General features: G+C 43.5%; 18 protein-coding genes, 2 non-coding genes and 1 pseudogene across 24 annotated transcripts; 9 read left to right on the plus strand and 12 right to left on the minus strand.

Moving 5' to 3' along the window:
* Positions 1 to 3,389: 3,389 nt before the first annotated feature.
* TRNAR-ACG lies at positions 3,390 to 3,462 on the plus strand. The gene has a single exon. It is a non-coding gene; the product is annotated as a tRNA-Arg (tRNA).
* Positions 3,463 to 3,835: 373 nt separating this feature from the next.
* Positions 3,836 to 7,874, minus strand: LOC102706094. Its single transcript, XM_006652291.3, has 5 exons — positions 7,652 to 7,874; positions 7,454 to 7,527; positions 6,236 to 6,365; positions 5,537 to 5,848; positions 3,836 to 4,395 (listed from the first exon to the last, which is right to left on the minus strand). The coding sequence occupies exons 1-5, from the start codon at positions 7,775 to 7,777 to the stop codon at positions 4,123 to 4,125; spliced, it is 915 nt and encodes a 304-aa protein (XP_006652354.2). The 5' UTR covers positions 7,778 to 7,874; the 3' UTR covers positions 3,836 to 4,122.
* A 3,360-nt stretch (positions 7,875 to 11,234) lies between these two features.
* On the minus strand, positions 11,235 to 12,216 carry LOC102706374. The gene has a single exon (XM_006652292.3). The coding sequence runs from the start codon at positions 12,144 to 12,146 to the stop codon at positions 11,454 to 11,456; it is 693 nt and encodes a 230-aa protein (XP_006652355.1). The 5' UTR covers positions 12,147 to 12,216; the 3' UTR covers positions 11,235 to 11,453.
* A 1,805-nt stretch (positions 12,217 to 14,021) lies between these two features.
* LOC102716211 (lipoyl synthase, mitochondrial) lies at positions 14,022 to 16,873 on the minus strand. Of its 2 annotated transcripts, XM_015836151.2 has the most exons (5): positions 16,292 to 16,873; positions 15,495 to 15,706; positions 15,004 to 15,383; positions 14,724 to 14,765; positions 14,022 to 14,494 (listed from the first exon to the last, which is right to left on the minus strand). In XM_015836151.2, the coding sequence occupies exons 1-5, from the start codon at positions 16,732 to 16,734 to the stop codon at positions 14,372 to 14,374; spliced, it is 1,200 nt and encodes a 399-aa protein (XP_015691637.2). In that variant the 5' UTR covers positions 16,735 to 16,873; the 3' UTR covers positions 14,022 to 14,371. The 2 variants fall into 2 exon arrangements, with proteins under 2 accessions (XP_015691637.2, XP_040379319.1); XM_040523385.1 differs by lacking the exon at positions 14,724 to 14,765 and having other exon boundaries at positions 14,196 to 14,494.
* A 1,076-nt stretch (positions 16,874 to 17,949) lies between these two features.
* LOC102706648 (endoplasmic reticulum-Golgi intermediate compartment protein 3-like) lies at positions 17,950 to 23,776 on the minus strand. Its single transcript, XM_040523513.1, has 13 exons — positions 23,463 to 23,776; positions 22,419 to 22,492; positions 22,057 to 22,140; positions 21,870 to 21,950; positions 21,459 to 21,539; positions 20,283 to 20,375; positions 19,906 to 20,085; positions 19,723 to 19,790; positions 19,549 to 19,600; positions 19,369 to 19,422; positions 19,160 to 19,252; positions 18,896 to 18,962; positions 17,950 to 18,650 (listed from the first exon to the last, which is right to left on the minus strand). The coding sequence occupies exons 1-13, from the start codon at positions 23,602 to 23,604 to the stop codon at positions 18,559 to 18,561; spliced, it is 1,161 nt and encodes a 386-aa protein (XP_040379447.1). The 5' UTR covers positions 23,605 to 23,776; the 3' UTR covers positions 17,950 to 18,558.
* Positions 23,777 to 31,907: 8,131 nt separating this feature from the next.
* On the plus strand, positions 31,908 to 32,614 carry LOC102706932 (PLAT domain-containing protein 3-like). The gene is made up of 2 exons (XM_006652294.2): positions 31,908 to 32,004; positions 32,094 to 32,614. The coding sequence occupies exons 1-2, from the start codon at positions 31,954 to 31,956 to the stop codon at positions 32,604 to 32,606; spliced, it is 564 nt and encodes a 187-aa protein (XP_006652357.2). The 5' UTR covers positions 31,908 to 31,953; the 3' UTR covers positions 32,607 to 32,614.
* Positions 32,615 to 33,470: 856 nt separating this feature from the next.
* Positions 33,471 to 35,342, plus strand: LOC102716496 (annotated as a pseudogene).
* A 1,140-nt stretch (positions 35,343 to 36,482) lies between these two features.
* LOC102707206 (PLAT domain-containing protein 3-like) lies at positions 36,483 to 37,511 on the plus strand. Its single transcript, XM_015836377.1, has 2 exons — positions 36,483 to 36,573; positions 36,666 to 37,511. Exons 1-2 carry the CDS (start codon positions 36,526 to 36,528, stop codon positions 37,194 to 37,196), a joined length of 579 nt encoding a protein of 192 aa, XP_015691863.1. The 5' UTR covers positions 36,483 to 36,525; the 3' UTR covers positions 37,197 to 37,511.
* A 2,804-nt stretch (positions 37,512 to 40,315) lies between these two features.
* LOC107304020 (protein ETHYLENE-INSENSITIVE 3-like 2) lies at positions 40,316 to 41,710 on the plus strand. Its single transcript, XM_040523465.1, has one exon. It carries the CDS (start codon positions 40,316 to 40,318, stop codon positions 41,708 to 41,710), a length of 1,395 nt encoding a protein of 464 aa, XP_040379399.1.
* A 1,902-nt stretch (positions 41,711 to 43,612) lies between these two features.
* Positions 43,613 to 44,899, minus strand: LOC102716777 (chlorophyll a-b binding protein CP24, chloroplastic). The gene is made up of 2 exons (XM_040522899.1): positions 44,586 to 44,899; positions 43,613 to 44,474 (listed from the first exon to the last, which is right to left on the minus strand). Exons 1-2 carry the CDS (start codon positions 44,795 to 44,797, stop codon positions 43,925 to 43,927), a joined length of 762 nt encoding a protein of 253 aa, XP_040378833.1. The 5' UTR covers positions 44,798 to 44,899; the 3' UTR covers positions 43,613 to 43,924.
* Positions 44,900 to 46,198: 1,299 nt separating this feature from the next.
* LOC102717061 (short-chain dehydrogenase PC-15-like) lies at positions 46,199 to 48,735 on the minus strand. Its single transcript, XM_015836372.2, has 3 exons — positions 48,254 to 48,735; positions 47,184 to 47,343; positions 46,199 to 46,680 (listed from the first exon to the last, which is right to left on the minus strand). Exons 1-3 carry the CDS (start codon positions 48,624 to 48,626, stop codon positions 46,344 to 46,346), a joined length of 870 nt encoding a protein of 289 aa, XP_015691858.2. The 5' UTR covers positions 48,627 to 48,735; the 3' UTR covers positions 46,199 to 46,343.
* Positions 48,736 to 54,314: 5,579 nt separating this feature from the next.
* LOC102717338 (glutathione hydrolase 1-like) lies at positions 54,315 to 60,923 on the minus strand. Of its 2 annotated transcripts, XM_040523686.1 has the most exons (7): positions 60,801 to 60,902; positions 60,304 to 60,647; positions 55,893 to 56,408; positions 55,450 to 55,685; positions 55,093 to 55,357; positions 54,812 to 54,949; positions 54,315 to 54,672 (listed from the first exon to the last, which is right to left on the minus strand). In XM_040523686.1, the coding sequence occupies exons 1-7, from the start codon at positions 60,805 to 60,807 to the stop codon at positions 54,451 to 54,453; spliced, it is 1,728 nt and encodes a 575-aa protein (XP_040379620.1). In that variant the 5' UTR covers positions 60,808 to 60,902; the 3' UTR covers positions 54,315 to 54,450. The 2 variants fall into 2 exon arrangements, with proteins under 2 accessions (XP_040379620.1, XP_040379621.1); XM_040523687.1 differs by lacking the exon at positions 54,315 to 54,672 and having other exon boundaries at positions 54,858 to 54,949; positions 55,029 to 55,357; positions 60,801 to 60,923.
* A 3,462-nt stretch (positions 60,924 to 64,385) lies between these two features.
* TRNAW-CCA lies at positions 64,386 to 64,457 on the minus strand. The gene has a single exon. It is a non-coding gene; the product is annotated as a tRNA-Trp (tRNA).
* A 1,598-nt stretch (positions 64,458 to 66,055) lies between these two features.
* Positions 66,056 to 66,689, plus strand: LOC121054197 (protein EPIDERMAL PATTERNING FACTOR 2-like). The gene is made up of 3 exons (XM_040523215.1): positions 66,056 to 66,143; positions 66,340 to 66,418; positions 66,461 to 66,689. The coding sequence occupies exons 1-3, from the start codon at positions 66,056 to 66,058 to the stop codon at positions 66,687 to 66,689; spliced, it is 396 nt and encodes a 131-aa protein (XP_040379149.1).
* A 1,082-nt stretch (positions 66,690 to 67,771) lies between these two features.
* On the minus strand, positions 67,772 to 72,999 carry LOC102717614 (LRR receptor kinase SERK2). 2 transcript variants are annotated; one of them, XM_040522997.1, is made up of 11 exons: positions 72,679 to 72,999; positions 71,401 to 71,533; positions 71,236 to 71,307; positions 70,776 to 70,919; positions 70,460 to 70,531; positions 70,274 to 70,345; positions 70,080 to 70,192; positions 69,829 to 69,957; positions 69,412 to 69,753; positions 68,798 to 69,192; positions 67,772 to 68,416 (listed from the first exon to the last, which is right to left on the minus strand). In XM_040522997.1, exons 1-11 carry the CDS (start codon positions 72,776 to 72,778, stop codon positions 68,105 to 68,107), a joined length of 1,884 nt encoding a protein of 627 aa, XP_040378931.1. In that variant the 5' UTR covers positions 72,779 to 72,999; the 3' UTR covers positions 67,772 to 68,104. The 2 variants fall into 2 exon arrangements, with proteins under 2 accessions (XP_040378931.1, XP_006653479.2); XM_006653416.3 differs by lacking the exon at positions 72,679 to 72,999 and adding an exon at positions 71,924 to 71,993 and having other exon boundaries at positions 67,788 to 68,416.
* Positions 73,000 to 86,538: 13,539 nt separating this feature from the next.
* LOC102712799 lies at positions 86,539 to 91,745 on the plus strand. Of its 2 annotated transcripts, none has more exons than XM_040522915.1 (2): positions 86,539 to 86,699; positions 89,304 to 91,745. In XM_040522915.1, the coding sequence occupies exon 2, from the start codon at positions 89,620 to 89,622 to the stop codon at positions 91,516 to 91,518; it is 1,899 nt and encodes a 632-aa protein (XP_040378849.1). In that variant the 5' UTR covers positions 86,539 to 86,699; positions 89,304 to 89,619; the 3' UTR covers positions 91,519 to 91,745. The 2 variants fall into 2 exon arrangements, with proteins under 2 accessions (XP_040378849.1, XP_040378848.1); XM_040522914.1 differs by lacking the exon at positions 86,539 to 86,699 and adding an exon at positions 88,972 to 89,010.
* A 2,234-nt stretch (positions 91,746 to 93,979) lies between these two features.
* LOC102717894 (galactose mutarotase-like) lies at positions 93,980 to 97,425 on the plus strand. The gene is made up of 5 exons (XM_040523149.1): positions 93,980 to 94,298; positions 94,417 to 94,466; positions 96,046 to 96,169; positions 96,258 to 96,365; positions 96,579 to 97,425. Exons 1-5 carry the CDS (start codon positions 94,019 to 94,021, stop codon positions 97,220 to 97,222), a joined length of 1,206 nt encoding a protein of 401 aa, XP_040379083.1. The 5' UTR covers positions 93,980 to 94,018; the 3' UTR covers positions 97,223 to 97,425.
* A 1,627-nt stretch (positions 97,426 to 99,052) lies between these two features.
* Positions 99,053 to 102,587, plus strand: LOC102712524 (galactose mutarotase-like). Its single transcript, XM_015836330.2, has 5 exons — positions 99,053 to 99,361; positions 99,463 to 99,512; positions 101,349 to 101,472; positions 101,574 to 101,681; positions 101,798 to 102,587. Exons 1-5 carry the CDS (start codon positions 99,181 to 99,183, stop codon positions 102,424 to 102,426), a joined length of 1,092 nt encoding a protein of 363 aa, XP_015691816.2. The 5' UTR covers positions 99,053 to 99,180; the 3' UTR covers positions 102,427 to 102,587.
* Positions 102,588 to 104,988: 2,401 nt separating this feature from the next.
* On the minus strand, positions 104,989 to 106,104 carry LOC102712247. Its single transcript, XM_006652313.1, has 3 exons — positions 105,988 to 106,104; positions 105,244 to 105,306; positions 104,989 to 105,114 (listed from the first exon to the last, which is right to left on the minus strand). The coding sequence occupies exons 1-3, from the start codon at positions 106,102 to 106,104 to the stop codon at positions 104,989 to 104,991; spliced, it is 306 nt and encodes a 101-aa protein (XP_006652376.1).
* Positions 106,105 to 106,479: 375 nt separating this feature from the next.
* On the minus strand, positions 106,480 to 108,611 carry LOC102711966 (pectinesterase-like). Its single transcript, XM_006652312.3, has one exon. The coding sequence runs from the start codon at positions 108,599 to 108,601 to the stop codon at positions 106,895 to 106,897; it is 1,707 nt and encodes a 568-aa protein (XP_006652375.2). The 5' UTR covers positions 108,602 to 108,611; the 3' UTR covers positions 106,480 to 106,894.
* A 2,224-nt stretch (positions 108,612 to 110,835) lies between these two features.
* On the minus strand, positions 110,836 to 117,476 carry LOC102711691 (ABC transporter B family member 19). Its single transcript, XM_006652311.3, has 10 exons — positions 116,982 to 117,476; positions 116,797 to 116,851; positions 116,521 to 116,696; positions 116,227 to 116,427; positions 115,524 to 115,783; positions 115,115 to 115,431; positions 114,796 to 115,019; positions 113,780 to 114,605; positions 113,461 to 113,702; positions 110,836 to 112,248 (listed from the first exon to the last, which is right to left on the minus strand). Exons 1-10 carry the CDS (start codon positions 117,237 to 117,239, stop codon positions 111,040 to 111,042), a joined length of 3,768 nt encoding a protein of 1,255 aa, XP_006652374.1. The 5' UTR covers positions 117,240 to 117,476; the 3' UTR covers positions 110,836 to 111,039.
* Positions 117,477 to 121,896: the final 4,420 nt, after the last annotated feature.

Raw genomic sequence — 121,896 nt, forward strand, 5'->3', positions numbered from 1 at the left:
ACCTAGCGCCGTAAGGAACCCTACCCGGAATCCCTCACGAGGCACGGCACCGTTGTATTGGACAGACTGCCCGCTCAAATCATCACATACCACAAGTCATTAATAAACTTCATCACAAACCATAGGAAGTTCCGATAAGTTACCAAAACCCGGTAACTCATACTCTTTGGCCTACCAAGATGCAAGGCTAAACTCTAAACAACTTAATAGGTTATGGCCAGCCCATACTTAGCACATGTGGTTTGTACTGTTTTCATTAGTTGGTGACATAGAGTGAGGTCCTTAATCGACCCGGGCGAACGCTCCCCCTATCGGTGCACATCTATTACCATATGTACACCACTCGCCGCCCAAGTCAAAAAAAACAAGTTTCCTCCATTTTCTATTCACAATACTCACACATTTAAAATTCTGTCCAGCAGCATCAAAATAACCTTTTTCACATATAACATTTATCAAAAATGAGTAATTTGTAAGGCGGTAACCGAATATATAAGCATATAGCGGCAATATAAGCATAGCATAATCCCAAATAACACAATAATTGTATCCAAGAGCACCCTATGGTTACAACCAGCAAGGATTCAATATTTCAAGGTAGGTTATGCAGCAATTTGGTCATATCTACCATTCCCATATTTATAAAATTTCTTTTTCTAAAATTAATACTAGCTAACGTATGCATGTTTGCAATAGAATCATTTAGCCCATTAAAACATAGGATCAAAGTGGTCAAAGGAGGGGCTGACTTGCCTTCGTCCGCAAACACCTGAACCTGGTCTTCAACAAACTCACCCTCTTCTTCTTCGACGTATTCTTCCTCTATTCAAAATACGCGTATACGATAAATACAAAAATGCATAAAAACCAAAAATGCATGAAAATGCATGAGACTTATGCCGTGAGTGTGTGCTGGTCTCAGGTGGCCTCTAGTGAAGAAATTTTTATTTTATCACTTTGTTTTACAGAGATATGCATTTAATAATTAAAAAGGTTTAAAAAGGGCTAAGTTTTATTAAGCAACATTTTTGTACAGAAGTGAAGAAAATTACTTTTACAAAGTTACAGAGCATGATTTTAGAAAATTAACAGAAGTGGTTTCATAATTTTTAGAGCTATTTTCAATTTGTTACGGATTTAACAAGCTCTAGGAGACATTTAGGGAAAAACAAAAATAAAGAAAAAGTTTGTACAAAAAGTACCAAGTTTTATATTTTTCTAAAATAGCTGACAGTTCCACGGATCTAACAAAACTAGTTTCACAATTTTCGGACTTAAAATGAATTTTCTACAGAATTTTGAAGTTCTGCTCATTCTCAGCTAAAAAAAATAGAAATCAGTTTTCAAAATTTAATTTCAGCCGGGCCCACATGTCAGTGAATGGCGTTTTCTGAAGTGAGGGGCGTTTTGCAGAAAGGCATATGTGTCTAGGCAGTTTTCGGATAGGACCCTAGCTTTAGTCGAATTCTCCGAAGGAGGTCCCTGGTCGGCTCAAACAAGGGGCAGCCATGGGTGAGTTGGATTTTCAGCTCGCCGGCGACGATCGGTGGCCCGAATCAATTCGAGCGCAAAAGAGAAAATGTAGAGGGGGTCCTTGTGCATCCGTGAGTGGTGGTGGTGAGGGAAATGCTGGTCCGTAGCCCATGGAACACGAGCAACAGCGACGACATGTCTAGGTATGGCCATGCATGTGCTTGTAGTGGCTTGGTTAGTGCAAGCAAGGGCTCGGTTAGTGCAAAATAGTTAGTGCCAGAGATGTCTCAAGGTACTAGGGTGCTCACCAAGCGAAGAAACGGATGAAACGATGTCCACGGGAGCGGTGAAGACGTTGGCCGGCGGCGAGGTCGGTGACGCCCACCACGTGTTCGATAGATTGCTTCTTGGGCAAAAGAGGCACGGATGAGCTCGGCGTGATGTTTCGTCTGAGCACAAGGGTAAAATGGGTTCACTGAGGGATGCTAAGAAGGATGACGCGGACGGTTTCTCGTGAGACTCACCTAGGAGAGATTAATGGCGACGTGGGCTCGCCGGCGCCGACATGGGCGCTCGCGTTCCGGCCATCCCAAGGGGTTTCCTTCCCGGAGTTCGCTTGGAACGTGAAGAGGCGAGGTAGGAGAGCCTGCTGGCGCGAGGGCTGGTTTAAAGGTGGAGTTTGGACGCGGTGCCCGTGAGCTCGGTCCATGGCCTAAGCTCTGTCCCTGCGTTCTCGAGCCGTGCGACGATGGAACAGGGCGGCTGGGCGCGTCAGGACGTGTGCAGCGTGCCGTGGAAGAGTAGTGGAGGAGGAGATTTGGTCTAGGCGCGGTGATTTGGTCGGAACGGCCTCGTCTACCTTCAATGGAGTCGTACCCGGGTGGTGATTGGGGAGAATGGCGCGAGGTGGACGATGGATATGGAGACACGGTGTCTAGACCCATCAACAGCGTCGGCTAACATCTTAGCTTCGTGGAGAAGGCCCGACATGGCATGGTGGGAAGCTAGGGGTGCTGTTTTCTCCACTCCAAGGAAGACGCCCGCCAGGTGTTCGACGAAATGCTTACAAAGACTGAGAGAGGGAGAGAAGGTGGCTGGTGCTGTGATGGGATTTCTTGGGCTTCCATTGGCCATGGGGGGCGGTGGAGGCTGTGAGGAGAGAGTGGGAGGCTGCCATGTGGGTCCTAGGGGTGTGGAGCCCACTTGTCATTGAAAGAAATTTGAAATCTGGCTTGGAGGCTAAGTCAAGTAGAGTTGGCTGCAAAGGATTTTTGGAGGATGAGAAGAAATGGTTAGATAGCGATCCAGCGTGTGCCACTCCTCTTGGTGTTAGAAGAAAGTTTGTAGAAGACTTTGGCTGAAACAAAACTTTTAAAAGAGGTTTTTAAATAAATTTTTCGAAGAGAGCAAGTTTGAATCTACTAACAGTTTTTTCAGGTTTTCGGAGAGATTAAAATAAATCAAATAGTTATCAAACCTTAATTAAAAATTATGAAAATTTGTGGGTTGGTTTCTGACATATCAAGGTATTTTTCAGAATTTTTGTAGAATTTTTGGATGCACATAAATACCAAATTAATTATTTTTGTGAAACTAGGTCTATTATTGCATGTGATGATGAGATGATTAAGATCCAAAAACAATTAAAATCACTCCCAACCACATGATGCATTTAAGTTAAATTTAGTTCTCGGGTTTACGGGCTTGGGTATGTTACATTACCTGAGTGCAAACTTGTCATATGATGATTCATATGAATCTCTAGAATAAATATGTTCATGGGAGTTTCCTAATGGAGACCCAAAAACTGTATAAAGATAATTAATTAATTCAGAACTATCCTCTATGCCTAATTTTTTTCAAAAAAAAATGATTGATATCGTCAATTATAGAAAAATTAAATTCAGTGCCGCAAAGACTCCATGGCCCAATGGATAAGGCGCTGGTCTACGGAACCAGAGATTCTGGGTTCGATCCCCAGTGGAGTCGTCCCATTTTCATTTATTTTTTCCCTTTCATCTGCATCCTTTTGCTTGTAGAGATTTTATTCATCTTTCGCATAACTCACAAATAAAATTATTTGTTGCAAGCCCAAACATTATCGGCATATCCATCCTGTCTGTAGATATCTTCATTATCTTTTGCATAACTCATTTTATCTTTTTTCCCTTTCATCTGCATCCTTTTGCTTGTAGAGATTTTTTTTCCATCTTTCGCATAACTCACAAATAAAATTATTTGTTGTAAGCCCAAACATTATCGGCATATCCATCCTGTCTGTAGAGGTTCATTATCTTTGGCATAACTCAAATAAAACTATTTGATGTAAGCCCAAACATTATTTCCTGATTATACCATGGGCTCACAAAAATGAACCAACAAAAATTATTACATAGTCTCAGTCCGAGGAGATTAATAATACATAAGTAACAGAAGATAGATAGGATCAAGACAAGTTTACAGCACATAAGCTGAGTCAGACTCTGCTGACTCTACATGATATTAGGGCTAAGATATCCAGCATAATTAAGGTCTTAGCTCTCAAGTCTCAACCTTGATCAAGTACCAGGTGCCAAGAGGAAGAGCACATGCCACGGCTTCAGCGATGAGGGTAATTAGCCAGTCCAGATTTAAAACAGTCTACGGCGATTAGATGAGTGCAATGCTGCTCTCGCCACCAGGGGGCTTGCGGACACCGCCGAGATAGTCTCGGGGGGCAGCCGCTCCATCAGCAAAGATGTCACTGCCGCTCATCTCCTTCAGCTTTGCTGAGCTGAGAGATTTCTCAGCAGATGCAGGGGGAGCGTCCTCTTTGAAGATATTGTTGCCTGTCAGCTCTTGGAACTTCTGGTTGTGAATTTTCTTTGACGTCTTCACTACAGGCTCCTCGCTGAACGTGATGTTGCTTGGACCTCCAGCGGGCTACGAAGACATTCAGTTCATGCAGATTTAAGAGGGTGAGATATTCGTGCTAACAGGGTGGATACCAAACACATTGTTGCCATATGTCAATGAAATGTCATACAAGCCAAATATCTATCAAATATGAATATCAGATCATGCTGCTATTTGTAGCTGATGCATCTTAGGCCGCGCTCAGCGGTTCCAGTTAGTTAACTTATCCCTCTCGTTTTCCGCGCGCATGCTTCCCAAACTACTAAACGGTGTATTTTTTCAAAAATTTTCTATAGAAAAGTTGTTTTAAAAAATCATATTAATCTATTTTATATTTTTTAATAATTAATAATTAATTAATCATGTACTAATCTATTAGTACGTTTTCCGTGCCAGGGATAAGTTAACTTATCCTCCGCACTTCGAACGCGGCCTTACACCTATACCAATGCAACCTAATTTGAATTTTGAGCATCCATTCCCTGTACACCTATTTGGTTAGGTGTGGATGTCCTGTATCACCCAAGAGGAACAAAAGAAAAGGTCCCTTGTGTAGTAGTACCCTAAAGAAAGTGGTAGGAATTCTTTTTTCACATATCTCATCAGTGAATTAGTCAGTCTAAGAAAGATTGATCGATAATCCACAACAAAAGCCTGAAATTCCATACTGACCAATATGAAACAAAAACAGTTTTAGTGGCTTATTTGAATTGAAGCTATTACATCAGTCATCACACTGCAATATCTCTATGCAAAATTTACGGGACAACTACTTAGTAAGGAGGCAAGCAAATAAGCACCATCAAGCAGCATGTCAAATGGGAACGGTACTGTGCACATTATGAATTATTGCAATGAAAATTCAAAATTATGTTAGTAGCTGTCGATCAAATATAATACCACTAGAACTACAAGACCCTAAAAGAAATTGCAAGAATAACGTGCTTGATTAGGATCATCATTTGTATTCTGAACTATGTATGACCAAACCTAAAAAACTATCTTTTCTTGCCAAACCTAAATTTATCCTATAAACATATGTCAAGACTCAAGACCTGAAGTACTGTTTTTCTATAGTATGCGCTTGGTTGATTTCCTGTCAAAAATGGACAGTACGCAATAGATAGGATAGAAACATAAACAGGATATTCATATTCATGTCACTTACATTGGATACTTTCACTGATGTGTGGACACTTCTTGGCTGTGGAAGTGCAAAATCTAGATTTCCTTGTAGCTCCATATTGCGAGCAGCCAACGGCCTTGCTGGTATCTCAGGAGGAGGACCAAAAATATCGCTCCCAGTGAGCTCCTTGCTCTTGGCTTCAGATCGCTGCTTATTCATTTTACCATCAGCATCACTCTCCAGTGTACCACTAAGCTCTCGCTGCTTAGCCACCTCAGGTAGTGATGATGGCTTCTTTGGTGAAACACTTCCGTCAGCACTGAATGAGATCTGGCTTATTCCAGTTACAGTTTGCTGTTATGAGAAGGTACATCCAAGAATTAGTAATTATATTACTGAAATAATATGAGTTTTGAGATTTTGAACAATCAACCCAAGAGAAAGATATATATATATCTATAGGGACATTGATGTCTGCTAAAATAAAATTACATAAACCAAAACAAAATATGGCATCTCTTCAAATGTGCCTCTTTTTTTTTCTAGTTTCATGTATGGAAGAGCAGTTTTTTTAAAACAAAAGTATGAAGTGTGCCTTTGCTTATTAATCTATCAATTGCACATAATATAAAATACTAATAATACTGAAAGCCGCCAGAATAGTACAAACAAGAGAAATACATGTTTCTCAACAAAATGGAGGAAGACTGGCATGTTTCTGAACAAGAAAAAAAGAAATACCTGATACATCCTCACAGAAGTTTTTTGTGCAGGATTTGAAGTCTCTGAATCACCATTTTCACTCTTCTCAGTGAATATCCCACTTCCAGTCATTTCTTTTAGCTTTGAGCCCGAGCAAAATTTTCTTTCGCTATAATAGGTCAACAAGGTTAAGAGTTCAATGCACAGTATTTTCAAAAAGTATAGTATATGAATAAAGGGTGTTTGACTGATTTTACCACTAGACACAAGCACTGGTAATCAGACTAACTTCATGTCTTCATGGCATATGAAACCAAAGGCAAAACTAAAACAAGCAGTAGATAACATTAACTGCACTACAATAAAAAAAGTGCAAAAATTCAACAGGAGCTTTACATGCAAAACATAATTTCAAGACAAAGCTTTTGGCCCACAGGAAGATAACTTTCAAGCAGAAGCAAGAACACTCAAAGGTCGATAAACTAGAACATGTAGGTGCATAAAAAAGAACATCTACCATAATTTAGCCACCATGGGAAGTAGACCTCCAAGAAATTGTAAAAAATGTTTAATGTTTTCCAAAAACATACACATATAAACAGCCAACAAGGGCTTATGTAGTCATGGTACTCTACAAAATTCTGACAGGTGAATTTCTCTGCAATTAACAGAAGTAATAACATCGAGTATGTAACAGCACGGTCACAACTGCAGGTCAGAACAAACAGTCAGGCTCCACATGACTCCACTTATTAAGCTACAATTTTTGGTCTATTTGTGGCACCCACGGCAGAAATATCCAAATTTTGAACCGCTCATTTGCCGTTTGCCTGACCACAAATCACTTTCAAGCATCATTGCTTGTACTGCTAAACCTTGGATTCTAGCAACATAAATTTGGACATTAGTAAACATCTCATGTTTGCACTGTACCACGTACACACGGACACGGTCCATCGTCACATGAACAAACCAACCACCACCTGCAAGCGACTACTCCAATAAACCACCCTGAAAAGGAGTCGAAAGCGTTTTTTTTTTTTCTTTCAGCTGCTACTTCTTCCTAAACCCTTAGCAACAAACCCAACCTGCCTTGTAAGTTCGAAATGCTGATGCATTCAAACAGAGAGCATACATTCGCAGATCAAAAATGCCAGATCAGGCTAATCATATCAGGACCACAGTACAACGAAATCACAGATCGATCAGATCAGGGACGACACAATGAATGTGGCAGGCGGGGACCCCAGATCTCACCTCTTGCTCAGATCCTCCGCCTCCTCCTCGCTCACCGGCGCGCCGAACATCGCCGGCGTGATCCCCCCGGCCGGCTGACCAGTGACCAAACAACATCACCCAGCCCAGGTCAGCCGAATCGCACATACTAGGAAGCGGTAAAAGTAAATCCGAACACGGCGAGGCGAGCCCCCCCTCCCTCGCGCCTGCTTATTTTACCTTGAGGCTGGGACGGGAGGAGTTGGCCGGCGAGGCCGCCGAGGCGGCGTCGGGCCCCGTCGCCGACCACGTGAGCAGGTCGGCCGTCGAGGTGTGCGGCTTCCTCACCGGCACCGCCCTCTCCATTGCTTGCACCCCCCGCTGCCGTTGCCGCCACCACCGCCGCGCGCGTCGTCTCCTCCTCTTCGCGGAGCTGAACAAAAAAAAAATGCGAGCGCCACTGCTGTTCGGAGGCAGCAGCGCCACCACTACTACTATAGCAGCAGCCGCACCCCCCGTCCGCGTCACCGAAACAGTGACCTACGTCTCACCGACATGTGGGCCCGGAATACCGTGGATCCACTTGTCGGTGGGCACGACCGGGGGGGGGTTTGCTTCGACGGGGGAGCCGAGCGGCGGGAGCACGAGATCCGGGGGAGGTCCGTGCTGATTGCTGAACGGTGTGTCCCTCCCTGCGCCCGCGTGCGTGCAGCCGCGTGAGGCTTCGGTTGTTTGGACGGGTGGGGCTTCGGGGCGCAGAGGATCCCGCGTGCGGCCGAGGTGCCGGTGGGCACGTGGCTCGGAGTTCCAGAGCATGCGAACCGGTTAATATTCCTTAAAAAAAGAGAAGAAGAGAAAAATCGACGGCCGCGCGCTCTCCTCTCTCTGAATGTGGGCCCCACTTTTAGTGAAGTAAAAGAAACGGGATCGTGTCGTGTCTGCTGCTACGCGTGCACGTGGTACGCACGTCCGGGATCCTGAAAATACATGACGAAGGATAAAAAAAAAAGCTCTAGCAACATTTATATTAGGAGAAAAAAATTTTATATTTAAATATTTTCTCTTCGTTATAAAAAACACGAAGGATATCATATATGAATGATTTGTTGGAGTAAAAAAGATACGAAAGATAAAATTATTTTAGATAATCATCTAAATAAAGATATAGACAACCAAATTTAGATGAGTTGTGGGAATGTTCTTAATCCACTCGTATATTATTTAAATAGTTATTTAAAAATATAAAAAATTTAAAAAGATAGTTTAATATAAGTGATATCACTCTATAAACTTGTAGGTTTAAATTTAACTTCTATAAGTTGTAGCAAAAAGAACAAAATAAACTGAAACTAAGTATACGAATATTCATAATTACTTTTGTTATTTTTGTTACATCATGTAGAAGTTGGATTTGAATTTGAATTTATATGAAATGCTATAACTTATATTAAACTATATTATCATCTTTTTTTTTATTTTTTGAGATTATTTAGATGACATATAAGCGACAGATAAACGTCTATATGCGACGGATGAACGTATATATGTGTACGTAGAAACTACTTCCACGCACCCCGCATCAGGTACGCGCTGCAACATCGGTTTCCTGTCCTCGACGGAGGTATAAATTCGAAGGATGTACAGCGGTATACGTGCAAAAATAAATAAATAAATCTGGAGCGATCGAGCGAAGGCATACGTGCGAACATGTTCGCAAGTCGGCGGGCGTTGGTCATCTCACCATTGTGTTGGTCATTCAAAGGTGAGGTCATGCAGCCCGTATTGGGCCGTACCTGCTCGAGATGACAAACTGCTTAATAAGTCGGTCGAGTGTTCGCAAGTCGGCGGGCGTTGGTCATCTCACCATCATGTTGGTCATTCACAGGTGAGATAACACAGCCCGTATTGGGCCGTATCTGTGATGACAAACCGCTTGATAAGTCGGTCGAGTTATCGAAAAATCAACTGGATTATGTCATTCTAAAAGTTTTATCCAAGTTATGTTGTGTTTCAAATAGTTCATGACAAAAGCGAACGAAACGGTCCCAAAGCGATATTTAGTTAACAAACGGTTTTGTGAAGGACTGAAGGAGTGTATCCATCGGGTGGTCCCAGTGGGCTCGGAAGGACAAAAAAAAATCAATCCAAGCCATATATATATATATATATATATATATATATATATACATGTATATATATATATGTATATATATATACATGTATATATGTATATATATACACATGTATATATACATATACATGTACATATGTATGTATATATATATATATGTAAAAATAGAAAAAAAAATTAATAAAGAGGAAAAGGAAAAGAAATGATATGATTTTTAAATACAAGGAAGAGCAGCTGATGGAGCAGATGATTGAAGAGCTTCAGGAAGAAATTTTGGGTCTTTCGCAAGTTGGACGAAGAGTGCGCTCAAGAGGGGTAGCTGATATAGGATATATGTTTCAGTTTTCTAGTGGAATGGGTGTGGGTTGATGGTGGTTTTTAGGACTCTTTTTGTGAAAGTGTTTAACTCAGCTGTGAGGATGCGTTTGCTTGTCAAATTTTGCACTGTAGCTAGCAATTCCAGCATGAACTCATGTTTTACATGCCAATCCAATAAGTTAAAAAAATCAAAGAAATTAAAGACCCACATATCGGTGCTTATCTCATATCCCTTACGCTCAACCTCATAGGTGATGCAGATAATGATGAGGTAGGCCTTAGCCTCCCCCCTCCTCCCCTCATCCATGTGATCAGCCTTCGCATGTGACCCTGTCAACAGTGAGGTGAGTCTCAACCAAAGCACCCTCTTTTTTTGTGCTCGACCTCAACAAAGCTATCGTAATCATGAGGCGAAGAGAACGAGATCGAATAAGATAACAACAACATTGAGCGGACGAGAATAGGCCAATGTGCGAGCTCAGCGGTGACAATTTATAGATCGTCCCTTTGCCTTGCTCTCCACTGGTTTGTCATAGTCGTGAGGGACGTACTATTGTCGCTCCATTCCTTCTCTTTTTCGATGCTTAGTTCGACAATCATGTCATATCCATTCCCTTAGGGTCATCAGTGTCTCTTCACATGAAAGCCAACGACGTCAAATATTGAGTTGACGAGCCTGACCTCATCGGCGACAACACCCTCCGTCCTCCGAGACATGTGACCACGTCAGGCTGATAAGGATGGGTGGAGGTACGAGCTTGTTGGAGGCAACATAGAAGAATCAGGGAAGCGAGTGTTAGGAAGGGAGAGGAAGTGGTTGGTGCAAGAGAGTTGGTCGGCATGAAGGAAGAAAATGAGAAGCCAGAAATAGCGCATGGAAAGAAAGGGATATGAATAGTCAACATTAACAACTGAGCCATGCTATTTTTTTATTTACTATTTACGTTTAACTGACTGAATTGTCACGTGTATATCACATAAGATCATTTTCTCGTGTTTGAAGTTTTGAGTGTGAAATGTATGGTATTTGATTGATAGCATAAACCGTACTAACATTACATTTGGCGTGGAAGGAGGCTAGTTCGGACCTGGTCCATCCGTCCATTTCGTAAACGCAGAATCGGTGTGGATGTCAACGGAGCCCATGGTCGACCACCGTACGGACCAGACAACACGCGGCCGTCGATCGAGCCGAGGCCGGCCGGCCAGCCGCCACGCACGTACGGCGCAGCCGCGAACGTACGTACGAGCGCGAGTGGACGCAGCAGCTGACGGGCTAATTAACAATAGTCCACGCCGTTGGTACTCGGGAACCGGTCATGATCTTCTCCAGCCAACGGCACGAGTTCACGACAACGGATCATGTATAGTAGTCGTATGATATCAGTTTTGAACCAATACGATATTATAAATAATTTGATTTATGATGCCAAAATTCCATGGCAAAATTTGCCTCTTCGTCAAGAGTTTTTTGTTTATCATCATCATCATCATCATCAGCGAAGTGATGGTTTAATTTAGAGATGTAGATAAGCAAGATGATATATTAGCGAATTACGTGAAGTACAGTGAGTTAGGTTAGCGTCACACGAACTACGATATCGATGAAGCTACTGATCGTTCTTCGTGGGTGAACGTCGCTGCCAGGAACATGTCCTCCTCGGTCCCGATCCACCCGCACTGGCCGCACCGCTCGCCGTCGCTGCAGCAGTGCTGGTTGACGCCGCCGCCGGGCGATCCCGTCTTCACGGCTCCGTAGTTGTCGGCGGCGACGTGGTTCACGCTGAGCTCGACCAGCAGCTTGGGCGCCTTGCACCCGCTCAGCTCGCGGCACGCCGGCGAGAGCCTCAGCCAGGTCCCCGAAGACGCCGGCGCCGGCGTCGTGGAGGCCGCGGGCGACACGGTGAGCTCGCCCCGCGCCAGAACACGCGAGGACGGCCTCCCGGTCCTCCCAACCCCGAGGCCAAGGAACGCCAGCGGACGCCTGCGCGGCCTCCACCGGAGCTGGAACACGACCCCGCCCCCCACCGACTCCCGCGCGCCACCGCCACCGCCGCCGCGGCGCTCGAAGCGGGCGAGCTCCCCCCAGAACGCGTCGCCCGAGCCGCCGTCGCACGGGACTTCACGCGTGTCCACGCGGATCCGCCGCCTCCCGTCCCCCACCGGAACGTAATACCTCACGAAGAGGCCGCCTCCTCTCCCATCCGGCGCCGCCTCGACGCCGGCCACCCTCACCACCTTCACCTCGAACTCCACGCCTGTCCCCTGCGCCCACACGCTCGCCATGCAAACAACACCCGAAGAAAAAAAAAACCCTTTAGCTCTTCTCTTACACCAGCTTCGATCGGTTTCTTCCTCCTCTCTTCCAAGAACGCCGCAGCAGATCGCGTGTATATATAACCAGAGGAGGAGGGCGAGCCGGCCACACCGTCACAGTGGCGCGAGCCGCGGTTGGAAATGGCTCTCGCTTTCGCGAGGGGATTGAGACACGGCCGCGGGGTTTCCGCGAGACGTACAGCTGATCTCCTCCCTTCGCTCTTGCGAATTAAACCCTTGGGCGCTGCAAGGGGTTGATGATGATCTGTGGCCGTAGAGCCGGCGGAAGAGTGGCCGCAGATAACGATCGGTGCGCGCGCATGTTGCATGAGGCTGACACGGCTGAATCGTGGGTTCGAACGCAGCAGCTACGTACCACTCCTCGACTGGAGTACTGCGTGTGAGGCTTTTGCCGACTTGCGCCCTTATCTTCTTTGCTTCTGATTATAAAATTTTGATTATTTTTATAAGTCAAAATTTAAATTTTCAACATCATATTTGAAATTGATTTTAGGATTTATCGTAGTTTATTTTTTAGGCTTAGTTTTTATAGATAACTAAAAATACATATATAAAGATTTTATTTACACATTATTTTTCGTTTATAAATATATTGTTTAACTTTCTTTTCTATGAAAAAACACAGGACGGCCCCTTGAGCAGCTCATGCTGGGGGTTAACGAGCTGCGTTATGTCGTGATAACTACCGGCACTCGCTCGCTCGCTCATTAGCCGGGGTTTTATTTTATATGATATCATATCGCCGTGGTCGATCGCCTTTTTAGCAATTAGTAGTAGCAATTAGCACGGCTACAAGGGGATCTAGAACGCGAGTAAATTAAGCGGAGGCCAGCCTCCGTCCGAATCGGATTCGGATAAGTACTTGAGTAGATTGCGGGACAGATCAGACAGCCGATTAGATTACGCATGTGCATGTCATGTGCCGCTTTCGCGACAAGAGAGTGCATTAATTAGTTTAAGAGGTAGTACATCTGTTTCATAACGTTACGAAAGATGTTCGATTTTTCTTTTTTTATAACATTTAATCATTCGTATTATTCAAAATTTAGTATAAATATAAAAAATGACAAGTCGTATTTAAAATTCTTTTGATAATAAAATAAGTCATAGGCAAAATAAATAATATTTTCATAATTTTTTAAATAAAATAAATGGTGAAACATTACAGTAAAAAAGTCAAACATCTTATATTATAAAATATAAAACGGAAAGAGTATTAGTTTGGTCCGGAGATTAGCCAGTGATGTGATTCAGTCGTAAGTTCATTCCTAGCTCGACCCTTCACCTCATTTGAAGAGAAATTTTGAGTCCGTTGATCGATCGCTGGTCGCTGCTGCTGCTGCTGCTGCGATTCCTTTTGGCTGACAGCACACAGCAGGAGCCAAACCCACTGGAACTGGTGCAGTTTGGCTCAACAAAGTCGTCTATGATGCGGCTACAGGAGCAAGTGATTCGGGGCTGGCTAGTGCCGGTTTGACTCGAGAACGATTTGCAGCAGTATGGCCGGCTGAAGAAGAAAAATTAATGGTGGGACATGCATGCAACCCTCCTAACCTTCAATAATTCAGCTGAGGTCCATGGGTATGTGGCATTATTGCACGGCTTCCTTTATGGGACAAGACACCGTTGGAGGCTTCAATAATTTTCGTTAGTGGTGCGGTGCTCTTTACCACCCCTAACATTCCTCCAATGGGCCTTTGTTTGACCTGAAGAAAGAGTGTTCGGAGCACTGGGCGGGCCCCATCTCTTTGGAATGGTCAGCATCAGATTGGATCTCCATTGGAACAGCAGGCAAAGAATCTATCATGGTCACAAACAAATGCCATCACATGCATGTACATCTACTGTATATGGGTGATAATTGCTTTATATATTTTCTGACTTATGTAGGTAGTTTGACTTGACCTCCCTACTACTGTTGAATCTTACAGCAATGAATGAATGATTGGGGGTTAGTGACCACAAGGACTCCTGATTTGTACTACATTATAAAGCAAGAGAACATCAACTTGCAACATGTAGTATTGAGAGGTACAAATGGTACAAGGAACGGTGAGAAGTTAAAAGGGATAAAATTGCAATCATGTGAAAAATTGAACATGTTTTCCAATAACAACTTAGAAATCACTGTGGAATTTATTTGCAGTGTAACAATGTGAAGGAATGAGGGTCAACTACGAACTTGATTCCGCAGTGGCAGTTTTTGCTCTGTCAGCTTCAATCATGGCCTTTATGTAGAACTCGCCAGCTTTGTAGGAGGATCGAACCATTGGGCCCGAAGCCACATAACGGAAGCCCTGTTATTCAGGACCAATGCATTTCATCAGCAACACAAGCTAATTACCGTGATACGAAGTACAGTAGTACTGTTTAAATGCCTTAACTGAAGAAGATTTCGACAGCCAACATGGGAGTATTAAGAAATGTATACGAGCTTAAAGTTGACATTTACAAATCACTGGCATTAAGATTTTTATATGAATAACTGAACACAAATGCAGATTGCATGACAAAGGAAGCACCTACATCTCCCCCTTCGTTCACAAATACCAAGTTGTGTCCACCAAACTGATAGAATGGACAAACAGCTAGTTAGATTGGTTTTCTTGTTCTCATGTTCCTCATTGAAAACAAATAAAGACTAGCAAGTAGTCTACATCAGGATGTCGAGGAAAGCTTTCTATTGTGATAAATCTGAGTTTAAAGTTAATTAAGCTTTGCCATGTAAAATATATATCCTAGGAATTGTGGCCAGTACTATATTTTACTTTGATGATGTGAAAAACTTAGAGGCAGATGGGCATACCATGTCAACACCAAGTGCTCGATAACTCTCAAAGGCTTCAGGAGTAACATACTCAGAAACAGGCATATGACGTTTGGATGGTCTCATGTACTGACCAAATGTCATTACATCAACACCAGCAGCTCTAACCTTTTCCATTGTGCTTATAACCTGATCTGGTGTTTCTCCACATCCAAGCATGATCGATGTCTTTGTGAGGGTACCAGCTGGGGCATACTCTTTTGCCATTTTCAGGACATCTATTGATTGCTTAAAGTTTGCACGATGATCTCTCACATTTCTTTGCAGCTCTTCAACTGTTTCAATATTGTGTGCAAAAACATGCAACCCAGAAGTAGCAACCTTCTCTACACATGCTGGGTCTCCACGGAAATCAGGGACTGCAAAATAGCTTGCATAAGGGTACAATATATGGAAGCACAAAATTAGCAGAGGGAAGATAATACACTGACTGAACAACAAAGAAATATGACCAGAAATATGTCACTTACCAAGTGCTTCAATAAGCATTTCTGGCTTCAACACCTTTAACTTTTGAACTGTTTCAGCAAAGTGACCACTACCCTGGTCAGGTAAATCATCACGGTCAACACTTGTGATGACAATATACTCCAGGCCCCATGAGGCAATAGCTTGAGCAACATTAGAAGGTTCATCAGGATCTGGTGGTGGAGGAGTTCGTGAGGTCTTGACATTACAAAACCTGCAAATTAATGACTTACCAACTCATTAAACAAATATTTTTGAAGCTAACTCATTAAACAGTTCAGACAGTAGAATTGCACTACATTATCGAAAAGGTTAGTGCCAATTAACAAGATGGTAGAGTGCAATATCAACAAATCTTAAGCTAGAAACTGGAGTTCATGGACAAACCACAACATTAATAACAAGAAACGATTTTTCTCCATACAAACTCGCATGAAGAACTGGAGATCCCTGATGATTGCTCCACAATAAGTATCAACTCTTGCCAATTTCAACAATTATCGCTAAGATTCCTATTGCACAAATGATAGCATCACAGCAAAGCCAAAGCATCCACATAATCTAGCACAGGCAACTAAAACACATCATTTGTGCTCGCATGGCTCAAGTTGTACCTTCGAAAACATAAATCCATGAAATTTCATCAAAATGGATAGCATATGGAACGATTCATTCTTAATCTCTAAAGAGTAAGTTTCTAAATTACAGAGACATGGCAGTAATGTTTCCAGGAACAGGCCACAAATGATCTGAGCAGCAGCCACCAACACCTACGAAAGCAGCGATAGAAGAGGATTACCTGCAGCCGCGCGTGCAAGTATCCCCGAGGATCATGATGGTGGCGGTCGCGGTGCCGGTCTCGCCGCCGGACCAGCACTCGCCGAGGTTGGGGCAGCGCGCCTCCTCGCAGACGGTGTGCAGCTTCAGCTCCCGCAGCTTGGCCTTGATCCCGGCGTACTTTGCGCCGCCGGGTATCGTCTCCTTCATCCACTTGGGCTTGGGCAGCGGCTTCTTCCGCGTCCCCACCTCCACCGAGTACGTGAAGTCCCCCAGCGACGGCGCGTCAGCCTGCAGCCGCTGCCGCAGCTCCGCGAGCCGACCGGCCGAGGGCGGGGCGGCCGCCGGCGAGGGCGTGGACGGTTCGAGGGTTTGGAGGAGCGACGGGGTGGAGGAGATGGAGCGGGAGGGGGCGTAGGTCAGAGCACGGGCCAGGGAGGCGGCGAGGTGGCGGCGGCCGTGCATGGCTGCGGCCCGGAGCGCACGACCGCCGGCGGCAGCGGCGGTAGTTGGTGGAGGGTGGAGACCGGAGCGACGATGAGATGGAATTTGCTTGGTTTGGTGCGGACGACGATGCTATGGTCTTCCTCGCTTTCTTTTTTTTCTTAAAAAAATACATTTTGTTTTGTTTAATACCATTGGGCACTTCAGTGAATATGTGGATCATTTACGTATATGAATACGACCGAAAAAATTGCATCACTTTTTTATTCAGATGTAGACACCCACTTCGTTCGCGAGGCACTGTTGATTTCAAATACATTCTCTTTTTTCCGTGCACGTTTTTATGAACTACGGGCATTTTTTACTAAAAAAGTTTATATGAAAATTATTTTAAAATTCATATTAATTTATTTTTTAAGTTTTCTTGTTTTGCATGCGCTGATTAAACTGCTTTGGAACCCCTCTTGCAGCACAAAGCCGCTAAAATCCTAGAAAATTCGTTTCAACTTGCCGACCACTGAAAGCACAAAACCGCTAGAATTCTCGTTTCAACTTGCCGACCACTGAAAGCACAAAACCGCTAGAATTCTAGAAAATTCGTTTCAACTACGAGTCGAACACAGAACCTCAAATACTACTGAGAACTTTGTAACCACTAAGCTACAGACCCTTTCGCCTCTTGCGAACGAGCTACCCCACGTTATTTGTTCGTTTTTTTAGCAAACAAACACAATTATTTAAGGCTTAGCACCTTGGCACCTTAAATCCCATGGACTTCGGATAGAGCACGGACAAAACAGAGAAATTGAAGAAAGAGATTAAAAAAAATCTAAGAGGTTGAACACATGGTGAAAATCCTCCAAAATCCCTATGATTAGAGGCAATCCTAAGAAATTTGAATTAAAAGTCATTTTTTTCGTTCCAAAGGACCTTAAAAATTCTGCTGTTCCAGATGAGGCCTTAGCGGAATAATTAACTTTTTGCCACTCTTAGAATAACCCTAACATATTTATCACTGAGCTCACATGTCATAGACACATGAGACCCACGTGTCATAGACAACGGGTGACAAATATGTTATATGCCATTTCTAAGTGGCAAAAAGTTAAATGCCCCGGCGACACCAATACGAGTAACAAAATTCAATTTACATAGTAACTCAGGACGAGCTATTTTTAATCACAACAAGCATACAACGTAAAACAGTGTTCATTGATTTACACTGGTTACAGCAGAGAACAGTGTCAATTTGCATATTCGTTATGGGATACCATCCATATCATCACCAAATTATGTTGAATATCTGAACGATGTTCATTGACTTGTACAGATTACAGAAGAAAACAGTGTCATCTGAGAAGAAATTTCCTTTAAACAGTTTTACCCTTCTTTTTCCTGACTTGTGAAAGCTACTGGTTGTAAGTAAAAGAAAAGCTTGCAGACCATGGAAAAATGTCTATTCTACAAACAAGCAAGAGTTCACTTACACGGATTTACATCGGATGAAAAAAAAAAACTTGCAGCTTACACAAAATGTTTCCTGTATGGTGTACAAAATCGAGCATATCTGAAATGCTCCGTTTGCCACAGTGCAGTATAACATCACAGTAAACCAGATGAGCCATTTTGTTCACCGGTTGCTTCTGGAAACAAGCGGCCAAGTCACTGGTAATTTGAAAAGTTGTCCATAACTATGCAGGGAAATTAAGAGTTTCAGAGCAGAAAGCCTGAGAAAAATATTAGTGGGTTGATTCAGTGGTGTCCTTTTAACTCGGTGCGGACATGCCCCCTAATCCCCTACTGTGACCACAGTTCTTCAAAAGGAATTGCAGATAATGGGTTGATTCAGTTGAATTTCCCAATTTCCATCTTCTTCTTGATTGCTCTCTGGCCATGGTATACAAATGAATCTATGATTCCAGAAACAGTGAAGACACCTGCATATCAAGAAGACAGGCACCTTAGGTTACTAGGATATAGAAGAACAGGGTTAATTTCACAGCTTCGAGTAACATATGCCCCCCTAGAGCTGCTATCAAAATAGTTGCAAATTTTGCTCATGATTCAGGAGTAGACTAAATTGGACAAAATAAAGAGAAATATACAGGACTCAAATGAAACATACACAGTTTAACAAGATTGAGTATCAAGTATAAGGAAATATCCACAAGGAAAATATTACCTCCGACGATAGCGCAAACATTAGTCAAGAAGTGCAAAAACGACACATGTTGTTCTGTGAATGTGACCTGCAAAAGGCATTGATGAGACACTTATATGACGTGTTGCAATAGTATCAATGCAAAATGAATTATTACAGATTAAAGGCATTGACATGGATTTCCAATTCATATAATGAGAAAAGGTGTAACACAAGTACACAACACAGAAATTGATGCAAACTGAAAAGCTGGTCAGAAGCCAAGGAAATACTTCAAAACAATACCTTAATTGGCGACAGGTCATAAAAGAAAAACACTCCAGGAACAGCCTGTATCCGACCGCTCTCACTACTTCTAAAATGTTCTGTCACAGAAAACTGCAACAAGGAATAATATCATTTAAGATGCTTTAAAACTTGTCAATCCATACATGTCCTTCGTTGAACTTGACTATGCTTGTGCACATGAGGGAAAAAAAAAAGGAAAGTATTACCTGATTCGAAAGAATAATGTGCTCATTTATGTCAGTGTAGACAGTGGGAACAACCTGGAAAAAACATATTATTACAATCACATTGCCTACAACATGTTATAATATCACTGGCAATGAAATGAGCAAGGTTAGTTAGCATGCCATACTTTTTTCCTAAGATAGTAACAGTATAGGACAAACCTTAATGAAGTATTGATACATTCCATACGATGAATGCTGCACCCACTGCGCCCTGATATTTTACAAGTAAATAGATCTTAGAAATGTTTAGTGCCACTTTATATTATTCTTAGGGGCAAGCACTTATTTTCTAATAAAAATTGAAAAGAGGGATACATAAGACAAGGAAGCTACCTGTCAAGAGGATTAACCACACCAGGAAAGTGTTGGCCAAAACTTAACTTATTTATTTTATGGCTGACCTGGCACATACAGAATAAAGTAAAGGTTGGATTACTGAAGATAGAATATTTGCGAGGAAACACTATTTTTCCTGCCGGTATTCATAGTTAAGAAATAATGCTGAGGTATTATTACATTGAAGCTGTCCTTTTGGAATGGAAGCAAGTCGTGAACATGAACATTTGACTTCTGGAAGCTTTTCCCTGGAGCGAAGTGGAAATTTCCAGCAACCTTATTAACTTCGAGGAAGCCATAAATATTGCATCCCTCTCCTTCTTCATCCTTTATATTCTGAAGGAAGCCCTCCCTTTTGCACTACAGACCAGTCCATATCATATCAGGCAAAATAAAATATCCTGACGGTGGAAGGAACATGAGTCACACAGCACCAGTCCATATCAAATCAGGCAAAATAAAATGTCCCGATGGTGGAAGGAACATGAGTTACACAGCATTCAACTTATATGTGCATTGTATATGCTTATAGCACAAAAAAAGAGAGATGATTTTACCTGGTCGATAGAATCTGGATTTGATACACCCCAACCTTTTTTCCTGTATGCTTCACGAACATCGTCACACGAGTTACAACATTGTTCATCAGACTACAGTAAATGAGGGAAGATGTTCAGTACAACCTATGGAAGAATAACTGATGCACCAAAAGTATGTAACACTATCAATCTCATTCATGTGAATAAAAAACAGATAATAGAAGAGCACCGTAGAATTATTGAACAGAGAAGATGATCAGCATAACGCACTAGTAAACTAAAATAGAAGAATAATATCCCAGAAATGATGTAAAGGAGTAATGGAGGGGACTCCATTGTACAGTAAGCAAATAAAGAAGAAAACAGAAAGGTAAAAAAACTGAAATTGTCTATGTTACAGACGCCTTTGTCAGTAAAGTATACTGGCGGCGGCGGCCTCCTGGCAAGAAAAAAGAGCCCAGCGGCACTTAATTAGATGTGTTTTATTTATTTTTAGAAGGTTTTATTAGTTTGGAAGGTTTTATTAGATTGGAGGGTTTTATTAGTTTGGAAGGTTTCATTAGTTTGGAAGGTTAGTTTTTGGTTTCGGCCTAACCTATAAAGGTCGGCTGTAATCCCTGGGAAAACTATTGAAGAAATTGATATCTCCCTAGGAGGGGTGGTGTCATCTTCGACCTGGCACAGGACCTTCCTGTCGCCGGTGATCTATCCGTCAATCGTGTTCTTCATTATCCACTATGTTCCCAACCATCCTCTGCTTCTGTGTTGGTGTGTCTCCTTTGCGTACACCTCGCCGATATAGGCTGAGCCATATCAGTCTAACCCATGTAAATTATATCTGATAGCCCCTACTATCACTATCATGTGTCCTTTTCGCTTTGTAACACATGACTGAAACCAGGAGAAGACTTGTTCACATAACTTCATGGAAGCTTAAACATGGTTATTGGTCAGAAAGTTAGCATCAGCCCACATCTCATGTTCCAAATAGTTATTCAACAAAACTTAATGACAATGATAGGTAAACTTGTCAAGTTCATGAGAACAAAACTGAATAGCAAGATCAATGGAATTCATGTATAACTTGAAGTCCAAAGAAACCTAGAAATCATAGAAGGCACAGGCCACAGGGCAGTAAAACTTTGTATAATAGGAGTCAGGATGAAATATCATCTAAAGGCAAAAGGAGCATACTTCTTCTGCACCGTAACAAGAGCCACAATAGGTTTCATTGTGTTCAAGCCTGCCGCCATGCCGTTGTAGGGGCTTTTCCACCTGTAAAAAATAAGAAACAAGAAACATAAGCCTTTAGAGTTAACAAAATGCATCAAGATCTGGACATTACAAGCCAGAATTAACTAAATTGCATAGTTATGCAAAATGGCATATGTTCAGTCATACATCTACATAGTAGCTCAGAGAATATTTGTATAGCCAGTCCTCATTAGCTACACATTAAGAATCTAAAACTGTAGGACATTTCCATGACAAAATGCATTTGTACTAGTTATGATTTAGATTAATTCATAAATGGGACTCTGAAGTAACGCCATATTACATTCTAAAACTTATTGGTGCAGTTGTTTACAGGACAGAGAAAGGTACCTTCATCCCACCAACTCCATCTTGCTTAGTTGCAATAACATTGCCATGGGCATCAATTCTCTGCTTGAATATATCATGTTTCTACAAAGAGCATTACACAATACTGTGTTAGCTACTACTTAATAAAGTCAAAAACTTTCAGTGATCAACCATAATGCACCAACAGTAATAACACAAAGATACATACCACATCAAGGTGGTCTTGTCCACTGATATCCATTGCATCAAGACTGATTATAGAACATTGGAGGGCTGGAAAGGTGATGTCAAACTGCATTTTTAGCATGATAACAAAGTTATATGTTAACAAGTGTCTGAACAGAACATAGTAAAGGAAGGTAACAATTACACATATGTGGCAGATTCTTGAGAGAACATAGTAAGAAAATAAGCTAACTGGAAAAAGGAAAAGGCAATAGCTGCAAGAAAATGATCTACGAAAAGTGAGGAAAGAAAGATTTCTCAATATTTGGTAAAGAGACAAAAAAGAAAGGGCTTAGAAATATAATCAGATGCAATCAAAGATTTTTGATTAAAGTTGGTCATTACATTTATCCGAAGTTTTTCTCCCCTTGAGGTATCAACCCTGAGTGTTGTTTCTGTGACTGCATGAAGATATAATCCTGCCAGTAAAGCATTAACTGATGAGTATATGATGAATCCTGACCGAAAAAAGAATGTTCAGAAGCAATAGTTGATAGCTGATCTTCTGATTCCCAAGTGTCCAACTGGTTAAAGGATATGCAAGCAAATTTACACATTTTGAGTATATTAATATATTTATTTTTTGCATTCAGAAACAAAACATAATATTTGGTATGATATTATAAAAACAGCATCTCATTTTCATTTTTATGAAAAGGTTCAGATCAAATTGATCTTGTTATATGTAGACCAATATTAAGGCCTCTGGTGATGATCAAAATTAAGTCGCTCTGATGATGATCAGAAGTTCAATTAAACTCATTTCTGCATCGAAGTAAATCAACAATCACCTCAAGTTTCTCTGTCCGTGTGGAACTGAGCATTATATGCACGCAAATTTGGTATTCCGATTCATTATAGAGTCCCTACTCCCAGTGAATCATGTGAAGGCATTAACACCAAAATTGAACGTTCTGCGTACATACTTAATCAAGCAAAGCACAACAAAACTAACAGCCAAAGCACAACAAAACTAACAGTAGAATCTCACGAGCTATCCATTTTTTTATATAACAGAACTGAACAACGAATGAATCGTCAATATAGTATATCAGCAGTAACAACCAGACGAAGCAAAACAAAACCAGTATGGTAGAAATAGCGGCTCAATTCCAGCCTAATCAACCAGATCCTCTAAACAGCCAACGAGATCTCTACAGCGAGGGGCGAATTCCCGTCGTAGAACGCAAAATCACAATGCAACAACGGCCCACGCCTCACCAGCAGACCGAATCAATCAAGCAACCAAACCCTCGTCTAGCATCCCCCCCCCGTGGTCAAACCCCTGCCCATCGGATCTCCACGGGCACCCCAGCCGGAGACTAGAGAGAGGAGCAGCGGGGCTAGATCGGAAGTGAGAAGCCGAGGGAGGGCGAGCGAGGCCCGTACGGAGCTCGGAGACGAAGAGGAGGAGCATGACGACGGAGGAGGCGAGCGTGATGATGCCGCCGGAGAGGGTGCGGCTGTAGAAGTCCTCGTTCACCTTCGGGTAGGCGTCCAGGCTCCGGAGCTTGGTCAGGAGCCCCTCCATGGCCGGGGGATCTCGGCGCTCGCCGGCGAGGGGTGCGTCGATTCAGGCTCCGGAGCTTGGGGTTTGGGGATTGTGAAGCGGAGGCTGTTCTCTATTTGTTTTTTTTTCCTTCTTTTTTCGGGGGAAATTTCGGGGCTTTGTTTGATCGAAACGACCATGATGGAGTTGTTGTTGCAAAGTTTTCTTTTTCACTGTGTGTGCGGCCTTGTTCGAGCAAGCGAGCGTGCTTTGCGTGGTTAACGCGAAAAGATAAAACAGCACCAAATGTCAGTAAAAAAAGCAGTTATTTGATTATTTTTCGGTGAACAAATTAAACGGCCACACACGCTGGCGCGGACGAGGCGAGCGCAAGACTCACGGCGTGGATGGGACGAGCACAAGTCGAACCATTATCATACAACGGTAGTTCGATGAGTCGCGTAGCATCGTTCCGGTATCAAATAAAACCAAGGGTGTTGTTGGAAAAAAAATAAACGATATATTTGGAAACGAAAATTAATTTATACATAAAAATTTTATTTATGTATTCTTAGTACTCTAAAGGTTAAAATTAGAAAATAAAAATAATTTGTGAATAAAAATTTTATGTGGATATTTTTAGCAATCTAAGCCAAAGTTAGAAAATAAACTTTGGTAAAAGAAAAACCCAAAATCAGCTACAAATTTAAACTTAAAATTCAAATTTTATCCATAGTACTACATGAAAAGATGGGGTGCAAATCTTGGCCAGAACGCTAACCCTCCAAATTCATCGATTTCTTTATATTATTCCATACAATAATTTTACTTCCTCCGGGCTTTAATAGTTACCGTTAGGACAAATAATTTTATACGAAAGATAGTTAATTTGATTGTCTAAAACGTTAGAGGTAGTAACATTTTTTTTATCACCCTGTATTGTCTACTTTATTCTCTCCACATGTTCCTGTTCAAACCGAAGCATGGCATCTCTGTCTCATCTCTCCTATGCAGGGCTGTAGCTAGCAATTGGAGGCCTTGGAACAAAATTCATAAATAACTAGAAAGGCCGCGCATCTGTAATATTACAGATAGACCGGTTTAGTCTTTTAGAGATTATAATCATAAATGCATAATTAATGTTGCCATGGATTTTGTTATGAAACCATTTTAAATTAAGCTTGATGCATTTTAGAGTGTATGATTATAACTATTGGGTGCAAAAATAAAAAAAACTGTGTCATTTATTTAGCTATTTACTGCAATGTGGATGTATTTACGTGTGCATGATTTTTTTACATGAATTAGTTTATGTATGCTAAGTTGTTTTAAAATCTATTTTTTAAAGAAGACATATAGGGGGAGAAAATCTAGAAATCCATTTTCTAAAAAAATGAAACAAATACTACCTTTGTGGGAAGAAAGATGAGCACATATTTCTCTTATAAGAAGCACAAGTGAAATTGTTTATTAACAATTAAAGAATAATTTATAGTTAAAACTTTTATATATGTGTTATATAAAAGCAAATGAGAAACCCAGTTCAACTACAAATTTAAGTTCAGGTTTTAGCTTATAAGTGAAATAATTTGGGTTGGGGGTAAGCACTATGGAGTATGGGCATTCAAGTGCTGATTACCATGAATTTCATCATTTCAATGGTTACTATCTTAGGGTTCTTAGTAAAAGACTAAAATAGTATCTTTTGACCTAACCTTACTATTTACAAAGCTACTTATAAATGCTTTTATTTTGAAACGAATCAAGTACCTCAAAATTAATAGGATCTATATTTTTTTCTTAGAATTACATGAAAATTAAAAAAAAATTAACACATTTTTTCTAAACTAAAATTTGTAATCTCAAACTTCCATGATCATAGTCCTGGTGTAAAAACATGAGCTACAATTTAGGAGTAATGCTTGCCCAATTTTCGAGCATTAGGACTGCATGAGTTTTCTTCACAAAGATGTTTAATCTCTCAGCTCATCAAATCCAGTTAAGCTAGAAAAGTCAGACAGACATTTGCTCTAGTTCATATTCAGATCATTCATGTCAGCATCTATTCAATTTGCAGTCCTCTAAAATGTTCGGCTTGAGGCGATTTTGTTTTGCACCTGTGATCTATTTGATTTACGGTCCTCTAGAATGTTTCAGCTTGAGGTGATTTTTGTTTTGCGCCTGGGCAAGTGCTAATGCGCTACGTGGGTGCAGTGCTGGGAGCAGTACACTGCAGTCTCCATATCACCTGCATTTCACGTGAAAGGACGTTGCGGCACTGTCACCCGCGGGAAGAAGGAAGAAACAAGCACAGCAAGCAAATCGGGTGGCTCTCCGGAGAAAGCAAAGCTCGATTTTTTACAGTGCCACGTGGCACGTTTCTTTGCCCGGAAATTTGGCCAGTATTCATATATAGAGATTCTAGAATTTAAAAAAGTATAGAAGAGAAACCAGCGAAGGATGTTGCACATGGCCTATAATATACTAGTGCTCTAACGACATGTGATGACATAAATAAAAGAAGTGAATATTAATACAAACATAATATCACCCCGCTAATTTGATCCAACAATCGAAGCAACGTGGAACACAACCAAGCGTGTGCTTGGTGCTGATTTAAGTGATCTTTATTTGGTCTTCAAACTTGATAGATGCTTAGTCTTTCACAGTTGTGTTATCGTTTTTTTTTTCTTTTGTTCATGTTAATTAGCTTATAGATAACTAGTGATACTAATAGATTTTGGAGTCTCGAAGGCATGAACTAGTGCACAATTTGCACCTATTAGTCTTGTTAGGAATTGGTTAATGGGCTAAGGCTCATATAAAGATTAATTCCTAAAAGAATCATAATAGCTCACCTCATAGAAGTATGCATGTGAACCTTTAATACCACCTTGCTAGTTCTATGAGAGTGAGACCTCTTTAAATTGGAGAGTGCTCTCTAGGCCCATGAGCAAGAAAGAAATGGAGGAACACACGCGCGCCGTTAGTTTTGGAAACTTATCGGATCTTTCCATGCTTGAGATAGCGTAGAGTCCGAATAGGTTACGCGTGGTCGATGATAGGCATACTGATCACATGTCCTATAAATACTGAACAGCTAACGGTCTAGGGTTTGTTTTTTCCTCTATGCTACGCCTCGCCACCGTCGACTACTCCATCCCCTCCGCCAGCGTGCACCGGCGATTGGAAGAGAAGGTTTTCCTCTATGCTACGCCTCGCCACCGTCGACTACTCCATCCCCTCCGCCAGCGTGCACCGGCGCGATTGGGAGAGAAGGTCTCCGGAACCAACGGCTCGTCTTCCTCATCAATCGGTTGCGGCTCGCCATCGTCAACATCCTACACTGCGAGTCGTCCGTGCTACTCCCAGTCCTCCTCAGAACACCTTCGGTACAGGTTAATTATGTTTAATCTAATTCTGCATCTGTTTAATATATTCGTGTGTAGCTCTTTTACATACATGTTTAGATTAAATCTATTAATGTTGGTTGATCCATGTGTTGCCATGCTTTCATTATACAATGTCATGATTTATTTATATGATAGATTAAATCATTATGTGTTTATATTTTCAACAAGTCTAGGGGCATGTTCCAACGCATCTTTAAACTATATTTGATTGGAAGGGGACAAGTGGCATAGCCTATATCCCATGCCATGGATTTTGCCAGCAAGCAGCATAATTCCAGTGGACAACTAAAGTCCTAAATATTGAGTCGCTGGCAACCGAGAGTCCTTTTTTTTCTCTTGATCTCATCCCACTTGTCCTACTCCTCTTACTCCTTAGAGGGTTCAAACGTTTTTCGAAGAAGAGAAATTCAATTCCAAACATCACCGACCACTCAGTCGTGGTGACTTTTTCGCAAACGAGATCAAATATGCCAATTGCATCATCAAGATAGCTCACAAGCCACCTCCAACACCAACAGTGAAGGTCATGTTTGAAACGACCAACAAGTATTCTTCTCAACCGATGCTCTCTAGGAGGACAAGTCACGATAGAGGGACAAGAGAGACTAGTGTAATTTTCAACAAGTCTTTTGAGTTTTTAGTTGGAGGTTTCATATTATGAATTGTCTGTTTTGTAATTTAGTTGAAAGTTTCAGGTCACAAGTAGAAATTTTGAGATTTTTTGGGTTTTACGTTCACGTTTAAGAGATTAGACTGGGAAGAGTTGAGGTGGGTGAATTCTCAACCTGAATCTAGATTTGGAGGGGTGCAAACTCATGCAAGATTTACCTTGGTCTGTTAGGGTGTGTTTGGTTGCCTGTATAATCCCAACCTGGTCCGTATTCTCTAGCCTGACTGTTCTCAGTCTGGATACAGTCATGCAATTGGTTGTGTTTGGTTGTCTGTATGAGTTTGTCCTGGATGGCCTAAGATACTGTTTGGTTGGTTGTATCTCTGGATGCTGTATACAGAAGATGGTGTTTGGTTGGATAATTTCAAGCTGACTTCATCACATCGTCATGTGATGGTTGAATGGGAAAGTTACTGTATTTTTCATTACAGCAAGATATACTATGAACTACGTGTACTACTGTGAAGTGAATGAATTGTATTTATATAATTTAATTTGAAGAAAGTATTTATATAATTTAAAAAATGAACAACTTGTATTTTCTTCTAATTCATGCTCATTACTAACATCACAGCAGCACACATACTGACCAAATTATCAATTGTAGAGCATGAAGTTAGAACTGGAAGTAGATTCCGGTGCCGAATGCTCCTGAAAGCTTTGCATTCTGTCATGAAACGTCTATCTGCACCCTTGCATATCGAGATGAAAAACTTTCACAGCGACAACCATGTTTCTAGCAGAAGCGAATTGTAACTGCTTTCTTCTAAACATCTTCTTTCTTTCTGAGCATTGCAAGGTAGGCCAATAATATGAGATACAGTGACAAATATAGGGACCAATACCTTGACCAAAAAATATTACAGTCCAGTTTTACTACTTTGATTAACGAAACTGCATAAGGGCATATGTAACTCCAGTACTGCATAAGCTAGACTTGTCCAGTAGTAACATCACGGCAGCACACATGGTTTCTAGTAAGATGCACTTGTGAAAATAGCATAGATAGCAGCTGGAGAGCATACAACCAGACAACTATAGATCAACGCACCAGGCACAAGAACAATCAGTCACATCTTCAGCCTCATAATTTGCCATTTATCACAATTCACCCAGAATGAACTGAACAATACTAATCATATCTGAAAGGGACAACAAATGCTTAATCCACACAATCTTCAATAACTAGGATCATCAGTTAGCTAATCGGTTGTTACATAACAAAAACACAAGCATTCAGGTAAATAGTACAACACCACTGTTGTTAATTTGTTAACACAAATAATCCACCATCTCAATCCAGTACAAAAGACAAGCTGAAAATAGACAAGAGCATTAGTTAACCAAAACAATTTTATTCGATCCAGCAAAATAGCCAGAACATTTTGGGTAGTAACACCTTTCCTACCCCTAAAGGCTGGTGCCATTGTAGATGGAACCCGAGCGAGCACATGGGTTCCATCTAGTGCACCAATGCAATCCTAATTACCAAGAGAAAGGTTAGGGTAATTGGTTAATAAAATAGCAACTTATTTTAGCAAAATAATTTTGTTACCTTAAAATAAGGGTTGAATCTTCGGTTCCCCTGAATTTTAGGATGAATATCTGTTGACGGTGGTTTGATCATCTCACTTCTTAGCTCACCGATAGCATAGAGGACCTCCCCAAAGTGCCTACTTATTGTCTCAGTTGACCTCCTAAAAATAGGTTGTAACGCCCTAAATCTAAAATTGTGGCCTACAACTAGAAGGAACATGGCAACTTGTTCCTCGATCGAGCTATGAATAGTGTCCCGTAACAATTCTCTTTGGCGTAACAAGTTACACAATCGAAAGAAAGGTGCTCTCCTCATTCTAAGTTGATTAAGACAATTTGTATCATTTGATTCATAGATGAAACAGAGATTGTTCTTTCTAGCTAAGTCCCTCTCCATCAATGGTCCATATGTAATCCTATGACTGCGTTGTCTAGCTCTCCTCACAATAAAAATCATGTAAGCACACATTGTAGCTACTAAACCAGCAGCTTTTGCCATTAGGATCTGACGTATACGCCATAGTTCTTCCATCTATGCAATTACCAAAATTTATGAAAGCATAGTCAATAACTTGTATGTAGCAACTCCAACCATACGACACATATGAAATGACATGCATGTGCCTACACCATATTTTGTTTTGTAATTCCGTATGCTTGTTTCCTAATTATGAAATGAAGTAGGTAACTAAATGGAACCATATGACACAGAACAAAGCACATGCGTAGCACTGGACTTTGTTGGAATTTAAAGAAATATAAGATTTATGCATACATGGTTCTGCCTCTATGAATTTTATATAGAGCAATAACATGAGCAATGCTCCATTCAGATGAACATGCAACAAAATCACCTAAGTACAGATGAAAAAGTATGAACGGAATTAAACCAATTGAATACGCCAATAATACAAGACATTAATACCAGTAGGTAGCGACGACGGCTGACCGAGTCGCTGGAGGTCGGAGGAGGCACCGGCAGGAGCAGCTTCGTGGCGGCGGTGCCTCAGCCGAGCTGCAGTCGCGAGCGGCGGGACGATCCGCAGGCAGCGGTGGGACGAGGTTGGAGGCGACGGCGGTGTTCGTCCGACTCACAGCCGGCGCGGGGGTAGGCTGGATCCGACACTGGCGGGCAGAGCTTCGAGGCGGCGCCGGTGGGAGGAGGTTCGAGGGGACGCCGGTGGGAGGAGGACCGACGAGGTGCGTTCGGATAAGGGTCGAGGCGGCGGCGTCCCGGTCGACCCACAGGCGGCGGCGGGAGGAGGTCTGACGAGGCGCGTCGGGAGAAGGGTCAAGGCGGCGGCCTCCCAGTCGAGCCGCGCGGCGGAGTTCTGGTGTGGCGGCGTCGTGCACTCTCCTGGAGGCGGCAGCAACGGTGGATGGGGTTGGGATGCCCAACCCTAGGTGGTGGGGGTGCTATGGAAAAATGAGACGGGGGCAGATTGACCCCCCTCCTCGGGCTTCGTTGCATTTGCGGGTGCAGGCTTTGCACTTGTGGGTGCAGGCTGGATGCATCGTCCGGGCCAGGCCGAGACGAGAAGCTCGACCCGAGCGTTTCTCCTCAGCCTGGCCACGGGCTGTAATTTGTATGAGTCTAGCATGGCTCTGACCCTCTGTACAGGCAACCAAACACCTGTTTTTCTGTATATCTCATACGAGCTAGGATGGTACAGGCAACCAAACAACCCCTTAGTGTCTGTGGTACGGGCTCCCCCTCTCCCCCACCCCGCACCAAAAAAAATGAAGAAAAATGTTTGAGACTGCTAAATAATTGTCACATGTTTTTAGCAGAGAACTTTCCAGTGTAACTATATTTTAATTATCATGTGATTACATTATATGTCCTATAATGTTTTATGTTATACTTACGATTTCTAGATTGTTATATCGCATCACAATATATATGGGGTGAATAAAATAGTCTAGATTGTATCGAGATTTATGCACGAATAATGGACAAAAAAATATGTGGCGTGTGTTTTTAAGACTTTTGTATAAGTTACAACATATTTATAGTATAATTGCACTATAATTATAGTAGAGTTAATTATATTTTAAATATTTTTCACCGGAAAAACTTGTGACAGATTTTTAGATAGTCCTAAAAGGTCTGTGCCATTTATAGCAACGATCACATAAGTACAGTATTATTGTATTGCCTGTTGATAAATTGGCTCGTCTATATCAATTCACAACCGTGAATGCCATGCGTTGGGACCTTCTATAGAAAATTTAGGTAAACTATGATGATGCCCAAGACTTGAGATATATGATTCATATATCAACAACTTGGGTTATTAATACATCTTTTCTAACACATGATTCATATATGAATGATAATAATAATCGACGAATATATCATTGTGGAGTATATAATTAAACTCAACTCTCTAATTGAACGCAGTTAGATCGCATCACATGATCCACTATTGTTTTTCTAGGGCCAGCTAGCGCAAAGCAGTTAACTACACCATTGTTGATTGTTCGTTGTTTGACTTAAATCCTAATACGGCCATATCCTCCTTGTGCATCACACGGACAGATGATCGATCGATTCATCCATTAAATTAACAATGATTCACCTCCGAACTTGTTATCTAATCAAGCACAAAAAACAATGTAAGATACATTTCAATCCACTAACTATCCAGCACTCCGGCTCCGTCTATAAAAGCCTCATTAGCCTCTTGAGCTCGATCATCACCGGCATACACCTCGCATCACAAAGTGCAACCAAGCGAGAAGCAGTCCGTGTTCTTCGAGCCTTCAACGATGGCGCATAAGCTCCTCTGCTTCGCCGCTCTCATTTCCATGGCGGCCTTGGTACGTGTTCTACGTTTCTTAGTCTCAGTTGATCTCGTCGAGCACAGAGCTCGACCTAAGCGAGTATGCACGTGTCCTTGTGTGTGCAGGCCGCCGGAGCAACGACGTCGTCGGAGGACACGGCGGCGCTGCTGCTCCCGGGCTCGACGGGCTCGAACCAGTGCGTGTACACGCTGTACGTGGAGACCGGGTCGATATGGAAGGCCGGCACCGACGCGGCCATCGGCGTGGAGCTCTACACGGCGGCCGGCAACGGCATCCTCATCAGGAACCTGCAGGCGTGGGGCGGGCTCATGGGGAACGGCCACGACTACTTCGAGCGGAGCAACGTCGACATCTTCAGCGGCCGCGGCCCGTGCCTGGGAGCCCCCGTCTGCCGCATGAAGCTCACCTCCAACGGCGCCGGCGAGCACCACGGCTGGTTCTGCAACTCCGTCGAGGTCACCGTCGCCGGGCCGCACGCCAGGTGCACCAGGGCGGCGTTCAACGTCCAGCAGTGGCTCGCCACCGATGCGCCGCCGTACCATCTCTACGCCGAGCGGAGCGTCTGCGGCAGGATCACCACGACCGCCGCCGCCGCCGCCGTCGAGAAGGAGAACTGAGTGCAATGAGCAGCGCTGGTGTGTCAGTTTAGTGTCGTGCGTGAGTGTGTCTAGCTGTGTCATTTCTCCTGTCGTGTGATCTGTACTGACGAGCCAGTGTGAGATGTAGTAGGAATAAGCCGGTGCTGGCTAGTGTGCAACTGTGCACTAAGTATGTGGCCAAAAGAAGTTTATCATGTTTTGCTTGAATAAATATGCCAGATTGATCATTTTTAAACCACTCTACTCCTCAGACCACCGTCTAAATATATACTCCCTCTATATTTTTTTATATAACACCGACTTTTAGGTTCACGTTTGACCATTCGTCTTATTAAAAAAATATATAATTATTAATTATTTTGTTATAATATGATTTATTATTATAGAAACTTTAATTGTGTATTATAATTTTGCATATTTGGATATAAATTTTGAATAAGACGAATGGTCAAACGTGATTCTAAAAGTCAACGGTGGCATACATAAAAATATAAAAATATAGAGGGAGTACTCGCTATGTACTCCTTTATTTGACTTTTCTTCCCCTACCTTCTCATTGTGCATCACATGATTGTCACCTGATCTATTCTATAATCTGTCGCCTCTCGCATTGCTTCGTTCAACTTGTTATTATTGCCTAATCCAAGCATAAAAAATGTTGGAAGATGCACTAATTGAATATAGAATGGCATATACCACCATGACCTGTGCTCTGCATAAGAAAATCTAACAAGTCACCGTTAGATCTGGCAATCTTTCAAAAAAAAATAACTGTTAGATCTGGCACTGTCTAATATACCAGCCTCTTCAGCTAGAGCTCATAGCAACGCACATCCAAAAGTCCGAAATTTGCGAGAGAGGAGGTTCTTGAAGACTTCAACAATGGCTGATAAGTTCTTGGGCTTCGCCGCCCTCGTTTCCATGGTGGTCTGGGTACGCGCGTGCACATTATTTTCAATTCCTTTCCTGATCGTGTCGCTGGTGTGTGACCTGTGATTTGATCTGAGCATCTGGGCGTACATATCTTGTATACGTGCACGCAGGCCGCCGGATCGCGACCGCCGGAGGGCGTGGCGCCGCTGCCGCTCCGTGGCCTCGCCGGCGGGGGCAACGACGACAAGAACGAGCGCGTGTACACGCTTGACGTGGAGACCGGGTGGGTCTAGAATGTTGGGCTATATGGACCATTTTACCTCAGTCCACTAGTCCAATGAATCTGAACCATTGATTCAAATTTTGAATGGATGATGAAGATTGACTCATCCTTTGAGATGGGAAGAGACCCCTAGCCTCCTGAGAGAGCAAGTGAGCAGCCATTTGAGAGACTGAAGAACACAGCCAAGCAAGAACACAAGAGAGGAGAGGAGAGTGGAGAAAAGGTGTGGAGATTTTTAGCTTAGTGGCTCTAAGCCGGTCTTCATCAAATTAGCGGTTGGAGTGTCAAATGTGCTTGGATCGACACCGAACTTGTTAAGGTTATTTCTCACTTGGTGTACTTCAATATGACCAGTTTGTATGAGGATTGGTTGAGTAGAATACTAGATTTAAGTAGTGGTTTGTCAGCTCGAGTGATTGCAGTTTTAGCATGCACATCATGTGGTAAAATGTCAGTTTAAAGGATCAAACGGTGTCCGATTGAGCTGATTTTTGGTCATTTTGTGGGGACTCATAGACTATCATTTCTACCAGTTTCGTACAATTTGTATACGTGGTTTGGGAGATATCAGCTGAGAACCGAAGAAGACAAAATCGGTCATTTTTCCTACTTGTTATAGTTATATCTCCTGTTAGTTGCTATGATTGATGTTGTGGATGCCAAGTACTCCCTCCGTTTTTTTAACACCGTTGACTTTTTTATCAACGTTTGACCCTTTGTCTTATTTAAAATTTTATCCAAATATGCAAAATTATAAATCATATTTGAAGTTACTTTATTAATAAACCAAATCGTAATAAAAATAGTTAATAATTATATAAATTTTTTAATAAGACGAATGATTAAAAGTAGATAAAAAGTCAACAATATTAAACAAAATAAATCAGAGAGAGTATATAACTTGATGATATTGTGACCATTGTGATGTATCTGTAGATGTTTTAGAGAAGACTTCATTTGTACTCATTGTTGATTGTAGTGGAAATTTGGAGTGGACCGATTGGTCTCAAGGTTTTTTACTCCTCACACCGAGGATGTTTTTTCACGTTAAATACTTGTGTCATTTGTATATGTGACTATTGTTATTCCGCTGCTGTTTGTTAGTTGAAACTATACTTAAAGTTTATGGTAAGGTGAGGACCTGATTATGTGAAATATGTTTGCCGGTTGATGTATTATAGTTTGCATATTGAAAGTGTTGCTTCAGCCCTAAAATTGGAAGGCCGGCACGGACGTGGCGATCGGCGTGGAGCTCGCGGCGGTGGACGGCAGCGGCTTCGCCGTGACGGACCTGGCGCGGTGGGGCGGGCTCATGGGCGCCGGGCACGACTACTACGAGCGCGGCAACGTCGACGTGTTCAGCGGGCGCGCGCCGTGCCTGCCGTCCCCGCCGTGCCGGATGAACCTGACCTCCGACGGCGCCGGAGCGCACCACGGGTGGTACTGCAAGTCCGTCGAGGTCACCGCCACCGGGCCGCACGCTGGGTGCGCCAGGGCGGCGTTCGGCGTCGAGCAGTGGCTCGCCACGGACGAACCAGCTCTACGCCGAGCGGAGCGTCTGCGCCAAGGGCCGCACCGGCGGCGAGGAGGAGCGCTGACCGCAGCTGGGAGTGGGAGGGTGTTGAGTATTGACCTTGTTTGGTTTTTTTTTTTCCTTCTGTGGATTGTGACGCTGTTTGTCTGTTGCACCTGTCATTTGCCAAACAGGGTGAGGTTAAGATTGAGTGTTGATGCAGCGATTAATAAGCAAATATTGCTTACTTCGGAGGTGGGGCCAAAAGGTTCGTTACGTGAATAAACGTGAATATTGGTAGTGTGGCCAAAAGGTTTATACGGTGTAAATATTTTCTCCGAAGATTTAATAACAAAATTATTTATTAGAAAAGTTTTAAAAATAGAAAGCAAGAGAAAAAAATGACAGATTCATGCAGCTAATCCATTGTACTACACTGTAGCAAACTGCCTAGACAAAAGGAATAATAAATCTATAGTGTTGCACTGTCGTGAAACACCGTAGCAAAAGGATCTATGGCCATCCACCCCGAAGCTCGCCCTGTTTAGTTTCTAAAAAGTTTTTAAAACATCGCATTAAATTTTTAAACACCAAAATAAACCATTAAATATATATGAACATTAAAATTAAAATGGGGAAAATCTTGTGACGAATCTTTGGAGTCTAATGCTACATGATTAGCCATAAATGTTATAGTACCTCACATGTCTAATGATGAATTAATTAGGCTTAAAAAATCCGTCTTGCAGTTTCTGGGCAGAATCTGTAATTTATTTTATAATTAGATTACGTTTAATATTTTAAATATATATCCATATATCCAATATAATATCTTTAAAAAAAATTTATAAACTGAACAAAAACCTCATATTCTTCTCGTGGCACCATCCTATTTCTTCTCCACCGTTACTTTACAATGTTATAGGACCCAATTCCCCTATCCACGGTGCAGCTGCAGGCCTGCAGCTCGTCAGTCGTGTTTCCTTCGAAAAAACCGCATGAATTTTTCTTTTGGCTCGATCTATCCTCTCGGCGTGTTGCACGTGAGTGCGGCAGTGTTAACTTCGATTTTGTTCTCGTTACTTCGCCTGGCTACCCATGAGTACGGGATAAACCACAAGGATATGCCACCTGGATTCGTCCGAGAGTGTCACTGTCAAGTGGGCCCCGCCCCGGCTCCCCTTATAGGTGACTACCCCCACACGCCCCTCTTGGCCTCTTCGTTCTTCACCCAATCTCGACCACTTTCCCATTGATTTCGGACGTCCATGGCGAAGCTCCGCTTCCTCCTCCTCGTCTCCCTCGCCGTCGCCGCGGTAAGCCCCGGACGCTCTCTTCTCTGGTAACGCGCGTGCGTGGAATCCCCGTGTCATCGTCATAGGCGCGCGCCGTTTTGGCATGTCGGCAGGCGTTCGCGTTCGCGGCCACGGACGACGACGGCGCGGCGGCAGCGGCGGAGGCGTCGGACCCGGAGAACAAGTGCGTGTACACGATATACGTGCGGACGGGGTCGATCTGGAAGGGCGGGACGGACTCGGTGATCGGCGTGACGCTGCTGGGCTCCGACGGCTCCGGGGTGCGGATCCGCGACCTGGAGCGGTGGGGCGGCCTGATGGGCAGCGGCCACGACTACTTCGAGCGGGGCAACCTCGACATCTTCAGTGGCCGCGGGCCGTGCATGCGCCAGGCGCCGTGCCGGATGAACCTCACCTCCGACGGCTCCGGCCCGCACCACGGCTGGTACTGCAACTACCTCGAGGCCACCGTCACGGGCCCCCACCTCGGCTGCGCGCAGCAGCTCTTCACCGTCGAGCAGTGGCTCGCCACCGACGCCTCGCCCTACCGCCTCTACGCCGTCGTCGACAACTGCAACAAGGTCAAGGACGTCCCGGGCTCCTCCGCCGCCGACGCCGACGAGCCGAGGGTCACCGTGCTGTAAACTGTAAACAATACTTTGGATTCTATTCCCGCGTAAATTATGTACTATATAGCTTGAGGGATGATCTGCTGCTTGTGCGTTTCTGCGAGCCGATCTCCTTTTGTTTTTACCCTGAGGGAGATGAGGTTTCTTAAAATCATATTATTATTATTATTATTATCAGCTAATAAATCCAGCATTGGATTGCTCATCGGACAAACTGGTGCTCAGTTTCCTCGGTCTCAGTTGGTATCATGTCAGCATCGCTCCATTCACAAATTCAATGTGGTATTTGTTTGATATTTCTGACGTGTATACACTGTGTCGATATAATATGTAGACGAATTTTTTTAACCTGACCCATCAATTTGCTGCTGCTGCTGCTGGTATATGTAGATGAAATATACATCGTGCTACAGAGACCTTACTGCTGTTTTACTGTTTATTATACGTTACTACATCAGTGTACGACACTACGACAGTCCTGGTTCTGATGTTGTTAGATTGTTTTTTATTTTTGGCCTTTTGGAACGGATTTGAATTTGGATGGTGATCGAGAATTTGTGAAATCCGCTTTCCATTATGAGGTGAATACAAACGTGAACTGCAGTTCCGTTTGTTTGCTTTTTTTCCCTATTGTTTCGTTGTGGAGAGTAGGGCAGCGCATGCCAACACTAGACTTTAGGGATGATTTTTATCTGATCTACATAGCCCCAAGTCAAATCCAACCAATCTAGTAGACTCGACTCTGCTGGTCATAGGCTCACGCTATCTATCTATATATACTATCTAATTTTTTAATAAAAAAGATAAAAATTATCTCTTAATTAAAATATAGTCTCTTATATATATTTTAATGTTAAGAAAGTATGAATTATATGATTATTTATATTATGAGTTATTTACTAAGAGCTAAGAACTTAATCCGTATCTTTTAAAATACTTAGGGATAGCTAGAGATAGTATGTATTTATATTATTCTACGTGGTGTCGTAGCAAACTCGAAGTGGTAGGAAGTGAAGGACATGCTAACAAACGTAATTACGTACGTGCGTACGTCAGCAGCAGAGGATGATACCGCATGGCACCGTCACAAATGGCGTTCATGCATCCCGGTAAAAACTCGAGGCCACAGGTCGGCGACACCTCCCCCAGCTGCCCACCATCGTCCTGTGCGATCATGCGAAACACGCGAGTGTGCGAAGCCCATTGGATCAGCTTGATGGTAAAACAGCTCGTATCTTTATGATTATTACATCTATTTTATATTATAATCGTATCTTTATAAATATTACATATAGACAAATTTAAAAAATCTTGACACATATATAAACTATATACATGAACACATAAATAATTATAGACAAACTTAAAAATCTTATAATATAAAATAGGGGAATATTTTTCTTTGTAAAATCATATCTTAATTTATCAATGCTACCATGGATGATTGGTGTAGCACCATTCAGAATAGGGACCTGTTTTGGGATTTTCAACAATGTTGCGTTTGGCTTGTTGTTGTATCAAACCTCTCAAATTTTAGCACAAATTTAGCAGTATCAAAATTTCGTAGGATAAAAAGAATGAAACATATTGTTATATTGTGACCCTATCAAAACTCGGTAGTTTTGAAAGTTTCTTTTGATGAAGACATTTCAAAGTTCAGCGCCGCTACAAACCAAATGTATCAAAAGGAAACTTTGGGGAGCGTCGTTGGTCCGTCTTTTAGAGCATGTGTTATGAGTCACACTTATAGACGTGTGGTGTTCAAGTGTAGTGTTGTGTGTGTATGTGTCTTTTGTATAATGACAAAAAAAGGTTATAAACATTAGTACAATAGATAAGGTTGATTTGGCAACAAAAATTAAACAAGACCTTGGTAACTTATTAATCTAATCTTGAAATTCAAAGTTAATAACCTAGTGGGGAGTTTCATTCCATAGTATTTAGTATCGTGTCATATGAAAATGTTTAGATTGATAAATGAAACAATGTCTCTACTACCCAGTTCATTTGTAGTTTCGCTAGTTATATCATTTAATAGTAAGGTATGTGATTGGCTCGATGGATGAGAAATGAAACACTATTTATATACATGATTTCATCTAAATGAAACACATTTCCTATCTCCATCTTCATAATTATGTTGTCATGTCATCAAATTTTGTTTTGTTTTTATCAATTGTGTTTAGAGTTACACATCATTTGCACTTCTACCTTTAATATTGTCTTTTAAATTTACCAGAAACACAAGTGTAGAACTCATAAAAACATTCAGCTGTCCAAATTTTTTAAAGAACAGAAGATAAGCGTTGTGTGCGGTGGCGGATCTGCCATGGAGGCTAGGGGTCCCTAGCCCCACTACTTATTCTAATACCATAGAGACTCATAAGCCCCTACTAAATTTTCTGTTATAGGTTTATAGAAAAAGGAGCTAAAATTCTTTCTAAAAGTTGAACAAAAAGATTCAATCCCCACTAATACTTTTTTTTAGATCCGCCTGGTTGTGTGTGTATCACTACCCGAGAACGTACCACAACTACAGTCTACAAACCAGCTTAGCCGCGTGTGTTGTTAGATCCAACTATCAGAAACATACCAACGATCCAATGATTTGCTCCGGTCCAACAAAAAGTACCTCGAGATACCGGTACCTTGAGGTACTAAATCATTTCTCACCATTGAATCTAGCTAAGTAGGATGTGTGCTGTTAGATCCAACGATCAGAAACGATTTGATACCATGAGGTACCGATTTCTCAAGATATTTTTTATTATTTTTTATTAGACCGTAAAATTGCTTTTTTTTCGTTCCTTCTCCTAGCTTAAGCTAGAAGAGAACAACACAGCTTTGAGCCGTGAGCCCAACCTTGCATGTGCCGATGGGGTGCGGGCTAGCTAGCGTACACCGGGGCACCACCACCACGCCGGTGAACCGCGCGCGCGGCACGGCCCTGCGCTGCGCTCGGTGCCACGGCCACCCCTCCACTCCAGGCATCCACCTACCCCTCGCCTAGCTTCTTCCACAACCTTCGATCCATCTGCGTGCCGCGCGTATAAAGCGAGGACGCGAGCCTTTTTCCCGCCACCTTTCCACGAGTTCAGCTTCGCACAGTACGGTAGCTAGCCAAAGTTCCTGATATGGAAAGCCTCGGCCACCGGCTGAAACAGAAACCTCCTGCGCTCGAGCCGTTGCCACGCCCGGCCGCCGCCGTGGACGAAGGAAAGGACAAAGATGAGGCGGCGCCGGAGCCGGAGCAGGAGCAGCCGCAGGAGGAGTTCTTTAGTGAGTCGGAGTCGGGCTCGGAGTCCATCGAGATCGCCGACCTGAAGAAGCGGATGTGGAAGGACCAGATGCTGCTCATGAAGCTCGAGGGCCGGTCCGGCCATGACGGGCATAGACCGGGGCAGGACAGGGCTAGGGGGAAGGAGGAGGAGGAGGAGACGCCCGAGGCCCGGTACCGGCGGAAGGCGATGCTCCGGGCGCAGGACGGCGTCCTCCGCCACATGCTCAAGATGATGGAGGCGTGCAACGCGCGGGGGTTCGTGTACGGCATCGTGGACGAGACGGGCGTTCCGGTGTCCGGCTCCTCCGACAGCCTACGCGGGTGGTGGAAGGACGACGTCGCGTTCGACCGGGCCGGGCCGACGGCGCTGTCGACGCCGGCGGCGGATGGCGGCGGCCGGGGGAGCCTGCCGAGCCCCGCGTCGGAGGCGGCGGCGTCGTTCCTGCACGGGCTCCTCGACATCCAGGACAGCACGCTGGCGTCGCTGCTGTCGGCGCTGATCCAGCACTGCGAGCCCCCGCAGCGGAGCTTCCCGCTCGACCGCGGCCTGCCGCCGCCGTGGTGGCCGACGGGCGGCGAGGCGTGGTGGGGCCTGCAGGGGGAGGCCCAGGCCAGCCAGGGCCCGCCGCCGTACCGGAAGCCGCACGACCTGAAGAAGGCGTGGAAGATCTCCCTGCTCAGCGCCGTCATCAAGCACCTGAGCCCGCGGTTCGACCAGATTCGCAAGCTCGTGTGGCAGTCCAAGCGGCTGCAGCACAGGATGAGCGCCAGGGACGCCGACACCTGGTCCCGCGTCATCTCCCAGGAGGAGGCGCTCAGCCGCCACGCGCAGCGCTCCCTGCACATCGTGCCGCTCGACGACGACGACCAGGAGCTGCACGGACCGTCGCCGCGCGAGTCGCACGCCGACAAGCGCAAGCGCGAGGCCGGCGGCGGGGAGCTGCAGCTCTCACTGCCGGCGGACGTCGACGTCGTCACGGAGGCGGACCGCAGCTCCATCGACGAGCTCATGAAGCTCTACTACAGCTGCCTGCAGGGGGCCGACGGCGGCCTCGGCGGCGAGCAGGGGAAGGACGTGGCAGCCGGAGCGGCCTGGGAGGAGGGCGTCTCTCCGGACACCGTGCATGGCGGCGACGCGCCGCAGCCGCACGACGACATGCTCGACGATCTCCTCGGTGTCGCGCATGTGGTGGACATGAGCGACTTCCCGGACAGCCCCATCTGGCACTGGGGGTCGGGCTCAGATTAGTGCACGGCACGCAGCTTCTTGGACTAACTAATTACCGTGATAGGGCGTGACTTTGTTGATTATTTTTGCATGTTTAATTACTGGTTAATTGCGTTCCTTTTGGATTGGAGAAACGGCGGCGGCAATCAAAACAGAGGCACCTGTTTCGGTTTGCAGAGTGGAGTTATGCCATTGTGTACATGGTGAGGTGGGGCACGTAACGTGGAAAAGTGAGCAATTTTAATGTCATTGAGTGGGTGCTGAGATGTATCAAAATTTTAGTATAAAATTTGATATCTTCTAATATCTAGGTATTAAAATTCTACACTGAAATTTTGATACTTCTTGAGACTTTCTCAAGAACCGTCAATATTTGTGGAAAGTAGTGTTATTAAAAATATTAAGAATTAAAAACTACTACCTCTCTAAATGTTTGACGCCATTGACTTTTTAATGCATCTTCTTATTTAAAAAATTTATATAATTACTAATTATTTTTATATCATTTTATCTATTGTTAAAAAGTTAATGACGTCAAACATTTAGGACATAGGACATAGGGAGTATATTAATATGAGATGTATAGACCGAAGATCAAATTAAACTGATTTGGAACGAAAATAATAACTTAAAACGGAACTGATTTGAATTTACAAATTTATGGATCTCTCATATTAATACATGTAATTTATTCTTTTAATTTTTAATAACTATTGAATATTGAACTAGAAAAAGAGTGGACTTCTATTACGAAGGATGAAAATCCATAGTCTTGCAGAGAGAATATTCTTCAAGTTACATACACACAATGCAGTACATACAGGTACAGTGGCAAGCGCTTCGGGAGTATCTCAAGTTTGCAGAGAGAATATTCTCCAATTTCTTGTTAATTTGAAGCGCATGAGAAATACATGCGCGTACATAATAAACAATACTTAGGATCTGAATAAACTAGATACAGTTTTAACTCTACTTTTTATCGATCTTTGACATAAAGAACATGTTCAGTTTGTTGCCCAAACAAGCATTATCATTTAGTTAAATCCAAAATTTGTTATTGCCAAAATTTTTGGCAAGATCAAGATATATAGATTCGTGAACTTTCTAGAATTATCGAATATTGATACCGTTACGATGATGAAGTTAGTTTAGTTTATTATCCACCAAAATTTTGACAATACCAATATTTCTAATGGTTGATTTTGGGGCCAAAAATTTTAGGATGGCCTAATGAGGATTCCTATAGTCATCCCATATTAGATTTGCCCCTACTTACTTCTTCGTTCTCCGTTCCATATATAGTGATGTTTTGAATGAGGTTAACCAAACTATTATAATTTTGACTATAATAACTTTACAAATATTTAGTTTGAGGACACTAAACAGTCACCTAATAGATAGTCGAAGAAACTATTTTTATAAAATTAATGTTTTACTTATTTTTATATATGTTATTATAGAAAATTATAACAAAATATATGGAGACCAAGTTTGTGGAGGGAGTATCTTGCCGTAGCTACATTTGCTGCACTGGTTGAAAGAAACAACGTACAGTGGTTATTTCGAAGTTGGAAGAGCAGGCCAGATACTTCCTCCCTCTCTGAATATTTAATGCCGTTGACTTTTTATACATGTTTGACCATTCGTTTTATTTAATTTTTTTATAAAATATGTAAAAGATATATATATATGCATAAAAGTATACTTAACAATAAATAGATAAAAATAATTATTAATTATGTAATTTTTTAAATAAGATAAATAATCAAAATATGTATTAAAAAGTAAACGACGTTAAATATTTAGGGACAGAGATATTATTTGGTAGCAATGCGGCCTTCAGCTGACGCATTCGTCATGTTCATGCAGGCAAGAAGCCAAGCAGAGTGCACATGACACAGAGCGAGTGTGAAAGACGTATCATGAGATCAATGAAATATCCTTGCTCATCCTGCAGCCTTAATTTATATATTACATGGTACATAGACCGGGAAGGAAAAAGGAAAAAAGAACTCCCTTGATTAATTCCCCATTTTGTTCACGCGCACACCACCCAATCCAAAAGCGGCCAAGAACACAGCAAGATACATTTTTTGCTACGGCTCCTCCGTCCTCCAATCGATCGACCCATCCGACATGCGCCCGACGCAACTGGTGGCGATCAAACGAGCGCACGCAAGCGGAAACCCAACTCTGTGTGGATCCATGGCGAGCGAGCGGGGTGGGGTGGATTGCTCATAGGCCGAGCGCGCCGAGCGGCGTCTTGCCCTGGCCGGCCTCGAAGTAGAAGATGAGCATGGCGAGCATGGCGAGGCGGGCGTGCTTGATCTCGGCCAGCTTGAGCCGCTCGAGCTTCTCGGTGTCGGGGATGTAGACGCCGTCCCTGGTCTCGCCGCCGAGGCCGAGCGGGTCGAAGAACTTGCCGCCCGGGTAGCCCTGCTCGCCGGTGGCGTTGGCGAAGTTCTCGGCGGTGCGGGACCACGGCGTGGCCCACTCCACCGACTGCGAGTCCGGGTTGAAGAAGTCGACCCACCGCTTGGACTCCACCCAGCCCATGAGCAGCAGCTGCGTGCCGAGGAGGGAGCCGAAGGAGAAGGGCGCGATGGCCTCCGGCTGCGCGCCGGCCTCGAACCACGCCACGCCGCTCCACGCCTGCCCGACGAAGATGCCCAGCACCGCCGCCATCGCCCACCGCCCGTGGATCAGCTCCGCCTCCCTGTACCACTTGAGGTACGCCGGGTCCTTGCCGAGCCCCAGCGGGTCGAACCCGAAGTCTCCGGGGAGCCTGCACGACGCACGCGCCCGGTGTCAAACACTCTCTCATGGACGACGCTCCACCGCAGAACGCGTGACGCGAGGAGGGAGAAGGAAGAGAAAAGGGGGAGAGGCAACTTACGAGCCGTCGAGCCAGGGCGGGTTGATGAACTCGGCGTCGCTCTTGAAGGCCGGGATCCACGACTTCTTGGCGGACACGACGAGCACGCGGCGCGGGGCGCCCGGCTTGGCGCCGGCGACGCCGACGGCATTGGCGAGCGCGCGCTTCGCGCCGAGGAAGGGCGTCTTGAGCACGGCCGCGGACGCGGTGGCGGAGGTGGAGGCGAGCGCCATGGTGTTCGTCGTCGCGCTAGCTCCCGGTGCAGCGCGCGTCGTCTGATCGAGCTAGCAGGACCGTCACGGCGGCGAGTCGATATTAATCGTGGCGTCGCGGCGCGGGGGAGCCACAAGATGGGGAGCTGGGAAATCCCGGGGGAGCTGGGGTGGATATGGCGCCGGCCAATGGGGAGCACGCACCATCGGATTTTGCCGCGCAGGTGGACGCCACGTGGGACTATATCCTGCCCCTGGCGCTGCTTGTGATTTGTGGGGACGGACCCTCCCGTCTGACCTGGCCGCTCTGCTGTAAAACCCCGTTCTGTGCTAACTACCCCAGTTCACTGAAATTTCCTGTCAAAAATTATATTTGCAAAATATGGTAATTAAGGGGAAAAGGTTTTCACGATAAAATTGTCGTACAGGACAATCCATTTCCACTGAATTTGTGGCAATGAAAACTATTATATTCACTGTTGCCATGGAACTGTTTGGAATAGTAGTACAAATACTTTCGAGCTTGCTTCTGATCTGAAATAAACACGTTCATATTATCACTTATGTTTGTAAATTGAAATTTGAATTTTTAATCTTAAATTTAGAATTGAGTTTGGAGTTTTTTCACCGAAGTATATTTTCATCTTTGGTTTTTACTAGATCACTAAGAGTCTTATTTATAAATATATCATTTGATTTTTTTCATGAAAAACCCAGACAATCACCGCGGCCCAACCGGTTAGCTTCACCGTGCTCAATTGGCCAAACTATAGCTGATGCTGACAGACAGAGGATGCAGAACTTCAGACCACAAGTGTTCGGCCCGTTGCCAATTGAAATTTTGATTTCATGGGGCAGGAAGATAGCCATGGCATGGCAACCGTGGTGGTTGCAAGGGTACTTGCGTTGTCAGACCACAAATCGCCATCGTTTAAATACTACAAGAACAACGCTGAGACTGCTGTTTTTACAAGTAAAAAACCATGACATAAACCAGGTAAGGCCTTTTCACATAAATGAATGATCCTTGATTCCTTGTACAACCGTTTGTAAGTAGATGTATGTATTGTGGGTTATCTGTAGTGACGGCCTAGCAGTAGCCAGCAGACAAGGGAAGAAGTTTTTTAAGTACACGTGTATATATACACCTGTTGTTTGTATGTCAGCTAAATAGTCATTAAAAAAATATTAAAAAAATTGACAAGATAGCTTGATATGAGTTATATCACTCCACCAACATGCAAGTTTAAATTTAACTTCTACAAGTTCCAACATGCAAGTTTAAATTTAACTTCTACAAGTTCTAGCATTTTTTGTTATTTTTGCTACAACTTGTAGAAGTTGAATTTAAACTTGCATGTTTGTGAAGTAATATAACCCATATTAATCTATCTTGTCAAATTTTTTATATTCTTTTATGACTATTTAGATGACATGCAAGCATACGGGTGTACATACACCCGTGTGCTAAAAACTGTTTCGCAGCAGACAAGTAGCATGATTAAAATTGGGGTCTGCGTGGCAATCTTGGGCTGTTGGGCATTTGAAATTACTAACCTCCCAGGTTCTAGCATTTCATGACAAGCCTGTAGAAGTAATCCCTAAACCATAGAGGTGAATAGTACAACAAGTTTAAGATAGCACTGAACTGGCCGTAAGCAAACCAGGCTGGAGGATTCTTCTTAAGAACCAAAGCAACAACCCTTTTTGCGAGGTCTTCTGCTGGAGTAGAACCTGGACCCTGGGAAACATCAGTCCTGGCTCTGAGGGACTCCTCGTATTTTTTGTAGTACTTCCAGTCATGTATTTGATCATACTTGGATGCAGAGGTACTTCCTAAATTCGACTTTGTACCTCCAGGGGCAACAGTCATAACATTAATACCAAAACTTTTTAGCTCCAACCTACAATGACACAATTTTTATGTCAACTGGCAATGCCAAAAGTGATTACAGAAAATCAGAGTCAAACACCAACAGAAAGAATGTACAAGAAGATGGCATGAATAAGACAAATGGAAAGTGAATGGCGTCATACTGTTGTATTGATATACCTTTTTCATTTCTAAAACTTATGTTAAAATGCATACTGTTACACAATCAAATTATTAAGATTTCAGAGTAGCGCTAAACCAGAAATTGGATGCTTCTTACATTCTGAACTCCAATACTTCCTAACCCAAGCTATATTAAAGAATTTTATTGTCCAAATTGGGTGAACTGCATGATGGAGCTACATGCTTAGTCAGAAAAAGAAAGGGCTATTGGTGATAACTTAAGGGTGAGTCAGAGCTGATCTAGGCTCAATCCCTGGGTTAGTCATAGGGAGGGAACTCTGTTAATGTGGATGGAAAAAATAATGAATCACATAATAATATCAGTATACAATGCTCCACGAGCGTACATACCTCAGTGAGTCACTCAATGCGTGAAGAGCAGCTTTTGATGCTGAATATGCACCGGCCCATGGTCCAGGAGCCAAAGCTGTAATACTTCCAACATTCACAATTGTGCCTTGTTTCCTTTCCATCATTTGGGGAATAACAGCCTGAATCAGCCTCATTGCTCCTGTAGGTGAAAAGACAATCTTTTAGACATCTTCATAAGTGCAGCCATGCAGGCCAGAGTTAAGTAATCTCAAACAAGCCTGTTGATCAAGCGTGAATCCATGAACCATCCAAGCATAATAATTAAATTTCAGCAGTTCAACCAGCAGTAATTTGCATATTTAAATTACACATTTACATCTGGTTGAAGAAGACCATTTATCAGCATATAAGAGACTGTGGAAAGCCTAATTGTAGGAAAGACGGGTTATGCTCCTTTCTAATACCTGTACATTGGTTTAAGAGCTATTGTTAGTCATATGCTTAATGGGACATAATAATTTGTCGGTTCAATGAGTGTATAAATAAATTCCACATTCCAATTGCTTCGTAATCTTTGTAGCATCGGCACTGGACTTTGATTGTCAGTTTCTGCAACTGACCCTGAGAGCACTGACCTGATTAGTGTTAGAGTGCGTAAGTGTATCATACATCTTTCAACTACCGTTCTGCAATTTTGACATGAAATCACTAACATATCGTGCCCCCAAGCAATTTTTTGATTGGATTTTCATTGTGGTGAACAATTAGACCCAGCTCAGTGTCAATATTACCACATCTCCTAGCTAACATATGGATCTTAATAGAAAACCGTAAAGTAATGCATTTTTTACTACAGAATTTTACATACGTTTCCAGTTTCGTAAATTAGTGCACCATAAGGCAGAAGGATAAATGCCTGATACAACAGTTCAACTTCCCTTCCATTGCAGTTAATCAATTGGTAGAGTTATCCATGAATTACAGTTAATGTTAATGGTCTGCCTGATTCGAGGATCTAAAATGTTTTCTTCGACAACATCGCGTTCACCAAACAGTACAGATGAGTAGAGATGGTAATTAAAACAAAGGGTGAGAATTTCCCAACCTACCATAGACATTGGTGTCGAACACCTGGTGGAAGGCATCCATGGGCACCTCGGCGAGCGGCGCGACGAGGTGGACCCCGGCGTTGTTGACGAGCACGTCGACGCGGCCGAGCTCCCGCACGGCGTCGGCCACGGCGGCGCGCGCGCTCTCGTCGGAGCGGACGTCGAGCTCCAGCAGCAGGTACCGCGGGTCCCCATCGAGCCCCCGCATGGAGGCGCGCGACCGCGCCGTCGCCACGACGGCGCACCCCGCCGCCGCGAACTCCCGCGCCATCACGTCCCCGATCCCGCCCTCCGAGCAGCCCGTCACCAGCACCACGCGGCGGCGGCGGCGCGTCTCCTCCTCCTCCTCCTCCCCTCCCCCCCGCGCCTCCATCTCCTGGGTCTAGCGCAGACAACGTTGGGAGACTGGGAGCTCGGAGGAAGGTGGGAAGCTGAACTGCTGAAGTCCGTGCCATTTATGGCCGAACCGTCGATGGCTCGTTGTACTTGGCGTGCATCACAAACCAAATCTGCACGATTTCATCGCTGTTTTTCTCAATGGAAATATTATCAGTTAAGCAGATCCGAAGAAAGAATCGTGCTAATTCGGGTATCCATGTGCGTCTTCGATTGCGATCTGCAGCGCGATTAAGGCTTGTTTAGTTTGCAAATTTTTTTAAAAAAACATCACATTAAAACTTTAAACATATATTTAAAGTATTAAACATAGTCTAATTAAAAAACAAAATTCAGATTCCCCCTGAAAACCGCGAGACGAATCTTTTAAGTCTAATTAACCCATCATTAGCACATATTGGTTATTGTAGCACTTATAGCTAATCACGTCCTAATTAGGCTCAAAAGATTCGTCTCACTATTTCTTCCATAACTGTGTAATTAGTTTTAATGCTATTATATATTTAATGTTGTATTTAGATGTTCAAAAATTCGATACGACGTTTTTAAAAAAAATTTAAAAACTACACAGGGCCTAACATCGGGACGGATGCTTCAATCCATCGTTGGCCACCTCTAACCATAGAAACAATAGAGATACATAGTCCTAACTCCGTCCCGAGATAAAATACTACAAACTCCGTTCCGAAATAATATTATTTTTTAAGTTTTTTTGATACAATGTTTTAACTCTTCATTTTATTTAAAATTATTTTGCAATTAATATTTTTATTCTTACTAGATAATAAAACATGAATAGTAGTTTTATGTAACTATTTTTTTAAATTTTTATACAAATTTTTTAAATAAGACGAATGGTCAAAGGGGTTGGACACCAAAATCGAAAAATAAAGTTATTGAAAAAACATACAAATTGGAAAGATAATTGCACCTGCTTAAAAGGATGGTCTCGGACTGGATAGTCATTTCTTCAAACAAATCTGTTTACCGAATGGTAAATTGTAAAGAGAAAAACTTATTTGCCAAAACAGGGGGGAAAGGCTACCATTTGAATCAACTCATTAGTTACACGACAAAAAAGACAAACTACTACCACATCTGGTCACTGGTTATCCTTACAAAGTAAGGAAGGCATGTGAATGATTTTTTTTCGAGGTGACTGTTAGGGTATAACATCATTAGTTTTTTTATACAATGTTTTAACTCTTCGTTTTATTTGAAATTATTTTGCGATTAATATTTTTATTTTTACTGGATGATAAAACATAAATAGTAGTTTATGTGACTAATTTTTTAAAGTTTTGTCAAAATTTTTAAATAAGACGAATGGTCAAAGGGTTGGACACATAAATCAAAAAATAAAGTTATTATGAGACGGAGACAGTAACTCTAAGCATTTAAAAAACAACTTCAATAGTATATGGGCTAACTCTTAGCAAATAACTCATAATACAAATGACACTATAATTCATACTCACTTAACATTAAAATATGTGATTTTAGTTTTTTCATTAAAAATTATATAGTATATTTTATAGATAGCTTATAGATATCTGTTGGTCATTGGAGGTAACCTTAGCGACTGTGGCATTTAACTTTTTATCACTCTTAGAAATGACACATAACATATTTGTCACCCGCTATATGGACTCTTATGTGTCTATGACATATGGGCCCAGTGATAAATATGTTAAAATTATTTTTAATAGTGGCAGAAACTTAATTTTCCCTTACCGACCAAGGGATGTTTTGGTTGCAGCAGTTAGCTCTGACAGCCTCTGGGAGGATGTTTACAAACAGGCCCATCAGGCCCATCCAGTAGCGCCGCACAGCCAGCCCAACGTTCAGTGGCCCAAACTGCTACTGTTTCCTCTATTCTATGCTGTAAAATTTTTATTTATATATGTGCTAATGAATTTAGAGACGTATATAAAACATATACATTGATAGATGATGAATTAATACAAACATAAAAAACCTTATAATACGGAGGGAGTAGTATTTAACAGAATAATGCTTGGCTAAACAGCCAAGGATGCTGTACCTGAAACAGAAGAGCCGGATAGAGAAAGGAACGCATGGTGTTTGATTGACAGTTTTGACACATCTGATGTTTGAGCATGCTCGTGAATCCTCCAGAACTCACGGGACGATTAGAAATTCAGGATCATAATGTGCTTGAATATTGTTGTTGTTATTTATTTTTTTATGTAGGACAGTAGGTGTATTATAACTATAAAAAGAACACGAAGAGCGACTGCTGCTGCCGTCCCTTGTCGTGAGCTTTGTGCAGCTTGCTGAGCGGCCGGCACGCTGCCAATTCCTGTCTGACACAGTAACCTTTCTTAAACACTGGCGTTGCCGGATAAGGTGGTGTTTAGTTTGAATTTTTTTTTTCAAAAACATCACATCAAGATTTTATATATATTTGAAGTATTAAACGTAGTTTAATTACAAAACAAATTTTAGATTCCGGTTGAAAACCGTGAGACGAATTTTTTGAGCCTAATTAATCTGTCATTAGCACATGTTGGTTACTGTAGCATTTATGGCTAATCACTTTCTAATTAGGCTCAAAAGATTCGTCTCAAGATTTCTTCCGTAACTGTGTAATTAGTTTTTGATTTATCTATGTTTAATGTTTTATTTAGGTGTCCAAAGATTTGATGTTATGTTTTTGAAAAAAAATTAGAAACTAAACCAGACCTAAATTTACTTTTGTCTGAGTGAGCGGTGCGGTTTTGTTAGCTTGTGAACAGTGAACTGTTCTGTTGTGTCATTGGTTCGGAAGTCACGACCCCTGCCGTGTGCCGTGCTGAAGATCTTGCCTATTTTTTCTTTAACGAGTGTTCGGCAACATGCTTTCTTTCAGCGCGAGATGATGGGAATGAGCTCACTCACATCATGCAAAGCTTGCGAAGAAGAGATTTGCTTCGATTTAACAAAAGATATCGGTATCTCGAGGTGAATCTAGCTGAGCAGAATGCGTGTGGTTAGATCCAACGATCAGAAACGATTTAATATCATGATGTACTGGTATCTCGAAATACTTTTTGTTATTTTTGCTAACCGTAAAATTGCTAACCGAAGAAACTTGTTGATTTATATCAGCATAAGTTACACACTTGCGCACTCCCTGAGAACAAGGGAAACATAGAAACAATTTTACAGCCTTTTAGAACAAACAACCTAAGTAATAATAACTACGCCGATCAAGCCCCTGTAACTAGTTCGATCGGCTAGCTTGCTTTGGGTGCACCTTCTTCTTCTTCACCAGCCGAGAGAATCCCCAGCGCTCTCCCTTGCTCACCTCAGGCGCCGTCTTCTTTTCAGACGATCCACCGCCCGCCGCCGCCTTCTTTCCTGTCGCCGCCGCCGCCTCGCTGGCGTTTGCCTCGGCCTTCATCTTCTCCTTGCAGGCTTTCCTCAGCACGTAGGCCTCCACGAGGTCCCCTGCTACCATAGATGTCATCTTCAGCGCCCTCTCTCTCTCTCTCACAGGGCAAGCTCTCTACTTTTTTATCTGAGAAGTGTGTCAGGAGATAAGAACGGGCAAATGGTAAGGTATTTATAGAGGAGTAGAATCTTGGTTACTACTCCAGCATGCAGGTAATTGACGTGTAAGTGGGTAACTCATTTCTCTCTCAACTGTGTGTTCGTGAATTCCGTATTGCTCATTGCCGTACTCATTTCGTTCCAAAACAAAATCAACTTTTCGTCTTATTAAAAAAATTTACGATTAATAATTTTATTTTTATTAGATAATAAAACATAATAGTATTTTATGTGTGACTATTTTTTTTAAAAAAATTGAAATTTTTAAATAAAACGGATGGTCAAACGCTTAACACAAAAACCGAAAAATTGATTTTTTTGGGACGGAGAGAGTACACTCTAGGGATGGAGTCGGATGCCAGCAAGTTGAATAGTATAGACAAGTACTAGCTTTAATTCTTCTATAGCCAATCTAATAGTTAATTTATATAATATTTACCTAAAACATTATATATACACATTTTGTATTGGAGTCTGTATGCAGCTGGCTATAAATTAGTGGTCCATCTCTTTTTTCTTTCCTTTTATCTCTTTAAAATATACTTATAGCTAATTTATAGCTGATTTACAGTGTCATTGTTGATGCTCTTATACCGACGCGTCGGTACCGAGACTGGTTGCGAGTCGATTGACCTGGGGATTACTGTGGTGGCTGTCACTTTTGGAGTGACCGCGGGTGAGAACCGAGAAAAAATTTCCATGGTGATGCACTGATGCATCACATCAAAGAGACGCTGGGTAAAAGGTAATCTAAGGTGTTGGCCTAGCTTGCCTGCGAGATCGACGATGAGTTAATTAACTAATTTCCATGGTGATGCACTGATGCATCACATCAAAGAGACGCTGGGTAAAAGGTAATCTAAGGTGTTGGCCTAGCTTGCCGGCGAGATCGACGATGAGTTAATTAACTGGCCAGTATACGTAGCTGTACATCGAGGTAGCTTGTAGCTTACTACCGGCCGGTAGTGTGATCAGTGTTCCTTTAACGCGGAGAGCTTCGAAGCCATCATTCGGCCAAGCACGATTATATTATATATATTTTTATGATTTTAGACGGTTTTTCATTACGATAATTAACCATGTCTCGCGGTGGAGAAACCACCGGTTTTATCTATACTATACGATCGAGATGTGATTTGTCATGGAAACAATGCACATATCAAATGTTCAAATCAGTGTCGTCTTGGCTAGTTCGCAGGAGAGAGTTCACGTAAACCAAGAAAAAGCCATTAGTATATGATTAATTAAGTTTTAGCTATTAAAAACTTGGAAAATAGAATAATATGGTTTTTTAAAATAACTTTCGTATAAACTTTTTTAGCAAAAAATATACCGTTTAGCAGTTCAGAAAACGTGCATAAAAAAAGATAAAAATTATACTCAACAGTGTCTCAAGAACGAGCCCCTTTACCTAACTGAGCCACCATCGACGGTGCTGGGATCGTGATAGCAGCTGCCACTTGATCGCACTCTTTGGAAGCAACGATCGGTCGATCGCTTGCCGGCGCTCTGCGGTTAATTGCTCGTCCTTGCCCCTCCTCCTGTGCAGGATTTGACACTCTGAATTTTCATGGATCATAGCCATGGATTTCCCATGGGTGGCCAGTAGTGTGACACTGTGACACAGTGGCTCTAGACGTTGCCAGTGCCGGCACGCCACCGCTACGGCGACGAGCCGACGAACATGACCAACACGATCGAGCCTCCCGACCGTCACATGAATACAGGTGGACGGCCGCATGTACGCGTGATATCTATCTGGTTCGATTTTGTTGAACCATTTTGATTCGTGAAATGAATCCGTGATCGACCCAAGGTATTTTAGATAGACTCTAGTTCAACTAAATAAAATAAATTTTAATTTATAGTAAAACTTAGTTTATTTTATTAAACTATATTTGACCCCATGGCTAATGGACCGAGAGAGGATTGACCACTTCTTTAGCCTGCTAGTGCTAGCCACGTGACCCACGTCCAGGCCTGGTAGTCATGGGCTATCTAGGCCGGCCCAACAGTAGCCCAAAATCTTGAACGTATTGTGCGTGGCAAATGCGTCCACAAATCATGCGGTATAGATTACTTTGCACGAATGATAGCTGAATATTTGAGATTAAATTGCACTCCAGTTATTTATTCGGCAGAAATCACTGAACAGAGTGACGTGTACAAAATCTGTCCATGAATGGCGCAGCACACAATCATCGCTGCATAGCACAAGGATCAAGCTAGTTCGCTCGGCCGGCGGCCTAGTAGCCGACCGGGACGCCGCCTTTCCTCGGGTCGCTGACGGCGGTCAGATCGCCGCGGCGCTCGACGTTGTGCACGACGAACTGGCTGATGGTCCCTCCGGCGAGCGGCGCCAAGACGTGGCCCTTGTTCTGCAGGTCTGCTCTCGTCGCGGCGTCCAGCTCGAAGTGGTCGCCGGTCACCGTCGTCCAGTTCTCGTACTGGACCACGTTCGGGATCAGCTGCGGCAAGAGAGAGTACAGACAGCCATGACATGAAACAAACCAAGCTTCATCATCAAGAGGAGAATGCTACGAAGAACAATGGAGGCTACAGCTCTGTGCGTGGATGGACGAAGCGAAGCAGACATTGGGCTCGGACCTGGTGGTACACTCGCGGCGCCATGACCGAGGACAACGGGTCCATGTTCTTGACGAAATGGTTGAGGAGCACCTCCATGGTTCCAGCTGGGATCATGCTTCCGCCACTGGCGCCAACGGCGGCCTTCAGTTTGCCATCCTAGGAGAGACACACATGACAGAACAATCAGAAAAAAAAAAAAAAAAAAACCCTTTCTGAAAGACTGAACTTTCCAGACATTTCAAATGAACTTCCTTCAGGCTCCAGAGCTCCATGGTAATTTTCATTTCGTGGTCCGTCACCTTGAGAATTATGGTGGGAGTCATGGAGGAGAGAGGCCGTTTGAGAGGTCTAACGAAGTTGGCGGGAGCAGGAGGTGGAGAGCTTGCAGACGTGTTCGCCAGCATGGAGAAGTCGTCCATCTCGTTGTTCAGCAGAATGCCCGTGCTCGGAGACAGGATCAAGGATCCGAAGTACGCGTTGACGGTAGTAGTCATCGAAATGGCGTTTCTCTCGCTGTCGACGATGGACAGGTGGCTTGTTCCGTGGTCCTGAAGGATGTTCCACCTGCAATGCAGATTATTTACAAATTTACAAGGATTGGTTCTCCAGTACTCTAGGTAGGAAGAGATGTCTGTACTCGAAAAGAGAAGCATTACCTGTCACCATAGTGTTTAGGGGAAAATGTCATGTTATCATAGATGGTTTTCTTCAGGTCAGCAGCAAAATTGGGGGACATCATATCAGAGACAACTTCGTTAACATTCACAAACTCAGGGTCACCAAGGTTCATCCTTACAGCAAAGTAATGTTTCAAGGACTCAATTAGGCGATGGATCCCAAGAGAGCCAGAAAAACCAGCAGGGAGGCCATACTGAGTAAGGATATTCAGAACCTATTCAATGAGCAGGGGTACCATGTTAAAATGATAAGCTTAATGCAGAAAAAGATAAGGATATTCTTTATCACTTGTAAAATCCTATTATGCAACAGTATCTATTCTAGAAATCAAAATTGATTCTTGAAATCACACATACACACACACACACACACAAAAGCTACCAAAGAACAGTAAACAAAATTTAGTACAAAGAAAACTTACAAGCATTAGCCCAGCACCACCAGCTGAAGGAGGAGGCATAGTCAGTATTGTCAGGCCCATTACATTCTCGGAAAGTGGCTGCCTCACCTTAACTTGGTATTTCTTCAGATCTTCCATTGTTATGATTCCTCCAACGTCCTGAATATCCTTTACCAGCTGATCACCAACTGCGCCTTTGTAGAACGCATCCGGCCCTTTGTCTGCGACAGCTTCAAGTGTTCTTGCAAGCCTAGTGTTGCGACATACGTCTCCAACATTAAGGATATCTCCATTTGAGGTATACACGGCACTGATTCCCCTATTTTGGAGAATGCCATCTCTCGTGGCCTCCATCTGTTTTCTCAGATAAGGTGATACCCTGAATGCCCGGGCAAGCTTTGCAGCTGGCATCACTAACCTCTTCCAAGGAAGCTTGCCATGGCGCTTCCATGCCTCATACAGACCTGCAATTTCCCCAGGAACTGCTATGGAGAGAGCTCCCCTTGCTTTCAGCGTTTCATTGCCACCATACATGTCCTGAATGCACAATTGGCATCTCTACTGTTAATTATGTTTGTCTTGAATGGACCAAGATAATATTAGCTCAAGAACAAGAGGAGCCAATTATAGAGAAGGGGCACACAATTGTACACTGCACATTACACAATGTAAATTGTGTAGCTTAGGATAATTCCGGATTTGCTTGCAGGGTGACTTGCCTTCGCCTTCAGCCATTCCTCTGCTCATGGATTTTGTTTTGGGAGAAATTTTACAGTTCTTGAAAAAGTGCTTGGAGGTATTAAATTTCAGCATAAATTTTTGGTACCTCTAGGTACTAACAAGTTTTTACACTATAAAATACGGTATCTTAATATAACTTTTTAAGGATAGGAAAAAACACTTTGTTTTGCGAGCTCGTTTTGCTCATTACCATTTTCCCATATGCCCCCATTTAGGTTCTGGTCTTCTTTGGATCAAATTAGAGCACCTGTTCTTTTCTTTAGTTTAAACAATTAGGTTCTTCTAGATATTACATGTTTCTAGACAACATTAGATTAATTTATTAAGTAGTACTCCCTGCATTCATTAGTAAATGATGTTGGATAGTTCAAGTCATTTAGATAAAAACAGACGTAGTCTTTCCTTCAGTTATAAATATTTAGGATTATTTAAGGCATTCTCAAATAATTATAAGTCATTCGTTGCTTTTAATCTAATGGATCTAAATTTATTGTGCTACACCTATAGCATGTGCAATAGAAATTTTATATGGGTAAAATTTGAAATTAAAATATATAATGTTGCAATATATTCATGTAGTAGATACTATATTAAAATAGATGAGTTGGTAAATCTGTCTTACCAAACCAAAGTTTCGAATAAAATATTTTATATACTTATGGAAATCTATAATTAGATTTAAATTTTATTATGCAACTGCCAATAGCAATACAAGGTACTCTGACAGTGCCTAATATTTATCGTTTAGAATAAGATTTGGTCAAGCATTTCAAACCATCATAGTTAATTTTATATTATAACATATGTTTTAGGTTATAAGATGTTTAGTTTTTTTTCTAGATTCGTAGGGATACTAATGAATCTGGAGGTAACAAACTTATGATATTATGATAATCTCAATGGTTTTTAATAAATGGAACCATTGAATTTTGGAAATACACTTGACCATTCATCCAATTTGAAAAAAATAATTATCATTTATTTTGATGTGAATTGGTTTATTATTAAAGACATTTTGAGTATGACTTATTTTTTTTACATATTTGGATAAATCTATCTATTATATTATAAAGAGTTATGAAAGGAGGCACCATGTTTGCTCTCAAAGCTACAAATTACAACATTTATTAAAAAGATCTTAATTGTAAGATATGGTGGGTCCAGGTAATAATAATATATATTGATCAATAGTCATAGAAAAAAAAATGATTATTCAAGTTATATATAAAATCCAGACCTATAGTAATAGAATATTATACGAAATCCAAATACAAATACAATCTTAAGTATTAAATCATGATGTGCCCAGATTATAATAGAATAGATTGATTGATACATTTGTATATAACAAGACACACTTATATTTATATAGAAATAGAAATTAATAGTTGTATATGAAATCCAAACCTACAGAAATAGACCCAAAGAGTTGTATGTGAAATTGAAACCTATTAAAAAATACTACACCCATTTCATAATATAAAATGTTTGACTATTTTGGTTGCACGTTTGACCATTCGTCATATTTAAAAATTTAGTACAAATATAAAAAATGACAAGTCATCCTTAAAGTTCTTTTGATAATAAAGTAAGTCACAAACAAAATAAATAATATTTTCATAATTTTTGAATAAGACAAATGATCAAACATTACAAGCAAAAAAATCAAACATCTTACATTATAAAACGGAGGAAGTATAATATAAACTTGGATATTATGGAAGGACCTAATATCAATTAAATAGGTAGAAGTGAGGTTTCGATCCCATGATGAGATCAAAATATATTTTTTACATATAATGGTATTTGTTGAAATAATATTTCAGAGTTGTTAAATCTAACTCTAACTAAATATCTAGCTCCGTGCAAAAGTGTGCCGGAGAATTCCCTAGATTATTGAATAATACAAATTGTCAAACGTACGTATAGAAGTAAACAATGTCATCTATTTAAACCCTGAGAGGGTATTATTTTTCAAGTCAAATATACACAAATATCATTTCTTATATTATAAACTCAATATTTGAGAGTTTATTGATGGTCAAAATTTTAAAAATTTTACCAGTTATTGTTCTAAACGTCGAATATTTATGATACGATGGATACATTGTTGGTCAAACTTTAAGTAGGATAGACACTTAGTTCAGATTGACATACTATTTTTTATTATGTTTTCCTGAAATTTACGTGCCAATAAACGGCATGTGTTTAATCAGTTAACAAGCCTGGTATGCAATTTCTCTAACTGATCAGAGAGACCCAGAGAGCAGACTAAAAGGCAGATTTCGTCCTTCTACAATGCTGCACATCAGCACATGCCCTCGCAAAAGCAGAACGAGCTGATCCTGACGTGATTGTATTGCAGTATGAGCCTCTACGCTCGCCTAACTTGGATTCCATTTGGCTTTCCCCGAATTTGTGCTGGACCAGAGAAGAAGCTAAAGCAGCGAAACGCAGGGGACAGCCGTGCTAGTGGACGATAGCGTGAGGCACATCCAGAGGAGGAACCAAGACAAGGACCGGCATAGGAGATGGCACCAGCACCACTAGGGCATGCACACTTGCACAGTCGTCTTCACCTACGACCAGTGAGTTTCCAGCCACATGGACGGTTGATTGCCCATTGCTCTTCCCGTCAGTCCAAGGCACATTCGCCAAAGGAGCAACGTGATTAGTAGTAACAAATAGCCCCAATTAACATTTCTATTTGCTAGCAGAGGGATGTATCTAAGGCTCTAACTATCTATGCCCATTGACACTTTCTGTGTTCGCTGTTTAGAGCATCCATAAGAGAGTGGCTAAAATTTGGCTATTGAAATCTCAATTTGACCATTTACTTGAAAGAATTTCATCTTTAATTTGACGTGTACTCTAACAGTAACAGACTATTCATCCACTCTCCAGATCCCAATAGACTTGGCCATCTTGGATGGGATCGGGCGATCTTTGTCGCAACAGATCAGGACAGTGTCGGGGCTTTGAGGTGAGGGGAGGCGGCGCTTGCTGACGGGCAGGACGTCGGAGACACTGCCCTGCGCCGGAGAGAGTAGGGAGCACCGGAGACGGGGAGAGGAGCGCTGGAGACAGGGCGGCGCGAAGATATGGGGAGTGCCAGAGACCTGTACCGGAGAGAGTGCCCTGCACCGAAGAGAGTAGGGAGCGCCGGAGACGGGGGAGCACCGGAGACAGGGCGGCACCAGAGAGCGGGAAGCGCCGGAGACAGAGGTCATTTTTTCAGCATAATTGTTAACGTTTGGTATATCTAATTATTTGATCATTCTTTTGGAGATGCTTTTAATTTGTGGCGATGGAACAGAAGCTACCATGTTTCATAATAGATAGGAAATAAAGAAAAAGGAAATCAAGAAGCAACGAGTACCATGTGAATCAACTACCCTACTGGCTAGTGGATTAGTGGCAGTAAGCAGTAAAATTTGGTATGACTAATTACTACTACTGCTGTACTACATTTCAATCTCCACAGATCAAGTTTTGTGCTTATCTAATTAGGATAGGAAATACTACGTAATATTGCTCTCGAGTTAATTAATTTATTGCTAAGTTGTGACTGATTAGAGAAACATCCAACTGATAATTGCATAGCACAGTTCAGTCAGCCAGTGAAGCAATTGGCTTTGACTACACTGGATTGTACGCTACCGTACGCGAGTGTTTGGGAGTAGTTGCTGACCTGGGATGCGGCCATGGGGGCGGTCTCGCGGGAGTCGTACGCGACGGCGGTGCCGTCGGCGAGCCTGACGAGCATGAAGGCGCCGCCGCCGACCCCGCTGGAGGCCGGGCTGACGACGCCGAGGCAGAGCGACGCGGCGACGGCGGCGTCCACGGCGCTACCGCCGTCGCGGAGCGCGTCGCGCCCGATCCTCGAGCACCGCCCGTCGTCCGCCGCCACGGCGCCGTGCCGCGAGGTCACCACCTCCCTCCGCCCCGCCGCCGCCGCCGCCGCAGCTCCGGCGGCAAGGGAGAGGAGGAGGAGGAGCAGCGCCGCGGTGGCCGCCCATTGGTGATGGCGCCGAGCTGGTGGGTAGCGGTGAGACCGTGAGAGCGTGCGTGAGACCGAAAAAGAGAAGAACAAAAAGGCTTAGCGAGAAATTGGTACCCCGCTGGCCGTTGCAACAGCGCGCGCGGACCAGTGAGGAAGGAGATGATGACACACACGGCACGGCATACCGTTCATGGGCGAGCGCGGCCGCGCGCGCGGGAGATGGCGGGTGCTTGGGGGCCGGGGATAACGCTTCGCCAAGCGAGTTGGAACCTGCAACTTTGCAAGCCTCAAACCACTCTATCCTGTATATAGACTACAGGTAGCATATGCCCGTCTTTTTGTTTTTTTTCCTTATGTTTATAAACAAAATTTTAAAATTTCAACCTAGAATTTTAAGTTAATTTTGGATTTTTAATCATAGTTTATTTTTTAAGTCTAGATCGCTACAAACATGTATATGAAATATGTATTTACAAATTATTTATTATTTGTAAATATATCGTTTGGATTTTTCCATGAAAAAACCAAGCATTCGCCTCTCTTTTTTCGACCAGAAAGAAGACCTACATCTGTAGAACCGTAGGCCAAACACACCCTTAATTACTGTCTCTGACACATTCAAATGTAGCCGACGTCATCTGAGTAATATTATAGGAATTAAGATTTAAATGCCGATGGATAGTCGTGGTATTGATAGTGTAGGCGACGTCACATGAGTATCAAGATTTAAATGCTAATGGATGGTCATGCGTTCATAATTCTACCACTACTTCCCGATTGTCTCAACGAAAGACATATTTTATTTTGAATTGTTGTTGTTGGTCCTAATTTAAAGTTAAACACAACGAATGTGTTTCAACCATAAATTTTAAAACCATAAAATAACACAGAATTCTACTTGGAAAACACTATAGAGCAGTATATTATATTGCTCCATAGTTATCTTATATGAACCATATTTTGCACACATCACAGATGCCTCACCTGGGAAGGGCTATGAGCATCATCGATGATGGGCCTTACTTAAAACCCGTTAAAGATGAGACCCATCGGTGATGGCCTTTGGCCCTTCAATTATTAGTATTCCTTGTTAGTGATCACTAATCCTTTCCAGGCCTCTATCCATTATTAATATGCGTTTAGGCCCATCATAGATGACTGGTTTCCCAGCCATAAATGTTCAGTCAACACCTCTACTCGTGAAGGCCACCAACACCAACGATGGGAGAAGTACGGAGGAGGCACCGACATCACCGATCGTCCTATTGTGCAAATCAATTTTTTCTCTTTCAATATATGTTATTGTTACCTATGGAAGCATTCCTAATTTAATAAGATGATATATATATATATACTTATGATTTAATCATTTTTAAGGAAACTAAGGTCATCATAAGTTTTGAAGTTATCAATAGCAGGAGGGGTTTAAAGATGGTAAACGACACGAGGTGTAGTTAGGTCGGCCGAAGCACCCTACTCAACTGTGGGTCTGCCCCTGATTGCAACTTCAGTCCGCATAAGTGTCATCGTCCTAATCCAAAACAAATTGGTGCACGTTCTAGCTAGGGGGCGGGTTAGAATGCCAAGCTAGATTTGTACCTAATATCCCCCACTCTTTACCAGCCACCATGGTTGTCGGTGGCTCCGATCGTCTCGATGAGTGTTGGCTTGATACCAATATGTGCCCAATCCAATGCCGATCATTATCTACCAAGTTTGGCACCAATTGTTATTAGCTGGAACCAAAAAATATCAATTTGGTACCAATAAGTATCAGCTGATATTCAACATGTATTGGCTGATACCGATCTAGTATCATAACATTTAGATGAGATACTAATCTTTTTTGCCAAACACAATACAAATACATACCATTATAGCACGTGTGAACTCACCTTAAGAATGCACACGTCCACATCCTACCCTATGAGCATCTATGAAGATTTAGCCTGACAAAGGTAGTTCTTACAAAAGGTGATTTTGACCAATGTGAGCTCTTTCAATTAAGTAAATAAAATTTATCCTTAAAATAGTTGTCATGACCTGCTAGAATGCTAGTCTCTTCAATTACAACATGTGTTGTCTTCGACATAATATAGTCAAACTTTTTAAATTTTGGCTATTAATAAATTAGCAAAATTTACTACATGACACTTAAAATGTACGGTCTTTGCATGTAGACACCACAAGAAAGTGGTTTTGCTAAAGGACATTGAAAAAAATGTGGTAATTTGGCATGGAACACTATAAGCATTATAATAATATTTTCAACAGAGTTGGAGAGAAAAATTAACTCAAATGACTTTGCAAGCCTTCTTACAAACTAGCCCCGTATGTCATTCGTGTTCTCTCCCTCTTTCTCCCCTCTTCGTTCACACAAGACAACATCGGTGATGACTAAAGAGCATGCATACTGTGCCGACCTCAAACAGAGCTGCTGTGTGCCATCGAGTTGCTGACTGACAATCTGCACGGCTTCAAGAACACACATGAACTTTGTACTTCAAATTCGCATGTGGGCTGAATTAAAACGTACGAGCTGTCCAAACTCCAAAGTAGGGAAGGAGCCTAAAAATAAAAACACACATATGGATTTGGACTTTGTTGAACTGGTTGTATAGATTAGTTGCATATGTATGGATCTGTTCGTGCTTTTCAAATCGTGCGTGGGTATGAGCGCATTAGACATACCCAACAAATTACGGGTACGCTCAATAGATTGTACAACAAACTGTCGATCATGTATATGAAAAGACATCAACGAATTGTTAGCGTGAAAAATGATATTGTGGATACTCTAAATAAATTGTTCAGGGGCAAAAAAATTCAGCAAACTGCTGATCTTGATATGGTAAGCAATCGATAAATTGGTGTCATGAAAGTGATATCAACAGATTGTGGATACCCTAAATAAATTGTGCAGGGGGCAAAACAGACTATGGACCCTAAATAAATTTTATAGCGGCAAAAGAAAATCAACAAAGTGCTGATCATGATATGAAAAGACATTAACAATTTGTTCTCATGCTAATGACAATAAAAGATTTTGTGGATAGCCTAAATTAATTGCACAGGGGAAAACTCAATAAACATTCAATTATGATATGGAAAGACATCAACAAATGTTACGAGCATCAACAGATTTTGGATATACCCTAAATAAACTGGCAGGGGGAAAACAGAGTGTGAATACCCTAAATTTACAAGTACAAAAAAAAAACTGTTAATCATGATTTGAGAAGGCATAAACAAATTGTTGTGTGTGCCGGGGGGGGGGGGGTCCGAACTTCAATCAGGAATACTGTTATCATGCAAATTACATTAAAAAATATTGTGGATAACATAAATAAATTGCACAGGGAAAAATCAACAAACTTTCAATCATGATATGCAAATACATCAACAAATGTTATGAGCATCAACAAATTTGGATATACCCGAAATAAATTGTCAGGGCAGACCAAAGTGCGAATACCCTAAATTTACAAGTAGCAAAAGAATCAACAAACTGTTAATCATAACAAAAGAGTGTGAATACTGAATACCCTAAGTTTAAGTGGCAAAAAGATAAACAAGTGTTAGTCATGATTTTGAAAGGCATAAACGATTTGTTGTGTGGGAAAAGAATCAACAAACTGTCAATCATAACAAAACAGAGTGTGAATACTGAATACCCTAAATTTATGTGGCAAAAAGATAAACAGGTGTTAGTCATGATTTTGAAAGGCTTTGTTGTGGGGAAAAAAATTCCGGATTTGAATCGGGACTATTGAACCCGACGTGAATCGAACACGCAACCTTCTGATCTGGAGTCAGACGCGCTACCATTGCGCCACGGATCCGGCTTATCATATGCATAACCAAATTTTAATTAGTCAAAAAATTAAAGGAAGATACGGTAGATACCAATCCCATCTTCCTTCAGCCGAGATAAACTTTAGGGGAACTGCATGCGTTCACCCTCTCTATCTGTTAAATTTCCTTCGCTGGACATGCATCCGTATAAATCAGATCTATTTCATTGGGTGAACCATTACGATTGTGTTCTTCTCTGTAGATTTTTCTCAGACTTTTTTCCGGTAAACGACGTGTTTTTTTACAAACAGTTTTTATATATAAGTTATTCATCTCAACTTTGCAAAACAGATTTTTCTTTTAACTTTGTAATAAGTAATTTTATTGTTTATACCATTAAAGAGCTATCATAGAAATCAGAAAACATTTATCTTCACAAGAAAACACAGCCGCATGCTATCACACTAATGAGAATCTTCCTGATTTTGCACCTTGCAACAAAGTTCAGAGTACTATGAAAGTGCAGACCTCAGGACTCAGTAGCACAACTGTCCAGATAGCAGACGGCATTCAATCCTCTCCTCGGCCTTTCAATGAACCCCATTATTGAAGACGAGGCAATGCCAGAATGCCTGCCTCTTCATTCAACCCACCCTCGATGCATCCATGAACCAAATCTCATTCAAAGGATGCATGCCATGACCTCTGCTGCTCCAAAACTCATCAGGATGCTGGAGTACAAAACTCAAGTCTATCCATATGACAAGGATCACACAAACAAGCCAAAACTGACAGAAGCATCACAGCAAGTTTCAGTTCATAGGCCATTCAGCTTAGGTCTGTCTGAAGACCAAGCTAAACATGAACTGCTACAGGCAATCCAATCCTGGACTCCTAGGAAGCAGCTCGGATCATCCACGGACATACATAAACCTTGGAGCTTCATTTATTGGACATCTATCTATTAACTGCAACAACGGATTTGCAGATGCATTGATGAGAGCAGCCTGACTAGAGCTGCAGCTGCACGTCAACCGAATCAAAATTCGAAAGCACGCAGCAGCACAACTTTTTTTTTTTTCTCTTTTGCGTTCGCGATCAGAAATTCAGAAACTCAGAACAGTAGCGACGCAGGTCACGCAGCTTAACAGTAATGCATCTCCACGGGAAGCTCACGTCGGCCGCTTCTCATCTCGCGCAGCTGACTGATCTCGCGCAGCCATAAATACGCGCCCGGCGGGAGCAGCGGCCGCCGTCGCCATTGCTGCCCGTCACACGCATCGCTAGCTCCGCTCCTCTCCCTCCCTCCCTCGTCGTCGTCGTCTTCTTCGTGTCCGTTCTTTTCGCCGCGCGCGCGCGCGCGCACGGGCTCCGTGTGGATCCTCCACGTCGAGGATCCTGTGAGCCGCCGCAGTCGGTTTATTTATGATCGCGCGCTCGTTCTCGCACGCGGCGAGCGCGCGCGCCGGCCATATATACGTTCTTGCTTGCATGCCCACTACTCGATCGGCTGCTTGCTTGCTTTGCTTGCTCTGTGATCTCTCTGCTTGACTGTTCGGCGTGTCAATCTTGTGCTGATCAGCTAGCTGGTGCTCCAACTTCACGTCGGTGTTGTCGTGACGGGGTTCACCGGCAATTGACGAGGATGTTTAGTGCCAGGGCGCTAGCGTTTGCGTTTGTAGTGCTCGTGATGGGCTCCTCGTGCGTGGCTGATGGCGCCAGGACGACACCAGGTAATTCACCAGAGCTTCGCGTTAATAGATGTGAACGTACGGTGACCAATGTTATGTACGTACCAACCAGTAGTCGCACAGTAGTTCCCAAGTTGATCGGTCACTTCATTGACTGAGAATAAGAATACACGTGTTCATGGTAAGCTTCTACTTACATGTGTTGCATGTACCTTACGTTCGTTGCACTGTTCAGCAGCCGGCGGCCTACGCGACGGCACGGCGGCATCCGCTGCAAACGGGAGAACTACTGCCTACGACGACGGCCAGACAACGTCGTCGTTCCATGAGAACGGGCGGCAGCAGATCAGCGGATTCAGCGCGCGCGCGGCGGCGGGGGAGAGGGAAGAAGAGGAGGTGACAACGGGGATGGACGGCGGCGCGGGGGCGACGGGGTCGAGGCTGCCGGACTGCACGCACGCGTGCGGGCCGTGCTCCCCGTGCCGGCGCGTCATGGTGAGCCTCCGGTGCGCGGAGGCCGCCGAGTCGTGCCCCATCGCGTACCGCTGCATGTGCCGCGGCAGGTTCTTCCGCGTCCCCACCCTCTAGCCACCACCGTACCACATATACGTGCGACGCACGTACTGCCAGTAGATGGAGATAGGTGGATACACTGTTATTATTCTCTCCGTTTCAAAATACAGCGATCTTACGAATCTAGATATGCTAATACTGTATGTTTAGATCCGTAGTTTTAGCATGGATAATATATTGTCCTAATTCGCTATATTTTGGAATATATTTTTTTCTAATGCCAAGTTGGGCTTCGTAGTAGCTGTAGCACGCGTGCGGGCAGGTAGGCCGGCGTCCCGGCATCTGAGCAAGCACGCTTGACGCACTAGCTAGCGTATCCTTTCTTTTCTTCTCTTTTTTTTTTTTGGCTTCTCCTTAGTTTGTTCTGCTGTCCTTTTGGTACGTAATTAACCTGGGCGTGAACTTTTGTTCATCATTTTGTCCCCTTGGTGTGTAAATTACTGCACTTTGCAGTGAACTCACTGTTGTATCTTTCTCCGTTCTATAAAGAGTTGTTTATTAAGCAATTGTTATATTATAGTTTGGTAATGTGAGAGACAAACATAAGATTTTGAAAAACTAAAGGATAAATGTGTTGGGATTTCAAAAGACTGTAGAGCATTCTAGTCTTTTATTTTACTTTTTCTGAATTGATTTGTACGCGGAGGCTAAAAACGTAGTTTTTTTTTTTTTTGGAAGATGGGGTATGATGGCTAATTGTGTTGTTCTCACACCGCCCGGGAGGCAGAAAATGCCGAAAAAACGGGACGCTGGCTGAACACCGTGTCAGGCAGTAGTGGATTTGTTTATGTAGAGCTGGGTGTCTGGTGATGGTCTGGCACTCGCATGCATGACACCATGAGAGCGCGCAGATGCTGCAGCACACAGGTAACCTGCTCGGCTGCATGATCATCGATCCAGCCTGCAACTACAACTCTGCAAGGCACTGGCTCGTCAGTGATCACTGATGATCAGTATCAGCCGTGGCATAAGCCATGGTCATCGGGAGATTTCTCTTGCGAGTTTAGCAGTACAGCAGTAGTACGTCCGCTGAATTTCTGAAAGCAGCAGAGTATTTTTTTCAATGGAGAGTAACAAGTACAGGTGGAACAGGTCATCCGGGAGACCAAAAAAGATTGCCTAGTATGTTTTAGCACCGTCAAAGATAAGCGTACGTACAATACAGCAAGAGATGCATCAGTTGTTCAGCCATTACACACGCACAAGCCGCCACAACAATGCGTTGCAATTTCGCCCGGCCGTGCAGTTCTAACGGCAACCAAGTGCAGCCTACTAAAAATTACCGAGGCACCAGGGAAGGGAGGGGTACAAGTAAACCATTTTTCCCTCCAGATTTGCCAGCTATCGATCTGTCTGTCATATACACAAACAAGGGGCGAAGAAGCAGTCGATCAAAGGTCGAATCTTTTGTCTCTTTTCTTTCCTTTTTTTTACCTCGGGCCAGACAGCTCCACCGCCCGGAGGTTGTAGGTCGAGTCGACGATCCAGTCGTTGTGGCGGGGGGCCAGCTCCGCCTCCTGCCGGACCACCTCCACCTTCTGCCACTCCTCCCACCGCTCGGCGAGGCCGTCGCCCTCCAGCATCCTCACCACCTCCGACATCTTGGGCCGGTCCATCGGGGAGCCCTGTGTGCAGAGTAGAGCCACCTGGATGAGCGACTCCACCTCATGCTCCTCGTACAGGCTCTGAAGGTCCGGATCCACCAGCATCTCCACCTTCTTCTCTTTCAGAAGCCCTTTCACCTGAAAAGACAAATCGGTTACTTGCTTGCCAGTTTCTAAAAGTAGCAGTTCAAAATTTAGACAAGGCATGCATACAGATGGAGCATGCCTCGGTACCAGACATGGCAAAACCTAGCTGCCAACTTGTCATGGCGTGCGTCTCCATAATTGATGACACATGGAGGGTGAACTGCCAGCTCGCTTTATCACTTGCAATGCTGATGATGTGGCTAAGAACCAACAGTCCAATAATTTCAACCATTTGTTCTAATTCTTGTACTAGTCACTAGACTGCTACGGAATATCAAAGGTGTGTTTTGGGAGACAACTAGTAGCATGCATGAGGAACAGCAAAATCATTTTTATGGCTGTCGGAATGTATAAAGATGTGGTAGTACTTACCCAATCAAGCAACATCACATCATCATCGTTTGCGAGACGGGCAAGATCAAATGCCCTTTGTCCTGTAATGAGCTCCAAAAGCATGATTCCATAGCCAAAAACATCAGTCTTCTCGGAGGACTTCCCAGTAGAGAGGTACTCGGGAGCAATATGTCCGATCGTTCCACGAACAGCTGTGGTTACATGAGTGTCCTTGTAATCCATAAGTTTGGCCAAGCCAAAGTCTCCCACGACTGCCTCAAAGTCTTCATCCAACAGAATGTTTGCAGCTTTGACATCACGATGAATGATCTTGGGATCACAATGGTCATGCAAGTAGGACAATCCTCTGGCAGACCCCAGCGCAATCCTAGTTCTTGTTTGCCATTCAAGTGGCGGATCATTTGGCTGGCGCTCTACAAAATCATAAACACAAGTCAACGAAATAATTACCTTATGGATGTATAGTATGTCAACAGAAACAACAGCTATGTTTAAGCTGTGTGTGGATGAAGTTAGAAAATAAATGTTCAGTGATTTCAATAACCATAATAGCTGTAGCATTTCATGTTTATATATGCAAACAAATGTGTAAGAAACCATTATGTGGTAAAAGGCAGGGAAGATTAAGGCACCTCGCAATCGTGAAGCAACACTCCCATTAGACATGTATGGATAGACAAGTAACCGTTCTGTAGGTGTCATACAAAATCCACGAAGCCGAAGAAGGTTCTTATGCACCGCCATGCTAATCATTTCAACTTCTGTTTGGAACTGGAGCTCACCACCAGGGGTGCGTTCTTCTTTTAATCTTTTGACTGCAACCAATGAACCATCCGCCAGTCTCCCCTTGTACACCTTTCCAAAGCCACCTCTTCCCAGAATGTTCTTATTGCTAAAGTTATCAGTAGCAACTTGAAGCTCCCTCAGTGAGAACCTCTTAAGTTGGCCAAGGTGCACTTCGGGATCCTCCTCGGCTGAATTTAAAGGAGACTAGATTATTAAAATGGATAACATAAGTTTCATGAAGTGCACTCTGATAAAATACAAACCAGGGACATCAAAGAAGTGTTCTTCAGGTTTACGCCGCCGCCACCATGCAAATCCAATTGCAGGAACCGCAAACAGCAATGCGGCAGCTGCAGCAACACCTCCAGCAATTGCTCCAGTTTTCGGATCACCTAATGGAACGGAATTAATTCCACAAGAATATGTCAAAGCCCCCCATCTGCATCATTTATGCATATACATATCCCAAGCAATATCACCAAAATGCAACAGAAATGTAACCATAGAAAATCACCTTGTGACACAGTTGGTGTTGGAGGATTGAAAGGAGGCGGTGGAGAAAAGGGTGGAGCTCCAGGACATGGTTTTGTAGTACCCGGGCCACAAAGGTCTTTATTATTAGCAAAACTGTCACAATAAAGTAATGATATGTCAGTCTTACAAGATGTAGTAAGCACTAAGAATCTAAAATTTATCTAGAGAAAGCACCTTATAGGGGTAAAGAGTGAAAAGGAGCCAGTTGACGGAACCTCTCCAGAGAGATTGTTATTTGAGAGATCCCTGCAGAATTGTTGGGCACTATGTTAATATGTATACATCTTAAAATTCTATTGCCATGTAGCAATAAGTCCTACATGTAGACATCGAATATGAATTAGCAGAAGGGCAACTTACAGAACTTGCAGTGTGCTGATATTGGTCAAGGATTTTGGAATTGTACCAGAAAGACTGTTGTTGTTAAGACGACTATCCTTACAAGAAGACATTCAAATAAAGAATTATGTTACAATCATTCCAACAGACAAGGCCTTCAATGAAATAAGCAACAAAGCAGAGAACTAAAATGCGGATGCTTTCCCCTCCTCTGTCAAAAGAGAACAAGCTGGGTAAACTACAGGAACTCTTTCTATTGCAAGAACCTTCCCTCCCGCCCTCAAGGACATACACATTTCATAATTATATCCATAATCGAAAAATGGAGTACTCTTACAGGAAACGCAGCTTGTAGAGTTGCCCCAAGGTTTCTGGAATAAAACCACTGAAGTTGTTCAGGTACAGATCCAAACTGACCAAGTTAGTTAAGTTTCCCAGTTCATTAGGTATCGTCCCACTGATGTTGTTGCTGTAAAGCTCCCTGTCAAAAGTCACAACATAATTAAATTTCAGGTTTCATGGCCCAGTGAAAGAGATGTCCAAACATAAAAAATGTTCCATACTATCATATATGATCGTTGAACAATAAATGTAGCATATTTGGCAATACAACCATCTTCGCCGCAAGAACAAGCCATGCATGTTTCAAGTTATGGAGACCAAACTTCTATGCAGTAGGTTATTTCAAAAACCAATCATCCATGAAGTATGTTTATGAGTTGACAAATTGAATAGATGCACTAGTGCATGGTGCAACTAAAAACATAATTCTCATAAGACTGGAAGTGTAAACTTACAGATATTGCAGATTTTTCAACTGCCCAAGCTGGGGCACCAATGCACCTGACAATTGTGCATTTCCAAGGTCACTGTAAAAAGAAAATAGATCGGTCAACACACAAAATGACCACATTCTCACTTATGTCATGCATAAATAGGATAACTTTCTGTCAAAAACTTACACTCTGATCACACTGTTGTCAGGGTTACACGTTACATGGAACCATGTGCATGGATTAACCAGAGTCGGATCCCAACTCTGCAGCACATTGTTAGCATCTTTCAGGCTTTGGCGCAGACTATACAGGGCATCACCTGACATTGAAATGAACCTCAATATCAGCAACATAGTAGTTGTTTAAGGGGGTAGATAATAGTTACAATAGATACTCAAAAGAAAATTTTTTTGTGCAAATCCAATCACCTTTTCAGGCTAAATTATGCTAGCAAATACAGAGTACAAAACAGTATGTGATATATTACTTCCATTTCTTAGGATACTATCTGCATAGCTCTCAATCTTTCTCAAGATTAGTGTTTGCACATTAATTAATATCAACACTACAGAGGTATTTGTGATTAATAATACCAAAATGTGGAAAAGGACAACACATAGAGTGCAACCAAAATATGTGCTTAAAAGGACTAAACTAATTGTATGTGCAACAACCAGATATATGGAGAAAAGCATGTTGAGGGGCACACCAAGTAATTTTAAATAGGAGAATTTGTTCAGTGATACGGTGATAACAAAGACCATGACTTTAGTTCCCGTTTGGAGAAAGCTTAAACTTGATAAGAACGATGGCCAATGCCCCCTTGAAGAGCAAGCTCTAGCATATACTCCTCTCCTCACAAACCAATTAAAACATAAACCCAGTTAGCTCTACCAGTTATTAATTCGGATAAAAAAAACTATCTTTCCACAAGAGAAGATTTCACAACTCATAAGCAATATTCTTCCATGCTGGAACCTAATGAGGAAGCCAATTCCTTTTGAGTTCATTTAAATTGGCTAAAAAGTACACCAAATTCATTGCAGATATTTGCAATCCCATTTCGGTGCACATACAAATCGTACCTACCAAACTTACTCCAGAAACCTTTTCTACCTTAGACAAATCTCCCAGCAGGGAGCAGTTTCGCAACACACCATCAGAGGGAAAATAAATAGCCTCGATAATCCATCAAGTCTACAAAAGGAAGGTCGGTGGGCGTATGTTTCGTCCCCATAAATGAATCGGTCAATCTCAATCCATCCACGCCCCGCCCCGCCCATGTACCAAAACATGTTGAATACTAGTAGTATCAACCAGTAACATGTACCCAAACAGAAGCACCCGACGACCGATAGATTCATCGAATCCAGAAGCAAGTCCAGAAATAGGGGGGGGGGGGGGGGGGGGGGGGGGCGTAATCCGCCCAAAAAAAGGAGCTGAATTCCGTGGAATCACACTAACCCTCCGTGTTGGCGCCGACCCGGCTGACGGCCACCGCCGCCACCACCCACAACACCGCCGCCGTCCAGCACAGCCGCCGCAGCAGCCGCGCCTCCGCCATCCCCGCCGCCGCCGCCGCTCACCTCTGCCAAGTCGACCCGCCCACCTCACGACCGGGAGCCCGCCCAGCGTCGCCTCTGCCGAGTACGTCGGTGGGTCGCCGATCAGCTCCCTCTCCTCTCCTCCGCCGCCGCGACAGCTCGGTCTCCTCCTCTGCCCTCCTCTCTCCAATGGAAGCGACCTGCCCTCTCTCTCTCTCTCTCCTATTTTTTTTTAATTAACCAGCGTTTTTATTCAGCTGGAGAGACTTTTTTAAAAATTTTGGCGAGCCAGTGTGTGTTCCAACCTAAAATGTTCCATTGGTAAAGGAGACCTGTTCGGGGGGGACGGCGAGAGTTACCGCGACCCGACCACGTAACTTTTACCGACAGGTGGGAGCCGGGCCCCGCTGGGCCCACGCGCCAGTGGGCGGACGTCCGTTAGGAGGGGTGGGAATCGTTCGGGCGAGGCGAGGTGATGGGGTTAGTGGGGAGATCGAAGTGTAGTACTCCGAGTAGTAGAGCAGGAGGGGATGGGGGAGCCGCTGGCGTGGGCGTGATGCCGTGGGGGGGCTTCGTGGACGCGGTCCTCGTACGCCCGCCCGCCCCGATTATTCTCTCTCGAGGGGGAAGACAAATCAGCTGCCTCCCTCGTCAATATTCACGGTTTTTTTTTTTGGGTTTTTGCGACGTTATCGTCGATGGTATACGCTCGTTTCTACGAGTACTCTGCAGGCTCGTGTAATTGCATGTAGATTGTAGCGTTCGCCTGATCGAAATGGGGATAGGGAAGGAGGGTTTTTTTTGGGTGGGTGTAGACGTGTAGTGGTAGGGTGTGTTATATATACAATATATAAGTACACAAATGTTTATCACGTGTTTACGTTATAATACAGGCAAAAAAATATTATTTATAATAATACGTATAGGTAAAACTCTACTATATACAAGGCATGGTAACTTGTATAGGTAGACTCGAATTTGAGCTCGCAAAAAAATACCTGACGCTATGATCTGGGATTATGTAATCACAAGGATCCTCTAGATTTTTTTTGAGTGCTCGTTCGAGAACTACGATCTTTGGCCATGTTATGGCAATTCCACATATAAGGTAATGTATTACTCTTACAACATGTCCTTGTCCTTGTATAATGCTCAAGGTCATCTTACCGAACTCCTTCCTTTCTCATTTTGAGTCCTCACATTTTTCATCTTTCGTAGGGGCCTTTAGTCGTTTGATTAGAGTAGAGGTCGCAAGACAAAAGATTAAGGGGCACAATTAGGTTCTAGCTAAGACCCGCACCTTTTCTAGGTCACGAATGTGGAAAGGAATATCTTATTGTACTCCACACGTCTGTGAAACATTCAGTTAGTGGAAATTAAGAGCATGAACGGGGTATTAATTGCTTTTTCCTTTTCCATGCTTTACATAGTCTTGGATAAGTAGAAAAAAGAATATTATTTTCAAGAGTGACCAAATGATATAGGATTGTCCAAAGTAGTTTTAAAGTGTATTTATGGTTAACGCCCTATCGATTCCACTCGATTAGCACTTCCTTTTACTCACTTCAAACGTAAATACATGACGTTTTAGACATAAATTGATCTACGCTTGCTACTCTTCTATCGTCAAACATTACCTAGATTCATACATGTGCTAATGAATCTAGACACATATACAAAATAAAATACATTGGTATATGAATGAATGTAGACAGACTCAGAAAGTCTTATAATATAGAACGGAGAAAGTACGAGCAATATCACTCTACTCTCTTCTGATCCCTCACACACGTGTCAAATATGGAAAATTCATTAAAGCCTTCCGTGGTTGTTACTAGATACTCCCTCCATTCCAAAATAAACCAATTTTTCACTTTTACCTATAATTTTTGACTCTTGGTCTTATTCAATTTTTTTTTGCGATTGATCTTTTTGTTTTTTTAGATGATAAATCATAAATAGTATTTTACGTGTGACTATTTTTTTCTAATTTCCTAAAAAAAATTTAAATAAAACGGATGATCAAACATTGAACACGAAAACCGAAGAATTGATTCTTATTGGACTCTCCAGATTACAGCAGTGGCCATGCAGCACAGATCTCGTACTTACGTTTGTACTTCTCCCGTCATTTTATTCCGTTCGTAGAAGAAGTATCCGGCAATAATAAACCAGTAAAAAACGTCGTAGTACAGCCGTCTCCCCATCCATCCATCCATCCCCAAAGAGAGACTTGGCTCGGTGCAGTACGGCCGGTTCACGTAACACCGCCCGTAGAGTACAAAAGTACCACCACCCCTGCCTCCCCTGTCCTCGGGCCCACGCGTCAGAAGGACAGCTAATCCCCCGCAGTCAAAAGTCCCCTCGTGACGGGATCCGGTGCGGCATCCGTACCCGCCCGCGAGGGCCCCACCCTGTGCTCTGCCTTGTCAGTGGGGGCCCACCCGCCAAGACGCTGTACGCTGCTCCGGCTGGGGCGCACGGGATGGATGGACGGACGGACGATCCCGTCCGGTTTTTTTTGGCCCTTTTCCTACGGTGCTGGGGCCCATGATGTGCCAGCTCGGATTCCGGTCAAAACGGTGGACCGCGCTGGTCTACGTCCGCGGTCTACGCCTCTTGGGGCGTGGCTAGAGAGTCAGGGTGTTTGTTTCTGGAAGCTAAACTTTAGCCTCTAGTTATATCGGATGTTTGAATGCTTATCATAAATAGCAAACGTAGTATATAAATAAAACCTACCTATAATCTTGGACTAATTCACGAGACGAATCTAATAAGCCTAATTAATCTATGATTAGCATATGTAATGTTACAGTAAACATTTGTTAATTATGGATTAATTAGGCTTAAAAAATTCGTCAACGGATTAGCTCCTATTTATGAAATTATGTTTAATACTTCAAATTAGTGTCCAAACATCCGATGTGACATGGAGCTAAAAAGTTTAGCCCATCTGAACACCCCCTTAGTACGACCGGCACCATCGGATGGTGGGGACTTTGCTTGGCTTCAAATGGTTCTGCGTTGTACTGACCGTAAATTAACTCTTTTTAGACAAATAAACATGAATTGATTTAGTAATGAAATGGAAAAGAGGATTTGCAGATAATCAAGAGTTCAATCAAGGTTGCATTGAAACGTAGGAGTTTTGGAAATTTTGGGGTAATTCAGTTTGGAGTACAAACGGAATGACTTCTCATAGAAATTTAACTATATGTTATCTCTTCAAACCGAAGTTTCTTTGAGGATTTTCATTCTGTTAGGGAGAGAAATGTACTCTTTGAAAGAGAGTTTCCACGGAGGCTAGCTGTAGGAAAACAGTTTACGAACTTCAAAGCTGTAGGAAGCATCCGGCAGACATGTAGTTTAATCTAAAATTTTTTATCTAGAATTTATCATGGCACCCATGCTTTGACTTCAACTGCCAGCTCATAACACACGGGCATGTAAAAAGAGGAGCACTAATTGTAAATTGTCCACGAAAGAAAGGTCAGTTGCGTGTCGCCAATAGGTATTTATTGGAGGATTTTTATTCTGCTAGGGAGAGAAAAGTAGGCAGCCGCAAGTCTGTACATTAGGTCGCTCTCGGTGAACCTTATATTTCTTTTTTTTTTGCGGGGGAACCTTATATTTCTTGGGCTGATAAGATTTGGTAGAAGAACGAATCCAGGCCCCGTCTTTTTCGTGTGTACTTAAACTAAACTTAATTTAGAGTTAATTAGAAATTTTTTATTATAGTTTCTTTTTAGTCTTTTTAGATTAATAAGAACATATATAAAAGTTTACTTGTAAGTTACTTTTTATTATTAATGCATCATTTTGCTTGTGTTGATAAAAAGCAAAAGGTAAGATTGTAAGACTCGATTAAAAAAATATCTGATACTACTGGTACAGCAGAACAAAGGCAGTTGAAGATTCAACGCGTCGTCGAGCACCTTGTGAAAATGACAAATTGATCGAGTACTAACGGTGCTGGGTGCCATCGAGATGGCACGTCGATGTGATGGTTTGTTTTAGGAGCAGTGGCAGTAGTACTGGTTGATGCGGTTCACCCACTCAAGCTGAGCGCTTTGGATCAGAAATGTACTCGTGGCTATGGACGGCATCAGCAATAGTCTAGGCTTGAGATTTGAGTTAAGACCAGCATCATACTGGGGCTGGATTCGAAAAGCCTCGTGTCTTTTCCGCCAAAGAAAAATGCTCCTACGAATGGAGAGAGAGAGAGAGCGGGTGTGCTTGGCTTGGCTGACATACCGCACTACACCAGAAATATCTTTCGGTACTGGCCACTCGAGGGTCGTTTAGAGGAGGCCAAACGTTATACACTAATTTAAAATATATTTAAAGTATTAAATATAGATTAATAAAAAAATTAATTTCATAGACGAGAGCTAATCTATGAGATGATTTTTTAAGTCTAATTAATCCATAATTAGAGTATGTTTACTGTAGCATCGTATAGTCTAATCATGGATTAATTAGGCTCAATAGATTCGTCCCTTGAATTAGTCCAAGATTATAAATGTGTTTTATTAATAGTTTAGCCCCTTATCCCAAATACCCCCTCAGATAAGTCCTCGGTTTACTACCTCCGTCTCATAATAATTTTATTTTTCGTTTTTTCGTGTCTAACGTTTGACCATTCGTCTTATTTAAAAAATGTGTAAAAAACTTAAAAAATATGTCACGCATAAAGTACTATTCATATTTTATCATTTAGTAACAATAAAAATATTAATCAAAAAAAATTTCAAATAAGACGAAGAGTCAAAATATTTGTTTTATCAAAAAACCGAAAAATGAAGTTATTATGGGACGGAGGTAGTATTTGATAAAGTTTATGGATAAACATAGGTAAAATAAATATACTCTGAAAATATGTTAACGATAGATTTAATGAAAATAATACAGTGTTATAGAAATCGCTATGTTTTTTCGATAAGTTTGATTAAACTCAAAATATTTTATATAACATAAATGGAGGGAGTACTCGGTACTATTTAATGCTGTCTGTGGGGTTCCCATCATTTCATTTTTATGAAAAATTGGAAGGGCTTATTGGTAAAATATATGTCATAACTTTATATTCATGTTCATAACAAATAAAAAATTATAAAATAAACTACAATGAGAAAAATTACAAAGTCAACTTCATAATTATGTTTTAAAATTTAAAATTTGGCTTGTAAACATAAATAGGAGCAAAATAACTAGAGCCCTAACTTTTGTAGAATCTCAAATTACATCTTATGAGTATCGAGCATCTTCTTGTACTAACTCTGTCCCTAGCGATTTTCAATAGTAGATCCAGTCTCCATATCTAAAAAAGTGCAATTCTATATCACTACTTCTTCCTTCAACTACCCATTATTGCAATTTCTTTTTTCCGTGTCCTTAGACTCCCAACCACTTATTATTTCATAAGTAGTATCCAGGACACTGTCCATTTCCACTAATTCGCTCTTCTAAGTATTGAAAATGCCCTTATTTACGGACGGATCATAATTGTTATGTTTGAAGATACAAAACATTCTTGAAAAATACTATGGTAAATACTTGTTTGAACTTTGGCAATTGATAAATCCTATGTTATCCCAGCGTAATTTGGTGGACAAGTCTCGTTGTCCTAGTACACATAGTTTTACAACCCACTAAATTCATTCAATCCTCTAGCTTAGGAGTGACTCTCTCCAAGATAATGATCATACAAGTACACTAGGGGGTAAAATGTTCAGAACAAAATGATGAATTCCTCTGCTTACAAACATTCCATCAGTAAGCAACAATACCTGTGCAACAAACAAGGACAATATCTCTGCAACAAATAAGGAATAACAGCTTATACCCTTAGAGAGCTAGAAAACCAACGTTACACACAATACATACAACTCTATCCGTTCCAAAGCAAAGATCATTTTTACCTGCTCCTTTGTAGAGCATCTCCAAAAACTAGCCAAATCTTACTAGCTAAATAGTTTATGGTTAGCTAGCAAACAAGTACTGCCTCTGTCCTATAATAACTTTATTTTTCATTTTTCCGTATCCAACGTTTGACCATTCGTCTTATTTAAAAATTTTGTACAAAAACTTAAAAAATTAGTCACGTATAAAGTACTATTTATATTTTATCATCTAGTAAAAATAAAAATATTAATCGCAAAAAAAAATTAAATAAAACAAAGAATCAAAACATTGTATCAACAAACTAAAAATGATCTTATTTTAGGACGGAGACAGTAGCTAGCTATATTTCTAATACACTCGGAGAGATTACACATAATCTATCATGCATAGTTAATGTTTATACGTGGGTCGCAATAATAAATGAATGGAGGTGAAGTATGACGAGCTAATTTGGTTAGTCAAACTCACGCTTATATCTTTTCGATTATACTTATACTTATAAGCCAAAATTTAAATTTTCAACCTAAAATTTATAATTGATTTTAGGGTTTTCTAATTGAAGTTTATTTTTCAGCGTTAGCTTTTAGATCGTTAAAAATACATGTATAATTTTTTTATTTATAAATTATTTTTTGTTTACAGATATAACGTTTGACTTTTTACATTGAACACCTAAATAATCACCCCTAGCTAGCCCATTTGACTAATGAAATGGTACGGTGAATCAAATTGCTAGTCCTTTGGAGGTGTGATTTTTTTTTGTACACTAGCTAAATTCTAAGATAACTTGTACGATGGTTAGCTTATTAGAGATGCTCTTATTGTCTCAAAATAAATATATTTTTAAACAATAATTGTACTAGAGTTTGGAAAATAAAAGAACAAATGCACTACAACTAGATAAAGTAAATGATAATTGCATTAGAATCTGATAGAGTGGAAGGTATCTTACGATGATGTAAGTACTTCTAATGTTCCACTTATAGAATACAGAACATCTGAACGTTGTACCTGCAATTTTGACATCTCCAGGCAGACACTAATGAAGAACAAGGATTTCTGAAAAACGGGCTGCTACATTATTTGCTCAGATTATAGAAGGAACAAAAGGTAAAGCAGTTGTGCTTTTGCAATAGCTTGCATCTACTCCCTCCATCTCAAAACAAACCAATCTTTCGATTTCCGTGTACAGCGTTTGACCATCCATCTTATTTAAATTTTTTTAAAAAAAATAAAAAAATTAGTCACACGCAAAGTACTATTCATGATCTATCATCTAATAAAAACAAAAATGTTAATCATAAATTTATTTTAAATAAGACGTAGAGTCAAACATTATAGTTAACTAGTAATCGTGCACGTGCAATGCACGTTATACATATCATTACTTGTTTCAACACAACTCTACGATGATATCAATTGTTCAGTGTATAAATGATCAAACCACATGTGCTTAACCAGATAGTACATGCACATATGAATCATGTATAACAATATCACACAGAGTCTACTCTGAAGAAAGATTATCTACACTAATATAAAATTGAGGAGTTATAACCCTTCAGTGTGTAAAATGATCAAACCACTTGTGCTTAACCAAACAGATAATACGTGCACATATGAATCATGTATAACAAGAATACACGGAGACGGAGTGTAATTTAAAAAGAAATTATCTATGCTAATATAAAAATAAGGAGTTAATTTTTTTTTGGGACGGAGGGAGTACACTGCAACCACTTGGGTGTGGTAGCGAGAGTTGGCAGTGAAAGAGGAAGCTGCTTCTTCTACTATCAATGGGAATCAGTAACCAGAAAGATGCCTGCCAGCCTTGGGTCAAAAGCACATAGGGTTCTTCACGTGGTAAGCACATCTCATATCCCTCCACACAAACCCCCACGCTCGCCGTCACCTAAAAAAACACATGAGAGATACCACGTATACATGTATTGCTCACAGCTCACTTGTCACTCACTCGTCGTCTCTCTCATCCATCCACCGAAACCTTGCCGTCCTTTTACTTCTTCTTATCTAATTGCAAGAATCTCCAAGCGAAGGGAGCAACCCTTAGCTTTGGTGTATCTCGCTATCTTCAGGTTAGGCTATCTTTGAAACATTCTAATCGGTTATAACGTACTTTGACTGAATTCTGAATTCTGTACCGTAATTTCAAACATTTTAAAGCATGCAGGAAATAAGGGACGCCACTTTTAAGTCCTTGTGCTTAGGTATGGTAGTTGAGCTATGGGTATGAAGGAGGGTGGCCGAATTTCTTGTAAATTTATTTCAGACCTAAATTCGAGTTTTATGTGGTTTAGTGGAAATACTTCGTAACGATCAATCATTCGTTAAGATTGATTTAAACCCGTCCATTTTTCTGTATACATATGACATGCCAACGGTTAAACAACTTATTACAAACACAAGACAGCCCACTCTGACCGCGTGAGTTGTGACTCCAGTGCTGGTGTTATTCACATTATATGCACATGCCTTATATTGATAAATTCGTGTTAAGGTTAAGAGAATTATCCTTTAGCTCACCGTGTTAAAGGCCCATTCACTGGGGGTCATGTCATCGAAAAGGAAACACAAAAATCTTGGCAGCAGCGCGTAGGTACGCGAGCAACAAAAGAAACTGGGTAACGGGCCGTTAAAGCCCACTATGTTGGGGGTCCATCTCGGCCCAAATCTCAACCATGCATCTTCTTCAGCTCAACTATGGCCCTGTAGCTATGCAATGTGGTATTACTATTGATTTTTTTTATTGGCATTGTATATCTCTCTGTATAATGCTCCTATTGTTGCTTTTCCCCCAAAAAGGGAAAGCTCCAAGGACATTACATATTTCACATAATATATGGCTCTTTTGAGATACGAATGGCCGTCCTAAGATATTATTTTTGTCTCTAAAACATATTCAACCTTGCCAATAAATTGATGCAACCTCGTGACAGTGGTGCCATTTTGAAGAGATTTGGATCCCACGCAGTTTATAGTGAAGGTAACCTAAACAATCACCCTACGGCTATTTGATGCAAATTCATGGGACTAAAAATTTTGTGGTATTGTGCATTCAAAAAAGAATGGTAGATTACTTTAGCATGGACTGTAGCAGTTGATCGTAGCCTTTCATTGAGAAAATAAACAATTAAGATTACGTACGATTTCTAATGTGCAGTTGCAGTTGGGGCTACATTAGATCTCAGTTCATTTGAAAGTGTTTGATATTGTTAACTGATTGATCTTTTGAAGTGACACGACTACTAACCGATAGACAAGTGGCACCAATTATTTGCTTACACGAGCCTGGATTAGCCCACGGTAGGTAGGCACTAATCTATGGGATCGAACACTTGTTAAACATGTTTGACCCAATGCTATTGGCCCGATTTATTTGTAGAGTATTGCTATCAACCAAACGATGATTGGCTCGGTGCTTACTTTTTTTCCCCATTTCTGATCAGAAGCTCGACCGCGTGGATCCCGAAGGTTCTCTTGCCTAATAAAACAATTTGCCCTTTTTTTTTTCAAAAAAAAGAGAGAGTATAGACTACTGTGCAATCTGGCTTGAAGTGGCGAGGTTGGTGACATTTGCTTCTTTTTTATACGAATGATCAAAGCTACGTTAGCTGCACGTATCTTCTCCTGCTCGTACTCTACTGCTAGTAATAAATACTTTCGCTGTCAGCAATGACGCAATCTAAACATGGCCCCGGATTTAAACGTGCAGAAGAACACTTATACTCCATCTTTTTACTTATGATTATATTTATAAACTAATTTAAATTCTTAATTCTAAATTTAGAGTTGACTTTGAGTTTTTTCATCGAGATTTATTTTCTAACCTTTGGTTGTTGGATTGCTAAGAATACATATATAAAATTTTTATTCATAATTTTTCTTTTATAAATATGTCGGTCTTTTTTCCATAAAAAACCAAACAGTTACTCTCTCACAGTATAATTACCACTGGCAGAGTTCTTTTACGCTGACCATACTTTGACGAGGGGAGTAGCATATTTATACCGTCACAACTCACAAGGCCACTAGACCAGGAAGAAAATCACGATGGTTATTGTTCGAGTGATTGAGGACAAAAATAAAATAATGTATTTATAAAAAAATAATTTATACATGGAATTGTTATATACAAGATCTAACCGGTCTGAAAGTGAAGATTAAAAAAATAATTACGATAAATAATCGGTGGTTTGGTTGATTATTGGGTCGACCTGGCGAGTCCACCAGCTACGTCGTGATCGGCTCGTCGTTGGTCGAGACGTCAGCGTCCCGATTCTCGCGGGCCCCACCGCCAGGCGACAGAACACGCCTCTCGGCTGACGTCGCCCTACGGCCGCCGCCGCCGCCACCAGACGCCACCGCCCTCGCGTCGTCGCGCCGCGCCCGGCTGCCCTTGTCGCGCGCGTGCGGTGGCGGGCTTAGAGCAGGTAAAATAGCAGGCTATAAACTAGCTATAAATATATTTTAATAAGATAAAAGAGAAGAGATAAGAGAGATGTACTATTAATTTATAACCAGCTGTACATGGCCTCTAAGACAAAATACGTGTATGACATGTGGAAACATGTATTGATATTTTGTAGATAACTATAGATGAATTGGAGCTTGTAGCTGGCTACACTATTAAACTTGCTCTAATATGGGTGAGGAGAGAGGGAGACGCGACACGTGGCGGACCCGGAGAGGTGGGGCCGGTCCGGAAGCGAGGGGCGTGGGGCCCGAGATCACGCGGCTAGGGCTAGGGCCTTGGGACCCCCGGATTCTATCGGTGGAGCGGATGGCGGATGGGGCCGGGACGTACTGGGGCCCACCTGGCGGTTGCGGAGACGACGGACGTGCATGGGAATGCGATTTTTTTGTTAGAAAAAAAAATCCTACTTTTCTGTCCTACGGGAGGCGTCTCGGGCGCGTGAACGCCACTAGAGAATAATGGGAGGCGGCCTGTGGGATGTCGACAAGTGGAGGAGACGGTGAATCGGGTGCGGTTCGCGGAACGGACGGTGGAGAGCGCATCCCCGCCGATCCGAGATGAGCCGAGCCGAGCCTGCCGCGACGTCGCAGTGCTGGGCCTGGCTCCGGCTGACAGCCCCAAGTCATCGCAGTGTCGCCGCGCACGGCTCGGCCAACCGCAGAAACCGCCACAACAACGCATTTGCCCAAGAATCTACTGCTCCAGTAAAAGAAAAAACTGATCTTCCTAATCACACCACAATAACCAGTTTTGAACTCCACCAAGCTTGAAAACACGGTGAATGTTTTGGTTATTCGTCGTGTCGCACTACAGCTACCAACATCTCGCACAAAAAAAAACAGCATTGCTGGTGGTAGCAGCAGCAATCAAAGGCAGCAAACAGCGGTGGCCCACGCCTTCAGGATGTGTATGTATGCACATAGAGGCGCTGTGCTACCAAACGAGCTCTTGGGCTCCACGAGGGATGTCGCGAGCGAGCGTGCAATGGTCCAACGCGGCCGGGGGGGCCCTTCCGAAACGGGTGCACGTAATAAACGGCCGCAACTTGTGCACGTAAGACGGCTCTCTCCGGAGCGTTTTGGCCATGCGTCGCTCTACCTGGGGCCCGGAGGCGCTCGCTCTGCACGCTGCGCGCGAGGTCGACCTCTGCTTTTCGGTGAAAGCGATGGGAGGAGATGGCCAAGCGGAGATGGGGTCACACTGCTCCAAACTGCTGCTGCAGATCTGAGATCTGCTATTGCCGGTTTGTCGTACTAGATCCTTTGGGCACCCAGACTAGGTTGGGTTAATTGAGAGAAGAGAGGATACAGTACATATATTATATACCACCCATGGACGAGAAGTTCATAAATTCGTGGATAGATATAGATGTTTATGTCCCCGTTATGAGAACTTGTGAAAATTGATTGAACTATGCGCACAGTATGCAAACAACAGAGATGAAAGCATTTCTCTCGTTACCCTAAAAAGACATTTTTATCTACTCCACTAGACAAAAGCCAAATTTTCACTAATCAATCGTATGTGTAACTGTTAAATAGATGCAATATTCTTAAATTATGAATTTCATTGTTAGGTGCATCTGAATACATTACCTCATTTGGTGCTTCGTACTGAAAAGTTGTTGGCCCCTGTCATATGACACACTAAAAGGTATCTATAGAAAATGCTAATTGTTTACTCCCAAAACCTATTATTTAGTCCAACCAAAATTATCTTGTTTATAAAAATTACACCCTCCTCTATAAAGAAGTCCAAAATTAAATAATTTGTATTGGGAATACATATGTTTTTCCCAAATCTATAATGAGAGAGTCGATTTTAAACATGCATATAGAAATTGATTTAAAAACACGCTAGAAATATGCTTTCTAGCCTAATTCTCAAAATTTAATTTTAGGGAACAAATTTAGAAACATGCTGGACAAGCTCTAATGTTTACTCTTTGCTCTCTCATACTTCATTCACTACTCTTTCTCTTTTCATTGTGATGTACAGTATATCCTCTAGTTTTCATACCAGGGGAAGACCAACAATGCTTGGTAGTGCATGACAACCCACAATAACTAGGCCTGTTAATGGGTTGGATGAAAATAGATTAAATGGGTCGGGTTTTAATTTGGATTGTCTTTGGTTGTGTATAAATGGATTGTTACTTCAAATGAATTGGATTGGGTTGGGTTATAGAGGCAGATGGATTGGTATGGACTGGGTTTGGTTAGGTGATTTTAGGTTTTAAATGGATTTAACCCGTGGAGGGCAAATGGATCCTTTAATTGGATAGCTAATGGATAAGAGAATAGAAATACGTGGGACCCACATGTAGAAATTGATCAAAAATTGTATAAAGTTGCTCTTATACATAATAAATCATCCCACCAAATTTTAGTCAAATTTGATAAAATTTTATAGTGTGAACGCGAGTTTTAAAATTTTAGGTCCGAGTTTATACATACCAAATGAGCGCATCCATTCTATTAAAGTGGGTTGGATCCATTTTAACTAAATGGTTTGGTGCGGGTTGGACTAAAATTGAAGTTGGATTAGTTTGGATTGGATCCTAATAAAAAATGATTAGGGTGGGTTGGTTTAGTAGACTAGCTAGTGAAGGAATGGATTGGAGTGGATTTGGATTGGATCCAAATCCATTAGCAGGCCTAAAAACAACCCATAATCGGAATCCCTTTATGAGGTCCGCCTTCCCAAATCCCAAATCAATAGTAAATTGAACATTTTATTCATGCGATGTGCCGAGGTGTCCCGCTTAAACCATGCTCATATTTCTAGATCTAGACCAAACATACTATATTTCGTCCCTAAATCATATTGAGAAAATGATTGACATTTGGAGAAGAAAAATCAATGGTCAGGACCAATCGCTGAGTGGCACACACATCAATGCATTTAAGAACCGGGTTCCTATTTTTGCTATAGTTAATCAAAGTGTCAATTAATCTAAATTACAAGTACGTTAACCAGGTTGGATATATATATCCGGATATAAAGACTGATTTATTTAACAAACTTTTAAAAATAAACATATATGTTTTCGCGCACTTGTGGTAAGGCGATGATAAATGAAACTCATATGCAAGTGACGACGCACATAATCAATCATAGAGAGTGGACGAATCCAGCCTACAGCCTCTCGTCGCCACATGAAACCCGGTCAGATACATACAAAGAACAAAAGGAGAGAAAAAAAAAAGAAAGAAAAATAGCAGCAGCAGTAAAAAAAAAACAGCTGGCTTGGCTGCAAGGGCGCTTGGCTCGCCCAGCCAGCCGGCGCCAGGGGGGGGGGGGGGGGGGGGGAAGGAAGCCAGGCTCGCCAGGTAGTAACCCCCGCCGTCCCGTCCCACCACCTGCACGCGACGAGCCGTACCGATTTTCATCCACCCCCGCACACCTGCATACACCGAAGACGCAAGCGGAAACGAGAGGCACACTCTCCCCCACGGCTGCCCCCGTCTTCTCCTCCCTCCACCACCACCCGCCGCCCCCTCCCCAAGCGATCGACTCCCCGCCCTCCTCTCTCGCGCCAGGTGACGCCTGCTCCCTCCCTCCCTCTCTCCCGCGCTCGTGCTCGTTCGCCTATCGCGGCGGCTGCGTCGGGCGATTCGCGGTGTCCCTTTCGTCGTCCTCGTGTCATGGGCTGTAGAGGAGGGGTGTGTGTGTGTTTCCGGGGTGGGCTTGTTGGTCCCAGTTCCCCTTTTAGGTTGCCTCTCGTGGTGTGTTGATCGGGGAATTTCATGCGTGCCATGTTCGGTTTGGTGGAACTTTTTTGTTTTGTTTTGGTTTGTTTTAGGAAACAATCAGATCTGTTATGCGCCATGGTATTCTAGCTTGTTTTCGTAGGAGAATTGCACGGTTTAAAGGGTTCTCTGAAGCTCCAGGTTGGAGCAGAGGTCCTGCTTTTGGGTACTTAGGTTCTTGTTTTGGGATGTTCTGCAATACGATGGTCCGAACCTCTGAAGTTTCAGATGAGGATTAACTTATTTAGCCTTTAGTTTCATTTTCCACTTACCTTTGTTTCTTCTACTACTTTTTTTTTCCAATATAGGGTAGATAAATACTCCGTAGATTGTTTCAGTATATAGATTTATCTTCCTGGATACACGAGACCCTAAAGAATAATATTCCGTGCATAAGGTAGAATCAGGTGAAGTTCAGATAGAAAAAAAGCACGAGAACGAACTAACTGTTCTGGACCGGAATGGCTATTAGAGAACTTATGTGTATCCTGCCGCTATTTCTCAGCTATTCCTGATGCCATCCCGCAAAGGGTGTTCTTAATATCTGTCAGTTTATTCATTAGAAAAAAATGTTTTTCATATCTGCTAGTTTATCATGTGAAAAAAAATGTCAGCTGTAAATCCAAGGGATGCCCTTTGTTAAGTAGTTTTTGTTAGTCACCCCCATATGTATACCGATACTTAAGTCTGAACCTTCAATTCAATCGAAATGCACCTTTATTATATGTTCAGTGTAATCCAATATCTGTTACCATGGTTCATTTTTGGCAAGTTGCATCGTTATGTTCTTTTGGTAGGTAAGAGGCACACGCCTTGCAGTCCTGTGCGGAAGACCAAATTTTTATACGACAGCTTGGAGAGAGATATTTGTTGCATGTTTTCTATCCAACCTTTTAGCAGACATTTTCATGGGAAACAACACGTGTTCATGATTCTGCTCTTAGTTCATTGCACTTAACATGAGGTAAATTGATGAGGGTTCATTAGTTAGTACTATTCCCCTTTGTAGATTGTGCATGCAATGTGACTGGTTTCCTGGTTCATAAACAGGACAAATAGGTTATGTCAATATCTTGAGACTTTTGCTGTGCAAATGCTTGCAACGGGAATTGCTCGTGCATGCTATTGCTCTAATTAATTGGAGACTCCATGTTTCTGCCTCTTTGTTGGAGAAAGATTTTGTCACATTGGTTACTCACGGAAAGATTTTTGTTGTATTAGTTACTCCTTTTGACAGATTTTTGTTGTGCTAGTTACTCCTTTTGACATATTTTTGTCGTGTTAGTTACTCCTTTTGACAGATTTTTGTCGTGTTAGTTACTCCTTTCGACAGATTTTTGTCATATTAGTTACTCCTTTTGACCCTTCGATTTTCGTTACCTAAAGGTACTGAATGATTTATGCCCCCAAAAGCATAATTTTAATAATGCTAATACAGAATTTTACCTATCTGCCATTTTTGGTGTTCGTTTTGTATTGATCTCGGTTACAGCTTTTCCTTGCTTGAAACCTCTTTATAGTTACAGTTACCTTTTATTGTCTCTGTTCAAGTATATAGGGCGTGTTTTCTTTTTGTATGTAGACAAATGATCCAGCACAAAGGACTAAATTGCCCTCAACTACTTGATTAATGAGAGTTACTTACTCCCTCCAGTTTGATAATTCCTGTCATTTTGGACAATGACACGTTCTTCAAAACCTGTCATGGAATTGGAGGAAGTAGGAACTAATGAAGTACCCAATGCTATACTGCAGTTGGAGTTAATAGAGGGCAATTTGTAACAAAAAATACTTTGAAAACTGTTTGCGCCTTATATAGTTGAACGTGCATGTAAGTAAAGAAGGCTATATAACTTGAATGGAGAGAATAAATTTTATTCACTTTTAATCATTTCATCTTTGTACGGATTCAATGATTCATCTTTGCATGACAGTAATAGTGGTTTGTACTCAGCCTTGCTTAATTTTTCCCCCACCAGAGCAAGTGCCAGAGCCTGTGTCAGAAGAAGGTTGTTCCGAAGGTTGAAGTAAGGTTCAGTCCGCCGTCGAGAGTGCCTGTGGTGTGGAGCCGTCTTCGCCAGCTGAAGCTGAAGATTAGATGGTCTAGTCTTGTTTTCCTCTTTCCGCTGCATTTCGATAGATAATTGTTTTTATTTGTTTTTAAGACGTGGAACTGTGTATTAATTTGTCATAGTGTGTACTCGGGCTGATGCCTGGACCGAGATTTCATACATGCTATTGTTCAGAAATTTGGTGTAAATTTCTGGGCGTGACATTTGCTTTACTGTGTTGTGACCTGACTATGTTGATATAATAGTTTTGAACACATAAGATCATTTCAAACATATATTTGACATCTACATTTTAGTTAACATTTTGTTTTGCTTTTTTCAGTTAAGGACTTCCCGACCAGAAGGCATTTCAACACTCCTTCCTATGCTTGATGTCAACTATCAAAGATGTTGTTTAGTGCTGTGGAGGTCAAGTAGCATTGGATCATAAATTCTCCTAGAACAAAACAGGCATGGACCGTGCAGACACCTCAGGGTTTGTCAGTGGTGGTTGCTTCAGTACTACCCTCCTGCTGATATTCTTCCATTTTGTCTATTCTGTGGTCCTTGTCTGAAAGATCTTCAGGTCCCTGTTCTTCAGTTCTTCAGTGCTTCAGTTGTCATTTGCTCTCATATCGTTGTCATACTGTTAAGCTGTGATGGATAACAGCTTTGTGGACATCTCAAATCAACCTCCAATGAATAACCCTTTTATGCTAATGGAACAGACAGCTCAAAGCTACACCATGGTGAACCTAGGCAAGAGCACACCCCACATGGACTGCCTGGTTTCTGCAATGGCTAGTTATGACCATGGTAATCAAGATACACAGGATATTGGTAGCATCACAACTAGAGATGATGGTTGCAGGTTAGTCCTGGGATTGGGTCCAACACCAAATTTTTACTCCGCAGAGTGCCAGCCCACTGGAGTAGACAAGCTTAAAGAAGCTCCTTCATTATCTGGCCAGGGTATGACTATAATCGATCCTGGGATGCTGAGGCTGGGCCTTCAGATGAATGTTGCCCAAACAATTCAACCTTTGCAAGCACCAGATGGAACAGTTCATTCTTTTCCTGTTGTTGATGAGGCCTCAACATCTGCTGCTGTAAGGAGCATCGGTGGCTACATGCCATCCCTACTCTTTGCTCCACGCTCCGGTTCTTCTGCTGTCAATGATACCCTTCAAGCAGAAACCCAGGATTCATTAGACCTGACTGACAGCGACAATGATAACACTCAGCATGGTCAACATCACCTTCAGCTCAGCCCTGAGCCATCTGCCATGACAGAGGGTTCATTTGGTGTGAGCTCTGACGTGGTCACTGCAGCAACCACATCAGAACAAAGGAATCATCCGCGGCATCCGAAGAAATGCAGGTTCAAGGGCTGCTCCAAAGGTGCAAGAGGCGCATCAGGGCTGTGCATTGCCCATGGAGGTGGGCAGAGATGCCATAAGCCTGGGTGCCACAAAGGTGCGGAGAGCAGCACTGCCTATTGCAAGGCCCATGGTGGTGGTCGGAGGTGTGAGGAGCTTGGTTGCACCAAGAGTGCTGAAGGGAAGACGGATTATTGTATTGCTCACGGTGGAGGTCGTCGTTGTGAACATGATGGGTGTCCTAAAGCTGCACGGGGTAAGTCTGGGCGGTGCATCAAGCATGGTGGCGGGAAGAGATGCACAGTGCAAGGTTGCATCCGGAGCGCCGAGGGGAAGGCCGGACTCTGCATTTCTCATGGTGGTGGTCGCCGGTGCCAGTTCCCTGATTGCGCCAAGGGCGCTCAGGGCAGCACATTGTACTGCAAAGGGCATGGCGGTGGCAAACGGTGCATCTTCGATGGCTGCAGAAAAGGTGCAGAGGGGAGCACGCCTCTGTGCAAAGCACACGGCGGCGGCAAGCGATGCATGTTTGAAGGTGGCGGCGTCTGCCCAAAGAGCGTGCATGGTGGCACCGAGTACTGCGTGGCGCACGGAGGAGGAAAGCGCTGTTCGGTGGTCGGCTGCACCAAGAGTGCCCGTGGCCGCACCGACTGCTGCGTGAAGCACGGCGGCGGGAAGCGGTGCAAGGTCGACAACTGCAGCAAGAGCGCCCAGGGGAGCACTGACTTCTGCAAAGCCCACGGTGGCGGCAAACGGTGCACATGGGGAACGGGCTGCGAGAAGTTCGCCCGCGGCAGGAGCGGCTTGTGTGCCGCGCATGGGACCTTGGCGGCCAAGCAGCAAGAGTGCAACGCGGCGAAGGACGGCGCCGGCATGATCCCGCCTGGCCTCTTCAGTGGCATCGTGACCGTCGCTGCTACGAGCAGCATGACGAACGAGTACTCGTCGTCGGGCATCAGCACCGCGTCGGACTGCGACGGCACGGTGAGGAGCCAGGCGATGATGATACCTCCCCAGGTGCTGGTGCCTCGCTCCATGATGCCCTCGCCGTCGTCTGAGCCTACTGTGCAGGGGGGCAGAGAGGGAGGCTGTGCCGTTCCGGAGGGAAGGGTGCACGGTGGTGGCCTCTTGTCACTGCTCGGTGGCAGCTTCCGGAACGCCGACATGGATAAGCTTTGAATTGCTTCCCCGGCTCCCAAATTCTGTTAGTTTGGTTGTGTACATAAACAAGGCAAATTTGTTGCCGATTTGAACTTCTATGGCGCTTTCCTTTGTCTAGATAACTGTTTCGTGGATGGTTAGTCCAGTCCCTTGTACATTCCTGTCCGTGCCAATTGTCCTGAACACCTTTTCATGTCAGTTTAGTCAGTCGTAGAAACTGGCAATAAAATTTGTGTATTTGTTTACCGTTTGTTTGACTCGTGTGTGGTTTCTTACTCTAAAGCAGGGTTTACAATATTGTTATCATCGTCGTGATAATCGGTCATACTGTCATGGCACAATAATGATAAGCCACCGTTTGGTTTAGTAAATATCGTGAGAATTTAAAAAATTTTAAAAAATGATAAAAGTTCAAAAAAACCATGATGATATATTGTGAAAATCATGACATATATCACGATAATTACAACATGTCGCGTAGTTTCACGCAAAATCGTAATTATCGATATCACGAAAACCGTTGCGATTATTCTCCTAGGTACCACGATTATCATTTCTACCAAATCCTTGGCGATAATCGCTCCCTATGACACAGTTTGACCTTAAAAACACAATGATTTTATTAAAAAAATTAAATTTAAATTCATAGGGTTTTTGTGTGATTATTATCGATAATCGTGATATTGCTATCACATGGTTTCGGTTATAAAACACTAAATGAAATTCCGCTCTTAAAACGACCGCTTATTGCTGCAAGGATTTGTATAAGTTAGTTTTGGCTACACAATATTGCGTAGAGTCGGTGAGCCTGCTTATATTCTAGAGCTGCTTGTCACAATGTCAAGTTACTGGGCCACCCCTCGTCCACATGAGCGGAGGCAGTGCGCTAAAATGGGCTCACTATGTTCGTGGTGCCTAGTTTGCATAAACACTCATGGCTTCCTTCTCACTAAGTTCCTCGAACTGGAAGGCCATGCCCATCCGATGCACAATAATCTTTTTATGCGTTGGGCAATTCACTCGTGCTTCCCTTTTGGACGATAAGGGAATCGCTGAACAGCAGCTCGGTCGCTACGGCTCTGCACGTTTTTCCTCTATTCCATCAAACGGTGAGCCATCGAGCGAAGCGAGTCATCAGCTCATCAATCGGGACCACGCGAGCAGGCGAATATTCTTAGTGCACCGCACACATCATCCATGGACCATCCTGCACGGTCCAATCGCCGTGGAAGATGCAACGCCAGCACGGATCGCAGTGCAAACACTCCCGCACACACCCGCGGTACCGCACAGGACAAAATCGCTGCGCGGAGGCTTTTTTTCCTGAGTTTGAGAGAGCACCTTTTTTTTGTTGATAACAGGTAGATTGCTCCGCTTTTCATTAAAGCCAAAAATAGTTTGGGATATACATGTGTACACACGGTTTTAAAACGGAAACAACACCCGCCACAACAACTACAGAAGTTGAGAAAGCCGAGAAAACAACGGAAGAGAGATACACGGCCACAACCGATAACATCAGGGAGAGAAGCAAACAAGATTCCACAGAAAACTCATATAAGGCCGTGTTTAGTTCCCAAATTTTTTTAAAAAAAACATCGGATCGAATCTTTATTTAGACACCTAAATGAAGCATTAAATATACATGAACATTAAAACTAATTATATAGTTATGAAAAAAAATCATGAGACGAATCTTTTAAGCCTAGTTAGGACATGATTAGCCATAAAGTGCTACAGTAAACAACATGTGCTAATGACGGATTAGTTAAACTCAAAAAATTCGTCTCGCGGTTTCCAGGCTGAATCTGAAATTTGTTTTTTCATTCGTGTCCAAAAACCCCTTCCGACATCCGGTCAAACGTTCGACGTAACTCCTTTGCCAAAAATTTTTGGCAACTAAACAAGGCCTAAGTAAACTTCAGCCTATTTCAGATCTTGAATTCTGAGAAGCTTTTGTCACGATTTGTATGTTTTCAATACATCTATCCGGAATAGTTGAATCTTCACTTTTCAGCAAAGCTTTCCACTCAAAAGACAACAAACCATACAAAAGATAATGTTAACATGTGACTTGATAAATATATCTCTAAAAATCATATCACTCCTCACCGACCTCAATTGCCAACAACTGGCAACTAAAATAAAAAAAACAAACTCTAGAAAAATTAGATCGATAATGACAGAAAGAACATTCAATAAAATCAGCAAAAGAAGTTAGAATTATTCTAGTTAAGGGCATCTTTACACATATTCCAAGTAAAATTTGCAATAGTACAGGAGAAAAAAAAAGTGATTTGTATCTTCACAATCTTCACATAATTGCCAACTCTCTACCCGATTGAATTGAGAGAGCACAAGTGCACAACACCAAAGGGAGAACGAAGAACACTTCAACCCGTCACCATCTTATCGCGTCCTCTTATGCTGCTACGGCTACGGCTTTGACCACATTACATAACCCATCCATGATCCATCCATCCAGGCCCAGCCAAACCATCCCGGCCGCGGCCAGTAGATGCTGCCACTTCTATCTGTCACTCTGTCTCCATCCACCCTCCCGCAGACAGCGAGCGAGCGAGCAGGAGCAGTGCGGTGCTTGCTGATGGCTAGACCAGCCTCGCTGCTGCTTCTCGCGGCCGCGTGCCTAGTGGTGGCGGCCGCCTCCGCCGGCGGCGGCGATGCGGCCGCGGGGAGGAAGACGGTCGGCGTGTACGAGCTCAAGAAGGGGGATTTCTCCATCAGGGTCACCAACTGGGGAGCCACCATCATGTCCGTCGTGCTTCCTGACTCCAGAGGTGTGTGTCTCTCTCTCTACTCTTTGCCTCTGGGAAACTTGTGATTTCTCTCTGTGTTCGCGTTCTTGGTGGAGCATTTTTTTGTGTTGAATGTTTGGAGACTTGTGTTTTCTGCCAGGGAAATTGGGTGATGTCGTCCTTGGATATGACACCATCGCTGAATATGTTGTAAGATTTCTGAACCCGATCGTGTTGTTCTTCAACGCATTGCATGTTTATCTCTGCTCGATTATTCTATTTTTGACGACTAACCACAATTTGTGAAACATTGTTCGTTAATATGGATTGTAGAACATTGCACAGTGGAAGTGTGTGTATAGTACTTTTACATGCACACAAAATTGTTCTTCTGCATCCAGGTTTACTCAAATTAGTTTGCTGTTGCTCATCACCAAGTTTCAGTTTCAACTACTACATTTCTGTACCCGAGAAAGAAGGGGCAATCAAATTAACTGGCCATTTAATATCCCGTAAAATATGCTCTCAATTATCTGGGTGTTAATAAAAATAAAGGTCATAATTGGGACCTCTGTTGTCCCGAGCAGTTTGAGGTTAGTTTTCTAACTCAAGAGGTCCAAGATATATAAAACAATTGACACAAATTGCGATGCTGTTGCCACGTCTAGAAAATTTCAATATGTTATAGTCGCATAAGCATAGTGAGAAGGAGAAGAAATTGTAAGGAACATATGATCGACAAAGGATTAGATTATGCAGTTTTGTTTAATCTAGTGGCCATGTTACCCAAGGAATAGTATACGAGTCTCACGAAAGAGAAAGACAGCTGACAACCTCACCATGTGATGCCGGTCTTCTCAAATATTTTTTCTAAAAACATCGCATCGAATTTTTGGACACCTAAATAAAACATTAAATAAAGATAAATAAAAAAACTAATTGCACGGTTATGGAAGAAGTGCTACAGTAACCAACATGTTTCTAATGACGGATTAATTAGGCTCAAAAGATTTGTCTCGCGGTTTCTAGTCTAGCCGTGAAATTCGTTTTTTTATTCGTGTCCGAAAACCCCTTCCGACATCCGATCAAGCATTTGACGTGATACTTCTTCCAAAAATTTTCTCAATCTAAACACCACCTTAATACTTGAATAGAAATATGAAGATTTTTTTCTTTATTCATTCATCTTTTCTGAGGCTTCACTTCTCTATACATGATTACATATAAATATATAGAATAAATAACACTGTCACAATCGGATCACATGAACAGAGCACCACAAGCACGAAAAAAAATCTTATGGAAACCAATTGAGTTTGTTTTTTTTTTGACAGTGTTTACCTACTTTGCAAGGCAAAGTTTGTGTATATAATCTTTTTCACAACAGTTCATCTGCAAGCCACCTAGCTAGTTCCTCATCAGTAAAATGATTATGAATTCATTGTATTTGAGTATCTTCTAGCACAATACTACTTGCCCCATTAATTACTTATGTGTCCATTGTATTTGAGTACATTTTAGCAATATTTAAAACACCACCTGGTCTCATCAATCACTTCTTATTCAAGATTTTTCCTATTTTACCCAACCTATCCTGTCACCCTCGTCTATTCCTCATTATCTTATCTTATTAACCTTAATCACGGGACAATCTAAAGATATTTATATTTCAGACGGCGGTAGTAAATCAATAAAATGACAGTTATGAGTTCATTGTATCTGAGTACCTTCTCAAAGGGTAAATGCTAATCAACTGACTTCAGTTTGATTTCTGAATTATGCTGTTCAGAATGGTTCTAATTACTTTGGAGCGCTTGTCGGACGAGTAGCAAACAGAATTGCCAAGGCGCGGTTCGTGCTCGATGGAAAAACCTACCATTTGTATGCTAATGATGGCAACAACACACTTCACGGTATGCTTGGAGAATTGCTCGGAAGAAATCCATGGAGGTTCATATCTCTGAACAATAAGCTAATTTTATCTCTTTTTTTTTTTCTAAGGTGGACACAGGGGTTTCAGCAAGGTTATATGGACAGTGAAGGAGCATAATGGTGGTGGCGACTCACCATACATCACACTGTACTACCATAGCTTTGACGGAGAACAAGGTACAGCCAATTTTTCAAAATTGCAAATTAAGTGAGCAAAGTATCAATTTGTCTTTCATACTTCCATGGCATGCATTTTTTTATTCTTCATCTGAGACATCCGCAGACAATTCAATGAAGATTGAAGGTGACCATGCATTTTAGTATCAAACAAGATACTCTGAATTTTCCCAGTTGTATTAACCGAGTCAAACCATGGCACTGTTGAAACAGGATTCCCAGGGGCCGTCGACGTGTACGTGACGTACCAGCTGTCCAGCCCGTACGTGCTAAGCGTGCGCATGAACGCGACGGCGCGGGGCAGGGCGACGCCGGTGAACCTGGCGCAGCACTCGTACTGGAACCTCGGCGGCGCCGGCAGCGGCGACATCCTGGGCAACACGGTGCAGCTCTTCGCGTCGCGGTACACCCCCGTGGACGCCGAGCTCATCCCGACGGGCCAGGTCGCGCCCGTCGCCGGCACGCCCTACGACCTCCGCGCGCCGACGCCCGTGGGCGCGCGCGTCCACCGGGTGACCGGCGGCGCCAAGAACGGCACCACCATCTACGGCTTCGACATCAACTACGCCGTGGACGGCGACGCGCACGCGCTGCGGCGGGTGGCCGTCGTCCGGGACGGCGCGTCCGGGCGGGCGATGGAGCTGTGGGCGAACCAGCCCGGGGTGCAGTTCTACACCGGCAACCTCCTCACGGCCGGCGGCAAGGGCAAGGGCGGCAAGGTGTACGGGCAGTACGGCGCGCTGTGCCTGGAGACGCAGGGGTTCCCCGACGCCGTGAACCGCCCCAGCTTCCCGTCGGTGATCGTGAGGCCCGGGCAGGTGTACAATCACGACATGGTGTACAAGTTCTCGTTCTAGCTATCGTACGTAGGCGACCTTTCGCTCAGTTGGTCATCGATCGATCACCTGATCTCCCGTAAGCTGTAACATTGGTGTCGGTCGGTGCAATAATGGTAGTGCCTTGATTTGCAATAAGACGGAGGGGGAAGAAAAAGACAAGTTCTTGGTGCACAATTCAGTCTGGTATAGAAGCTGCGGTAACAAATTCAGTGTTGGGATGAGTTTGATGAGCTTATTTTCCTTTCATTCGCTAACATTTGCATGATTTTAATTTAGGGACGATCTTTAATATATAACTTGTAACATAAAGAGTGAAGTACACCAGCAGTCTCTAAACTTGTGTGTATGTGTCATCTAGGTCCCTGAACTCTCAAATGTATTTTTGGGTCCCCGAACTTATCCGGGGGTGTCAGTCATGTAGATCCAAACGAGCTCTGATCCTCTCCATTCGCTGACGTGGCATGCCACGGTGACGTCTACGAGAAGAGAGAGAAAAGAATAAGGAGGAGAGAGTGACATGTGGAACCCACATAACCCCACCAACACGTAGGCGCCACATGGCATGCCACGTCAGCAAATGGAGTGAGTCGGAGCCCATTTGGACCTATATGACACCCCCGGACAAGTTCGGGGACCTAAAAATGTATTTTGAGAGTTCGGGGACCTAGATGACACATGCACACAAGTTTAGAAATCGCTGGTACACTTCACTCTAACATAAACATTCGCTCTATGTGGTACAAATTCTCGACCATTGAATTTGCTTTTAGATTTATACGCACAATGTTAAAAATTTAATTTTTTTATAAACATAGACAAAAAGGAAAAGATGACAATGTTAAACTCTGACTCTTACCAATCTGCAAGGATCATCGGGCTAATCAGGGGTCATAGATACAGGAGACCAAACACGAACGGCAGTAAATCCTAATGTTTGAAATTTGCAAAGGAGCACGTCAAAAAAGGATGGTTCTGCCTTGTGACCGTGATGCAGGCATCCCACAAGAGCAAGGTCAACAGGACGCCCGCTGCTTACTCCAATTTACAGTACAGCTCAGCAAGAGATAGCATGTAGCCAACAAAATACAACAGGTTGGCTGTAAACTGTAAAGATGTCAGAGTTTTGAGCTTTTAATGCATGCATGTTGTTGTGATCAACACTAGCATGTATATCTGTGGCCTGCTGCTTCCGTCGCATGCTCGCGCCAGGAGAGAGAGGGAGAGATCAAACCGGGAGAGAAGGGGATCGCTCGGCAGATAGAAGGGGATCACGTCGTAGGAGAGAGAAGGGGATCAGCTGGGCGCACGGGACCGCTATTTTGCTTGTGGGCCCACAATCCACGTTTTCTAGCGCTTGTTCGAGCTGCAAGCCGGCGCTATGCCCGAAAAAAATACGTTATAGCCCAGCGGCAATTTAGTCGCCCACTATTCTCTCCCTTTTCAAGATTACACTGCCACGTAGGAATAAAATGACCTGGCAATTTTTTCGGCCGATGACTCAGCCTTATTGTACATGCTCTGAGGGCACGAGGGTGAAAGTCCAAAAACCCTATCATCGGCACGTTTCAGTTTTTTTTTTTAAGAGCTGTGCACGGTTTCAAAAGTGGCCACCCACGTACACGTACCGAGCTGGAAATACTCGTCAACTTCCCCCACGCGCGGGCGCACGAGCGGCGGCTGGCGGGCGAGCACAGCCTGCGACCATTGCAACCGGGAGCGTGTACCTGGCCCCGTTTTCGCGTGCGTCTCTCTCTCTCTCGATACACGGGAAGGGATCCTGCACGCGCGGGCCTCAAGTCCCTCAACCGACTCGGCTCGTCCGCAATCACGGCCCGGTCCGGTCGCCGCCGCCACGCTCTGCCCTATATCTGGCCATCGCGCGAATCGCCGGTTCGCGAACGAGTTGCGTGCGCGCGTCCCCTCTCTGACTCTCTCTCTCTCGTTTCCGTGACCCGTGAACTTGCTTCCGCGCGCCAATGATGGCTGGAGCTCGGCTGTCCCTCGCGCTCCTCTGCCTGGTGGCCGCCGCGCTCACCGGCGGCGCCGGTGCGACGAGGAAGATGGTCGGCGTCTACGTGCTCAGGAAGGGGGATTTCTCCGTCAAGATCACCAACTGGGGAGCCACCATCATGTCGGTCGTCCTCCCCGATTCCAAAGGTAACGGCGGATTCCAGAAAAGGAACCCTATAAATATATCAGTATATCTTAATGCCCTTCTCTTTGTGTTGGCTCTAAACTCATCGAGGTTGTTTTTGCAGGGAATCTGGCTGATGTTGTGCTTGGCAAAGACACCATTGCTGAATATGTCGTAAGAACACCAAAACCCTTCCCAAATTTTCTTTTAATATTTTCTCTTGCCTGTTTTGTATTCATCTCCGACCTTCGTATTCAAGACCTTACACCCGGCCTTCTTGATTGGCTGAAATGGCAATACCATTTCTCTCTAGAAAAAAAGAACAAGGGCAACAAAAATAGCAATATCATTCGGAAGACAAAACTGGCAATATCATTCAGCTTCTCAAAAAGAAAGAAGGAATACAATAGGCACCAGTTTGGACAGTCCCAATAGAAAAAAACTGACACGGTTACATAATATAAGAAATCATCTATAAAACCTATTTTCGCAGTGAAAGTGTTTTTGAGTAATAATTGTTTTCTCTCTCTCCTAACTCTATATTTTTCCACTAATTGTGAGCATGACACGTGCACCCTAAAAACTGTTGAGTTTTCCTGAACGGTGAATTTATGATTTTTTGGTGTATTGGATGAAAAGAAAACTTTGTTTATTAATTATGTTGTTATATCATTATTTTACTTATGTAGCAAACTATTTAATAAGAATAGAAACCACTATTAATATACCATTCTCCGTTATGAGTTGATTAAAAAGGGTCGGCATCGTTTAAGTTTTTAGAATTATACACTTGTGCGGCAATGCTCTAGGAATGCCTCTCCTCATTTTTTTTATATTGGACCTACGTTAACTTTTCTAAAAAAACAATCTCTATACAGCTATTTTGAAAGGAATTTTTTAGGATTTTGAAAGCCCTAATCGTTCGTTTCAAAGGATCAAATAGGGAAGATTCTAAAAAATTCTTATTACAAATCGTTTGTTACGAAGAGGGTCTAAAACTTATCCATAGGAGTTAAGGCCTTAATTACTTACATTTTCCACCTTCATTGTTTGGCTTTTTCATGAAAAAAACAAATAATATATTTGCAAATAAAAATAATTTATGAATAAAACTTTTATATACGTGTTCTTAGCAATCTAAAATCGAAGTTTGGAAAATAAAATATGATGAAATATATTAAAATCAACTTTAAATTTAAAGTTAAAAATTTAAATTTTAGCTTCTAAAGATAAGCAGAACCGAAAAGATAACCCTCAAATTTTCTATACATCAATACACCTACATAAAAATACCTCCCCTGGACCACGTGGAACTTCGTCTAGGTACTGTAATGAAGTACAAAAAAGGTGTACAACCGATACAAAGATAACGACAGGTTTTAAACACATCGAAATATGATAGGAACAAACCTTTACAAGCATACGGAGTACACATTATCAGACAGTTGGCCGGATGCAGTAAATTACGATTCTTTATGTGCTAGCGACCAAGTTACCAGAAGATAAACTATGCTCGTCAGCACACGGAAAGCGGCAACAACATATGACACAATCTCCTCTGAAAAAATCGTTTGACCGGGGGATCGCCTTCATAGTCGGCATTCTTCGATCTTGTTGTCATCTGTCAACATGCAGAGCTGAATAATTATGTGCGAATCACTTTTATTCGTGTCATTCTCCAGGGTTTCAATAGCCCAATTATGACATGGTCAGCACCACTACCTACCTCAATAGAATTGTCTAAGCAAATGATAATCTTCAGCCAGCCAGCCAAAATTTCAAAAACGCTTATCTACAGAGTTTGACATGTAGACAGGCCAAGACAGCTACGGTTCTCGTATTCAGATCACTGATTCGTTCTACTCTTATCCGTTTCCTTCTCATATGAGGAATATCGTTCAAACACACAAGCAGCTCTTGTTTACCCTACCAAAGATCGCGTCTGAATCAATAGACAATGACAGTTGCTCATCTCTCCTGCATCGATCTTCTTCCTCCTGTGCCAATCAGAACGACACTTCTTACTTCGGGCCGGTGAACGGACGCGTCGCGCAGAGGATAGCCAGGGGCCGGTTCGTCCTCGACGGCAAGGTGTACCACACGTACATCAACGACGGCAAGAACGCGATTCATGGTACGCATTGGTTCATGGAGCCAGGGACGCATGATTCATTGATTCCATGATTACACTAGCCTGACCAGGTTTTCGATCACATTGTACGTATGTATATTCAGGTGGTCATAGAGGGTTCAGCAAAGTCATATGGACGGTGAAGGAGTACGTCGGCGGCGGCGACTCGCCGTACATCACCTTGTACTACCACAGCTTCGACGGAGAGCAAGGTGTGCCAGTGAAATGCATGTCTCGTTTGAAAATCGCCGTCATTGTCCAGATGAAAGATGAGGATTTTTTTTTTCTGAATTTGGGGGGTCGTAAATTTTGTGAATGGTGTGATCAGGATTCCCCGGAGACCTGGACGCGTACGTGACGTACCAGCTGTCGAGCCCGTACGTGCTGGCGGTGCGCATGAACGCGACGGCGCTGAACAAGGCGACGCCGGTGAACTTCCTGCAGCACACGTACTGGAACCTTGGCGGGCAGGGCAGCGGCGACGTGCTGGGCCACACGCTGCAGCTGTCGGCGTCGCGGTACACCCCGCTGGACGAGGAGCTCCTCCCGTCGTCGGGCGTCGTCGCGCCCGTCGCCGGCACGCCCTACGACTTCCGGGCGCCGACGCCCATCGGCGCCCGCATCCGGCAGGTGATGGGCGGGCGCATCGCCGGGTACGACATCAACTACGTGATCGACGGCGACGCGCACGGCATGCGGAAGGTGGCCGCCGCGCGGGACGGCGCGTCCGGCCGCGCGCTGGAGCTGTGGGCGAACCAGCCGGCCATGCAGCTCTACACCGGCAACTGGCTCAACAACACCAAGGGCAAGGACGGCAAGGTGTACGGGCAGTACGGCGGGTTCTGCCTCGAGACGCAGGGCTACGTGGACGCCGTGAACCACCCGGAGTTCCCCTCGATGACGGTCAGGCCCGGCCAGGTGTACAAGCACGACATGGTCTTCAAGTTCTCCTTCTAAGTAGCTACGATCTAGCTGTGCAATAATTACTAGCGTGCTGAAATTAAAGAATGGACTCTCATTATACACATGGATGATTGTTTTAAGGGTTTTCAAGAATGCGGTCGAACGAAGATTTTTTTATATATTTTGGGGAGGCAAAGCTATGACGTATTATTGTTCATGAGCATCTTGTGCACGTCGCACTATTAGGAGTCCTATGCATCATTCATCCATTTGCCACATATATTAAAACCATCTCCAAGAGATGTCTAAAATTGATCATCAAAACTAAAATTTAGAAATTGCGCTAGAAAATATATCTGCAACACATTAACAAACACATTCATAATATTTACACATGCCTAAAATTATCACTTGTGTCCTAAATTTGGGGCAAGAATACTTGTTCCTAATGCAGTTATTCATTTTTAGATTTCTATTAGAGTATGGTGTAATTTTTATGCGCAATGATTTTTTAGATGAACCCAATACAAATTTTTAGAAAACAAAATATTAGTATTCTCTTGGAGGTGCTCTAACTTCCTATAAATGCATTGTATGAATATATGATTCCAGTGAGTTTTTGCAGATTTAGAAATCATTTGGGCCAGTCCAACTGAAACTTGGCTATTCAGCCCTCAAAGTAAAATTGATGATTTCACACTTTACATGTTGTTATTTGAATTAGAACTAATGCGGTGACCCACACATATTATGCTATTATCATCATTATAAATTGTAACAATATGTGTTGTTATTTTGATATTAATTATTTTTTAGTTTTAATTAGAATTTCAGATTTTTCTAAATTGAATTTCTATGTGCAACCTGATTTTATTTTTCTATTTTTATCTCTAATTTGTATTTATATTTGTATTCTAAATTGTAGTTGCACATAAACTCTTTTATGTGTAATATTTATTTTAATTCAACACTAATATACTTATAAATTGTATTTACACGTCGATTTATTCGCTTACTTATTTTTAACCGGAATCTTAGTTGATTTTAAATTGCACTTGCAGATGGACTATTCACTCAATATTATCTTTTTTATTTTTAATCTCAATTTTGGAGTTTTCTAAACTATATTTAAACATGGATTATTTTTAGTTTTCTTTAGTTTTATTCCGAAATTGTATTTCTAAATGGATTCTACCTTTTATTTTTTTAACAAAAATTAATTAATGTGAGATTTTCTAGTTGGTTAGAATCCATAAAAAAGATTCACGCGGGAGCGGTGGGTACATAAACTAGTGCGAAACATTAGACCCGATAGATCAGTATTTTTTTACATGGTGATACCTTTTAAAAAAATATTTCATAGATACATTTTTTTAAAAAAAAACTTAATCTAAAAATGAATCCTTTTTTCCGACGGCAGGGTAATTGGCATCTCGGCGCTAAGTTATTAGGTCGATACCCTCGACCCTCATGACAACTAAACACTAATATGAAGGGTTTCAACCTAAAGAGACAACCATCGAGGACCTAATTATGAATAACTTATTTACACATATATCTCAATAGAGTAAAAAAGGTAAATATGTTATTTTATAAATAGGTCATCTGCACCTAAGAGATTGGTGCCGACCCCTTAATTAGCATCTATGGGCATGAGGATGTCGATGACGCTGGTGTTAAGAACAATATACATTTCTTGGATAATTTTTGGGAGTTGATTTTGTTTGACAAAGTTTAATCTCTAGAATTAATTTATTTTGGAGCAAAGGGGGTATGCAGAACAGAGGAGTTTAAAGGGAATGTGGTGGAGGAAACAGAAGATATCACAATAAGGAGTAACATATTTACCTTATTCCTATCCAGCTCTAAATCCAAAAACGTTTATGATATTCCTATCCAGCTCTAAATTTTCTTAGATTGTGTATCGAGCTCTAATTCTGGGACGGAGGAAACAGAAGATATCACAATAAGGAGAGAAAGAAATTTGACTGCTGACGCGTCAGCCGTCCGCGAAAGGAGTCGCAGCGTGTCAACGAATCTTATCCCTATGCAGATGCAGGCCTTCGACTCTCTCCGTCTAACCAAAAGTGTCGGTGCATACTGCCGATCAATGGACAAGCGGCAACCAACCCCCAGCCCCCGTCACGAATCCAACCAACGCCAGCCTCGTCACGAGTTTGGCCGCGCGCGGTCGATCGATCTCGGCAAGCGGCTAAACCAAACCGAAGCCGAAGAAAAAGAAAGGAAACGCGCGCCACGCGAGAGCCAAGAGCGCCCCCGCGCGCACGTCCGGACGCGAAGACGCAGCCGTTGCACGCGTACGTAGCGACGTCGGACGAGACGCGCCGCGACCCCCCCCCCCCCCCCCCCCCCCCGGGGCATGCACAACACATGAGAGGCACGGCGAACACGACACCGGGTTATATACGGGCGAAACAAAACACATGGTTTTAACCGCTAGTTGCAAGGGAAAACATGTTCAGCACAGATGATTATTGTCAAGAGACGAAGCATGCAGCAGCTAGAGCTAGCTGGACCGGCGGCGCACACGCTGCAGCAAGCAGGCACCACCCCCTCTTTGATCCGACGACCGAGCGGTACGTCGGTCCGCGGCGATCAGCTGCTCGGGGGAGGCGGTGCGGTTTTGCCGTCGCCGGCCTTGGGAGGAGGGACGTTCGCCACGGCCTGATTGGTACTAGCGTTGCCCACCACGGGGCTCTGAACCTCCTGCCCTGTTAAACCCTGGTACAGCATGAGAGCAAGCAGGGGGGAAAAAAACGTGCTGTTATGACCAGAGAATTTTTGTGCCGGCAGTGCTTCCTATAATCTGCAAGTAACAGACGCGTAGGAGTGGTTTTTACAGCTTATCACCTGGGTGAAAATCCTGAAAGCCTCTTCAGGGGAGTTGTTTCTCAGTATCTCCAGAGCTTCCCTCTGCATTGAATGAGTCAAGCTATGGTAATTGCACTAGAGAGGATACCAAACAATCAATACGGTCACTGAAAACGCGGTAAAAAGAAACTACTAGAACAACATGGACTATAAGATCAATATGGAAATCATGTATCTCTTTCAAGGATTTTAAAAGATTACTATTTCAAAAGGTACAATCCCACACCATACCGAGGCATCTGTCTACTTCTGTACCTTCCATTCAGATTTTGCTATATTGCCATATATATTGTGTCAAATTGAAGTGACTGTACATTGGAACTATATAAGCAGCCGAATTTTCCTTTTTATTATTTTAACAGTTGAAAACACTACTACTATTCTAGCCCCCCTCTCCCTCTTTGAACATAGGACCCATATGGATTTTATAGGATTTTTACAGCCTGCCTAGCAAAATATGCATTACATGTTGTACTAGAACTGAAAGTACAGGCAAAATGCAAAAAGATTGCAGCTCAATTTTATTTTTCTAGGAAAAGTTTGAACAGAAAAAAGGCGCGAAAGCCGTTTGAAAAAAGGCGCGAACACAGCACGATGCAGCGAACACAAACTACAAATAGACACTGAATATGGGGAAAGTATTTTAAACTCTCGAGCGTACCTAGAAAGCATAGCACAACTAAAAGAAAACAAGCAACACATACTACTGAGCATAGATCATACCCTGGCACGTTCCATCTCCTCGCTGGTGAGAGTAGGCGCCTCCAGAACGACATCGTCGGCGAGGTTGATCAAGTCGCCGTTCTCATCAAAGGAGTCCTGCCTCTGGATTGAGCCCATCTTCTTGAGGAGATCAGAGGGACAACCTGATTGAAGTTTTTTGGAGAAGATGAACACTTGAGCACACGGGTAGAGAGGACGGGGCACCGAGGTGGCTCCTTTTGTAGGAGGGGGTGCAAGACGGTGCAAGGAGATGATGCATCCTGGGAAGTGTGACATTTGTCGTGTGAGTTGGCCGAGATTTCTACTACTACTGGTGCTCACTGCCGTTTGTAATTTTCTTGCGTCCAGGGCGGGCGTCGTCACGCATTAGGGGATAGTTGAATGCCAGAACGCATGATAATTCGGTGAGGCGTAAATGCTAGCTGGTAGCTAGCCTGCTTTGGAAGCTTGTTTTGACTGTCGTTGCTGATGCAAAAGCACTGGGAATTAACAGACCATAAAAAGGCGACCTGGCGCACATGAAGATTGCCAGCAACAACGGGACACATTTTTGGACAGTGCGTTTCCAAACGAACTCATGGTACAACAATCATTTCCAACGTATCTTTTACAGAAAAAAAATCTCCAAGAAAAACTGCACATGAAAAAAAATACTCCACAAGAAGAAACCGAAACGGTTAATTAAAGGCACAAATTAATGCTGAACTCTCCCCCCAGCATGCAGCACGCACACCTGACCGGGTGTCCTGCACGTCTCAGCCATCACACATTTGGTACACACGTGCGCATGCATGCGCGTCGTTGTCACCTCGGATCCTCTCGTGCACATCTCGCGTGCACACGCACGTACGTATCCATGTATGCATTCCACCCTTCCCCCGCCATGCATGTCGTGTAGGGCGCTAGCTTAGACCTTGAAGCCGAGGAAGTGCGGCGTGCCGGTGAACTTGAGCCACGTCGCGCCGTCGACGAACGGCCCGGTGGTGAACTGCTCGGCCTCCTTCTGGCCGATGACCCGGAATCCCTTCCAGTTGACGCGCTTGCTGGTGCCGGCGCCGGGGCCGCGGTTGTTGTACTCGGCGTAGTAGAGCGTGTTGAGCGCGAAGTCGCCGTTCCAGGGCATGTACCCTTCCGGCTTGATGAAGTCGGCGATGGTGCTCTCCATGATGACGAGGCGGGAGTACTCCTTCCATGGCCGGCCGAGGTAGGACGGGATCTTGAACCTGTCGGGGAAGAGCTTCTGGTCGGGGACGAGGCGGCAGTTCTGGATGACGAGGCCGGACTTCATGTTGGGGTCGGTGCGGCCGTGCGCCGTCACCGAGTTCTGCTGGTTGTCCATCGGGCGGCGGGTGATGATGAGGCAGTTCTGGAACACGGCAGCGGAGTTTCCGAAGATGAAGTCGATGGTGCCGGAGATGACGCAGTTGCGGAAGAACTGGCGCCTGGCGTGCACGTACAGCGTGTCCTGGAACGCGTCGAACCGGCAGTTGTAGAAGGCCGCGAGGTCGCCCTGCACGCGCAGCGCCACCGCCTGGTGGCGCTCCGCGCCGGCCGTGTTGTGGAACCCCATGTTCTTGCAGATGAACCCGGCCGCCTCGATGGAGAAGGTGGCCGTCTTCATGGTGGTGATGCCGTCGGCGAAGCTCTTGCGGCCGGTGACGCGGCTGCTCTTGGGCCCGTCGCCGTACATGAAGATGTTGACCTTGTCCTTGGGGACCATGACGATCTCGTCGTACAGCCCGGTCTTCACGTAGATGACGTACCGGCCCGGGTGGCCCTTGGGCATCGCGTTCACGGCCTCCTGGATGGACTTGAACTGGCCACTCCCGTCCTTGGCCACCACCGCGTTGGGCTGCGGCCGGTTGCGGTCGCCGGAGGCGAGCAGCTTCCTGTCGGGCGCCTTCATCCACGACGGGAAGCCGCCCACCATTTCCTGCTCCGCCAGAAGGCTCCGGCGCGTGAGCGAGTCACCCTTGAACATGTCGAGGTCGAGCTTCTTGAAGATGGCGCCGAGGCTGTTGGTGATGGCGAGCGCGTTGCTGCTGAGCTCGCTGGCATTCCGCAGCACCTGCTGCATGTCGGCCTTGAGCTTCTCGTCGGTGAACCCGTCGGCGCAGGTGTCCATGAAGGTCATGACGCCGGTGAGCCAGTGCTCGAGGTCGTCGGAGCGGCTGAACAGCACCTTGACGTCCCCGCCGGCCATCTCGACCATGCCTCTGAGGTCGTCCACCGAGTCCTCAAGGAGCTCCTTGCAGTCCTCGCGCGCGCCCTCCGTCATGGGGTCGCTCGACTTGGCGCTGCCGATGTCCTTGGACCTCTCCACCGCCGACTTGATCGACTCGAGCGCCACCTTGGCGACGGCCGTGAACACCTCGCGGGGGTTCTCGGTGCCATTGGAGGCCGTGGTGAGCGTCTTCTCGCACGACTCCTTGTACAGCGTGGGCGCGCACAGGGACTTGACGGACTTGCCGGAGGTGGCGAGGGAGGCCTCCCCCGGGACGGTGAAGTTGTCCCCGGCCTTGTTGCCGGAGCGGGTCACCGTGGCGACCACCCCGACGACGACCGCGACGACGAGGATCGCCCCCACGCCCCCGAGGAGAAACTTCTGCGCCATCTTGGCCCGCAAGGTTGCTGTGGAACCGCGGGGACGCTCGATTTATAGGGTGGCCGAGAATGGCCGTGCATGCGGTGAGCTACGTCCGGACGGACGGACGGACGAGGATGGTTTCACCGTTGTTGTGGTCTATCGTGTTCTGTGGTGGTCGTTCGGATCGAGTTGACGTACAGAAGAGCGTTGTCTATTTAGGGTCTTTGGCCTGGTCAATGCATTGTTATCTTGTTTTGCAGTTGACCATCGTCAATTTTTCAGGTTCTTTTCTGTTCTTTGACAGATCTCTATTTTCACATGGACTATCTATTAGTCAATTGTTTGAGTAAACTAAATCCATTAATCAATTTTGTGAGATGTTGGATTAAAATCGAATGGTAACAAAGGAAAGCAAACAAACAAATTAGCATGTAGACAACAAACATAGATCTTCAAACAAATCTAATAGACTAAGGAATCGATTGATAGATTACAATTTTTTAAGCAGATGATAAATAGTAAACCTGTTTTAATAGACACCATGTCGACTTTACGACAGAGCGAAAATATCTCTCTTATGTCATTTAAGTGGTTATTAAGAAAATAACTTTTTGAAAAAATTAACAAGATAGATTAAAATGTGATGTATCACTACACAAACATGCAAGATCAAATCTCGTTTTTAAAATTGCAAAAGTATAAATATCACTCTAAATATGAGTGTAGCAATCAAAGTTTGTCAATTTGGATATGCATGTTTGTAGACAAGGATATCCTATATTAATTTATCTTGCTAATATGTTCTTTTTTATAATAATTTGGATGACAAGAAAAAACAAGTAGGCATTCCCTTGATCCATTTCTAGCTACGGTCCAACCAACCTTGGAATTGTTACAAGTATATATGCCACATCATATGGGTCATACTATCAATGTTGGCTCAGCTATCACCTATAGGCTATAGACGACCATAAGGCCAGAGGCCTGAAGGTCCAGCCCATTGCACAACCATTTTGCCCAGCCCAAAGCATGGCTCGACACGACAGGGATCGGGCCTGTGCCGGCTCGTCCCGGCTATTGGGCCGATGCCTTGGCACGTGGGCAAGCCCGGCACGGTTCGATAGATTGAAAAAAAAATAAAGGACCTAAAATAGACTTAATTTAGTTATATAAGGCTTAACCTAAAATAAGAGGTATATAAAATAGACTTATTCTGGCCATAAAAGACACAACCAAATAAGAGGAAGAAAAAATAGAGTTATTCACGCAGCCCAAGAGATAAGAAAGGAAACAGACTTATTCATGCTTCGGCCCATCGTGTTTCGGACCGGCCCGACACGGCCCAAGTGGTACTGGGCCATGCCTAGGCCTTTGGTGTGGCACGTGGGCCAACACGACATGTTGATCGGGTCGTGTCGTCCTGAACGGGATTAGGCATGAGCCCCATCGTGTTTGGGTCGTGCCAGGGCGGGCGTGCCTAATGGCCATCTATACTATCACCCCATATATGTGATCTGCCGTGCTCGGTACAGAATTGGAGATCAGTGAGATCGAGGACGGCGGCCAACCAACATTTTCTCCGTAACTTCTTCTTTTCCCACGAACCAACATTTTCTTTCTTATTTCCATCTTATCTATGCTTTGGTGGCCAGAAACTGGTTAATAAATCTGTAAGTCACCATTCATCACTAATCTCTGCGTGCATGATTGCATGCTATAATCGAGTAGCAACATCGAGCAAGTTAGCAACAAACGACGTGGGAATATATGCGAACGAGCTATATGCAACTAGACTTCATGCAATCATGCTGGAACGAAGAGGCCAAACGAAATGGATCTCTAGGCAAAGAATCTAACGCTTCAAAATTCTAGTGGTTTTCGCGAAAAAAATTATCGACACACGCATAGCAAATTCGGCCACGATATCGATTTCACGAGAGAGTGTCAGTGGGCTAGCTACATAGATGGGCCGTACTATCCACCGGCCCAGCTACACCCCATCTATGACCTGCCTTGCTCGGTGGTCGGTACAGATCGGAGAGAGGACGTCGGCGAGCCGGCGAGCCTCGAGGCGTCGAGCATCGTCGAGGCTCGCAAGTTCCGGTGCCGCTCTTCCTTACCAGGTGATGAAACTTTTATCCTTCTCGATTTCAAGTTTTGGTTCGATTATTAGTGTATAGTTCACATCTGGTCCGGGCTAGTCGGATCTAAGCGCAATTGCGGTGACGCGCCAAGAGAATCGAACATGGAAACTTTGGAAATTCGTGTGAGCGTCTAAAATTTGCCAGAACCGCCATTAGTGCCAAAACACAAGGTAGCATCACTGCCGGCACAATCCTGATCGCTTACAGGAATAAGAAAAACAGGTGTACTTCTGGCCACCGCACGGTCACCACCCATCACGACGCTCGCCTCTCACCCGTATCTACACCCGGCACCTAGGCGTGTGTTCATCTGGATCAAGATCAGCCATGGTGTAGCTGCAGCTGTAGCAGCCGCGAGTAGGCGCCGTCGGGCCGCGATACGAGCTCGCCGTGGCTGCCCTGCTCGACCACGCGCCCGTCCTGCACCACGGCGATGGAGTCGACGCCCCGGATCGTCGACAGCCGGTGCGCCACCAGCACCGCCGTCCGGCCCTTCATGATGCGCTCCAGCGCCTCCTGGAGCACGCACTCGGACTCGGCGTCCAGCGCGCTCGTCGCCTCGTCCAGCAGGAGCACGGCGGGGTCCTTGAGCACGGCGCGAGCGATGGCGATCCGCTGCTTCTGCCCGCCGGAGAGCTGCACCCCGCGCTCGCCGACGGGGGTCTTGTAGCCCTCCGGGAGCGCGCTGACGAAGCCGTGCATGTTGGCCACCTTGGCGGCCTCGACCACCTCCTCCTCCGTCGCGCCGTCCTTGCCGTAGGCGATGTTCTCCATGATGCTGGTGGCGAACAGCACGGGCTCCTGCTGCACCAGCCCGATCTTGAGACGCAGTTGCCTCACGTTCAGCCGCCGGATGTCCTTGCCGTCGATCATAACCTTCCCGGCGAGAGGGTCGTAGAACCGCTCGATGAGGGCAATGACGGTGCTCTTCCCTGAACCGCTCGCTCCGACGAGCGCCTGGCTCTGCCCAGCTCGGATCCTCAGGCTGAAGTCCTTGAAGACCATCACGTCGGGGCGCGACGGGTAGGCGAAGTCGACGTGCCGGAAGTCGATGTCGCCGCGGACGGACTCGACCGGCTCGGTGTCCGGCTCATCCGGGTCAATCCGCGTCCTGTAGTTGAGGATGGCGAAGACCGAGCGGATGGACTCGCCGCCGCGCACGATCTCCGGCGCGAGGCTGACGGTCTCGGCGACGGTGTTGGCCGTGATGACGAGCACGACGAAGACCTTGATGACCTTGGAGAAGGTGGACACATGGTGTCGGACGAGGTGCGCGCCGTACCAGAGTATGAGCGCCTCGGAGGCGTACAGGGACAGCTGCGAGAGGCCGAAGAGCGCGCCGGAGATCTGGCTCCGCCGCAGGCTGTGCATCTGCGGGACCCGCAGCTCGGTGCAGAAGAGGGACAGGACCTTGTCCTGCGCGTTGAACGCCGCCACGGTGCGGATGTTGCTGACGCCCTCCCCGGCGATCATGCTCGTCTTGGCGTGCGCCTTGGCCGTGTCGCCGGCGAATCCTTTCATCGACAGTTGCTGCAGCCACACAAGCAGTCATCACAAGTACCAGTCAGTCTAATTCGTCATACACAGCACAGCACAAACAGCTCCTACATGTCACAGCGCAAAGCGTAACACACGTGACATATTGCAACCGGTAATAAGTTGCTAGTGATGGCAGTAACAGTGCATTACAGTTTTCGGAAGACTCGCAGGCTTTGCAGCCCATGGCCAAAGTGACACAGACTCAGAGAGAATGGGGTTCATGCACCACGCTATCCTTACGAATCGCCAGAGCGACATCATTGCACGCAAGGAATCATGAGTGCTACTGCAGTGCAGCGGAACACGACCAAAACACACACACACACACAGAAATTAAGGCTGGCATGGCATTCTGGGGGCGACACTGTCCTCGCGGACGTACGCCACGCCATGCGACCACGGCAACAGGGACACTGCCTGCCTGCAGCTGCAAGATCGCCATGTGCGGCACTGCAGATCGCGAAGCCCCAGATTCCCGTGCACAAGGCGGCCGTGCAATGCACAACACAGACAGTGTCGCCGATCAAACGGGACCACCCACGGGAGCGGCAGGAAAAAACCAAAAACAACCCTACCGAGTGGGGGCAGGCTAATGAGCGGCATGAAAGATGGCAGGTTGGGGCCGTCGGCCATGCTTTGCTTCGTCCTCCTCCCGGTCTCAGAAAAACCCAAAGGAAAGCCATTAAGCATCTAAGGAAAGCATCCGCTGCGATAAATGGCGCACGACCTGGAGCTTTTCTTGGCGTTGTTAACGCCAGAGCGTTGTATGATTCAGCACGGGCGCGTGCAGGGAGGAGAGGCCAAAGGAGCATCCTGGCAGGGTTGCACATGCCCAGCACAGTATATTATGGCAGCTGTGGCGGCAGAAGCAGTGGCTGTGGCTGTAGCATGGGCCATGAATCCTACTATAGAATGCCGATGAATTTAATCTGGCCTCCTGTCTATAGAGCGAGTAATTGAATCACAACGGCTGCCTGAGCCAAAAACGGCACCGCATCCGTGTGCACCGTGCAGTGAGTTGGACAGTTCGTCGTGCAAAGGCAATTGGTTTGGTGATAAATGAATGAGGGTGATTCTCCTAGTCCAACAAAGATTTCTAGCTCATTATCTAATCCGGGTTAGGCCCATGAGAAGAAGAAACCTCCAGCTGGTTGATAAACAATTAAACATAACGGTAGATGTGGCTTGAGAGTGTTGTTTTACCTGGGCAAAGTTGGCAAGGACAAGGAGAGGGAACGTGACAAGAATGAGGATAGCCACCCGCCATTCGATGATGAAGCCCACCACAAAGGACACGAGAAGAGAGGTCATGTTCTGCAGGATGACCGATATCCGTTCTGCTATGGCCGACTTCACATCCGCTGCGTCGGTGGAAAGGCGTGCCGCCACAAGGCTTGAGTTGTTCTCCTCTTGATCAAACCACCCCACGTCATTCCTCAAGATAGCTGAAAATAGAGTCACTGATCAAACAATGTAGCTGGTGAAATTTGAAACAGTTTAAGAGAGAACTATCAATTCATACCAGCTAGCATCATCCTCCGCACCCTTGTGGTCAGATTTTCGCCCATGATGCTGAAGAAGTAATGCTGAACGAGATATGCAACAACTGCATACAACCCAGTGCCAATGTAGATGAACACATACTCTCTAGTCTTCCTCTCCATTGCATTTGGGTCCCGGAAATAGAACACTTCAATCATGTTGCTCATCACAATAGCAAAGGTAGGGCCGATGAAGCCAGATAGGATGGACCCAATGGCTCCCAGTATGGTATAGGGCCACTCCGGCGCATTTAGCTTGAGGAGTTTGAAAAAGTAACCCTTAGGCGCTGGGTACTTCCGGTCATTGTCAGCATTGGAAACCATCTCAATACGGCCATCTGCGCCAGTGCTGTATGAGTAGCTTAAGTTCCTCAAGCTTCCAGACCTAAGGCTCAATGAGCGAGTGGACAGCGAATTGCTCAATCGGGATGACCGGGACTTGCGGGTGGATGGGCCACGGAAGTCACGGTTTCTGGCCATCTCCTGAAATCTAATGAGAGCAGCATAAGCTCCTGAGCTTCCTTTCGCAAGGAGCTCATCATGGGTACCAGTCTCAACAACCTGCCCTTGTTGAATCACGGCAATCATGTCAACACAACGTATAGTTGACAGCCTATGTGCAACCACAACAGTTGTCCTGCCGACCATCAGGCGGTCAAGGGCCTCTTGAACAATATTCTCTGAACCAGCATCAAGTGCACTAGTAGCCTCATCTAAGAGAAGGATCTTCGGATTCTTCAGCATTGCACGAGCAATGGCAATCCGTTGCTTCTGACCCCCAGAGAGTTGTAGTCCTCTCTCCCCAACCTGTGTTGCAAATAGTGGACTTATCATTGGATGCAGCAAGTTTATGTATGACAAGTTATGTAGCAAGATCAATACAATGCTAATGCACTAGCTGGCCAGAACATTGAGTTTTAAGCAGTGCTAATATAGTTAGCATAGCGTGTTTTATGCAGTACAATATCATTAGCATACCAATAGAGAAAGAACCCACCTGAGTGTTGTAGCCATTAGGAAGGAGAGCAATGAAGCTATGGGCATTGGCAGATGTAGCGGCAGCCTCAACCTCAGCCATTGTGGCATCAGGTTTGCCGTAAAGAATGTTTTCAAGAATAGTTGTCGCAAAGAGTGCAGGTTCTTGATTCACCAAACCAATCTGATCTCTCAGCCATTTCAATTGTAGTGTCTTGATATCCACATTGTCCAGCAATACTTGACCTGCAAAAGAAAAAAACACTCACCAGTAAAAAAAAAAATTGTTGATAGCTCGAACCATCAACATCAGGTGTACTGTGCGGATTTCATCTGCTTACCCTGATTAGGATCGTAAAACCTTTCAATCAGAGCCACAACTGTACTCTTTCCAGATCCACTACCACCAACAACAGCTGCCGTTTTACCGGCAGGAAAGAACAGAGAGAAGTCACGGAATATCATGACATCCGGACGGGATGGATAACTAAAGGCCACTTCCTTAAACTCTATGTTGCCATGGACTTCATCCAGGCACCTTCCATCTGCTGGGTCCTGAACTATGGTCGGCCTCTGCCTTATCACCTCCAATAGCTTGTACCCGGCAATCTTTCCTTTACTGAAAGCGCCTAGGTTCGAGAACGATTGTCCCAAACTCCTGAAATCATCAAGTCCACACATCAGTCATATATTTTCTATCAGCAACGTGAAATGTACAGAACTGTACAAAACTGAAATTTCAGGACTCACAGGCCGCCAACAATTGCAGAGAAAATCGCGGTGAATGCCTTTCCGCCATCAGTCTGGCCATTCCGGATGAACACCCCTGCGTACCAGAACACCAGCGCCCATGACATGCAGGCGATACCGTAAGTACAGCCAATGCCAAGCCCCTTGGCCATCCCTGCTTTGTACCCCAGCTTCAATGTGTTCTGAATGGCCTCAGAGTACGAGTTGAGGGCCTTGGACTCCCCCACATAGGAGTACACCGTCCTCACTTGGGCAATCGCCTGTTAACAGTCACAGTTGATCAGCAAAATTACTTGCATATTTGCACGATGAAGGAGAAATATATCACTGTATCCTGCATTTAATAGCTGACAATGAAGAAAAAAAAAGTACGACATAGGTAACGGAAGCTGTCCATCAAGGAACATATTTTTCTACAGTAGAGACGGTACTACGTTAATCGCTCATCAAGAAAAGGGCAAAGCGACATCAAACAAGAAGCCATCTTATCCAAAAGGTTGATTGGATCTAATAAGAAGCTAAAAAGGGATAGAAAATGGCATCATTTTGATATCATGCGCTCAACCACCGTTACACTGGACACTTTGACCAGCACGGGCTATGGGGCTAGAGGCCACAGCTCTTCTTCGAGGCATCTCGTTGGTTTCCCTGATTGAAAATGAGTATCCAGAAACAGTAAGATGAGAGTGAGAACGAATGCTACCTGCTCGGCTATGATTCCGGCGTTGGCGTACGATTCGCGGCTCTTGGACGTGAGGCCGGTGAGGGTGTACGCGTACAGCCCGCCAGCGAAGGCGATTCCCGGGATGACGGCGATGCTGAGCAGCGCGAGCCGCCAGGCGGAGACGAACCCGACGACGAGGCCCGCCAGGAACGTCGATAGGTAGTGGATGAAGTTGCCGACCTGCACCCGCACGACGAGCCGTCCCAGTCAGATCCTTGACCACGACCTGTGGCCTGGACGGAGACGAACAGAGTGACAGGTTGAGCTGGTAACCTTCTCGCCGATGGCGTCCTGGACGAGGAGCGTGTCGGTGGAGACGCTGAAGACGACGTCGCCGGTGCGCGCGTCGGTGTCGAAGAAGCCTACGTCCTGGCGCAGCACGGCCTCCAGGTACCGCCGCCGCAGCGCGCCCACTTGGCGCTCCCCCGTGTACATCCAGCACGCGATCTCTGCACGAGCAGGGAGAGGACACGCGCGCGGTGAGTAATGCGGGCCGCATTGCAACATGACCGGCAAGAACGCTTGAGCAGGAGGAAGTGAGGAACCCACCAAGGTAAGATGAGGCGCACACCACGAGACCAAGGTAGACGAAGTAGAGCGAGTACTGGAATGAGCAAACAAAGCCACCAGATTAAGCGTCAATGACCCGCAGCGAGAGAGAGAGAGAACGCACGGAATGGCACAGGCGCAAAGATGAGAGCTTTGAAGAGGGGACATGGTCGAAGCGTACGTGCCTTGGACACCTCGTCGGTCATCCGGCGGAGGCTATGCTGGTTCTTGCCGAATCCGTTGATGAGCTCGCCGAAGAGGAGGAAGAACACCGGCATGGCGGCGCCGTGCACCACCGCGCCGGCGCTCCCCGCCGCCATGAGCAGCCAGTCCAGCGGGTCCGCGAAGCCGAACAGCTCATGGAACGCCACGCTCTGGTCCACCCTCTTCTTCACCGCCTCGCATCCCCCGCCGCCTCCGCAGCTCCCCGTCTCCTCCGCCATCGCCACCACGCACGCACGTACTGTGCAGCCTTCTCCTCCCCCTCGCGAGCTCCCCCCACAGGATCGCCTATTCGCCTCGCGCTCACGGCCTTGGCATTGGATCTCAGCTCACCCAAGCGCGGCCTCCCAGGCCGCCACTCCCCCTCCTCCTGCTCGCGCTCCTCCTCCCCCTCCTCCTCCTCGTCTTCTTGGTCTTATACTGCGAGAGCGCCTATTCCAGTGTGCGCAAGTGTGGATTATTTTGGTTGGGTGTGCTTAACCAAACTGCATTTCTCGGGGAGAGTGAAGTATAGGAGCTGGAGACGGAAGAGATCAGGTCGCCGACGGTGAGCCTAGGATCCCCACGCTGCCGTGCACCGCGGCATTAGCGCGCGCTTTTAAGCTGCAGCACTCGGGTGCAGGCTGATTTGGGGGGCAAATGACTTCAGGGTGAGAGTACCCGCTGGAGAGTAAACGTACCCCGCCCGATGGATAATTACCATTAAGATAATTACCTATTAGGGTCTTTTAGCGAGTTTACTTATATCTTTATGGGTGAGTGGGTATATATGGTATGGTTTTATGCTATTTGTTAATTTTTGGCTCAGATACCATTTAAAATCGGACAAAATAGTTGTCGCCATCGTTTTCCTTATGTTTTTCTTATAATTATGTTTTTCTTATAAGCTAAAGATTAAATTTTTATCTTAAATTTAATGCCGATTTTGAAGGGTTATCACCAAATTTTATTTTCTAATTTTTTACTTTTTGATCAATAAAGTTTTATTTATAAATCATTTTTCGTTACAAATACATCGTTTATCTTTTTTTTATTAAAAAAGTTAAGCAATCATCCGCTATATTTAGCTAACTCAATAGCTAGCGTATGAAATAAGAGAAAACTTATAGCACGTAGATGTAGCATATATCATACAAAGCTTTATAGATCGGGGGTGTTTATTCGGTGAAATGAAAATTTTTGTATATCACGTCAAACGTTTGACCGGTGTCAGAAGTGTTTTCAGACACAAATAAAAAACAGATTTCACGGCTAGCCTGTAAACCGCGAGACAAATCTTTTGAGCCTAATTAATCTGTCATTAGCATATGTAGGTTACTGTAACATTTATAGCTAATCATAGATTAATTAGGCTTAAAAGATTCGTCTTACGATTTCTCTCATAAATGTGCAATTAGTTTTTTGTTTCATCTATATTTAATGCTCTATTTAGGTGTCTAAAGATTCGATGTGATATTTGAAAATTTTTGGGAACTAAACGGGGCCATCGTCTAAGAACTAGTTGAACTGCTAAATCTAGAGCAGTTTTATTTCATTGTTTCCAAGCAGTGGCATATTGTCATAGTATTTTTCTACGGAAGCTTGCTGATTATTTATCCAGATTTTATATGGTTATCGTTTGGTGGGTCAGATATAACTCATCCGTCATGTATCTCGCACCTACATGGGTATACAAAATATATCCACGAGTTTATTTGAGGCTGCAGCGAAAGAACTTTTTTTTTTTTGACGTAGAGAATTTAACTTGTTGTCACTAAACAGATTTATCACTCGCTATCTATATATATATATATAAATCCTAATGAGTATATGATATTTTTTGTTAAATGACAAATATGTTATCACCACTCTTAGCAAAAGTTAAATGCCCTAGCCGTCGTCACTTGATGGTGGGGTCTAAGTGTCACAAACCACGTAGCCTACCTCTGCTGCCTTCACTGAACGGTTGGACAAAAATGGATAAGGGCTCATTTGAAATACAGGAGTATCAAAAATATGGAAATGTGAAAAATATAAAATTGAAGTGCCATATCCAAATAAGTTCTATGCATTAGAGAAATATATGAAAATTGTAAGAATGGTCATTTGAATTAAGCGCATGAAAAACACATGAATTAGAAGAGATAGACAAAACTTGATTTTTCAAAGAGATAGGACCTGACGTGGAAACTCTTCAAAAGTTCATATGTCTAGAGGGATTCTTAAGAAATTAGGAAGAGACGTTACTTCATTCCAAAGGACAATATAGAATTTTTCCATGGGAATTTAACCTTCAAAATTGCCACAAATTCATGTGCTCTAGAGGAGTCTTAAATTTTAGTGACTGGTAATTTCTTTATTGCTAAGTTGAATGTATTGACACTTAAAAATATGCATCACATATTTTTGTTGATGCTTATAACTATGAGCCAAATGTTGAATTTTTAAAATCTTAAGTTTAAAATTATTCATATTTTTTCTACCTTAGATTTTAAATTAATAAGAATAAATATATAAAAAATTTTCATAAATTATTTTTCGGCCTATGAATCGAATCTGTAGTATGGCGGCGGTACGTCGTACGTGTACGGGCACCTGCCAACGTATCCGTACCCGTTCATGTACCGTGACGCGGATGCGATAGGTTTTACTACCGCACGACTATCTCCAATTTTTTTTATTTGGTATCTTTTGATATTTGATATTCTTTTGATAATTTAGGGATGACCTTTTGTCTTCTCACGAAGCCAAATACCATTTTTGCAAAAAAAAATACAATTTTTAAACATGTATTTTAATGAAAAAATAAAAAGACGAGGCTAAAAAATAAATTACGATGGAAAAATCACAAAATTAACTCTAAATTTAATGTTAAAATTTAAATTTTAGATGACAAACAATGGTGAAGGTAGAATTTTTGCTAAGGGTATACCCGTCCAAAAATTATCTTATACAAACCGATAAATCCATTTGACCAAAACGATAATAAAAACCTACATTTTATTCACTGTATTAGCACTAAGTAACAAGTATTCATATTCAGTTATTTTTTTACAAATACTTATATATACCAATATATACAGAGTATGGACCTAGCATACCCCGTAGCTCCACCCCTAATGATAAACACTAGCATAATTAAAAACATGTTGTATTAAAAAAGTTGTGTGATTAGTAATTGTTTTGTTGCAATTTATTTTATTATTAAAAATACTTTAAACATGAATGGCATTTCCAAAAATGGTTTAAGTAAGAAGAATGAACCAAAATTCACGGTGATAGATAAGAAAAACCCGAAGAAAGTTATACTATTTTTCTCTATATATACACTCCCAGCCTAAGAGTATAGTATTAAGGGCTCATTCATTTCAATGTATTTTCATAGAATATTTATAGAGTTGTCTATTTGAAATTGTTCATGTATTTGTTTTATAGGAATGATATACATGATTTTCATAGAACTGTATATGAAAATGTAGGAATTTCGGTAGATTAAAACATCCTCTCCTACTTTATTTGTTTGTGTTGCATGCTATCATGTGGTTTATATTCCATTATTCCAAATGCTCAGGAACATCGCATTCTATTATTCTAAATCCTCTGTTTTGCATATATATAACCCATAATATTTCTACTACCTCCGTTTCATATTATAAGTCTTGTCTAAATTCATCGATCGATGAATATATATGATTTATATGTATGTTTATATTCATTGACAATCGGTAGGAGAACGTTTCTCCTATTTCTAAGTTATTATCATACTTTAAACAGAATAAGCCCTAAGAAAAAAGTGTTATTTACTGGGGTAAAAACAAAGGAGCCAGTCTGAGACCGCACCCACCGAAAAGTCACCCCGCTACTCTTGGCAGGAAGTGGGGACCACGCCTTGGGAGAGCAGAGCAAGTGGGACCCACATGCGTGGGCACCAGCTTCGAGAGTGCGGCAAGGATTTTTATTCATGTGCATTGGTACGAGACAGAAGCAGTTTCGGTTAATGCTGCTCTAATTGAGAGTACTTCTTACTAAAAAACATAGTAGCTCTCCCGCCAAAATAAATACACTAGTACTAGTATAGTACTCCTACAGTACCAGTATACTGATGCTCCTGTACTGTAGCAATCAAGAAGAAATTTTCCGAATCTTATCAATGAGCTACGGGATACTATCTGTCTATCTGAACCAAAAATAAATGGGACATAGCGACAAACATTGGTGTAAAAATGCATACGTCATAAATTCAGCATTCATACGCCAACTCGCGGTTCAAAATATGACATGAACGATAAGGTTGTTTTATACAATACTAAAATCGATAAGAACCATTCTGTATAAACTAAAACCGAAGCAATAAGTCCGACTGCATCTCCGTATTTTTGTGCTCCCAGTAAACTCGAGGTGGATAGAAAATTCTAGTCAACCGATCGACATGTACTGCTCATAATCAGATTCAGATGCAGACTATGGATAGAATAACCAAGGTAAAACATGGTCTTGTGCGAAGAGCATGTGAGCAAGATCAAAAGAACTGGAAGAAAAAAAAAACAACTCGATGAAAACCTGGCAGTAATTCAAACCTCCGGTTGATCGTCGCACATGTCGTCAGATCCAACTATACTACAGCCTAAGCACTGACCTCTACGTCATTTGACATTTGCACGGAGGAGAGGAATTAGGTAGCATGTGGAAACGGGATTAGCGGAGCAAAACAAGATTAAAACCGGAATTTCTCTGGGTGTGGCGGTGGGTGGGGATCACACATCACACTTGTGTTTGTGTTTTTTTTTGTTATTTTCAAATTTCGCCATGTATCTAAAATCTCTTCCTGTGGCGGTCAAAGAATCCTAGGAGCACGAAACGGTGGCACCGGGAGGCGATTAAGGCGGGCCGCCGGATCGG

The sequence above is a fragment of the Oryza brachyantha genome, chromosome 4 (assembly GCF_000231095.2).
Source record: "Oryza brachyantha chromosome 4, ObraRS2, whole genome shotgun sequence".
In the NCBI taxonomy this organism is placed as follows: Eukaryota; Viridiplantae; Streptophyta; class Magnoliopsida; order Poales; family Poaceae; genus Oryza; species Oryza brachyantha.

Bases quoted from the DNA above. Each gene is read 5' to 3' on its own strand.
- LOC102706932 (XM_006652294.2), top strand. From the start codon at position 31,954: ATGGCGCATAAGCTCCTCTGCTTCGCCGCTCTCATTTCCATGGCGGCC. The intron at 32,005-32,093 runs GTACGTGTTCTA...TTGTGTGTGCAG, and splicing joins TCATTTCCATGGCGGCCTTG to GCCGCCGGAGCAACGACGTC.
- LOC102712799 (XM_040522915.1), top strand. From the start codon at position 89,620: ATGGATAACAGCTTTGTGGACATCTCAAATCAACCTCCAATGAATAAC.
- LOC102706648 (XM_040523513.1), bottom strand. From the start codon at position 23,604: ATGGAGGGGCTCCTGACCAAGCTCCGGAGCCTGGACGCCTACCCGAAG. The intron at 21,540-21,869 runs GTACCTTTCTCT...TATTTTTTACAG, and splicing joins ATGGAGTTGGTGGGATGAAG to GTGGAAAAGCCCCTACAACG. The intron at 19,601-19,722 runs GTAGCTTCCTTG...GTAAAATATCAG, and splicing joins GTGGTTAATCCTCTTGACAG to GGCGCAGTGGGTGCAGCATT.
- LOC102707206 (XM_015836377.1), top strand. From the start codon at position 36,526: ATGGCGAAGCTCCGCTTCCTCCTCCTCGTCTCCCTCGCCGTCGCCGCG. The intron at 36,574-36,665 runs GTAAGCCCCGGA...GCATGTCGGCAG, and splicing joins TCTCCCTCGCCGTCGCCGCG to GCGTTCGCGTTCGCGGCCAC.
- LOC102706094 (XM_006652291.3), bottom strand. From the start codon at position 7,777: ATGGAGAGGGCGGTGCCGGTGAGGAAGCCGCACACCTCGACGGCCGAC. The intron at 7,528-7,651 runs GTAAAATAAGCA...GTCACTGGTCAG, and splicing joins CCTCCCGTCCCAGCCTCAAG to CCGGCCGGGGGGATCACGCC. The intron at 6,366-7,453 runs GTGAGATCTGGG...GACCTATTATAG, and splicing joins GCGGAGGATCTGAGCAAGAG to CGAAAGAAAATTTTGCTCGG.
- LOC102712524 (XM_015836330.2), top strand. From the start codon at position 99,181: ATGATGGCTGGAGCTCGGCTGTCCCTCGCGCTCCTCTGCCTGGTGGCC. The intron at 99,362-99,462 runs GTAACGGCGGAT...TTGTTTTTGCAG, and splicing joins CGTCCTCCCCGATTCCAAAG to GGAATCTGGCTGATGTTGTG. The intron at 101,682-101,797 runs GTGTGCCAGTGA...TGGTGTGATCAG, and splicing joins CAGCTTCGACGGAGAGCAAG to GATTCCCCGGAGACCTGGAC.
- LOC102706374 (XM_006652292.3), bottom strand. From the start codon at position 12,146: ATGGCGAGCGTGTGGGCGCAGGGGACAGGCGTGGAGTTCGAGGTGAAG.
- LOC102711691 (XM_006652311.3), bottom strand. From the start codon at position 117,239: ATGGCGGAGGAGACGGGGAGCTGCGGAGGCGGCGGGGGATGCGAGGCG. The intron at 115,784-116,226 runs GTAGCATTCGTT...GACTGTTAACAG, and splicing joins CCGGAATCATAGCCGAGCAG to GCGATTGCCCAAGTGAGGAC. The intron at 112,249-113,460 runs GTAAAACAACAC...GTGTGGCTGCAG, and splicing joins TCCTTGCCAACTTTGCCCAG to CAACTGTCGATGAAAGGATT.
- LOC102712247 (XM_006652313.1), bottom strand. From the start codon at position 106,104: ATGGGCTCAATCCAGAGGCAGGACTCCTTTGATGAGAACGGCGACTTG. The intron at 105,307-105,987 runs GTATGATCTATG...CATTCAATGCAG, and splicing joins AGGAGATGGAACGTGCCAGG to AGGGAAGCTCTGGAGATACT. The intron at 105,115-105,243 runs GTGATAAGCTGT...ATGCTGTACCAG, and splicing joins CTTTCAGGATTTTCACCCAG to GGTTTAACAGGGCAGGAGGT.
- LOC102716777 (XM_040522899.1), bottom strand. From the start codon at position 44,797: ATGGCGCTCGCCTCCACCTCCGCCACCGCGTCCGCGGCCGTGCTCAAG. The intron at 44,475-44,585 runs GTAAGTTGCCTC...TGCGTCGTGCAG, and splicing joins CCGCCCTGGCTCGACGGCTC to GCTCCCCGGAGACTTCGGGT.
- LOC102711966 (XM_006652312.3), bottom strand. From the start codon at position 108,601: ATGGCGCAGAAGTTTCTCCTCGGGGGCGTGGGGGCGATCCTCGTCGTC.
- LOC121054197 (XM_040523215.1), top strand. From the start codon at position 66,056: ATGTTTAGTGCCAGGGCGCTAGCGTTTGCGTTTGTAGTGCTCGTGATG. The intron at 66,144-66,339 runs GTAATTCACCAG...ACTGTTCAGCAG, and splicing joins TGGCGCCAGGACGACACCAG to CCGGCGGCCTACGCGACGGC. The intron at 66,419-66,460 runs GTCGTTCCATGA...CAGCGGATTCAG, and splicing joins GACGACGGCCAGACAACGTC to CGCGCGCGCGGCGGCGGGGG.
- LOC102717894 (XM_040523149.1), top strand. From the start codon at position 94,019: ATGCTGCCACTTCTATCTGTCACTCTGTCTCCATCCACCCTCCCGCAG. The intron at 96,170-96,257 runs GTATGCTTGGAG...TTTTTTTCTAAG, and splicing joins TGGCAACAACACACTTCACG to GTGGACACAGGGGTTTCAGC. The intron at 96,366-96,578 runs GTACAGCCAATT...CTGTTGAAACAG, and splicing joins TAGCTTTGACGGAGAACAAG to GATTCCCAGGGGCCGTCGAC.
- LOC107304020 (XM_040523465.1), top strand. From the start codon at position 40,316: ATGGAAAGCCTCGGCCACCGGCTGAAACAGAAACCTCCTGCGCTCGAG.
- LOC102717614 (XM_040522997.1), bottom strand. From the start codon at position 72,778: ATGGCGGAGGCGCGGCTGCTGCGGCGGCTGTGCTGGACGGCGGCGGTG. The intron at 70,532-70,775 runs GTAAGAGTACTC...TTGTAAGGATAG, and splicing joins CTCTACAAGCTGCGTTTCCT to TCGTCTTAACAACAACAGTC. The intron at 68,417-68,797 runs GTAAGTACTACC...TTGTCTTTTCAG, and splicing joins ATGTGATGTTGCTTGATTGG to GTGAAAGGGCTTCTGAAAGA.
- LOC102717061 (XM_015836372.2), bottom strand. From the start codon at position 48,626: ATGGAGGCGCGGGGGGGAGGGGAGGAGGAGGAGGAGGAGACGCGCCGC. The intron at 47,344-48,253 runs GTAGGTTGGGAA...TTTCACCTACAG, and splicing joins GTTCGACACCAATGTCTATG to GAGCAATGAGGCTGATTCAG. The intron at 46,681-47,183 runs GTATGTACGCTC...GTGTCATTGTAG, and splicing joins GCATTGAGTGACTCACTGAG to GTTGGAGCTAAAAAGTTTTG.
- LOC102716211 (XM_015836151.2), bottom strand. From the start codon at position 16,734: ATGCACGGCCGCCGCCACCTCGCCGCCTCCCTGGCCCGTGCTCTGACC. The intron at 15,384-15,494 runs GTAAGTGACATA...GCTATTTTGCAG, and splicing joins AATGCTTATTGAAGCACTTG to TCCCTGATTTCCGTGGAGAC. The intron at 14,495-14,723 runs GTAGGTGCTTCC...CCTGAATAACAG, and splicing joins TTGTGAACGAAGGGGGAGAT to GGCTTCCGTTATGTGGCTTC.
- LOC102717338 (XM_040523686.1), bottom strand. The intron at 56,409-60,303 runs GTCAGCAACTAC...TTGTGCATTCAG, and splicing joins CCCCCATGGCCGCATCCCAG to GACATGTATGGTGGCAATGA. The intron at 55,686-55,892 runs GTAAGTTTTCTT...CTCATTGAATAG, and splicing joins GTGGTGCTGGGCTAATGCTT to GTTCTGAATATCCTTACTCA.